Source organism: Onychomys torridus, chromosome 10 (genome assembly GCF_903995425.1).
Source record: "Onychomys torridus chromosome 10, mOncTor1.1, whole genome shotgun sequence".
NCBI lineage: Eukaryota > Metazoa > Chordata > Mammalia > Rodentia > Cricetidae > Onychomys > Onychomys torridus.
Window position 1 is genome coordinate 66,968,838 of NC_050452.1, and position 126,998 is coordinate 67,095,835.

The 126,998-nt window shown below is 42.5% G+C and overlaps 2 protein-coding genes across 11 annotated transcripts; both read left to right on the top strand.

The window, feature by feature from the left end:
* The first annotated feature begins 35,917 nt into the window (after nt 1-35,917).
* Bod1l1 (biorientation of chromosomes in cell division 1 like 1) lies at nt 35,918-90,901 on the top strand. Of its 10 annotated transcripts, none has more exons than XM_036200187.1 (27): nt 35,918-36,272; nt 41,172-41,296; nt 45,579-45,769; nt 46,250-46,861; nt 47,492-47,641; nt 50,515-50,681; nt 52,588-52,708; nt 53,212-53,350; nt 55,548-55,620; nt 57,189-62,400; nt 65,043-65,116; nt 66,122-66,206; nt 67,632-67,675; nt 68,999-69,059; nt 70,609-70,679; nt 71,464-71,536; nt 72,960-73,039; nt 77,466-77,541; nt 78,226-78,296; nt 79,140-79,215; nt 79,301-79,335; nt 80,830-80,875; nt 83,122-83,171; nt 83,264-83,345; nt 84,225-84,384; nt 86,754-86,894; nt 89,580-90,901. In XM_036200187.1, the coding sequence occupies exons 1-27, from the start codon at nt 36,036-36,038 to the stop codon at nt 89,695-89,697; spliced, it is 8,370 nt and encodes a 2,789-aa protein (XP_036056080.1). In that variant the 5' UTR covers nt 35,918-36,035; the 3' UTR covers nt 89,698-90,901. The 10 variants fall into 10 exon arrangements, with proteins under 10 accessions (XP_036056080.1, XP_036056071.1, XP_036056074.1 ...); XM_036200178.1 differs by having other exon boundaries at nt 57,189-63,201; nt 89,580-90,900; XM_036200181.1 differs by having other exon boundaries at nt 57,189-63,201; nt 84,225-84,369; nt 89,580-90,900.
* Nucleotides 90,902-111,282: 20,381 nt separating this feature from the next.
* Nkx3-2 (NK3 homeobox 2) lies at nt 111,283-114,002 on the top strand. Its single transcript, XM_036200441.1, has 2 exons — nt 111,283-112,032; nt 113,303-114,002. Exons 1-2 carry the CDS (start codon nt 111,567-111,569, stop codon nt 113,836-113,838), a joined length of 1,002 nt encoding a protein of 333 aa, XP_036056334.1. The 5' UTR covers nt 111,283-111,566; the 3' UTR covers nt 113,839-114,002.
* Nucleotides 114,003-126,998: the final 12,996 nt, after the last annotated feature.

The following is a 126,998-nucleotide window of genomic DNA, read 5'->3' on the forward strand; positions in this document are numbered from 1 at the left end:
GCACTGCTTGGAGGGCTAGGAACCAGAGGCTAGATAGATATCCCAGAGACCTAGGATGCACCCAAACGTGACCAGCAAAGAAAGAAGTCAATGAAATGATTCCTAATGATACTGTGCTATACTCACTGGAGCTTAACATAATCATCATCAGCTTCATCCAGCAACTGATGGGATACAGAGATCCACAGCCAAACATTAGGTGGAGCTCCAGGAATCCTGCAGAAGAGGGGAGGAAAGATTGTAGGAACCAGAGGGGTCGGGGACACCACAAGAAAATACACAGAATCAACTAACCTGAGCTCACAGGGGCTCACAGAGACTGATCTGACAATCAGGGAGCCTGTAGGGGACTGACCTAGGTCCTCTACATATATGTTATGGCTGAGTGCCTTGGTCTTCTTGTGAGATTCCTAACAGTGGGAGCAGGGGCTGTTTCTGTTACTTTTGCTTGTTTGGGGGACCTTTTTCCTCCGACTGGATTGTCTCATCAGGTTTACTATGAAGGGAGGTGTCTAGTAGTCTTATTGTAACTTGAAATGCCATATTTGGTTGATATCCCTGGGAGGCCTGCCCTTTTCTGAAGGGAAAGGAGGAGGAATGGATCTGAGGGAGAAGGGATGTGGTGGGGGAGGGGCAGGGAGGAGGGGAAGAAGAGAAACTTCAATAAGGATGTACTACATGAGAGAAGAATAATTTTTTTTTTAAGTGCTCATCATCATTAGCAGTTAGGGAAATGCAAATTACAACAGCTTTAAGGTTCCATCTCATACTAGTCAGAATGGCTAAGGTTAACAAATACTGGTGAGAATGTGGGATTATAAACTGAAACAGCCACAATGGAACTCAGTATGAACGGTCTTCAAATAGGTAATAAATAAATAAATAAATAAATAAATAAATAAATAGTATACCATATGACCCAGATGACTCCTTGGCATATGTCCAAAGGACTTAACATCCTAAGCCACAGTTACCTGTTTATCAGTGTTCACTGCTGCTCTACTCACAGTATATAGGAAATGGAAATAACTTAAATATCCTTCAACAGATGAATGGATAAGGAAAATGTGATCTATTTATACAATGGAATACTATTCATCTGTAAAACAAAATCAAATCATGAACTTTGCTATATAAATAGATGGAACTAGAAAAGATTACATTGAGTGGGGTTGATCAAAACCCAGAAAGACCAATGTTGCATGTTCTCTCTCATCTCTGGTTCCTAGCTCCAAATCTTGATATATAAGTATAATTTCATCAAAGAAATGTCTCTTTACAGTAAATGAAGACTGTTATAAAAAGCCACAGCTGGACACAATGCAGGAATCAGTGGATTGTAGGGAACCCCACTGACAATTCTAAAATATTTTGGAAATGTGTGGAATGTTGCCTCAATGATGAGAGGACACTTGCTGGAACTGTAAGCAAAGTAGATACCCTGTAACAGTGACACCAGGGGCAGTCATTCATCATGAAAAATATGCTACATAGACCACATACACCACAGTGTACTCTTATAGTAGGAGAAGATGTGTGGATAGACTGCAGCTCCATCTTACACCTCAAACCAAAGCATATTCACACTGAATTTTGTTTGTTTGTTTGTTTCTGCTATTGTTGTTTGTGGAGTGTTTTATTTGGGGGAGGGGGTTAAGCAGTTACTAAAGACCATGGCCTAATGGATGCTAGAAAAGCATCTACTACTGAACTACATCACAAGTCCTATATGCTAATACAGTGAATTTCCAGATTCAACTGAGGGAAGATTGTTGAGAAATCTTACCAACAACTGGTCACCATCTAGAAATCCTTATCATTGCCAACAGTACAACAGACAATATGACTTTACAAGATACATTGCCACCTTCCCTCTGAATGTATACCAATCCTGTGTGTACTTCCAAAAGCCTGTGTGCTTCACAGAGCCTTTAAATGTAGTTGCTCCTACATACTCATGCATGGCATTGAAATACTCATTGCCTTACTATACATTATTTTCTTTTTTTTTTCCTTTGTAGAATGGGCATCATATTGACCTTAAAATTAAAGCATGTTGACAAGTTGTATGATCTGTGAACCTCATTTCAAGACATTTAAGGAGGCACTATAGAACATTAGTTTTAAGGAGGAAACTCAGGCCACATGGAAATTTTTGATATCTTGTCTAATATCAAGATGCTGATATCTGGTCAGGGCCACAAAATAGGAGGAGGTTGGGTAATAAAAGAAAAAACAAGAGGGGTTAATTATATAACATTAACATGTATTATATTTTGAAGGACACTGTCTCAACCTAGTGAAAAGGCAACTCACAGAGAACAAATATTTGCCAAGTATTTATCTCTTAAGAGAGACTTTGGCATACTCTTCATCCAGCCCCTTCCGCCTCAAGACTCAGGGATCTATGTGGAAGTGAGGTTAGAAAGATTTGTAAGAGCCAGAGGTGATGGATGACTCCAAGGAAACTGTCTTCTGGACACAACAGGACTGAGACACATATGAACTCACAAGGCCTTCACAGGTTCAAACCAGACAAAATTCCAGCACTGAAAAGGGGAAGTTCCACTCATTTTTTTTTAACTAATATCTGCTGGGGAAAAAAGGAAATGAGTTTTCTCCAATGGAGTAACACTGGGTAAATCAACCACACTCCAGAGCAGGCCTCCTTTTCAAGAGTAGTTGGCCAACACAAAAGGACTTCTTGATTCTTCCTGTGCTTTAGCTTTTCTTTTGTTTTGGTGGGTTTGTTGGTGTTTTTATAGCTTATTGATTTTCCTCTTGTTAGTTTGTTTGCCTGTGTTGATTTTTGTTGTTTTCTTGGGGTTTTTGTTTATTTCCTTTTTTTTTTTTTTTTTAAGAAATAGAGAAAGAAACAACATGAAGTTGGGTAGGTAGGAGTGAAGAGGATCTGGGAAGAGTTGGGGGAAGGGAAAGAATCTGAACAAAAGACATTCTATGAAAATAAAATAAACTTAAAAAATAAATATTAAAAATTTGAAAATAAGTAAAAAATATATTGTATGATAATTTTTAAATAAAGGTGATTAATAATGTATTTTCAAAATCCTATAGCTAAAAATCAGTTAAGAAAAGTGATTTAGAAATGGGCAAATGGGTTGGAGAGACAGTTCAGAGGATGAAGGTGCTTGCCACGAAGACTGACAATCTGAGTTCCATCTCCAGGTCTCATGGAAGAAAAACACTGACTCCCACAAGCTGTTCTCTGACCTCCACACATACATCATGGCACACACACACACACACACACACACACACACACACACACACACATACATGTAAATAAACAAATGTAATTTTAATGAAAATTAATGAGGAAAGGATTATATTTCTTTAGAATTCTCCAATGGCTGACAGATATGGAAAATGCTTATATAACCACCAGAAAATAGGATTTGAAATAACATGTTACAAATGTCATGATAGTCATTATGAAAAGGCCAAGTATTTTAATGGACAGGTTATGAAAGATGGAGAGCCCTAATATGATGCTGGTAGGAGTGGAAAATGGTTGAAGCAGTGTCACGAAATATATAAGGTTCCTGAAAACATATAATAGAATTGTTATGTGATATAGCCTTCCCATTCTTGAGTTTACCCCTAACGCAGCAACACTAATAACAACCACAATAAGAGCCCAATTGCTTTCACAAAGAATGACTGTGGATATAAAACATGGTGTGTGAGTCTTAGTTTCCTACTGCTGTAACAAAAACACCCTGACAGAAGCAACTTAGGGGAGAAAGTTTGTTTTATCTCATGATTCCAGGTGATAGTCTGTCATATCATGGAAGCCACCACAGCGAAAGCTTGAGAGTCAGGGGCAGAGAGGAATGCCTACAAGCTGGTTTGTGTTCAGCTTGCCTTCTTCCTAGACAGTTCAGGATCCCTGCCTATGATCATGCCACTCACAGTGGGTGGTCTTCCCACCTCAACACAATAAACACAATCCCCCAAAGACATGTCCTCAGGCCAACCTGATCTAGACAACAATGCCTCATGGAGCCTCTCTTCCCAGCCATTCTAGATTGTGTCAGGTTGACAATTAAAACTCATTATCACAGAATATGTAGGAATATTGCTAATCTTTTAAGTACTGAGTAAGTCCACTTAAGTAAGTATCCTAAAACAGACAAATTAATACTGTCACAGCATACTCCAACTGAAGTTTTTAATACATAGTACCTTTTAAATTTTAACCAAAACAACTTACAGAAGAAAAAGTATAAATAGCATTAAGCAGCCAAGAAAAGTGAGACACAAGCTTCCTTTGGTAAGCAATAACAATGCATAGGTCATACCCAGCTCAGCTGAGTTTTTATCCAACAGGATTTCATCCCAAGTTAAAAATCCAAGCTTGTCCACATCACAGGTCACACTTCATCAACTATGGATAGTCAATATATAGTTGACCTGGGGACATAAACATAAAACCTGTCATATACCTGTACTCAAAGCAGTAGAGACCTGACAGCAGCAATATCAGCAGTTCAAGCTCATCAACACAGGGAGTTCGAAGACTGCCTGGGATACTGAAGACTGTCTCAAAAAGAAATAGACATATCATATCTGAGTTCTCAACTTAACTACTATAGACAAATCATCCAGAACAAGGAAAGAGACATTAATTATCTCATCCTAGGTTATTAAAAAAAATACTGTAGAAAATGATTACATGCCAAGAAATAAACAAAAATGAGTCATCTAATGGCCAAGAGAGGGTAAGACAGAATCGCTGGTCTGCAAGGCTAAGAGCTTACTGGCTGATGATGCTGCAGATTTGCTTTCTCAAGCACCAGCACATTAGGTATTCTGCTAATGGAGTCAATAGTGCCCTCTCACATCCCATGTGAAGTGCACACGGGCCTTCTCTGCAGAGCTGTGTTTTTCCAGCTTTTCTTTAGGCTTTTCCTCCTGTCTGTTCTAAGGACGTCATCAAAAATAGACAGAAGGAAAACAGATCCACACCAGGCAAAGGAGAGCTCTCCCAAGGAGGACTGAGAAGAGTCCACTGCCAACTAAGCACATCAAGGCCACCATTTTCAACCTAAAACTATTTGAAGTACCCTCTCAACATCATCCATGGTTGATGACTAAGAAAGGACCCTAAATCTGATCTTCCCTTTGGCAGACAGACATACACATAATTTTTAAAATGCTGGGTGTTGCTAAAGCCCTAAAGCAGATGAGTTTTCACCTTTCACTTCACTTTGTAGGCTTAGTGGTGCTAAGTACTGACCTCCTCTCTTCCATGTTCCTCAATAACAGGTACCTAACAGACCAAGGCACACCAGAAAAATCATGCTACTCTGCTGTATGCTGCTAAGGCTAAGCAAGTACCTCATGACTCCCATATTTAATGATTTCTATTTACTTTAAGGGGCAATGCATTAATATAGACATTCCTCAATGTTCTTATGATACTTAAAAAGTTTTGACTCCATCCAGGGAAAAACAGGAGAAAAATTACTGCTGAAGTCAGTCTTTGTAAGAACTCTGAATGATTCTTTTGGGCCCTGTATAACCTTTGTAAATGACTCAGTTTTCTTTCCTGGTTCCTCAACTCTGTCCCATGCATTCAAGGCTGCCATTGAATTAGAGTTTGGATATTATATAAACATTGTGTTTGTATTGAAGCATATTGGCCTTCTCCAACAAGCTGATCCTGGAAGATTTGTATATCCATTGTTTTTCTATGCTTTTAGCTTCCTCTTTGAACCACATTTGTCACTGCAGCTGTTGTCCAGGTTCTAGAACAGCATGTGCCAGCTCCTGCCAGTCCTATTATAAGTTGACCAGGAGTTTAGCATTTGCTTTACATATGGGGAATGCATGCCATAAGATACTATTGCCTCCTTAAACCTTCGTAAATCTAACATTTCAACTGGAGGCCAAATATTTTGTGCATTCACTTGACCAGGTTGCTGCTATACAGTTACCAGATAAATTAAGGGTGATTGTGTGAAAATAGGCTTTCTTTCTGTAACCTTATAATCCCATCCTGAAACAACTTCACTGTTAATTTCTTCTGTCTGAATCTGAATTTCTCTATAATTCATTTTAACAGATTTTTCTAAAACTTTTATCCTGGCACTTAAATTGACTATCTTTTTAAATAGCAAAATAAGGATAAGAAAAGTCATAATGTGCATAATTCCATCAACATTAATCTTCTCATATAGTTGTTCCATTTGCAGACTGCCTAAAATTTCAAACAAAGCCCAATTTTCTTCCAATGTACACATAAAACCCATTTTTTTTAAATGTGGGAAAAATTTTCTGTTTTAAATAGTTTCCTTTAAAATATCTGATATAATTGACTTACTGTGTAGAACAGTAGGAATCTGAAGGAATTTCAAAACAGCTACCTAGCATCCCAAATCCAGAGAGAGAGAGAGAGAGAGAGAGAGAGAGAGAGAGAGAGAGAGAGAGAGAGAGAGAGAGTAGCCACATTCTGGCTAAAAGCTTGAATCCAACCACGTGTTCCCGCTTGAGCTGAGTCGAGCCTGGGCTCCCATTTCTTTAAGCTCTGACCACGTGCGTTGGCATTTTGGCCAAAAGCAGCCTATCTGCAGTTTTGTGTAGCTACTACAATTAGCGGCAGCAGGCCTGAGATGTTTGTAGCACTGGCTTTTTAAGCAAGTAAGTAACTCCAGCTGTAGCGGTAACCCCTAGTAGCTAAGGTAGATTGGGCCTGAGTCCTAAGCCAAGCTAGGCCCAAGCTAGGGAGCCAGGCCCACCCAGGCGGGAAGCCAGACCCACTGCCAAGCCAAGCAGTTTTTAATTAATTCTTGCCATGTGAGCACCAAATGTAAATGTAATCATCTTGTTAAATAAGAAACACAGAGCCAATGCAGGGATGAAAGCCCAAGAGGTCAGAGTAATAGCTAAGAGCTAAAAACCTGACCCTTCACTGCTACTGTACTAATATAGAGTACTAATTCTAGAAATTGTGAATACTAACTAATTCTAGAAAAAAGGCTTCAATTAACTGCCTATATATGTCTTTATGTTCAAGTCTTTATCAGTTTTCTGCATGAAATCACAGCTAGGCCTAACATCAACTGAAATCTCCAGGAAGAAGGCAGGGTCCCACAACAACAACAATTCCACATGGACAATAATAATATCACTAAGCTAACAAACACCATCTACAGATCAGCTTTGGATTACAAAGTGCTCAGAGCAATTTTGAAAGGGCTAGCTGAGATGATCCAGTTTCAAAGACTACTTGAATAAGGACTTGAGATAAACCCTGAACTTTGGTGTTATTGATAACAAAGAATATAGTTACTTTCCTAGAATTTGACAATTAACCCAGAATTTTTCATTTCAGAATAAAGATACCTTCACCCATACCCAGCAGGAAGCAATTTTAAGAATACGAAGCCCACATTCCCAAAGGGGTGGTGTGGGGCGGGTGGTTTTTTGGTATTTTTTTTTAAAGATTTATTTATTTATTATGTAAACAGTGTTCTGTCTGCACACCAGAAGAGGGCATTAGATCTCATTTTAGATGGTTGTGAGCCACCATGAGGTTGCTGGGAATTGAACTCAGGACCTCTAGAAGAGCAGCCAGTGCTCTTAACCTCTGAGCCATCTCTCCAGCATGGTTTTTTTGCTCTTTTAATGGGTTTTGGGACTGGGATAATTTTCATTGTTTAGGAGGATTGGTTACACATTGTTGTTAAGAGTTAGGAAAAAAAGAGAGACAATTTCTAGTTTTAAATACTTTACATTGGATTGGATTTTTTTGTTTTGTATACAAATTATATATATTGAGATTGATATTGTTAGAAAATGCTACATGTATATTTCTAATCTTGCTCAAGATATTGTACTTATACCATTCATTTAACAATGTAATGCAATATGCTGATCCTTGAATGTTATTACTACCAATTTTTAGGATATAAAGAAATGAAAATTAATAGTTAGACACTACAATCAAACTTGTAGTCATATTAGGTGTGTTTTCAAGATTGAGCAGAAATATTTTACATAGACAGGCCATCATCAAACCCTTCAGAGATCTACAGAATATGGCATTTAAAATGTTTTAATAAATTAGAAAATTTTTCTTTTTTGTTATGACTATGAGACATGTCGGCTCCTGGCAGTACCAATCTTCAGAGAAAACACAGGCATTAAAGAAACAGCATGTGGAGATAACTTTCATTATGGCAAAAGTTAGCCACTGGACAACAAAATATCCTTGAATCAACTGCTGACAAACAGGACAGACAGTACATGAAACAAAGGACTACCGATTCTTGCCAAAACAAGTGTGATTGTGGCTTTAACAAAAGGCATCTTCTGAGGCCAGGACAATATGGCACCATCCCTGAAGTGGCCTTTGCAATCTGGAAAAGGTACCGTGCCATTTTCTTCAAAGACAGCTGAACAGGCAGTGGGCTGATGGCTTCTGATGTGCAGTGGAATGCAGCTGAAATAGTTATTCTTGAAGAGTAACTAAGCTCACACCTCTCACTAGTAGACTGGCATTTAATAGAGGGATGTGAAGAAGAACGGGATGCCAAGATGAAGCCACATATACACAGCCAAAAAGAATGGACAGCTGAATTCAAAACACATCAACAATTTCCAGAATTTAAAATCCTGAATCATGACATGACACTAATGGAATTCAGGTGTTTCTGGTACATGGACTGCTCTCACCAAATGTGAGTTCAAACTATTGACCTTGTGTAGATCCTAGTTCACAAATGAGTCTGTCAGATACACTAAGCCTATAGGCTGAAGATGATGCCCCAACACTGCGGAGAAACCTCAGGTGACTATCCAGGCAGCTGGCTGTTTCTGTCACCTCACTTTTTTTTGGAAGCTGCTTGCATGCACTTCTTGTTTTTATTTTTATTAGGTAGTATTATTTCCTTCTTGGGTCTCTGAGGGAGTTGAAGATCAGTTAGTTATAGTTATAATTATCTTTGTTAAGGATTTCAGAAAAACTCACTAGGAGGTGTAAGTGTATAAATCTGAAAGATGTTATAAGACAGTTCCATTAGTAATATAAGTTAGGATAGAAAATGAATCAGGTACATTTTGGACTTAGCAAAATAGGATAGATAATGGAATTATTTTCTCTGAATTTGTCATATACAAATGGACTAGACATTTTTTAGGTTTTTATTGCTTGTATACAGTTATTGTACTTTTGTATATAGTTTTTCTTATACTAGTTATAACTTTTTTCCTTTTTTCTTTTTATTAAAATAGAAAAAGGGAAATATGGTAATATTTTATTTGTACTGAAATGTGATTTTATTTGTATGCTAATAAAGTTGCCTGGGGTCAGAGCTAATAGCAAGCCATAGCAGAATCTGGGCGGTGGTAGCATACATCTTTAATCCAGATCACATGACAGGCAGATCTCTGTGCGTTCAAGGATACAGCCAGCATGGAGACACATGCCTTTAATCTCACTACCAACCATAGAAGACCTGGAGGTCTGTACAGACAGGTAATGATGAGGAGGTCATGTGCTTGGGTTTACGGCCAATGAGAGGGCAGAACAGAAAGTCTATAAAAAAGAAAAAAACACGACCAGGTTCCGGCCATTCAACGGGCCCTGCGGGAAGGCTCCCCTTTTCCAAGACTGCAGGCAGACCCTGCAATCTCCACACCCTGCCCCCACACCCATTTGCCTGAGACCCCAGCCACTTCCTGAGACTCAGAGACCAGCCCCCAGCTCCCATCCTCCCCGGAACTCCCATCTGGACCAGAGAGACCCTCCAGTGGACACTACAACCTCAACGTCTTGCCCCCACACCCATCTGCTGGAGACCCCAGCCACTTCCAGAGACTTAGAAACCAGCCTCCAGCTACCATCCTGCACCGGAACTCCCATCTGGACCAGAGAGCCCCCAGCTACCATCTGCCCCAGAACTCCCATCTGGACCAGAGCTTCCATCCTGCCCCAGAACTCCCATCTGGACAAGAGGAGCTCCCATCTGGACAAGATAAGGAGACCCCAGGGACTTCCTGAGACTCAGAGTCCAGTCCCCAGCTCCCATCCAGCCAGCACTCTCATCTGGACCAGAGCTCCCATCCGGACCAGAGCTTCCATCTGGGCCAGAGAGAAGCTCCCTAAGTCTGTCAGCTTTGTCTGGACCAAGTACTCTGGTAAGACCAAGAACGAATCCATGAGGAGATGGGCAGACGTCAAGGCAGAAGTACATACAACAAAATAAAGAGCAAAACAGCATCACCAGAACCTAGCCCTTCTCCAACAGCTAGATCTGAACATAACAGAATAGAAGAAGCAGAAGAAAACAACCTTATAAGTAACATCATGAAGAGGCTAGAGCCTTATATAGAAGAATTGACCACATACTTGGCCACAAAGCAAATCTCAACAAATACAAAACAATTGGAATAACCTCCTGTGTTCTGTTGGACCACCATGGTTTAAGGTTAGAATTCAAAAAAAACTACAGAAATCCTACAATCTCATGGAAACTGAATAATGCTCAACTGAATCACCAGTGGGTTAAGGAAGAAATAAAGAAAGAAATTAAAGACTTCCTAGAGATCAATGAAAATGAATACACCACATACCCAAACTTATGGGACACTATAAGAGCAGTGCTAAGAGGAAAATTCAAAGCACTAAATGCCCACATAAAGAAGCTGGAGAAATCTCATGCTAGTGACTTGACAGCACACATGAAAGCCCTTGAACAGGAAGAAGCAAAGTCTCCCAGGAGAAACAGATGCAAGAAATTATCAAATTGAGAGCTGAAATCAATAGAATAGAAATAAAGAGAACAATACAAAGGATTAATGAAACAAAGAGTTGGTTCTTTGAGAAGATCAACAAGATAGACAAGCCCTTACCCAAACTAACCAAAAGACACAGAGAGAGCATCCAAATTAACAAAATCAGAAATGAAAAGGGGGACATAACAACAGACAATGAGGAAATCCAGAGACTCATCAGGTCATACTTCAAAAACCTCTACTCCACAAAACGGGAAAATCTAAAAGAAATGCATAATTTTCTGGATAGGTACCACATACCTAAGTTAAATCAAGACCAGATAAACCATTTAAATAGTCCAAATACCCCTAAGGAAATAGAATCAGTCATTAAAAGTCTCCCAACCAAAAAAAGCCCTGGACCTGATGGTTTCACTGCAGAATTTTACCAGATCTTCAAAGAAGACTTAATACCAATACTCTTTAAATTGTTCCACACAATAGAAGCAAAAGGAATATTACCAAACTCCTTCTATGAGGCTACAATTACCCTGATTCCTAAACCAAACAAAGATGCAACCAAGAAAGAGAACTACAGACCGAACATTGATGCAAAAATACTCAATAAAATACTGGCAAACAGACTCCAAGAACATATCAAGACAATTATCCACCATGATCAATTAGGCTTCATCCCAGGGATGCAAGGGTGGTTCAACATACAAAAGTCCATCAATGTAATACACCATATAAATAAACTCAAAGAAAAAAGCCACATGACCATCTCACTAGATGCAGAAAAGGCATTTGACAAAATCCAACACCCCTTCATGATAAAAGTCTTGGAGCAATCAGGAATACAGGGAACATACCTAAACATAATAAAGGCAATCTACAGCAAGCCAACGGCCAACATCAAATTAAATGGAGAGAAACTCAAAGCAATACCACTAAAATCGGGAACAAGGCAAGGTTGTCCCCTCTCCCCATACTTATTCAATATAGTACTTGAAGTTCTAGCCAGAGCTGTAAGACAACATAAGGAGATTAAGGGGATACAAATTGGAAAGGAAAAAGTCAAAATTTCCCTATTTGCAGATGACATGATAGTATACATGAGTAACCCCAAAAATTGAACCAAGGAACTGATACAGCCTATAAACACCTTCAGCAACATAGCAGGATACAAGATCAACTCAAAAAAATCAGTAGCCCTCCTATATACAATAGACAAACAGGCTGAGAAGGAAATCAGAGATACATCACCCTTTACAATAGCCACAAATGATATAAAATACTTTGGGGTTACTCTAACTAAGCATGTGAAGGACCTATATAACAAGAACTTTAAGTCTCTGAAAAAAGAAATTGAAGAAGATGTCAGAAAATGTAAAGATCTCCCATGCTCATGGATAGGCAGAATTAACATAGTAAAAATGGCAATCTTAGCAAAAGCAATCTACAGATGCAATGCAATCCTCATCAAATTACCAACACAATTCTTCACAGATCTGCAAAGAATAATACTCAACTTCATATGGAAAAACAAAAAACCAGGATAGCCAAAACAATCCTGTACAATAAAACAACTTCTGGAGGCATCACAATCCCAGACCTCAAGCTCTACTATAGAGCTACCATAATAAAAACAGCTCGGTACTGGCATAAAAACCAACATGTGGACCAATGGAATCAAATTGAAGACACTGACACTAACAAGCACACCTATGAACATATAATTTTTGACAAAGAAGCCAAAAATGTATAATGGAAAAAAGAAAGCATCCTCAACAAATGGTGCTGGCATAACAGGATGTCAATGTGTAGAAGGCTTCAAATAGATCCATATCTGTTACCGTGCACAAAACTTAAGTCCCAGTGGATCAAAGACCTCAACATAAATCCAGTTACTCTGAACCTGATACAAGAGAAAGTAAGTAGGAAGTAGTCTTGAACTGAACACATTGGCACTGGAGATCACTTTCTAAATATAACACCAGGAGCACAGACACTGAGAGAAACAATCAATCAATGGGACCTGTTGAAACTGAGAAGCTTTTGTAGAGCAAAGGACACAGTAAACAAGACAAAGCGACAGCCTACAGAATGGGAAAAGGTCTTCACCAACCCCACATCTGACAGAGGGCTGATATCCAGAATATATAAAGAACTCAAGAAATTAGACATCAACATGCCCAACAGTCCAATTAAGAAATGGGCTATAGAACTAAACAGAGAATTCTCCACAGAGGAAGTTCAAATGGTTGAAAGACAGTTAAGGAATTGCTCAACATCCCTAATTATCTGGGAAATGCAAATCAAAACGACTCTGAGATACCACCTTACACCTGTCAGAATGGCTAAGATCAAAAGCACAGAAGACAGCTTATGCTGGAGAGGATGTGGAGCAAGGGGAACTCTCCTCCGCTGCTGGTGGGAATGCAAGCTTGTACAGCCACTTTGGAAATCAATAGGGTGCTTCCTTAGAAGACTGGGAATCCATCTCCCCCAAGACCCAGCTGTAGCACTTTTGGGGATATACCCAAGGAATGCTCAATCATACCACAAGGGCATTTGCTCAGCTATGTTCATATCAGCATTGTTTGTAATAGCCAGAACCTGGAAACAACCTAGATGCCCTTCAACTGAAGAATGGATAAAGAAGATATGGTACATATACACAATGGAGTACTGCTCAGCAGAGAAAAACAATGACATCTTGAGGTTTGCAGGCAAATGGATGGATCTAGAAAAAATCATCCTGAGTGAGGTAACCCAGACTTAGAAGGACAAACATGGTATGTACTCATTCATAGGAGGATACTAGATGTAAAACAAAGATGACTAGACTGCTACACAATTCCAGGGAGGCTACCTAGAAAACGGGACCCTAGGAAAGACCCAAGGATCACCCAATGACAGAAACATGGATGAGATCTACATGAACAACCTGGACAACAGTGGGAGTAATGAGGGCAAGGTTTGAAGGAAAGAAAGCTTAGGGGAGCAGGAGATCCCAGCTGGATCAAGAACAGAAAGGGAGAACAAAGAATAACAGACCATGGTAAATGATGACCACATGAGAACAGGAATAGGCAGAGTACTGGAGAGGTCCCCAGAAATTCACAATGATACATCCTCTGTAGACTGCTGGCAATGGTCGAGAGAAAGCCTGATATGACTTAGTCTGGTAATCAGATGGCCAAACACCCTAATGTTTGTGCTGGAACTCTCATCCAATATCTGATGGAAGTAGATGCAGAGATCCTTGGCCAGGCCCCAGGTGGAGCTCCAGGTGTCCAATTGTTGAGAAAGGGGAGGGACTGTAGGAGCATGAATTGTTGAGACCAAGATTGGAAAAGCACAGGGACAAATAGCCAGATGAATGGAAGCACATGAATTGTGAGCCAGGGGCTGTGGAACCTCCAGCTGGATCAGGCCCTCTGGATAAGTGAGACAATAGCTTGAACTGTTTGGGAGGAATCCAGGCAGTGGGACCCAGACCTGTCCTTAGTGCATGAGCTGGCTGTTTGGAACCTTGGGCTTACACAGGGACACTTTGCTCAGCCTGAAAGGAGGGGACTGGAGCTCCCTATACTGAATCCACCAGGTTTAAATGAATCCCCAGGGGAGTCTTGGCCCTAGAGGAGGTGAGAATGGAGGGGAGGGGCTGGGGGGGGGGGGGCCAGGGACGGGACGGGGGAGGACAGGGGAACCCATGGCTGATGTGTAAAATTAAAACACAAATATAATAAATAACAAAAAATAAAATAAAAAAATTTTTAAAAAGACAAACACACAGGAAGTAGGTCTCTTGCTGAGGGAAGAACAGGAGTGGCAATGAAGGGTAAGGGTTTTAGCTCTTAGCTGTTGCTCTGACCTCTTGGGCTTTCACCTCTGTATTGGCTCTGTGTTTCTTATTTAACAAAATGGTTACATCTACAGGCTAAGCAAGTACCACATGACTCCCATATTTAATGATTTCTATTTACTTTAGGGGGCAATGCATTAATGTAGACATCCATAGATATTCTTATGATACTTAAAAAGTTTTGACTCCATCCAGGGAAAAACAGGAGAAAAATTCCAAAGGGCACCTGGCCAGTATCTGTCCTTTCAGACTTTTCTTATATGTAGAGCAGGAAAGGAGTGGGTGGGTAACACTGGCCCACATCCTGCATGTCCTGCAGAGGCCCCAGCACCCTAGTCAGTGTGACTTATACAACTGGTGCTATGGCCATATCCTGGAACCTACTGAACTGTCCTGACCAGGAACCATGATCATCACACTGAATCAGTATAGGAGCTGAAGGAGGCCACAGGACATTCACTGCTCCATGGAACAACTCTAATTAGATCAAATCAGCAAAACTACTAATGGTGACAGTCATTATCCATTATATAATGTTCTCCCCACATTTTATCTCATTGTTTAATCTCACCAGTCCTGTAAGACATTCATATGGAACTTGTCCACAGGTCACAGGCTGAACAGTACAGATAAGATCCTAAAATTGGCTGAAGGTGAGAAAAGATGAGAGTTCTGAGTAGTTCTGATAACATTTGAACTTAGTTTTGCACCAAGTTGGTCTTCAGTTCTAGAAATAATCATCCCAACAGTCCTCTGAGTTGCACCTATTTAAAGGAAGTCCACTCTGCCCCCTGGATTAGAGGATAAGGACATTTTTAGAGGACTAGAAAGTGGGTCCTGGGACACATGACAAATCTCCTCTCAGATATACTTTTGTAAATGTAAATCTATACCTATAGGGAGAAAAGACCAAGGAAGATCCTGGGATAAGAGGCTTTGGTACATATTACCTGTCTCAGTTAGGGTTTCTATTGTTGTGAAGAGACACATGACCACGACAACTCTTATCAAGGGAAAATATTTAATTGAGGTGGCTCCCTTATAGTTTCAGAGGTTCAGTCCATTATCACCATGGTTGGGAGCCTAGCAGCATGCAGGCAGATGTGGTGCTGGCTGTATCTTGATCAAAAGGCAACAGAAAGTCGACTGTGACACTGGGCGGTATCTTGAGCATAGGAAACCTCAAAGCCCACCCCCACAACGACACACTTTCTCCAAGGCCATTCCTACTCCAGGAATGCCACACCGAATAGTGCCACTCCCTATGAGTTTATGGGGGCCAATTGCATTCAAACTACCACATTACCTCTGCTAGAGTACATCCCATGGACCCATTCAATATCAGTTGGTGAGAAGAAACAGAACAAAGTCCAAGAAGAAAAATACAGAAGTAGGAATGAGGGCCGGCTATCCCAGGCCTACGTGGCTGAAACAGAGTATTCCACCTTGGCAGAGATGCTGTAGCCCATTGTGAGAGGCTCTCCTGGGTTCTGGCCTCTACCTTGGGAAGCATAGTTGCATGTGTGTGAAGTAGAGGAGGTGAGTTTTTATGAGCTGCAGCCCTAGTAACCCAGGTCAGTTTTATAGAAGAGTATCCTTAGCCAGGAACAACCCAAGAGAATAGTTACCATCTACTGTGCTGAGGAACCACTGCAAGGGCTGGAATTAGTGATGTCCAGAACACAGGAACTTCACCACTTCAGCAGGGGTAGAAGACTCCCCAGAATTCTTATTCACCTGCAAATTCCCAGTGGCGATTCTTGAGCATTTCATGAAAAGGCTGCTGCACATGGGAGATAGAGACTGCTGCTAATCTGAACAGGTGGAGGGCTGGAGAATCCTCCTGTATTTATATGAGCTATCAAGGTTTCGGTTTAGCCCAGCTTCTAAACATGGGAACCAACTGAGGCTCACAGAGGGTTCATAAGTGGAGCTTAGCATCCAGTGTTCACTGCACATGGAATGCTTCAAGAACAGACTGATGCCTGGGCTGAAAAGCAGTCCAGTTGAATCTGCTTTTGGAGTGCAGCCCAGAAATCAACTCTTCCTGAAAATCTTTCTAAATGATTATATATGAACAGGTTATATTGCACAGAACTAACCTGAAGGGTGTGTGTGTGTGTGTGTGTGTGTGTGTGTGTGTGTGTGTGTGTGTGTGTGTGTGTAGAGAGAGAGAGACAGAGACAGAGACAGAGAGACAGAGAATAATAAGGCTTCTATATGCTTGTCACTTACCTGAATGTCTCTTAGGTAGAGGTTGGGGAGCCACCTTGTGGTGGGAATTGTACCAGCTGGCAGCGCAAAGGTCTTCAGACATCACCATAATGGACTCTATGAAGTAGTGCTTCACAGTATTATTTATCTCTGAATACTTAGTAAATAATAATTAACTATTATTAATGAAGAGCCTATACACTATGTCCTAAGCAAGAACTTTAATAAGAATCGTCTCACTTACCCGCTCCCTCTCCCAGCCCCATGTCCCCACATAAACCTGGCAGAATTATCCTTAATGTTGTGCTATAGACACTGAGACCTAGAAGCATGGACAACTGGTCAACCCAAGCCACCAAAAAAACAGTGATAAAACTGGAAATCAATATCAGCATTAGAAATTATACCAAACCTTACTTGCTAGCTAGTAAGGATGTGCTATAGAGATTTTAAAAATATCCAAGGTAAAATAAAATAGGCAAAGGGATATAACAAAAGAGAAAGTGTGTGACTGGTGAGACCAAGAGCTCTTGGGCTCAGATGTGCTTTGTTGCTCTTGAGAACACTGAGTTCAGTTTGGAGTTCCTGAAGGAGATGCAGGGGACTGTGCTGGCTGCAGATGGAACCCTGCAGCACTGACCAAGTAGCAATCAGATTCCATGTCTGTGGATGATGTGGATGACATTAGCATCACACTTCCTGAGACAAACTAGCTGGAAATATCAATTTACATTTTATTTCAAATTTATTGGTAGGGGAATGATTTCAAATAAATAAATAAGAATACCTCAAAGATTCTCTTTTGGGTGGAAAACAAGAATAACTTAACGCACACTACCAGACTACAGTTTTAAAAGAAGAGTACACTCTAACCAGGGAAACAGGTCGGCTAACTGTTTTTTACTCTTTTGGGGGGCCTGTCACCCAGCTCTCAAACCACACATGGAGACTTATTCTTACTTATGAATGCCTGGCCTTAGGTTGGCTTCTTTCTCGCCAGCTTTCCTTAACTAATTCCATCTGCCTTTTGCCTCTGGGCTTTTCCCATTTGCTTATTTCTGTAAATCTTACTCTTATTCCATGGCTTGCTGTGTAGCTGTGTGGCTAATCCCTGGAGTCCTCCTCCTTCTCTGGCTCCTTCTCAATCTCCCTTTGCAGATTTCTCCCTCAATATATTCACTCGGCCTGCCAGGCGCACTTATCCTTTCTCCTGCCTCACCATTGGCCATTCAGATCTTTATTAGATCATCGGGTGTTTTAGAAAGGCAAAGTAACACAGCTTCACAGAGTTAAACAAATGCAACATAAAGAAAAGTAACACACCTTAAAATAATATTCCCCAACAGCTAACTCCAGTTTTTAACCTCTTCCTCAGCTTCTCCAGATCCAATTCCCCAGTCTCATTCTTAGCTCTGTAGCAGAATACCTGCTGAGGCCTCCCTTCCCACCTACCCACCTGGCCCCATCTCCAGTAGACCAGTCAGACCTTCCCCTCCTGACCTTTCTCTCCCTACTCATTGCTTTATCCCTGACCCCAACTCCAGCAAGCATTCCCTGGGAACTCACAGGCCACTCTGACCAGGAAAGAAAGTAGGCTAGCCGCAGATCTACATCTCTCCCTCCATTCCTCCAAGCAGAATTTCCCAGTCTCATCCCCAACTCTGTAGCAGACCTTGTGCAATGACCTCTCCTCACTCTGCCCTCATCCCCAGTGGACTAGGCAGATCTTGATGGAATATTATGCTTTCCTCACTCCTGTGGACCCCTTCACACCAACCCAGGCCATCCATATTCCTAACTGTCAGCTCCTAGAACCCAGAAACACATTTTACCTGGAACCCCAATGGCCACACCTCTCAGAATAGTTTCCTACCAGGCAGCACACAGGCACCACTCTCTCCTAAAAACCAGAGAAAGTAACAGAGACCAAGGAACAAAACATCCATCCAACAAAGACAAGACTGCATATCAGCAACTAATCTTCCCAATCCCAGATGCCTAGACACTAGCATAAAAGCACAATCAATAATAGTTAAGATAATATGTCTTCACTACTACCCAGTAACCCTGCCGCAGTAGGCTGTGAGCTATTCCAACATAGCTGAAGCACAAGAAAAAGACCTTAGCCGGGTGGTGGTAGCACATGCCTTTAATCCCATCACTCGGGAGGCAGAGGCAGGTGGATCTCTGTGAGTTCAAGGCCAGCCTGGGCTACACAATGAGTTCTAGGAAAGGCACAAAGCTACACAGAGAAACCCTGTCTTGAAAAACCAAAAAGAAAAAAGAAAAGAAAAGAAAAAGAAAATGACCTTAAAACAGCCTTTGTGAATATGATAGATGTCCTTAAAGAGAAAATGAATAAATATCTTAAAGAAAGCTATGAAAACATAAACAAGCATTGGAAATAAATGAATAAAACAGTTCAAGATTGAAAGTGGAAATATAATCAATAAAGGAAAACATTAATTTATGGAAATATGGGGAAAAAATTAGGGAATTTGAACAAGAACCACAGAGGCAAACTTCACCAAGAGATGAAAGAGAGAATCTCAGGGATTGAAGGCATGATAGAAGAAATGGACACATTGGTCAAAGAAAATGTTAAATCTAAAAAACTCCTGGCACAAAACACAGAGGGAATCTGGAATACTATGAGAAGAACAAATCTAAAAATAAAAGGAATGGAGTAAGGAAAAGAATCCTAGCTCAGAGGCCCAGAAAATACATTCAACAAAATCATAGAAGAAAATTTCCCTGACCTAAAAAATAGGGGATATCAATCAAGGTACAAGAAGTATACAGAACATCAAATATACTGAACCAGAAAAGAAATTCCCCAAGATAATAATCAAAACACTAAATGTACAGAACAAAGAAATATATTAAAGCCTACAAAGAACAAAATCAAGTAACATATGAAAGCAGACCTATTCGTATTACACCTGACTTCTCAATAGAGACTCTAAAAGACAGAAAGGCCTTAACAGATGTGCCCCAGACTAAGAGAGCACAGTGCCAGCACAGACTACTATACCCAGCAAAACTTTCAATAACTATAGATGGAGAAGATAATATAATCTATAATTTAAAAAAAAAATTGCTGGACCCTGGTGGCATATACCTTTAATCCCAGCACTTGGGAGGTAGAGGTAGGCAGATCTCTGTGAGTTCCAGGATAGCCTGGTCTACAAAGCGAGTTCCAGGACAGGCTCCAAAGCTACACAGAGAAACCCTGTCTCAAAAAACAAAAAACAAACAAACAAACAAACAAAAAGAGAGACACAATCTGACAGAATGGATGCAAAAACATGATTCATCCTCTCTCAATCTCTAAGAAACACACACACACCTTAACATCAAGGGTTTGGAAAAGATACTCCAAGCAAATGGACCTAAGAAGCAAGCTGGTGTGTCCTTTTTAGTATCTGACTAAATAGACTTCAAACCAAAACTAATCAGAAGAGACAAGAAAGAAAAATATCAAAGGAAAAATACATCAGGAAGACATTGCAATTCTTAACATCTTTGCCCCAAACACAAGGGCACACAAGTTAGTGAAAGGAACACTGATGAGGATGTTGTTCTGTATGCTGTGAATATGTGTTGCTCTGATTGGTTTATAAATAAAGCTGTTTGGCCAATGGTGAGGCAGAATAAGGTTAGACGGGACATTCTAACTGGAAATATAGGAAGAAAGAAAGGAGAGCAGAGGAGACACTGCTAGCCACCGCCAAAAGAAGCAAGATGTAAAGATACTGGTAAGCCACAAGCCATGTGGCAAAGTATAGATGTATACAAATGGGTTAATTTAAGATATAAGAGCTAACTAACAAGAAGCCTTCCGTGGCCATAGTTTAAAAATAATATAAGCCTGTGTGTGTTTATTTGGGTCCAAGCAGCTGCAGGACCAGTGGGTGGGGGAGATTGGTCCTGATTGCGGGCCAGATGGGACACAGAAAAACTTTCAGCTACAGAACACTTCTATTAAATATTGACCCCCATGCACTGACAGTGGGAACCATCAACACCCTACTCTCAACAAAAGACAAGTCACACAGAAAGAAACTAAACAGAGAAATGCCAGCACTAACTAATATTATAAACCAAATGGACCTAACAGATATTTATAGAACATTTTGCCACAACACAAAAGAATAGACCATCTTCTCATCACCTTGTGGAACTTTCTCCAAATTTGACCGCATTCTCAGACACAGAGCAAGTCTCAACAAATACAAGAAAATTGAAATAATATCCTGAATCCTATCTGAACACCATGGGTTAAAGCTGAATATCATTAACAACAGAAATAACAGGAAGCTTACAAACTTGTGGAAACTGAATAACTCACTACTGAATGAAAAATTGGTCAAGACAGAAATTAAGGACTTTCTATAACTGAATAAAAATGAACACACAACATTTCCAATTTATGAGACACAATGAAGATGGTTCAGAGATGGTTCTTTCCTTTTTTAAAGGAAAGGAAAGAGAGAGGAGATCCAAATTAACAAAATCAGAAACAAAAAGGGGACATAACAATAGTCATAGAGGAAAGCCAGAGAATCATAAGTATATACTTTTAAAACCTCAAAGTTGGAAATCTAAAAGACATGGATAATTTTCTACATACATACCATTTAAATACATACCATTTACCAAAGTTAAATCAAGATCACATAAACAATTTAAACAAACCTATAACCCCTAGTGAAATACAAGTAGTCATTAAAAGTCTCCCGCCCAAAAACAGTCCAGGCATGGGTGGTTTTACTGCTGAATTCCACCAGACTTTCAAAGAAAAGTTAATGCCAATATTCCTTGAATTTTTCAACAAAATAGAAACAAAAGGAACATTAATAAAGTTAGAAGCCACAGTTACCCTGTTGCCCAAACAACATAAAGACCCAACAAAGAAAGAGAATTACAGACAAAATTTACTTATGAACATAGATGTAAAATACTGAATAAAATATTCACAAACCAAACCCAAGAACACATCAAAAAGATCATCCACCACCATCAAGTAGGCTTCATCCCAGAGATTCAGGGATGGTTCAACATATATAAATTTATCAATTTAATCCACCATATAAACAAACTGAAAGAAAAAAAAACCCACATAATCATCTCATTAGAAACAGGAAAATCTTTGAACAAAATCCAACACCCCTTCATGATAGTCCTGGAGAGATTAGGAATACAAGGAAAATACTGCAACATAATAAAGGCAGTTTGCAGCAAACCGATAGTCAGCATCAAGTTAAATGGAGAGAAACTCAAAGCAATTCCACTAAAATCATGAGCAAAATGAGGTTGTCCACTCTCCTTATACTCCTTTTTTTAAAAGATTTATTTATCATGTATAAAGTGTTCTGTCCGCATGTATGCCTTAAGGCCAGAAGAGGGCACCAGATCTCATTACAGATGGCTGTGAGCCACCATGTGGTTGCAGGGAATTGAACTCAGGACCTCTGGAAGAGCAGTCAGTGCTCTTAACCTCTGAGCCATCTCTCCAGCCCAAAACATATTTTTCATTTAAAATCCACCTCTCTCCCCCCTAACCCCCAAGACAGGATTTCTCTATGTAGCTTTGGTGCCTGGCCTGGATCTCACTCTACAGACCAGGCTGGCCTGGAACTCACAGAGATTGTCCTGCCTCTGCCTCCCGAGGGCTGGGATTAAAGCTGTGCGCCACCACCGCCCAGATACTCTTTTCTATATAGTACTTGAAGTCTTATCTAGAGCAATAAGACAGCAGAGGAGATCAAAGGGATGCATTTCAGAAAGGAAAACATCAAAGTATCTTTATTAGCAGATGATACAATAGAATACAAAAGTGACCCAAAATATTCCACCAGGAAACCATAAACTGATAAATACTTTCAGCCAAGTTGATGCAGGATACACAACTAACTCACAAGAATCAGTAGCCCTCCAATACACAAATACAAATGGACTGAGAAAGAAATCAGGGAAACAACACCTTTCACAATAGCCTCCAATAATGTAAAATATCTTGGGGTAACTCTAACCAAGCACGTGAAAGACTTGTATGACAAAAATTTCAGGTCTTTGAATAAATAAATTAAAGAAGCTGTCAAAAGATTAGAAGATCTCCCATGCCCATGGATAGGTAGGATTAACATAGTAAAAATGGCTATCAAACCAAAATCAATCTGCAGATTCAGTGCACTCCCCATCAAAATCCCAACACAACTCTTCACAAACCTTGAAAATACAATTTTCAGCTTCATATAGAAAAACAAAAACCCCAAGATAGCTAAAACAATCCTAAACAATAAAAAAAAAAAAACTGCAAGGAAGTATTACTATTTCTGATTGATTTCAAGTTGTACTACATCACTATAGTAATAAAAATAGCATGGTAATAACACAAAAACAGACACATTGATCAATGGAATTAAACTGAAGACCAACACATAAATCCACACAACTCTGGATACCTGATTTTTTTATTTAAAAAATAAATTTGAAGCCAGAAGCATACATTGGAAAAAAAGACAGCATCTTCAACAAATGGTGATGGTCAAACTGGATGGCTGCACTTAGAAGTTTCCAAATAGATCCATACACATCACTCTGCACAAAACTCAACTTTAAAAGGATCAAAGACCTCAACATAAAATGAGAGACAGTGAACCCGATAGAAGAGAAAGTGGGAAATAGCCTTGAACTCCTTGGCACAGGAAAAGACTTTCTGAACAGAACACCAGAAGCATTGGTACTAAGAATAACAATTAGTAAATAGGACCTCATGAAACGGAGAAGCTTCTACACATCAAAGGGCCAGCATTAGGACAAAGTAGCAGCCCACAGAATGGGAAAAGACTTTTACTAACTACACATCTGATTGCTGTGGAATGTTCTGTATGTCAAATGTGTTGCTCTGATTGGTTAATAAATAAAACACTGACTGGCCAGTAGCCAGGCAGGAAGTATAGGCAGGACAAGCAGAGAAGAGAATTGGGGAAGTGGAAGGCTGAGGAGAGAGATACTGCCAGCCGCTGCCATGACAAGCAAGATGTAAGGTACTGGTAAGCCACAAGCCACGTGGCAACTTATAGACTAATAGAAATGGGTTAATTAAGATATAAGAACTAGATAACAAGAAGCCTGAGCTATTAGGCCAAACAAGTTTAAGTAATATAAGAGTCTGTGTGTTTATTTTATAAATGGGCTATGGGACTGCTGGGGTTTGGCAGGACCTGGAGAGAAGCTAATTGAGGGCTAATATCCAAAATATATAAAGAATTCAAGAAACTAGTTATCAAAACCCCAGATAACCCAATTTAAAAATGGGGTATATATCTAAATAGAGAATTCACAAAGGAGGAATCCCTAATGGCTGAGAGACACTTGAAGAAATGCTCAACATCCTTAATCATCAGAGAAATGCAAATCAAATCTACTTTGAGATTTCACTTACATCCACCAGAATGGCAAAGATCTATAAAACAACTTACAGCTCATATTGGAAAGGATGTGGGGTAAGGTGAACACTCTTCCATTGCTAGTGGGAATGCACACATTGAAATCAGTGTGGTGGTTCCTCAGAAAGATGGGAATAAATCTGCCTCAAGATCCAGCTATGCCATTCTTGAGCATATACTGAATAGACATCCTACCACAAAGACATTTGCACAACATTAATCATTGTTGCTCTATTCATAACAGCCAGACACTGGAAACAACCCAGATGTCCCCAACAGAAGAATGGATTTTTTTTTAATGTGGTACATTGTACAATGGAGTATTACTCACCATTCAAAAAAAATGACATCATGAAATTTGCAGGTAAATGAATGAAACTAGAAAAAAATCATCCTGAGTAAACTATTCCAGACTCAGAAAGATAATTATAGTATGTATTCATTTATATGTGGATATTGGCTGTGAAGTCAATGATAACCAAGCTATATCCATTAAAGCACAGAGGTTAGGTATAGAGTAAGAGGCTAGGAGGTAGAGATAGCTTTCCTTAGGAAAGTGAAATAGGTAGCTATGGATGGATGGGGAACTGGAATGGAAGGATCAAGTGGGGAGGGAAGGATGGAGGTGGATGAGGGAGTGAATATAGGGAGAAACAGCTAAAATAAAGGGACCATTCAAGGGGTAGCATGGAAACCTAATACAGTAGAAGCTTCCTAAAATATATACTTATATGAAAACTCTAAATGAAATCACCAAATAATGGGAGAAACAGAGTTCCAGGTGTTCTTCTCTTGTCACCAAATGAAGCCTTCCAGTACCGGGAATGAGTTGCATCTAATTGAGTTGTTGGTCAAAAGGATGCCATGGGAATCTCCAAACAACCCAGGCTGTTACCAAGACTATAGGTTTTTCTCAACAAACTGACAACACAGCCCCATTGTTAAAGTCAACATCTACAGGACTCATTGAACATGGAAAAAATGAGCTGACACCTACATAGAGCCTCTATCCCTACATTATAGCATCTTTGGTACAGGAAGGTACTCTGTACACTACCAAAATAGAAACATAAACAACAACCCAGCCACAAACCTGTCATCTACAGTGTTGTCCTGCCTGCAAGATATGCTAGGGTAATGGTGGCACAAAGTTTGTTGGAGTAACCAACCAATATATAATTTGACTTAAAACCCACTTCTCAAGCTGGAACCCATACCCAACACTGCTTGGGTGACCAAAACAAGAGACTAGAGAGCTCAGCATCCTAGGGTAAATGAAATACTACTGTTCTAAAAAGAATTAAAATTAATATTAAAAATAGTAGCAATAAAAGTGACTCAATGGTATTTTGCTATACTCAGAGATCGGTGCCTTCTTCAGCCATTATCAGAGACACTTCCTCCTGCAGCAGATAGGAACAAACACAGAGACCCATAGTCAGATATCATACAGAGAGTGAGAGACCTTGGAACACTTAGCCCTAAAAAGGATAACTCTATCTATTCCCTCCCGCTCAAGGCTCAGAGAATCCCAAGGAAGAGGAACAGAAAAAAAGCATAAGAGCTAGAGGGGATGGAGGACATCAAAAAATCAAGTGCTTAAAATCAACAAGATTGACACATAGAAACTAACAGAGACAGATGCAGAAGGAAAATAATAAATTTTACACCTTTATACAGTACCAGGGAGATGGCTCAGTTGGCAAAGGCGCCTGCCATGCAAGCCTGACAACCTGAGTTCAGTCCTGGATGCAAAGGTTGATGGGAGAAAACCAGGTTGTCCTCTAATGTGTGTAGAGGATACACCTACACCTACCCTGTGGCACACGGACCCCTACACACAAACACACACACACACACACACACACACACACACACACACACACGTAATAATAACAGTAATGATTAACTGTAAAATATAACCAAAAGTTTCTCTCCTGTCTGCCAGTTCTTGAATAACCATTCAAAGGCTTAATATTAATTATAAATGTTTGGTCAATGGCTCTGGCTTATTATTAGGTAACTCTTACATTAATTAACCAATTTCTATTAATCTAAGTATTGCCACATGGCCATGGCATTACTGGTCTGCTGGCATGTTGTTCCTTGGGCAGCTGAATGGCATCTCCCAGATTCTACCCTTCTTCTCCTATATCTCTGCTTGGATTTCCTGCCTGACTCTATCCTGCCTTGCCAGAGGCCAAAGCAGTTTTATTTATCAACCAATGAGAGCAACACATATTCACAGTGTACAGAGGGACATCCCACAGTAAAATGCACAGAAAAGTAACATTTACCTAGTTTTGTACTACTAAGAGACAGCAAGATCACTCTGCTTGCTTTGGTGGCTGTAGGTATGGAATCTGGACAATAACCAAGGCAACATGGGTAAGAAGTTATATCCCATGCCCATCTTCAGGGTCCCTGCCTATGAAACCTGGTGACAAGTGATACAAGTCTATGCTTTTTTGTTTCTTCTTTTTTCCCAAAGAGAAAGGTAGTTTTTGAAGTAGTTCACTTGGGTATAGTGACTTATAAGTATATGACTTAGCATGAGGGCTCTTGGTTGAGCCTTTTTTTCTTTTCCTGATATTGTACTTGTCCTTTGTGTCATTTGCCATGAAGAGAACCGAGGGTAAGAGCAGAAAGAAGAAGGTCCTAGAAAGTCTACTGGTGGAAGTGGATAAAGGTCATCTTTTGTCCTGTCCGAGAACTTGACTTTAGGACCTTTGAGATTTCAGGTCTTTGCAGTCAGGGAACTGGCTGTATTGGTACATGCTAGGCAGGGAGTCTGAAACAGGAAAATGTCAAGCAGTGCTCTCTTTAGGTCCCAGGCAGTCTTTTTTGTGTCAAGGATTTACTGTTTTTGTTTTTTTTTTTCTTAGCTATCTTTGGGAGTACAAGTCTTTGGGAATGGAGGTTGCTTCTTCTGTAACTACCCTGTGAATACCTCTTTCAAAGATTTATTCTAAGCCTAGAGGATTACCAACTCATCTTTCTTTGAAAAGATTTATTGGGTTAAATTTATATTAGAATAAATGCATGCATTTTTAATAGCTTAACATGGTGAAAATTCAAATTCATGTTCAATCAAAAAGACTCCTGGCTGCTATTCAGACATTTTTAAAAATAGTATTCTGAATCTCACCTTCTAATTGTTTTTTACTCAGGTCACAAATTGGTGTGAAAAACACTTAGAACAAATTCTACTCAATATCAAAAAAGTAATTTAGTGTTTCTTGTCTAGTAATTACTATTGAGTATTTTTATGCAAGTTTCTTCAAGGAAGTGTCCATAGTCTCCTTCCAACTCTCTCTTGCTCCCTTTTGAGGCACACTGTTAAACTCTATTGGAATCATTCTTCAAATCTTTGTAGCAAAATGGTTCTAGCTTTTAAAAATTCCTAACCAACCAATTCATGGCCTCCCTGAAGTAAGGAAAGCCCTGATATTAAAAAAAAAAAAAAGCAACCCAACTGTCTTGAGGACTATTAGATTTATGTTGGTATCTTGATGCAAGCCAGCATCAATTAATAGGAAGTGCTAAGTCAAGATTCCGTTTGTTTACAAAGGGGGTAAATATTGCCACATGTGAAATTTGTCAGCCTCCACTTCATGCTGTGTGTTTCTTACACTCTCTTGTGATTTGAATGTCCTTTGGTCACAGTAAAAATGCACAGTCCATACAAACAACACTGCTCATTTCAGGTAGGATCCCTTGAGAATGTTCCCCATATAACCAAACGGCGTCTAGAGACAAACGGAACTAGAGCATTGCTGTGCAGGCAGGGCGCTCGTTTGCCTATTCTTCCTGTGTCTCACTCTGTGCTAGAAGACCAGCTCTACCTATGTGGCTGAGGACTTAGTTTTTTAATATTCCAGAATTCTGCTTACAGTGTGCCCCTTGGAGAAGGATACCAGTTACCTTAAAAATTTTCCAAAGAGAGAGTTCAATTGGTGTAGTCTGGGTCTCTTTCTTGCCTTCAGACTAATCACTAATATCAACAAATTTTTCCTAGTTTTCTACAAAGAGCTGTGGTACCACTGAATTATCACAAGTTCAATTAAAATATTGGTCTTCTATCAAGAAAATGGCCCCCACGTTTATTTATCGCAGGTACTCTTGAGGAATGAAGAATAAGAGACTTAATTAGAAATGAAGAGGGGAGAGAAAAAGATAGAAAATACAGGACAGACTTGGGAGGCTCTGGATCCTAATCCATCAGTCCCAGAGCTTTAGTCCAAAGGGCTATTTATAATAATGCCAAGGGGAGGGGCAAAGGACCTCCCCCAGCTAGGTACAGCCAAACACCTGATACTCGGGCCTGTGGTCCAATCAACCTCTTATGCAGTCCTGCTGGGTACAGCCACTAGGAAACTTAGTGGGCTCCAACACTTCCAATTTCCTTTTAGTTTATAAGACTTGAACAAATCTACCAACTAAGTTAATTTAAAAACACAAGATCCACCAAGTGTCAGAACCTGCCAATGAGTCAACTGGGTAGCTGGGAAGAGGTGTGTGGATTGTAGAGACAATGAAGAAGACAGAACAGAGTCAAGAGGACTGCCAGTCAATACCAGACAGTGCCTGAATTAATTTCACAGCCAGCTTATATACAAACTTGAAGGACATAAATTAAACAATGCACAGCACAGGCATTCAACCACTATCTATCCTGTCCTTGAGTCAAGGAGCAGGCAGTTTCATTTTCTACCACAATGTACCTCCAACTGGCATCAGCAGCCTACGTCTAACTAGATAGTGTGTTCCTTCTCATGGGCTAATCAAGACTTTTTCACAGCCCTGGAGCAAGCAAGCTTGAACTCTATTGACTCAGAATAGACTTCAGATTCAAACTAGGAAACTGACTCACTTGTGGGCTCCTACAACAAAGTAGGATAAAAGTTTTCAATTTTAAGGAGAAAAATAAGGAGGTACTAAAAGAGAAAACTGAACTTAAAGGAAAAAGGGGTGCAAAGGAGAAAAAAACATAATTTGATGCTTCAGCTAAATTTTATGTTTCATAATTGTAGTAATTCGACTTGTACAATTTGGGGAAATGATATTCCCAGATGTTTAGGAGAGTTGTTGTTGTTGTTGTTTGTGTGTGTGTAGTGTGCTGTGTTAAACCAAGAGTCATATCTGATAGAGGTATTTGTCACTAGAGGTAATAAACGGGCAGCATATTTCAACTGAATTTTAGAAACTTCTAAGACAAGAAATGATGAAATTGCAGGCTGGCAAGATGGCTCAGTGGTTAAGAGCACTGACTGCTCTTCAGAGATCCTGAGTTCAATTCCCAGCAACCATATGGTGGCTCACAGCCATCTATAATAGAATTTGATGTCCTCTTCTGACATGCAGGTATATATGCACGTAGAGTACCATGTACATAAAATAAATAAATCTTTTTAAAAAAATGATGAAATTGCTAATTTGCCAGAAATGAAAGAGAGTTTAAGGAACTATGTCAAGGGCACACCTTTAATCCTAGCACTTTCGAGGCAGAAGCAGGTGGATCTCTGTGAGTTCGAGGCCAGCCTGGTCTACAGAGCAAATTACAGGAGAGCCAAAGCTATTACACAGAGAAACCAAAAAGAAAAAAGAAAAAGAAACTATGTCAACTTTTAAAAGATGTATAAAAACAAGAATTATGAATATTTAGAAGTTGAGTCAGACTCTGAATTCCAAAGACGTTGTTTTCAGCCATATACTCTATCTTGTTCCAACATTGCCTCCTTCTTCATCATCCTCTCCTTCTATTCTGTTCTCTACCAATCGCCAAAGGGAACAAAATTCTGTTTCAGAGGAAAGTATTATTACCTAGTTTTAATTTTTATTTATTCTTTGAAAATTTTACATATGCACACAAGGTATCTTAATCATATCTACACCTTCATTCTCCACCTCCAGCTCTCCCCTGCTTCTCCCATCTTACCTCCCTCCCAACTTCATGTCCTTTTATAATTAAAATTTTTTTTAATACACTGAGTCCAGTGAGTGCACATGGTCACGGGGGGCTGTTGCAAGATATTTCATTACACTGTGTAAAAATATGTCATTGTGACTGGTTTAATAAAAAGCTAAACAGCCAATAGCTAGGCAGGACTTTCAGACAGTGAGAGCTCTGCAAAGAACAAAGGGGGAGACTTGAGAAGAAGCAGGATGTGTAGGGAAAGTGGTAAAAGCCATGAGCCACATGGCAGCATGTAGGTTAATATAAATGGGTTAACTAAGTTATAAGAGCTAATGAGAAACAAGCCTAAGCCAAGGCTGAGCTTACATAATCAATAATAAGTCTCTATGTCATTTTTTGTGAGCTGGTGGCCCAAAGTGGGGGGAAAATCTATCTACAGGGGTCATCCACTGGAGTATGCAGTTATTGTCTGTTTCTGAGAAAAAGCTTAGAGGGAGAAAAGATTCTGATATCTTTGGACAAAGGTGCTCCTCAACTTTACCTATGAGGTTGATATTCTTGTTTGGTATGACTGCTTATCTGTGAGTATATGAGCATTCTTAAAAAGTACAGTAGATGATACTTATTCTCAACTATGTCACCTGAGAACCCAGAGCAACTGAGTTCAAAACCCCTCTAGTAACAGTTTGAGCAACTATCATTTGTTGGGATACTTTTATATTTAGATCTTCCCCAAGCTGTCCAGGACATTTGGACTTTGGCTTTGTATAGTTTCCTGTCTGACAAGAGTACTGCTGACATTTGATGTAATGAAGCTGTAACTGAGGATACTATATTCTCTCAACAGCCATGATTTTATGGTCCAGGCTCCTTTATTTGATTCGAACCTTCATGTTTAAAACATACAAAATATTCTCACTATCCTCATTAAAGGGATTCTCTCATTGTTTGGAATTTTAAAACACTAGCTTTTAAACTGGTAGATTTTAAATCTTCTAGTACAATGCTCGACCATGGGGATACCCTGATTTCAGACACAAAACCCTTAAGACTAAGATGATAATAATAGTAATGAGGCCCAACCAATGGGATTACTATATAGCTATTGATTTTAGAAACAGTAAAATACAACACATTCCTAGATAATGTTCAATGCTTACACTTCCTGATGATGATAAGCTTGTCAAAATTGATGAAATGCCTGTGAACTCTATGAGGTAGAGATGTTGAACTAGAAATGTTAGAACAAATTGAACTAAATTAAATCAATAAAAACATGTCTTTAAAATGAAGGTGTCTTATTCAAGGTTTCAATTGCTGTAAAGAGGCACTATGACCACTGCAATTCTTTTTTTAATTTTATTTTATTTACTTAACATTTCTTTTTCATTTATTTTATATACTGACCACAATTCCCCTCCCTCTTCTCCTCCTGTTCCCTCCCCCAGATTCCCATCTACTCCCTCCCCATCCACTTCTCTTCCATCCTTGTTCAGAAAGGGGCAGGCCTCCCATGGGCTTAAGTAAGCATGGCACATCAAGCTGAGGTAGGACTGAGCTCCTCCCCCTGCATAAAGGCTGGATGAGGTAACCAGCATGGGGGAACAGGTTCCCAAAAGCCAGTTGACCACAGCAATTCTTATAAAGAAAAACATTTAATTGGGACCTGGCTTACAATTCAGAGGTTTAGTCCATTGTCATCATGGCTGGAAGCATGGTGGCATGCAGGCAGACATGGTGCTGTGAGTTCTACATCTGGATCAGCAGGCAGTGGGAAGACAAAGTGAAACACTGGACCTGGCTTGAGCATCTGAAACCTCAAAGCCTGCTTCCAGTGACATACGTCCTCCAACAAGGCCACACATACTCCAAGAAGGCCACATTTCTTAACAGTGCCACTCCCTGTGAGCTTATGTGGGCTATTTTTATTCAAACAACCACAGAAGTCATGATCATAGTTAATGCATATAGAGAAAAAATGGTTTTACAAAAGCTAGGAAGCTTGTAACCTAACAGACTATATCCTAAGAACCCATGTTCCCCAGTTAAAGTGAGTTTTCAAAGTATCCCCCAGCACAGTTAGCTGGGGGCAGGGGGGAAACTAAACAATACTAATAGCAGCACATAAATGAGGTATCTGCCTTAAAACTCTCTTTTGTGTTTTGTTCTCTTTTATTTCATTTTGAGACAGTGTCTAACTGCATACCCTGGCCGGCCTGGGACTCACGATGTAGAATGTAAAGCAGGCTTGTCTTAAACTTATAGAGATCCACCTGCCTCTGGATGCTGGGATTAAATGTGGGTGCCACTATACCCAGCACTTTTATGTGTTTTAACTTGGTTACCACAGTAGGTTACCTAGCTGTCTTCCTTTGATTTGGCATCCCTTTCCCTTCTTGTCTCCTCCATCCCTTCCATTCCTCCTCATTTGAACCTTCCCACCCTCAATACACCTGCTCTCTATCCTCATGTAACCTACACAGTACTATCTACCCAACTGTAAAGCATCCCACACATACTGTCCATTTTTAGTTTCTTGGATTCCTAGGGTACTCCAAAATGAGCACACCAAAAAGTAAAATGGAGAGACTGGAACCTGCATTATAAAAGAAACCATGTAGTATTTGTCTTTTCTGGGTCCAGGTCAACTGGCTCTGTACAGTATTTTCCAGTTTTGTGCATTTTTCTTGCAAATTTTATTTCATTTTTCTTTGAAGTTATATAACATCCTATTATGTATATGCATCACATCTGTGGTGGTTTGAATAAGAATGATCCCCATATATTTGAATGCTTAGTGATCAGGGAGTGGCAATATTTAAGAAAGATTAGGAGGTGTGGCCTTGTGGGAGGAAGTGTGTCACTAGAAGTCGGCTTTGAGTTTTTGAAAGCTAAAGCCAGGCCCAGTGGCTCTGTCTCCCTGAGGCCTGCAGATTGAGATGTAGAAATCTCAGCTACTTCTCCAGCACCATGCCTGCCTACATGCTGCCATGCTCTCAGCCATGATGATAAACTAAACCTCTGAAGCTGTAAGCAAGCTCCAATGAAATACTTAATAAGAGTTGCTGTGGTCATGGTGTCTCTTCACAGTAATAGAACAACGACCAAGACAACATCTTTTACCAAGTGTCAATTGATGGGCCTCTTGGCTGATTTCCTAGCTGTTGTGAATAGAGCTGCGATAAACATGGTTGTGAGAGTGTCTCTGTAAGTTGTAGATTCTAGTGGGTATGTGCCAAGGAATGATACAGCTGAGTCATATAGAAGATCAGACCAATATGCAAAGTGGCTGCACAAGTTTACACTCCCACTAGAAGGGTACACCTTACTGGGATGCTTCATATTGCCACAGAAACAGAAAAATGGCTGCAACAGGGACGCTTACCTTGGAGAGGTAAATCATGTATCTTTGTGCCTTCAGTGTTCTCACAGAGGCTGCTGTTCACAGAGTGCCTGTTCACAGTGTTTATGTAGGGGGAGGGGAGATGCCTTTTTTTTTTTTTTTTTTTGCATGCACTATTGTCAAAATTATAATTTCTAAGGAAACAATCCAGAGCAAACAAAGCAAAAGAGGTCACTGGCAAGAAACTACTTTAAAAAGATTTCTGAAAGTAAAAACTGTTAATGTGCCCCCTACCCGTTTCTCTAAGTAATTGCAATATTCATCCCTAGAATCTGTCCTCAAACGGAAAGATGGGTGCTTTTGAAACAGGCCAACAGTACACATCAGTGACCTGGATTCTTTCCAATGTATCCAGGAGGTTTTTCAAGGCTATGTCATTGCTCAAGCTACATTGTATCTAGTGTGTGGAATCAGTATGTCTGGAACTCCAGTATACAAACATGCTACTTGTTAGATTTCTTCAACAAGCCAACCACCACATATTTTAGGATATCAGTTGTGAATTATCTAAATTATAATCAATTCATACCGTCAAACATTTTGGAAAAGGCTTAGGACCTTTTACATATTATATAAATAATAGTATTTACTAGCCACTAAGCAAATTCTTTTTATCAGCAAATACCTTTTTTTTAAATTAATCTTTAAAGATTAGTCATTGTGCCTAATTAAATTTGTTAAGTTTTTCAGGTTTGTTTCTTTGTTTTGTTTTTCAAGACAGGGTTTCTCTGTGTAGCTTTGTGTCTTTCCTGGAACTCACTCTGTAGCCCAGGTTGGCCTCGAACTCACAGAGATCTGCCTGCCTCAAATGCTGGGATTAAAGGCATTCGCCACCATTACCTGGCAAGTTTTTCAGTTTTATGGATGATTCTCATTTAGCTATTTCAGAAAAGTTGTATAAGTTGTGTGTGTGTATGTGTGTGTGTGTGTGTGTGTGTGTGTTGTGTGTACACCAAATAAACACTAAACCTTTTCATATTATATACACATTTGACAACATACACTTAACAACATATTGGATTGCACTGTTGATGCACTAAGGAAATACAAGTTATAATCTCACCTTGTTACCAAAATTTATTTTGAAAATTGATTACATTTTCAAATGGTGGTACTCGTCCTTAGTCCCAGCGCTCAGGAGGCAGAGCCAAGTGGACCCACAGAGTGAGTTCAAAGCCAGCAAAACCTACATGGCTAGACCTAGATTCAAGACAAAAAAGAAAAGAAAAGGAAAAAGAAAGAAATGAAATTATACTTTATACCGATTTAAACTTGATTGACCTTTTTTTATGGTTTTTTGTTTTGTTTTGATTGGGTTTGGGTTTGTTTTTGTTTTTTGTTTGTTTTTGTTTTTTTAGGCAGGGTTTCTCTGTGTAGCCCTGGCTTTCCTGGAACTCACTCACTCTGTAGACCAGGCTGGCCTCAAACTCTGATATCTGCCTGCCTCTGCCTCCCAAGTGCTGAGATTAAAGGCATGGTCCACCACTGCTCAGCTTTAAAAACAATTTTAAAGACTCGGCCCCAGGACAGGCAATAACCTGGCTGTATAACTTTGTACAATTTACATCGTTTCCTGATGTGCAAATTGAAATTAGTAGAGTGTCCTAGTTAGGGTTACTATTGCTGTGATGAAACGCCATGTCCAAAAGCATGTCTCTTGAATACATGCCATGCCTGAGACAATGCTACATAAGCTTCACACACTATTACCGTATGGAGCAGCAAAATCCTCGTAGCTAAAACCCTGTCTTAAGAGAGGATAATGGGAGGCCGGTAGGTTAGTGCAAGAGAGGCAAGCACATCAGAAGAGTAGCAAGGGATGTCAAAGGGAAATGGGATGGGTGGGTGGAACAGAAAAGCGAAGGCCCTGAAGTTACCCTTCTGGAAAGAAAATGGACAGAATCCTAGACTCCCGAGAGTTCGCCCGCAGTCCCACGAAGGGTTCGCACTATAAATGCCTACGGGTCTCCACCACCTGGAGAAAAAGGAGCAAGTCCGGTGGGGCTGGCAGCCACACAGGTAAAACTAGGGCAACCCTACCCTCCTCCTGTCTACCCTGAGCAGAAGCTGAAGGTGCAACGCGAGCGGGCTTAAGCTGCCACCCAGCGCTCAGCTGCCACCCAGCGCTCAGCCGCCCCGCCTCCCAACGGCGGACGCCACCGCAGCCAGTTCCAGCCCGGCTCAGCCTCGCGGGGGCGCTCACGCCTCCAGGCGGCGGGAATTGGACCATGGCGGCCCCCGTAGCCAGACCGTAGTTGCCGCTGTCACCGCCTTTTCCTCCTTTCCCTCAGTTCCTTTTCACTTCCGGGGTTGTTCTAGATCCGCTGGTTCCGTAACAACATCCCGTTGGCTTCCCTCAGGCGGCGGGACCTGTGTAGTCGCCTCCCCCGGAGCGCCTGCCCGCCTGGGCTCGCGCGCTCCACGGCCCGGGCCGCCATGGCCACCAACCCGCAGCCGCAGCCTCCGCCGCCCGCTCCTCCGCCGCCGCCGCCACAGCCACAGCCTCCACCGCCGCCGCCGGGCCCTGGGGCTGGCCCCGGAGCGAGCGGGCCGGGCGGCGCGGGTGCGGGCGCCGGGGACCCGCAGCTCGTTGCCATGATCGTGAACCACCTCAAGAGCCAGGGGCTCTTCGACCAGTTCCGCAGGGACTGCTTGGCGGACGTGGACACCAAGGTGCGGGGCTGGGACGGCGGGCGGCGCGGGGAGCGGGGCCCCGCGTGCTCCGAGGGGCGGCTTCCTCAGACCCGACCCTCGCGACTCTGTCGCTCACAGGGCTCCTTTTGCAGCCGCTTCCTTTTTCCTGACCTGCAGCGGTGTGCCATGCACTCTGCAAGGCTTGGAATGTTCATTCATCCCCGTGTTCCTTTCGTAGGCTAGTGTTTCTTGAATACCTACTATGTGCCAGGCACTGCTTGGCCTCTGCAGTTACACCGCTGTGGTAAGCAAGACCAAGTCATTGTTCCTAGGGAAGCTGGTTTGGAAGCACTAGGGAAAACGGGACTCGGTTTAATGGTTCATTCTTATTTCTCGTGATTTATCGCTCTATTAACTTTGCACCCAAGTTGGTTTTTGCCCTCCTAAAGTTTCTTCGGTTGTAAAAAGCCACAGATTTGGCGTTTGCATACATCGTAAAGTGGTCATGGAGTTATTTGCAATGTGTTTTGCTGGCTGTTGGGGGGGCGGGTAAACATGCAAAGGTAGGGAGGCAAACCTGGGCAGACAAAAAAAGTGGGTTGGGGAGATAGTACTGTCGTTTGATCTCTAGCAATGACTGCCTGATTTAGTAGTTAGGTCAAGGCAGTTTGCTAAGATGAGAAGAGGCAGAGAGAGATGGAGGTAGAGAGAATGGAGCCGTTCAGTGGGGAAAGCGTGGAGGAGACATGACAGCAAATGCTGAAGTGGAAGAAGAACGGGGGTCGGGGTGGGGTGCGTTAGGAGAGTGAGCACGGTAAGGCAAGAGTCAGCAACAAGGTTCCGTATCCAAAAAGAAGGGGAACGGAGGAACCCGGTACTGTCCCAGAAAGGTGCTTTAGCGGAGTGAACCGAGGATGCAGGAAGGAGCAGTCAGTCAGTGAAGTTGGTGAAAAGCTACAGGAGTGTGTCTGGAAGCAGGTGAAGGGAGAGGTGTTGGTTTCTAGTGTGGGCTTTTTGTTGCTTTAATTTGGTTTAGTGTATGTATTTGGTTTTGCTTTGAAGTGGGAGGGTCCATTTGATTGGAACTATGATGATGGAAGTTTTTTTTCCAGACTGGCAGATCTGAAGAACCTGGTTCCCCTAAAAGGCGGGTGTTTACAGCACCTGCAAATCCTTGGCCTTGAGGTCGACTGCACACTGTTCTGCCATCTCCTCTAGAGAAATTCCTCCTAAGTACCTAAGGATATCTTCTCCTTCAAGGACTCTGCTGTTGGGCCCATTCCCTTAGCCTTTCTAAGGTGTTAAAGGTTTATTCACAGGGACTTTAGTTTATTAGGGTGTGTATAGGAAATATAATCTTACTTTACTTAGGGACTATCATGACCATATTTTAAAAGCATTGCTATTGCGTTTTGAAAAATGTTTTAATGAGAAAATATTAGGCATGGTTAGGTAAATATTTCCCCATATAAAGCTAGTTGTTTACAAGCAGCAAGTGGGTATTATACTTTGATGTTCTCAGAAACCTGAGGGTCTGTGTTGTCATTGTGTATATTGCATATAAAAGTTAAGTTTTAATATACAGATGAAGGAGGTGCAGTCTTCCCAACTCAACCTTTTATTTATCCCATCCCTACTAATTGTTACTACTGTGTCTCCATAGTATCCCTGCCAAAACTCTCAAAAGTAGATTATTAAAATGTTCCTTGGGGGAAAGAAGAGAAGTTGGTATGACAGTCTGAGAAAAACTAGTCCCTTCCTTCTCTTTAAACACACACATTAAAGTGCTGTGTTCAGTAGTTCACAGTGGTTGACTATAGGCAGTTTCATACAGTTCAGCCTTCTGCTCTGGATAGAGAGCTGAGGGCCCGCAGAACATTCTTCTCCAGGTAAGAGAAGCTTGAAGCTAGAGAGGAGCAGAACTGAAATGACATCTTCTTCCCAGCGAGTGGGCACACAGGTGCGAATAGTTACTGAAACTTTCTATAATCACTCAGTCTCTCTTCCCTTCCATCCTTGACTTTCTCCTCCCTTCTAGCCTTCTCTTCCCTTCCTCTCCCTTAGATAACAATTGTGTTGGTTTTAATTTAAAATATTTGTAATTAAGTCAAATTTCTATTTTTTTCTAAAATGTAAAAAGAAAAAGAATACTACCTAGGAATGTAACATTTATAACATTTTAATGAGTAGGCCAACATAGAGGTAATAATCCCTATTCGTACAAAGGACTATCACTTTAATAGAACTCTTGAATCTCATCTGCCACTCATGAAGTCTTATATTCTTCACAATTGAACCCAAAAGACTGTCCTGCTTTCTACCCAAACATATAGTGTATAGGCTCAGTTAACATGTGTAAGAATCAATACACTTGATAGCTTCCAGATGCTGTCCCAAGAACAGAGTGTCCACCTCAGTGTATCCACACAAGGATGAGATAGATGTACAATGTCTACTGCCACTCCTGGAGCCATATAACGCAGTCTAGTAAATTCTGGATCTCAACAAAATTGTTTGGGGGATTTCTAGTACTGAGAAATTATTAGTGCGTTTGAGCAAAGGGTCATGATCTGACTTATATTTTAGATGAGGTAGTAATTCATGATCTACTTTGGACAAATGTTTTGATGACCCTAACTTTAGAACATTTAACGTACTCTCCTAAAGATGGATGTGAGTTAGGCTTGGGTAGGCAAGAATACCAGGAAATGAGCCGCCTTGGAGCATGGGGGAAGAGTAGTAGGAAAGAGATTCTGAACACCCTCTGATGCTGGGGCTTCTGGTGGCATCTGCAGACTTTGCTTATCAGAAGAACTTGTTGATGCTAAATTTAAGGCAGGATCTGCCATGTAACACAGGCTAGCCTTGAACTCAGTGTGTAGCCTAAGTAGACCTTGAAATTGCCATCCTCCTGCCTCGATGATGCAAATGCTGAGATTACACACATGTACTATCATACTCTGCTAATGGAAAAACTTAGAAAAAAGAAAATTTTTCCTTTGGGGGAAGTTGAAATTTGAATTTATTTTGAGAGGACTAAAAAGCTAAATATATTCAAGTCTAATAAACACTTGTTAAAAGAAGAAATATACATTATAAATACTAGGGAGAAAGACATTTTCATGTTGAAAATTTCATGACTAAGTGGAGAAGGCCATAAATAAGTAACTGGGCAACTTTCTTGGGAAAGAGAAAGTAGACAGCAGCAAGAGTTGGAAATTGGAAATGATACTAGGATCTTCAATTCTGTTGTGAGGTAGGTACCTAGTTATTGGAGGACAGCGTTTTAATTACTTATCTGCCAAGCAGTGTGGACAAGAGCAGGGCTACACTGTAAAGGAGGTAAGAATTTCTGCTTTTGCAAAATACAGTGCCCTGCAAGAATTGTTGAGTGGTGGTATGTATAGAAGATGGTAGGAGCTGTGAAAGAATGGCTGTATAATAAGCCTGCGTTGGATGTCAGAATGACCTGGGATAGGATGAACTCTGAAGGTGAGAACTTTGTCAGATGGACAGGTAGAGGGAATGGGTATATGAAAATGGGTTGCTGGGATATATGCTTTTAAAGGAGAGAGGGAAAAGTGGCACAGGATGATACTGTGCTACTTTTCTTAAAAATCATTCTAGGTCACCCAACTATACTGAAGGAAAAAAAGACAGAGAGAGGAAAGATAACCTTGAATAAATAGGTAACGGGACTGACTGAGGCACTAACACAGAACCATTTCTTTCTTTCCTTCCTTTTTTTCTTTTCTTTCTTTTTTTTTTTTTTTTGAGATGCTTTCTCTTTGTAGCCCTTGGTGTCCTGGAACTCGTTCTGTAGACCAGGCTAACCTCTAACTCAGAGATCCACCTGCCTCTGCCTTCTGAGTGCTGCAATTAGAGTTGTGCACCACCACCGCCCTCAGAACCATTTCTTGAATAGGGATGACTTGATTTCATTTTCCTCCTCCTCCTCTTCCTTCTTTTTTTTGGGGGGTGGGGGGTAGATGTGGGGATAGCAGTTCTAAGCCTTGGACACTGTGCACCTTTTGAGCTGGTTAGTTCCTGTAGGGTCTGTCCTGAGCTGTGTAGAATATTCGATAGCATCCTTGCTCTCTCCTCAGTTAAGATCTAAAATGCTTTAGACATTACCAAATGCTTGCTTTCGGGAAGAGAGCTTAAAATCACTTTTGCTTGAGAACTACTTTTACTTCAGATTTGGATTATGGTTCATTGGTATGTCCCTGAGTAATTTCCCTTGAGTCTATAACTTTTACCTCCTATCTTACCAAACTGACTTCCATTATTTTAGTCATTGCATACTTTGCCAGGTGAGTTGTGTGTCTGTTTATGCTCAGCTAGTGAATCCCTGTGCTCATATGTATAATGAATTCCCACTCTCCAACCTCCTTGTGCCAGCACCAGGTCCCAATCTGTGTTTTCATTTCTGTTGCCCTTGTGCCCCCTTCAGCTACTAAATAAGACTACCAGTATATAGTCCCAAAGCTTCTGACCTTAGAGTTTTCTAGTCCCCTTATTACTTTCTTGTGTTGTTGGCTCTGGCCACAATGAAGGCCAGTCTCCTCCCTAGTTACATCATGCAACTTTGAAACCAATTTTCCAGGTCAAATGCCACATTCTCACTCAAGACTTCTTTCTTGGGCTTTGCTGCCTTTCTTTGTTTCCAATCCTCCAATATTAACATTTGTGTCTTGTTTCTCCTCTTTTGTCTATAAAAAAAAAAAAAAAAATTGTCTTCTCTATCTTACTTTATTTCCAAACAGCTTGTCTTAGACAAAATAGGCAGTATTTGAAAGCTATAACTGAGAAACTTTCTATCGACACTGTAAGAAAGAAACCTTAGGCCTATTAAATGTACTAAAATTATTGAACCAGTTATCAATTTGTATGAATTAAAGGTTTCTAGCATTTATGATTTTTTTTTCTTCTTTCTAGCCTGCCTATCAGAATCTGAGGCAGAGAGTTGACAACTTTGTTGCAAACCACTTGGCAACTCATACATGGAGTCCGCACCTTAATAAGAACCAACTGAGAAACAATATCCGACAGCAAGTTCTGAAGTAAGTCTGAGTAGAGTGCACAGGTTCAATTTAACATGCTGCTTGCTACTTACTTTGTCAGAAAGCAAACAGAAGTACATTCTCCTGATGGCAGTTTTGGAAGGTTGATGTGCCTTCGTCTAGTATAATTTTGGAGTATGGTCTCCTCATTTCATATTTCTCCTATAAATTTTAACTCTTTTCTTGTAGTGGCATATCTTGAAGAAAATTTGTCCAAGAAAAGTCTCTATGTAAATATTAATAGATGCAAATGCTATGATGTCCTAGACAGTTATACTCATAACAGTTTTTTTGTTTACCAAACAGAACATGATAGAACCCTAAAATTTAAAAAAAAAAAAAATTGCTTATTTGAAGGTGTTTTGTTTTCTAAATATATAGTATGTAGCCAAAAGAAAATACATTTGATCTGTCTGGTCATTTTTGTACCAGCATAAGAAACAAAGAATAAAAACTGCAATATTTGAAAAAGTCTGGAATATTTACTTTTTAAAAAGGACAAACTTGATTTACAATCTTTCACTTGTTTTTGAATATAAATATTTGCTAAGACAAAAAGACTTTCTATCCCAGTTGTTTAAAGAGTGCCTATTCTTCCTGCTTTGACAAATATTTATACTCAAGAACATTTATAAAATATGGCTTTAAATAGGTGAGCAATCTAACTCAAGCCTATGTAGTGTGATAGTTCTAAGCCCCAGAAATAAAAATTCACTAAAAAGTCCATTTAGCCCCAGGTAATACTAGAAACCTGGAGCCTGGGAGCTTAGACTGTGTCTCCCTGTGCATAAGAAAAGGAAATAGCACCAGCTTTGTTGTCTATGTTTTAAAAGCTGTTTGAGAACCTGTAACAGAGTCCAGGTGAGATCAAAAGATGCCATCGGAAGGCTGCTTAATACCACCTGTTGGTAAAAAGTCAAAGCTGTTTCCTGAAAAGAAGATGCTAGAAGGAGTCTATTGAGTGGCAGGGCAAGAAGGCCCCTTCTTTCCACAAAGGCCTTCAGTAGAACAGCGAGCAGAGCAGCACCGCAAAGAGAGCTGGAGTGGGGTGGGGGTTGGGGGGGACGGACACGGGACACTCCCATTTGTATGCAATGCTGCTGATAATCCAGGGCTCTCTTTCAACGCTTTCTAGCTGCTGCCCTTCTCACAAATGATTGCATTGCTTCATTACCATCTGTTTAAAAGGCTCTGGCAACCTTTGTGCTGATCCAGGCCACAGGATGCTACAAATCTTGCACTGTCTTATTGTCCCATGCTGAGAGACTCAAGCAGAAGACTGGTTTTCTGGAGTTTCATGTATACTTTAGTGTTCAAAATCTGTAAGATGAGGAAGCTGTCATTTATTTTATTGTAGGCAAAGGAAAGGGAAATGTGAAAATCAATCACTTAAGATCCTGATACCAATAACAGACATCTTTACCACATTTTCATGCCTGGTAAAAAGTAAGGAAGCCAATGATTATGGCAGTGGTGAACACTGGTGCTGGCTTCCTCTAGACTAGAGACTGAGAAGGAGAACGGCTGTATTCTGGATAACTTAGCTGCTACTCTTCCTGAGGTTTCTGTAAATTTTCCCCTTGTTATCCTCTGGTTATGGAGCTCAAAGAAAAATGTTGGGAGTAAGTTCTCCCTTCCACTATGGGATCCAGGGATTGAACTCAGGTCATTGGGCTTGAACAGTAAGTGCTTTTAACCCCTGAAATATCTTGCTTGCCCCATTTGCAAAGCTTTATGTTAGTGATAGTAACATATTAAAGCTTTCCTTTTCCCTAGAGAAGTATTTGTTTTGTTTTGTTTGTGGGGGGGGGGGTTGTTTTGTTTTGTTTTGAGGCAGGGTCTCACTATGTAACTCTGGCTATCCTCAACCTCACTCTATAGATCTGGCTGGTCTCGAACTCACAGAGGTCTGCCTGCCTCTGCCTCCTGAGTGCCAGGATTGAAAGCATGCATCATTGTATCAGGCTTAGAAAAGGATTCTTTAGTTGCATGCAAATGAATACTGTATGGATGGACTAGTTATAGAAATAACTAATCTGAAGCAGGTTTTCATAAACACACTGGAGAAAATACTCAGCTGATTGACCAAGGTTAAGGCATTGCAGTTGCCATTTGTGTAGCAACTTAAGACAGATCAATGCAGTAGCTTATCTTTTGATTCAGGAGGAAGGAAATTTTTATTCTGCTTATGTATTCATTTACAACGCAGAATCTGAAAATGTTGAATAGCTTTCTGTAATGATCTTGACAGAATTTTAAAAGAGAAGGACTTGATTTGATTTATGTATTTACTTTTTTTTTTTCAGTACTAAGGGTTGGATCCAGGTTTTCATAAATGCAGAATAAGCACTCTGTCACTGAGTTACTTCTTTTTAAAGGGTATCAGTATGTAGTCATGGGTCTCAAAGTCTGTATGTAGCCTAGAATAGCCTGGAACTGGAGTGCTAGAATTACAGGAACTGACTTCACCACCATGCCTGACTTCAGCCCTCTTTTATTTTCTTTTTATTTTGAGAAAAGTTCTCCAAATACCCGAGCTGGTCTTGAACTCTTGTCCTGAGTTTTCCCTATTGCTCAGGCAGGCAGTAAGCTTGTGACTATCTGCCTCAGCCTCCTAAGTAGCTGGTATTATAGACATGTACTACCAGGCCTGCATAACTTTAACCAGGAACATATCTATTGTCAGCATTTGTCTTTACCTGTGGACCTAGAGCTGAGACTTTCCTGTCTGAGGAAGCAGCTAGGGAATACCCCAAGGCAGGGAGCCTACAAAGAGCAGTGGATCAGTACCTCTGGACAGAATTTTATATAAGATCAGAGCTGATGTCTGTGGGAAGAAAGACTACATTTAGGAGTACTTTGTTTACAGGACAAGAAGCCAAAACATAGGCAAACAGAGAAGGCAACTGAAGCAGTATTTTTAGGTTCAGTGGATTTTATTCTTTCATTTTGTGCCTTTGTGCTTATGCCTTACAGCAGAACTTTTTAATGATTCTTTCTGCTGTATTTGCAAGTCACCTTTAAGGGGACAAAAAGGACACCTTTAAGATATAGCACTGTTTTCAAGATTTGTGTTCTGTTTTTTAATCTTAGAACTTTAAAAGGCAGGTAACCTACTTTGTTGCATGTCAGCTCATTTTTCTTTATGTCCCACATAAATAGAATTATAGTACCACATGGCTGCAAAGTGCCTTAGGAATTGAAAATCCAGTCCACCCTCACTTCAGACAGGTGCACTCAGAAACAGCATCTGACAGTTTAAAGACCAACTCCTTGCCCATTCTATCCCTAAAGATGGAGGCCAAGAAGCAGGTGACTAATGCTTCAGTCTCTCAAAGCTGTCCTGGGTCTTTGATTCCTCCTGGTGCATTCTAGTGTTCTTAAATCTATTGTGCTCAGACGTCATTTTACAGAAGTGCTGCTTCTGTCCTTGCCACTCCTCTGTCTGCCTTGTGATGTTCTTTAACGTGGAGCCCCTTTCCTTCCTTCCACATCTATACAAATCAAGACTCAGCTCAAATGGCTTCTCTTAGTGGAGTGGTCCCAACTTACCTTGGACATAGCCAATAATCCTTTACTCCTCTCTCTCCCCTCAGGACATGGTGTGAGTTCATGCCTAAACTCTTGTACTTCAGTTGTCTCAGTCTCTAACCAGCATTCAGGGCCCAGGTCTGGTTTGTAGCTGCCTGGTGGCCAGCATGGTGCCTTTTGTGTAGAAGACATTCATAACCTACCTCTTGAATGACTAAATCATCCTGTTTTATAGCAGGAAGGTAATAAAAAGAAAGCCAGACATCTTGAGTTTTATTTTTGTTTTCCTTGTTTCTTGTTTCTTAATTTGATGAAATTATACTTTGTGTATATTCTTCACTTTAACTGGAAACTCTAAGACTTATAAAAAAAGTTTATATTTTCTATTTTTAAAAAAAAGAAAGTTTCAACATTGAGAGATTTACTTTAGGCCTGGAACTCATCAGTCGTGAGGTGCTCTTGTGTTCCAGGGATGGAGGATGAGCGAAGCACCACCTCTCTTGTGTTCTGTAGTGCTGAAGCAATTTCAAAGGCCTTTTATATGTGTTAGTTTTTCCACCAGTGATGCATTGGTGGATCGTTTACAAATGTCTTTGTAGTATAGCATACCTAAAACCACTACTGTATTAAACCGCCCAAACAGACTATTGAAGGTTGAACATATCTATAGTATATGCTGTTTTATTTAAAATATTTTATGCAAATAATATAAATTATTTCTTTTCCTTTCTGTGAATTACCTGTATTTCAGATCAGGAATGCTGGAGTCTGGTATCGACCGAATTATTTCTCAGGTTGTGGATCCAAAGATCAACCACACATTCAGGCCTCAGGTGGAAAAAGCTGTGCATGAATTTCTGGCCACACTGAATCACAAGGAGGAAGCTACTGGCAGCACAGCTCCTGACGACGAGAAGCCGGACTCTTCCGTCATTCCCCAAGGTGCTTTGCTTTTACTCTTGTCAGTTGCTGTGCTCTCCTTGATCTGGTTGCCTACCTAGGGACGTTTGGTTCTTTAATACCTTGCTCCACTTAGCTACTCAAGTGAAACTACATGTACCTTCAGTATTGCTCAGATTCGTCAACTGGCATGACATTTCTTCCTTGAAATTAATTTTAAAAAGCATTTTAATAATTATGAGTTTATGTGTGCATGATCACTGTAAGAGAGGAAGTAACTGGAAAAAATTAGTGAAGACATTCTTCTCACAACTAGAATGTTCTCAGATTTATTGGTACTCTTCCTATAAGACACTGTACTCAGGAGACTGAAATTTGTGAGTGTGTATGCCAGCACTATACCTGAAAACCTACAGGAGCATGCATTGCTGCCCAACTTCTAACAATGGTGTGTTGTGTAGATGAAGTGGATGGGTGTGCTTTTTGAATGAATTTACTTGAAGCCTTATCTTCTCGTTGAAGGTGTTCCTGCTCCTGGGCCCAGTGCTAATGTAGCCAGTGATGCCATGTCAATCTTGGAAACCATAACTTCTCTTAACCAAGAGGCTAATGCTGCCCGAGCTTCAACAGAAATGTCAAATGCCAAGGCCAGTGAGAGAGTACTCAGAAAACTCTCATCTCAGCCCAGCACTGACATCAGCACTGACAAAGAGAGAGGCGCAGAGGATGGAGCTGATAAAGAAAAGGCTACCCCTGATTCTGGAGCTGAGAGCGTAGAAACTGCTCCCAAGTCAGAAGAACCTAGTGATCTCCCTTGTCCAGTGGAAGAAACTAAAAATCACACGAAAGAGAATAGCTTACTTTTACTGAGTAAGGATGTTCAACAGGAAAGCAGTGACCAAAAAAATAAATCGGTGGACAAAGGGGAAAAGAAACCAGACAGTAATGAGAAAGGAGAAAGAAAGAAAGAAAAGAAAGAAAAGACTGAAAAAAAAATTGATCACTCCAAAAGGAGCGAAGATACGCAGAAAGCAAAAGATGAGAAACAAGCAAAGGACAAAGACATAGAGAGCATGAAGCTTCCTTCTGAAAAGATCAACAGCAGAGCCAGGGCTAGCGAGGGGACAAGAGAAGGTGCGTGCACTCATCCATGTTTCTTTCAAGAGCAGGCTGTTCCTCAGGGGAAGAGGAACAGTGCCACATTTGGCTTTGGATTTTAATGATTTGTTTTGATGCTTCCATGTCAGACTTGAAAACTTGTAAAACTATAAAAGTAATAAGCTGGGCATGATGGCACACAGCAGTAATCCCAGCATAGTGCGTGATGATTGCAGAATCCAGACCAGCCTGGGCTAAATAATCAGGCCCCATTTGGGCTAGGGGGAAGAGAGGCAATTAATATTTATAATTTCTTTTCTATACTGATGTGTCTGTTCACAAAGAAAATTAACAGAAAAGCTACAAACTTGTGTTATCATTTATGTTCACACTGTTCCAAGCAACTTAAGCTGTATGTGCTAATCTTCAAAATACCAGGTAGTAATAATCAGTTACTTAAAATTTATACTTGTACATATCTTTACATTGCTAATTAAAAGTTATTTTTGCAAATTACTATTTTACTTTTGTATTTTATTAAGATAGCTGCCTTTCTGATAGCTGATTTCTTTGACATCTATTTAAAGCAGGAAATTTTTCATATTTAGGGCTTAGGTTTTGAATATGTTCTAATGGCTAGTTGTTTGTTTCATTTTCTTCTTTAAGATTGCTCCTTGATGGATTCTGATGTAGATGGCCTCACTGACATCACAGTTAGCTCTGTCCACACCAGCGACCTTTCATCTTTTGAAGAAGACACAGAAGAGGAAGTTGTCATGTCTGATAGCATGGAAGAAGGCGAGATTACATCAGATGGTAATGCACTTTTCTCAATGTCTCTACGATGTTTCTATTAAGCATTATTTGTGTTCTGTTCTAGTGCCTACTTCTTGACAGAGTGTGGCCTAGCAAGAGCCTGCTACCTTGTAATTGCAAGATTGGCTTCTGACTGAACTGTAGGGTTTCTATCTAATCAACCTTGTACATGTTACTACAAACCTTAGTTCTCCATGGCCAGGGCCATCATCTCAGACTACTGCAAGACAGAAAGGAGATAGTGCACATAGAGCTACTTTTGTTATGTGTAAAGGACACTTAGCAGAAGAAGTACAAGCTAGAAGACTGCCCTCACTTCTGGCACCAGTTAGAAACTAAGAAGTCCTAAAAGAAACCTTCTGATTGGTTTAATAAAGAGCTAAAGTCAGAAATGTCCCAAACAGGAGCTCTATGCATATTCTCTCTGGAATTGTGGGCAGTTTTACTTCCTTGACATGTATTTCTATAATAGGGATAATATATGATCAACCACAAAAGTTCACCAATACTTTAGTTTGAAATTTTTACTTGGGCTCCAGGATATAGTCATAAAGACTTACTTGCCCTTCTGTCTCTAGACCCTCAGGAGGACTTGCTGCAGGACCCAGCCCCCGTCCCCCTTTCCTAACCATGGTAGACTTTAATTTGACCTCAAGAAAAGCAGGCAAGCAGAAACACACCAATCAAGTACATCATCCTGAGAGCATAGAGATGACCTCACAGAAGCCTAGGACAAATGTCAGATCTCTCTGGACAAAGCTGAAGTCTTTATATACAGTTGCTTGTCAGCTAACCCTTTCTAAGTGCTCACAGTCCAGGGACTGTGTCTTAGCTCCTGCAGCACTGGCAGGAGGCACAACGAAGGGAACAAAGCTTGAAGTATGCCCAATCCAAAGTCACAGAGCCACTAGCCAAGGCAGAACCCAAACCTGAGTCTACTTGGAGCTGGTACATCATGCTGCTCTTTGCCCTGGCATACTCTTGCTAGTAGGCAGCATTCTTTACATTTCCTCCTAACTTTGCATAGGATGCCTGTAGCCAGCTCCCAAATAATGACACAGAGACTTTTTATTAATTATGAAAGGTTGGCCTCAGCTGTGGCTTGTTCCCAACTAACTCTTAAAACTTAAATTAACCCACTTATTTTAATCTACGGTCTGCCACATGGCTCATTACCTCTCCTCAGTACTGTACATCCAACTTCCTTCTTCTCATCTAGCTGGCAAAACTCTTGTGTCTTCCTTCCCAGAGTTCCTATCTCTCCCTGGAAGTCTTGTCTATCCTCTCCTGCCTAGCTATTGGCCATTCAACTCTTTATTAAACCAGTCAGAAGGCAGTGAAGAAGGACAGAGACACATCTTCACACAATGTACAAAAAGATTATCCTAACAGATGCCTAGGGAAAAACTCAGGGAAAAAAGTAGAACTAACTCCACAGATAATTTTCTTAGTCTTCGTGTCTTTAACTTTTATGTGTTTCTCCAGGAGAAATGAACTTATATATTCAAAGTAGGATCCAGCAGTGCACCCTAACTGATGTTGGTCCTCACTGTACTGCCCATGAGGGAAGACTAGTTCCCGTCCTGAGAATTTCCCCTCCTGAGTGATTTCTCTACTCTGCTGATGCTTTGGGGTCTGTTGGGATGCTTTCTTGATTGGGGCTAGATTTTATGTGCATAGGCTCTAAAATATAAGAAGCTCACTAAGGGCAACAAGTAATAGGAAATGAAAACATTCCTTTTTTTCCATTTCTACTGTGTCAGATGGAAAGATTGCCTTCCTAATATAGAGGTTTTAGTTTAAGGTGTAGGAACTGTGATTCCTGCCTTTTCCCTGAATTGACAAGTAGGCATTAAGATGTCAAGTGTGAGCTGGGTGAGGTGGTGCACAGCTTTATTCCCAGCACTTGGGAGGCAGAGGCAGGCAGATATCTATGAGCTCAAGGCCAGCCTGGTATAATGAATTCCAGGACAGCCAGAAGACCCTTCGTCCAAAAACTAAAATAAATAAAAAAAGATCTCCAGTGTGGGTTTTTTTTTGGTTTTTTTTTTTTTTTTTTTTTTTGGTTTTTTTTTTGGTTTTTTGAGACAGGGTTTCTCTGTGTAGCTTTGCACCTTTCCTGGAACTCACTTGGTAGACCAGGCTGGCCTTGAACTCACAGAGATCCACCTGGCTCTGCCTCCCAAGTGCTGGGATTAAAGGCGTGTGCCACCACCGCCTGGCTTCCAGTGTGCTTTAAAGTGCAGCTTCAAGTGAACTTCCTCGATAAGGACAAAACCATTCATATCCGGTCTACTGACAAACGAGAATTAACTATTTGTCAAAATACATCATTAAAATAACTGGGAGGAGCAGAAGGCTAAGGGGACTCCTGGCTTAATAAACCCAAATGGCATAAAGAGGAAGGGGAAACTTCAGTTGAGACTGGCAGGAACCATCCAGTAACCTCTGAGTGGGTCCTTCCCATCAGATCATACTCAGGTAAAGGCCTCGCAATAGTGAGTCCAATAAAGTGTTACTTGGCTTCCGTGTTGAGCCTGCAAAAGCATGCTGCTCCAGGTGCAGAGTGGAGCCTAGTTCTCAACATGTCCTGCTTATTCTTTGTTAAGATCAGTTCTGGCAGCTTTCATCTATACTTCATTTTTCATTTAGTAACACAAGTACTTACAGTGTCTAATTTTTCTTGGTCAGACTTTATATGTGAAGTGATTTGTAGTTTTTTAAAATGTCAACTTCTGAACTTTCTCATGCAGACAGCCCTTTGGACCTTTAAATATATTTGAAGTATATTGGTGTTTTTTACTGCTTATGTGACATGTTGATGCTGTTGCTAATTACAGAAGCACTCATTCTTTATATTGACTTCTTTCCAGATGAAGAGAAAAACAAACAGAATAAAACAAAAACTCAAACCAGTGATTCTAGTGATGGAAAAGCCAGAAGTGTACGGCATGCCTATGTTCACAAACCCTATCTTTACTCAAAGTACTACAGTGATTCTGATGACGAACTCACAGTAGAGCAGCGGCGGCAGTCCATTGTAAGTCCAGTTGATCCCTTGCTGATTAGCAGTGGTCCTCCACCTTCCTAGTGCTGTGACCTTTTAATATACAGTTCCTCATGTTTTAGTGACTCCCAACCAAACCATAAAATTATTTCATTGCTACTTCATAACTGTAATTTTGCTACTGTTATGAATTGTAATGTGTAACCAGAGGCTTCTCCAGTCCTGCCCAGCCCCGCAGTCAGGACGAATCTCTCCCACTAGCATCCTACAGCTGCTTGATCCCAAGTAAACACACAGTGGCTTATATTATTTACAAACTATATGGCCTATGGGTCAGGCTTCTTGCTAACTAGCTCTTTAATTTTAAATTAACCCATTTCTATTAATCTGTGTGTTGCCACATGGCCGTGGCGTTACTGGTCTGCTGGCGTGTTGCTCCTTGGGTGGCGGGCTGGCGTCTCCTCCTACTCTCCTTTCTCCTTTCACTATCTCCTGGATTTTCCCGCCTGGCTCCATCCTGCCCTGCCATCGGTCAATACAGCTTTATTTATTAGCCAATGAGGGTAACACATATTCACAGCATACAGAAAGACATCCACAGCAGTAATGTAAATATCTCATATGCAAGATATCTAATGTGAGACCCCTGTGAAAGGGCTGTTTGACCCTCAAAGGGATCACGATGCCCTGGTTGAGAACTGCTATGATTTAGCCTGCTGCACCAGGTTGACAAAATTTGAGTAATAGTCTGTCCAAGATACTAGTATGCACAGAGCAGACATGGCCTTGCTCTCAGGGAACTTGCCATGGAACTACATAGACTAGACACAAAGGTGATTATATCATTGTTACTATAATCAAAAGTGAAAAAATGCAGCAGTGTTTTTCATATTATGAAAATGCTTGTTTCCATATGGCTCATTTCATATAAAGATACAGTGTGCAACTAGTCTAGTATTGAGGGAATGCAGTCCACTGATTCCCTGGATTTGAAAATGCTTCCAATTATCAAGTCCCATTCAATTAATGATAGATTCTTAAACAAAATTCATTGGTTCTTAAATGGCTTACAATTTAAGAAGCATTAAAATAGGAAAAGTTTCTTATTTCAAAATGAAGGGACATTGCAGAAAACACTACAAAGTGTGATTGCTAGCTAGCTTTCCTTCTAGGCTTATTTCTTAGAGAGAATATTGGGTAAGAGCTGTACCTGCTTAGGATTTTTGAAATTTTGGCTTGGAGCTCTGAGCTAGAAAGGAGTGGTAAAAATAACAAAACAATGAAAAGTTTTCTCTTTTTTTTTTTTTTTTTTTTTTTGAGACAGGGTTTCCCTGTAGCTTTGGAGCCTGTCTTAGCTCTGTAGACCAGGCTAGCCTCAAACTCACAGAGATAGATCCACCTGCCTCTGCCTCCCAAGTGCTGGGATTACAGGCGTGCGCCACCACTGCCCAGCATGAAAAGTTTTCTTATCTGTGCCTTCTATCATCTGGTAGCTGTCAAAATAGAGCAGTCATACCAGTACCTATGTACACATAGTGTATGTCTCCTTTTTATTTGTTTTTATGATTTATGTGTATGTTTTGCCTGTGTGTGTATATGTGTACCTAGTGGCTGCAGAGTTTAGAAGAAGTTGTTGGATCCCCTGGAACTGGAGTTAGTGATGATTGTTAGCTATCATGTGGATGCTAGGAACTGATCCTGGGTCCTCTGTAAGAACAAGTACTTTTAACAACTGAGCCATTTCTTTAGCCTTATGTATGTGTGCATATCCCACTGATGTGTAAGACCATCGGAAGAGCAAACTAAAACTTTGTTAGCAGGGGCAGCTTTGACTACTTGGATCACTACTTCAGAGGTGCACTCTCAGGTTTTTTTTTATGTTCTCTCAGAATGTCTTTGCTTTTACCTGATAATATGTCAGGCAATTTTATGGTTTTAGGCTAAAGAAAAAGAAGAGAGACTTTTAAGAAGGCGAATCAATAGAGAGAAACTTGAAGAAAAACGAAAACAGAAAGCAGAGAAGACGAAGTCTTCCAAAGTGAAGAACCAAGGTATAGCAGGTAGTGCTGCTATTTGAGAGTACCTTATGCATGCCATCATTTTCTAGTTAGTCTCATATTGCTTGTGGCATATGCACATAGAATAAAGTGATCTGTTCCTAAGTGTGGAAGCAATTTATCCTGCAGTAGTGAATGAATGGACTTCAGATAAGAGTAGTTGAGTGTTTCTGATGAAGATCGTACAGCTAGCCTATACCTTACATCATCTTTGCTTTTTCTCTTTCCTTTTCTGTCCTTCTCTTTGATGCTGGGGATTGAACTCAAAACCACAAACTTGCTCGAGCTGTACTTCCAGCCCTTGTGCTGACGTTTATCTAGCAGAGTAAATATAACAAAATTAAGGTCTGTTTTTCCTAGCAGAAGTTGAGACCCATTAAAGGTATTTTGTGTTTTAAAGTAATTATAAAACCTTAATGCAAAGTAAATATAGCATTGTTACAAAGCTGTCTTTAAAGTAAAGCTTATTTATTTATCTATGTATTTATTTATTTGTTTATTTCTAGGCAAAAGTAGTGTGGACCTAGAAGACTCATCAACCAAGACTTCGGAACTGAAAGCCCCAAGAATTAAAGAAGTCCTTAAAGAACGGAAAGTTTTAGAGAAAAAAGTAGCCTTAAGCAAAAGAAGAAGAAAAGATTCAAGGTACATTTTTATCTGCTGTGTTCTAATTGTCAGATTAGTGGCGTACTTCCAGAAGAGGGCATTGAACGTGGTCATAGGCTGTCTTAAAAAGTAGCCAGGTGTGGTAGTGTACACCCTTAATCCCAGTACTTAGGAGGCAAAGGCAATGGGATCTCTGAATTTGAGGCTAGCCAGGTCTTCATAGAGAGTTTCGGGGTATCCAGGGCTCTAGAAAGAGCCCATATCTCCCCATTTAAAAAAAAAAAAAAAAGTCCTTTTCACTTAGTCACTGCACATTGATGGGTTTGTGAGTTTTTGTGTTAACTGCCATATCTATTTAGCAAAATAATGCTCGTATGTTCACTCCTGGGTCCCATGAGCTCCCCAATCATGCTTTTTTTTTTTTTCCAGTCAGATTTACAATACTAGGCATGTATTTCTTCTTAAAGATCAGGCCTTAAATCCAGCCAAAATGTGATTAGTTACATCTAGAACATTCATGCCACTATTGTACCTATAAGCATGTCTTGCCATGCTAGTCATTATTGTAGCTCACAGGGTCCACAACTTTGTAGGACTGTAGATGACTCCCTCCATCCCCAGGAGCCTTCTGGCACTATGAAATCTAACCAGCAGGAAGATGCTTTCAGAGTAGTACCAGCTTGATGTCTCCATGTCCTGGGACCAATGTGTGTGGTGTTTTCAGTAATAGGATATTACTGTCAACTTATGGTGGCCACTGAGATTGTTGGCAGTCGTCTATATTGTATTGGGCATCTCTGAGACCCCCTCCCAACCAACAACTTGAGGGGAAGCATCTCATACCTGGTACTACGTTTTTATTTGGCAACCTGTAGCTTCTAGGGGGAGCATTATCTTCTGTGGGTCCCAGGGATAGAACTCAGGCCACCTGTCTTGGCAGGAAGCAGCTTTACCTGATGGGCCATCTTGCTGACCTTAACATTCCTAATCTAAAAACAGAAACTGATGCACTCATGAGAATGAGTGCTACTTTGTGATAGAAAATAATTGTAGTGGGGGAAAAAGAGACTGTAACAGAAAAACAGAATAACGAAAACAACAACCTGTCAGGGAAAAACAAAGAAAGAAAGTGGTCATAGAAAGTCTCACATTGAATATAGATGTTACTATGTGTTTATGATGGTCTTGGAGTTCGTTTTTATCTTCTTTCACTGTGTTAAGAATATAGCATTTTAAAGTAACATTTTAATTAATTTTGTGAAAATCTGATAGAAGCTTTAGACTCTACCCCAGAAAGTATAGAGACATAAGCATGAAGCTTTCCCTGAGTATCAGAGAGTGGAGTTCATGGGCCCCTGGAAGTACTAGTGAAGTATCTTGTCTGGGTCTATGGTAACCACTTACTAACTGGTTGTATCTGTTCACCAGTCTTTTCAGGATCTGTTTTTTAACATCATCCCACCATTTTTCCCCTTCACATAAAGTCAGCTTCTTTTAATTTTTTAAGCACTGTATTGTCATTGCTAGTTGTTTAAAAATTACAAAGGCAGAGAGACTTCTGAAAGTAGCTATGATGTGATGTGAATGATGAGCTACAGTTTTAGTGTTCTATTATATTATAATTTTTTTTAAGTTTACTTTTTAAAAATTTTTTTATATGTATATGTGTACACATGCATTTATATGTACCACATATATGTAGGAGCCTTTGGAGATGGTGTTAGATCATCTGGAACTGCAGTTAAAGTGGTTGTGAGTTGCCATGTGGGTGCTGGGACCCAAACCCAGGTCCTCTAAAAGAGCAACAGATGCTTTTAGTGGTTGAGCTCTCTCTCCAGCCCATCTTTGCAACTACGTAAATTAATCATAAACTTCAAGACAAGCAGATTTCCAGAATTCAGAGAGAGTAGTCAGTTCTCAGGCTTATTGTACCCTGTTCATCCTGCTCTGAATCAAAACAGCCTCCCTGCTTACTCAAAAGATGTGAGGCATTCAAATGTCTGCATAGCAGATGTAGTGTTCACAATGCAGCACATTAGGAATTGTCCTTGTAGCATGTTTTCCTTTAGCACCAGGAGCAGTTCCTGCCACAATTGGATTGGATTTTGCTCTCTGATGACTAAGAGTAAGGTTTAAATGAAGTGAGAAGTCACAACAAAGAAAAGACTTTCTTTCAACTTTCTTGTGACATTCTTAGATTCAGATTGGAAATTCATATTTGATATATTGCCCTCAGGAATGTTGATGAGAACTCCAGAAAGAAACAGCAGACCGAGGAAGAGTCCAAAGAAGCCCTCAAAACTAGTGAGGTACGTCTTAATGCTAGGGGTGGGTCATTCATGTTCCTTGGCAGTGAAACAGCATAATGGGATCTTTTCTGTATTATGTCTTAAAAACCACTCTGTTCGGCATTCTTAAGCTTTGTCCCATTTTTGGCCTGAATTCCTTGTTGTGATAAGTTGATGCATATGATTTTGTTTCGTCTAGGTAGGATGCTCTCTTCTGTACCCTCTTCACCCTGTTTCTTATATATAGCAGTAACAAAATTGTCAATAAGAAAGAGGAGAGAAAGCCAAAATTGCCTTACCAGGTCCTCTACTTTATCTCTTTGGTTCCTGTCCACATTCACATAGAAGGGGAACTATGCTAACAAAAAATAATTTTTGAGACTTTGCTCACTTTGTGTTACCTCCTAGGCTTTATAATTATTTAATGATTGACTATTATCATACTGAATGGATACATTCTCATATACACTAGCAATAGGTTGTGTTTGACACTAAGATTGTTCCAAAATGTGCTGATTTTAAATTATGAAAATAAGCCTGGTTATGGTGGTGCACACCTTTAATCCTAGCACTCTAACACTCTAATCCCAGGAGGCAGTGGCAGGCAGATCTCTGAGTTCAAGGCTAGCCTGCTCTATAGAGTAAGTTCCAGGACAGCGGGGATGACACAGAGAAACCTTGTCTTAGGGTAAAAATACATATAGTGAATGCATTTCTTCCCTGTGTTGGCTTTTTTTCTTGGGACAGATTTTGGTTTTAACTGAGTTTAAGTCTTTATTTGTATAAATTTATCCATAGTTTTATAGCTAATTAATTCATGATGTTTCTGGGACAGAGACACTAATAACTTAGTAATTGTTAATGGCCAGTAAATTTCTTTATTCAGAAACTAGAATCATATTTAAGCATACATCCTGATATGTTACTTAAATATGTATATTTAAATGTTTAGCTTTTTATGGAAATTATCTCATGAAGTTTTACATGTTAATGCACTAAGTGTCAAAACTGGGGTGGAGAGGAAAGTTCAGGTACTGTGCATGTGCCCCCATCATCTCCCCATAACACATGAACATATATATGTATATGCTTATGTCACATGTATATGCTTACACTGTTACTCAGTTACTATGCATACATTTGAGATTTTATAAAGAGAGTATACAAATAGTCTAAATTCACATGGCTTCTATAAGTGATTTGGGTTTCTAGATTTAAAAATAAGCCTTTACTTCTTCATCAACATGTATATTCTTATACTGAAAAGAATACTTAGCTTGCATTTATTAAGAACTATTGGGTGTTAGTGAACTATAGTCATTTATAGAATTGAAGACTTCCTAAATGCATGGACCAGTTAGGTGGAATAACTGTTCTATAAAGCTGGGAAGAATGTAAGACTCAGTGTGATCATCTAGACACTTCCCTTGCAGTGAGTTTCAGCTTCCTGGTATCTAATACCTACCAAGCAACATCATCCATGGATCAGAGGAAGTGCTTCAGGAAGTCTAGAGCTCACATACTAAATATACCCAATAGCAAGTTTGTATATAAAATATGTCTCATAAGAACCCTCTGCTTTCTGACAGCACTGTGAAAAAGAAAAGGCCTCCTCCAAGGACCTGAAACATGCTCATGGGAAAGGAGAACCAAGTAAACCTGCCCGGAGGCTTTCAGAATCTCTGCATCCAGCTGATGAAAACAAAACTGAATTGAAAGTAGAAAGAGAACATAAAAGACGGACATCCACCCCCGTTGTAATGGAAGGAGCTCAGGAAGAAACAGAAACAAGAGATGGAAAAAAGCAAGCAGAACGCTCAGAAATTAATGTGGATGAACCCCAGAAACAGAAAAGCACCCTTAAAAATGAAAAGTCTCAAAAGAAAGATGAACCTGAAACACATGGGAAAGGCCTGCCTAAAAAAGAGGCAAAATCCACCAAGGAGAAACCTGAGAAAGAGAAAGCTCAATCAGAAGAAAAATTGTCTTCAAAACACAAATACAAAAGTGATGGTGTGCATAAAATAGGTGATGAGACTGAACTTCACTCTTCTGAGAAAGGTGCAAAAATAGAGGAAAATGCTCAGAAACAAAGTCAGCAAACCAAACTTTCTTCCGATGATAAAACTGAACGTAAAAGTAAACACAGGAATGAAAGGAAATTGTCAGTATTGGGCAGAGATGGAAGGCCAGTTTCTGAATACACTATAAAAACAGATGAACATGCACGTAAAGATAACAAAAAGGAGAGGCACCTGCCATCTGAAAAAGCCAAGGCAGAGCACAAGTCAAGACGGTCAAGCGACTCTAAACTGCAGAAAGATGTGGTAAGCTCCAAGCAGCACGGTGTTGCATTGCCGAGAAGAAGCGAGAGCTGCTCTGAGGAGAAGTATGACACAGACTCCGCCAGCACCACCGCCGATAGCAGTTCAAAGCCGGAAGAGCCTCATAAAGAGAGGCGAAGAGTGAAGAACTTGTTGGAAGAGAAGCTCGTGTTAAAGTCTAAATCAAAAGGTCAAGGCAAACAAATAAAAGTGGCCGAAACAGAGTCACAAGAAGGGGTCACAAAGCAGGTGACAGCTCCAAAGCCTGACAAGGAGAAGACTACAGAAGACAATGACCCAGAAAGACAGCGCAAGTCCAAACTTGAAGACAGAGCTTCAGAAGAAACTGTGGTTGAACCTGCATCAGAGAGTGCCGCACCTTCAGCACATGGTGCTCAGAAGGACTCTGGGCACAGAGCTAAGTTACCCTTGGTAAAAGAGAAGCATAAGGCCGATAAAGACTCCACCTCCTCCAAAGTTGAGAGGAGGCTCTCAGATGGGCACAGGAGCAGAAGCTTAAAGCACAGTAATAAAGACATGAAAAAGAAAGAAGAAAATAAACCAGATGACAAGGACGGTAAAGAAGTGGACAGCAGTCATGAAAAGGGCAGAGGGAATGGCTCAGTCATAGAAAAGAAATTAAGTAGAAGGCTGTGTGAAAACCGAAGGGGAAGCATATCACAGGAAATGACCAAGGAAGATAAGTTAGCCACGACCCTTTTAGGCACTGCCAGTAGTTCTTCCCTGCAGAGACCAAAAAAAAGCAGTGAAACCACATTGATCCCTGAACAAGAGCCAATGGAAATTGATTCTGAGGCAGCTGTCGAAAATATGTCTGAACTGTCTAAATCCCGGGACATCAGCAGTAATAGTTCTCAGCAAGATACTGACTTTGAAAATGTTACAAAACATAAAGCTGTTGCTGGGGTTTTAAAGGATGAGTTAAGAGCTTCCTCAGTAGATTCAAAACCAGTAGCTGTGACCTGTAAATCCGGGCGTGGACTAGCAGTTACCAGCAATTCTGAAAAGCATGCTGACCATAAAAGCACCTTGACCAGGAAAGTGCATGTCCAAAGTGCTACATCAAAAGCAACTAGGGAGAGAGAGCCAGTTCAACGAGGAGCCCATGACGTAAATGTAGATTCTGAAGGGAGTCGGAGAGTGCTCTCTAGGGCCCCGTCAGAAAATGAGAGGGTACAGAAGAATATGAAAGGCACATCCAGAGCCAGTGAAGAATGTGGCACTCAAGGGGATGCTTCTTGTGAATGCTCTACAGACTCAGACCTCTCATCATCCTCAGGCTCCACTGTTGTACCTCAGAAAGAATCTCATGATTCAAGTACAATTCCTCTAGTTGACAGAGAAACCATTTCTGAAGGTGGCACAGCTGGTGCCTCCCTTGTAAATCATTCTGATAGCCCTAACCAAATTTTGACTATTAAGAAGTCAGAAGTCCATAAGACCAATGGTAGCAAAGAAGGTAGTGATGGCTCCACAGCAGATATGCCATCAAAAGCAAACCTTGGTAGCAAAAGGCATCTTTCTGAAGATGGCCAGGCCACATTGCTGTACAGTAAAGAAGGCAAAGCAAGCCTACCTCTTGCTGGCAAGTCAATGGGCATGACTGGGGAATGTAAGAACATTAGCAAGCAAAGGAACTTGATGGGCACAGCCAAAAAAGAGAGTGATCTGAACGTAGAGCCTGATGTAAAACAGGACAGTGCTGCAGTTGAGAATGTAGTAGACCTGAGTACAAGAAAGGAGGCTGAAACAGTCAGACGTAAGCATAACAGAGATCCAGATGAAAGTAAAAAAGTACCAACTGATGTTGAAAGGAAGACTGAAAACAATGAGGTAGACACCAGTGCTAGGCGTGATACTGCCTCTGTGTCACAGCAAAGGCATGGGAAAATGGAGAGGGTGGCAGCTGGATCTGGTAGACGAGACAAAGCTTTCATTGCTACTAGTACTGAAGGGAAGGACAAAGGCATCATGTTAAACCCCGTGAAGGCTGGGGATGCAACAACCACTTCAGAAACAGGAGCGAAGGGGATGGCCTTACCTTGCACCAGTATTGAGGCAGACGAAGGCTTCATAATGGGTGCATGCCCTAGAAACCATCTTCTGCAGGTTGGGGCAGAAGCCAGTGAGTGCACTGTTTTTGCTGCAGCTGAAGAGGGGAGGGGTGTTGTCACAGAAGGGTTTGCTGAAAGTGAGACTTTGCTCACAAGCTCCAAAGAAGGAGAAAGTGGAGAGTGTGCTGTGGCTGAATCAGAAGACAGAGTAGCAGGCCCCTTGGCAGCTCATACAGTTCAAACTGAAGCCAATGTGAACAGTATTACAACAGAGGAAAAAGATGATGCAGTAACCAGTGCAGGCTCTGAGGAAAAGTGTGACGGTTCTTCATGTACAGTTGAGGGGACTGCTACTTTTATTGGTGAAGTTGAAAGCGATGGAGCCGTTACAAGTGCTGGAACAGAAATAAGAGCAGGATCTGTGAGCAGTGAAGATGCTGTTGGCTCCCAAGAAAATAGGACACAAGTTGATCCTAAAAAAGAAACAGAAGGCACTGTGACATGTACTGAAGCCAAAGGAAGAAGTGATAACTTCCTTTTCTGCTTGGTAACTGGAGTGGGAACCCAAGAGCAACGTGTAGTTACAGGTGCAGATGTGGTCCAAATAAATGATGATAAGCCTCGAGAGGCAAGTGCCAACCAAGAACGAGATGGTTCTGGAAATGATGGTACAGAGGGTGAGAGTGCAGTCACCAGCACAGGCATTACTGAAGAAGATGGGGAAGGGTCAGCAAACTGCACAGGCTCAGAAGACCGCAGTGAAGGCTGTGCCATAAGTTCTGAAACAGAAGAAAATGCAGAGAGTGCAATGGACAGCACAGAGGCCAAAGACATTGCTAACATACCTTTGGTGGCCGCTGGTCCCTGTGATGATGAAGACATTGTGACCAGCACAGGTGCAAAAGAAGAAGATGAGGAGGGGGAAGGTGTTGTGACTAGTACTGGAAGAGGAAATGAAACTGGACATGCCTCAACTTGCACAGGGCTAGAAGAAAATGAAGGAATGTTGGTTTGTGAGAGTGGAGACGGGGGTAGTAAGAGTGGCCCTGCAATAGAGCGTGTGGATGCTGAGGCTGGGGCAACTACTATGAATCCAAATGACAGTAATGTTGATAGTATGAGTGGTGCTGAGAAGGACGTCAAAGACACTGATATCTGCTCCAGTGCCAAAGGGATTGTGGAAAGCAGTGTGACCAGTGCCTTTGCAGGAAACAGTGATGGGCCACCAGTTCTAGGTGGTAGTGATGGTCCTATGGATAGTGCAACTTCTCATCACAATGATAGTCAGCTTACCAGGAAAGAAATGGTGGAAGATACAACTATTTCCACTGGGTTAGTCAGGGGCAGTGATGATGTTCTTGTATCTGGTGCAGTTCCAGAATGTGAAGTTGGCCACATGTCACCCAGGGAAAAAGATGAAGGTATCATCACTTCTGTAGAAAATGAAGACTGTGATGGCCTTATGGCTTCTACAGCCAGTTCTGATATTTCCAACAAGGACAGCTTAGCTGGGAGTAAGAGCCAAGGCAATGGCTTGATGATTTCTACTAGTACAAACGATTGCACCCATCAGATTAGTGCAATTATAGATGTGAGAAGAGGGCATTTGTGTACTCTGAACACTGAAGAAAATGTGGAAGGCACAAGAATACACATGGAAGGATTTGAGGCTCCTATGCCCAGTGCAATTTCAGGTGATGAGAACCAACTCACTTCTGCTAGCAGAAGTGAAGAGAAGGATGAATGCGCCATGATCTCCACAAGCATTGGGGAGGAATTCGAAGTTCCTATTTCCAGTGCAGCTACCATCACATGTGCTAAAAGTGAGCAGCCAGTTGCAGCAGTTGAGGAAAGCACGCTAGGTCCAGTCTTGGTAAGCACCGAGGACTTTGAGGTACCTATGCCTAGTGCTCCCACTGAAGCTGCAAGTCCTCTTGCCTCAACCAGCAAGGAAGAAAAGGATGAATGTGCTCTCATTTCAACAAGCATAGCAGAAGAATGTGAAGCCTCTGTCTCCGGTGTAAGTGAAAATGCACCCTCTGTTACAGATGGGAATGCAGTTATCTCAACAAGTTCAGTGGAAGACTGTGAAGGCTCTGTGTCCAGTGCTGTCCCTCAGGAAACAGCCTGTCCTTCAGTCATACCAGTAGAGGAGACAGGTGACACTGCCATGATTTCCACCAGCACCTCTGAAGGACGTGAAGCAGCCATGATTGGTACTGTCCCTGCAGATGAAGACCAGGCCACCACTGTGAGAGGGGAAGATTTGAGTGATGCTGCCATTATCTCCACTAGCACAACAGAGTGTGTGCTGATGTGCACTAGCCTAAGCAGACATAAAGAGAGTCAGCCAGCCACACACAACCCAGAAGGAAATGGTGGTCATTTAGCTACAAAGCAAAGTAAGTGTGAACTACCCATGCCCAGCCTCATGGCTGAGAATAACTGTCAGTGCCCTGGGCCATTCACAACAGTCAAAGAAGTGGGCCCCTTGATGGCAGTGAGCACCAGGGTGGGGCATGATACACTACCAGTCTGTGAGCCCTCTGCAGGGCAAGGCCAGCCAGGTACTGCTTCATGCATAGGAGAGGAAGAGAGACATGGCAAGGACTGCCCTGGCCAAGACCTCAATTCAAAAGAAAGGAATGCATTGCTGAGCTCTGTTCAGAGGGAGAACAAAAGTGCAGAGGCAGAGGCAGCAGGAGACAGCACAGCTAGTGGTCTAGCAGGAAGGGGCTCAGAAAGGAATGCAAACTCGGTGTCTGACAAATTGTCTGAGACTAGCTGTCTGAGAGGACCAGAGCAGACATCTGAGGACTCCTCTGGCAGTAGTCACTGTCTGGCAGCAGGAAATACTGGTGCTAAAACTGATGACATGCTGCCCATCAGAAATGCTGCATCGGAGTATCCTTCTGACCAGCAGGCACCTGAGAACAACTTGAAAACTACCACCAAATGTATTACAAGCCAACAGTCAAAAATGGCTCCTTCCCACACAGCAGTCCTTCCAGCTGCCTGCCTTGTAACTCCATCTACTCCAAAACGGGAGGGGGGCTTGGCTGCAAAAAGTGACCACAGTGGCACATGGACCAGTGAAAGGTCTGCTGAGAAAACAGGACACTTTCCTGGTAAAAGGCAGTCACTCCACAGGGAAGGAACCCTTGATGTCACTGTTCTTCCTGCGGAGAATGCATGTGGCATAGGTGAGAGTCCATTTATAATTACATATTCTAACACTTAACCAAGGTGATTTTATAACATCCTGTGTTTTAAATATTAAAACTAGACCAGTGTCATGTGTCAGTATAGAAGAGGCAGGAGGCTGAGGGCAGGCACCTAAACGTGTTTATCTTCATGACTGGCAAGTTTCTGAGCCATCTTCTGGTTTCTTGTTTGTTTGTGCCTTGGTTGGTTGCTTGCTTTGGTTTGGTTTGGTTTGGTTTGCAGTATCCTGGGGATTGAACCCAGGGCCTCTTGTGTATTCTACCACTGAGCTACATACACCTCCAGCTCCTATTTTTATTCCTGAGAGTGCTGTTCAAGTAAGATGCATTAACTTACAATTTAGCATATTTGGGGTAGGGGGTACCTGTTCCTTTTTGAGAGATTTCAGAGAGTGCTGGTCTTGTGGAAATCAGTAATCACTGTCAAAGGTATAGTTGGAGTTATACTATCCAATTTCAGGTGCTGTGCACACTACTACTACTATGCTAGGCTCTAGGGGTGCAGATAATCAGTGGGAAGACAGTTAGGAATTCCGCCTCATGTGACACTCATTGACAGTGATTCAAGTGTGACAAGTGTTTTGGGTGACGTGAAGAATAGTGTGTTCTACATACTCTAAGAGTTTCTGATAACACTTGCGGGGGCCAATGAACCTTGATTCATCTCCATTCTAGCTTTATAAACTATGGTATCCTGGACCCTTAAATGAAAGCAACTTTACTTGCACTTAGTCTAGCTTCAGAAAACTGATGCTAGTAGATTTAGCCCTGTTTGTTACAGGTTCTTAAAGCAGCATTAAGAAATGCCTTAGGGAGTTGTCTCCAAGGAGGAGCACACCAGTTGGTTATCCAGTACCAAATGGTCAGCTCTGAAAATATACATACAAGTAATATTATACATACTGAGCAAATTATATATATATGTACACGTACATACATATATACATACATATAGAGAGAGATGTAATAGCAATTAATGGAAAAAAAGGACTTGAATTTGAGAGAGCTAGTAGGGATATATGGAAGGCTTGGAGGGAGGAAAATGAAGAGAAAAAATTATGTACTTATAATCTCAAGAATAAAAGAAAAAAATGGAAGAAAAGAAGTGTCCTAAGGGTTGAAATAACTAACTTTTGCCATTGCATTTAGCCTAGAATGAATTGAGTCCTCTGAAGGTTTTTGTGACTCACTTTTCCTACACTCTTATTCCTCCATCCATTTTCTGGCCCCTGAAGGGCAAATAGAAGGGCTTTTAACAAGAAAAGAGCTGCAGGCTCTTGGAGAAATGAAGGCTTTTCTTTGTTAGCTTCTGTGTGAGGTAAGGGAAACCAGAAGCCACAGCCAAAGGGATGTGATAAAATTGCCCACCTGAGAAGATCCCATTGTCTTGGGGTCTACCTGTCAGGTTTTAATTTTGTATTCAGTTTCACTGTGGCAGGAAGTAAAGTGGGTCTATAAATCACCTCTTGATAGGGCATTTTATAAATCTCTGTTGTTCAGAATGTTGAATATATAGGGACAAATTTGATGGAGCTGGCTATAGGACAATACTAGAAAATATGATAGCTCCATAAATAATATTTTATCTCCCTTTCTGGTCAGCTAACTTTTTATGCAAGCAAGATCCCACAAATGAGCAAATAGCCACTCTCTTTTTCCAGCCCCTTTTTACCCTCAGAGTACTCCTTTTTCTGCTTTTTTGCTTACAGTGAACTAAATCAGCAAGGGTAGGTGGCTCTGAGTGCTAGATAACATGCCATTATTTTTCTGTGTGAGATGTATTTTGCATTCAAATTTTTAAATTGTATTAATTCTTTGAGTTTCATTAGGTAATATGGAGTCACCACCAAAGGCTGTAGAAGAATCAGGACTGTCAGCTAATTTGACAACTGAGGTAAGACCATTAGCTTATTAAGTCTTGACTGGAAGTGGTGTGTGCTGTTGGCCATGCATACATAATCAGTGTTCGGCCTTTTCTCATACTGGTGACACGTGGTATTGTTATTGTCACCCTATGGGTAAAAAGCTAAGAACTTCAGTAATCTTAGTAAAAAGTGTCATTGTCAGTTCCGTCTCCTCAAGGCAAACATGGAGTCACCTTCAGTTTCTCTGTCATCTGTGTTTAATCTGCTGTCAACAAAACATGAGTCCATGACTTTCTGTTCCCATAGCTACCACCCTCACCTCAGTGACTGCTTTAATGGCTTCCCATTCGACTTGGACTTCTGTTCCAGCCCATCTTATGGTTGACATTATCATGCCCAATGTCTTTCAAAACAGAAATTGGGTCTTGTCTTAGCTCTGCTTAAATTTTCCATGGTTTCGTATTTTGAATAAAATTGTTCTTATTTTTATTATGCCTATACTATATACAATTTGCACTCTTGTTTCTAGACTGATTCCTCAGCACTTACCAATTATGAATGACAAGCTGGCAGTGAATGGGGGGGGTTACCCCAAAAGGGCTTTGGGCAGGTAACAAGGAGCATTTGCAAAAGGACATTGGTGCAGAACTCTGGAAGTAGAGTTCATGTTTATTGGAAGAGAAAGGAGAGAAAAACTAGGCAAAGAGATGGGATAGGTGATGCTGTGGTACACCAGGCTCCCAGCTATAAAACTTCAGTCTGGCAAGGTAGTGGGACCAATCAGGAAGGACCATATGTATTGTGCTAAACTATAGTTTTAACCTTTTGCAGTAAGAAAAATATTAATGGGTGAAATGTGAGATTAGACTGATCATTCCTATATTTTTAAATGTTGATGTGCTCAGTTTTCAATTCATGGGAAGATAGATTTTTAAATTGCTTCTAGATGCTGGGTGGGGGGAGTATTGTCTAATAAACCACAGTTGCCAGCTAGTCTCACCTCACTTATTTTTGTGGTGATTTGGATTTTGTAGGCATCTGTGTGTTCAGAGGAAAATACAAATCATGAAGTTGCAGCAGCGTCTGAAAACCCCTGTGTTGGAAGGACGAATGGATCGGGTAGGCTACCTTAGCAGTTGTTCACACTGTCTGCCCCTGCATGTATTGTGATCTTCCGTTGAAGCGTAAAGTCGGTAGATTTATAGTAAAATACTGACAGACTATGAATTTGCCTCTCACTTTTAAAAATAGCTCAGAGAAAATTCTCCACTCTTTCCTTTTGTTGTTAAAGATTTATTTAAAATTCTGTAGATGTGGATGGGTGGGTGTGAACATGAATGCGTGCAGTGACTGGGAAGCCAGAGCTGTCAGATCTTCTCCAGCTGGAGTTAGAAGCACTTGTAGGTCACTTTCTAAGTGCACTGGGAACTGAACTTCAGTCTTCTGAAAGAGCAGTGCACCACACAACTGTTGAACTCTCCCTTGAACCACACATTCTTTCATTTTCACATACACCTTTCTCATCCTGTTTTATGGAGGGTTGTTGTTTAAATATGACCGTTCCAAATAACCACGTCAGGGGACAGGTGCTTTATTCCAGCATATTTCTCCATGCCCTTACTGCTCTTCCGGGGACTACTGCAGCTTGTTCCCAACAACTAATCACGTGCCCACTTGACCACCTTGGCTCTCAGCCCTAGAACTCTGGCTTTTGCCCTAGTGACAACACAAAACCCCTCTCAGCTTGCATCACCTTTCAGTCTACAACACTCTCTGCTGTAAGCTACAGTTTTAGGAGAAAGTCTCAGAATTAGAAAGGAAATGGCCTTAGGAGCCTTCTAAACAGAAATTCACATAATCCTCAAAGATACAACAGATGCTAAGTCACTCATGCTGAAGTTAAATAATCCAAAACATGAATAAATTAGTTCAGTGTGTATGGGTGTTTCAATAGTGCATAACGTTCACTGTCAAGAAGGAAATATTTGTGCATTCTCAGTCTTTGGTTCCCATAGCTAGCTTTAGACTGTTTTACTGTGTTTAGGTACAATTCAATAAGAGATCTATTTACATAGAAGGAAGCTGTTTAAAAGAAAAATGTATATTCTGTCATTGTTGAGGAGAAACAGTGGACTTTGTACTTCAAGTTCCAAAGATTATAAACAGACCATTGCTGTGTGAGGGGAAAGTCTCTGACCTTTCATCTGATGGCATTTTTTTTAAATGAGCCAGTGTTAACTGCAGCCTGGCAGATAACATTAAGGTCTTTCACCTTTTCATTAGCTCCAGATAACTTGAAATAGTTAAGTCACTGCATGACTTAGTGGGCTACAGACATTATTATAAAAATACAAGCTGTTTTTCTGATACTATGCAGAACTCAGATTGTAAAAACTGATTGGTTAGAGTTTTATGATCCACAAAAATACAGGTCACTTGACATTGTCTTGTTCAATTCCTCTGCTCTGGAATTCTTTAATAAAATGTGTTGCTCCACATTTCAAACACAGTGTTGTTTCCTTGTCTCACCTTCTTTTTGAACAGGTGAGCAGCTGAAGGAAGCTTCATTGGTGAGTGAATCACAAAATGTAAGTCACTGTAAGAGTTTGGTCTGCTGATGGTTTGTTTTTGTTGGAGGATGAGGAGAGAGGAGAAGTAGTATGTGAGGAATCTACAGGAGGCCGTCTGGTAGCATGTTCTCCACTCAAGTTCACATGCTGACAGCAGCTTTCCCTTGGCCTCTTCCCCAGTCACCTACATGCAGTGCTAAACTCTGAGCTTGCTGCTTCCATTACAACAGAATTGCACATTCCCTTGTAGTATCTTAAATCTTCCTGGCAATATAGACAAAAGAGTTTTTAGTTTGAGAGTTAAACTTCACTTTTATGCTGGTAGAAAGCTTGTCTGATGAGACTGAACTGTGATTATAATAAACATTTTTCCCCAGTTGTGATTCTCATAATTGCTTTGAATCCCTTGAAAGTTTTGTTTTTTTGTTTTGCCTCAGTGTATATGTAGGGAACATAACACCAGAGGTGAATATTTGGTAAAATGCTCACAGATCTCCCTTAGCCATGCTTTCCAGAACATCCCTGTATTCTGGAAGAAATGGAGAGTTTTGCTTCCTTCCAGTTGGAGTTTTTGCCTGAACTCATTGAACTGCCTAGCTTTGTACCTAGACGCTCACAGACTATGCGGTAAAGGAGAAGAAGCCCCTGTGGTGGGACTCAGATTTGCCCTCCAAGTTGAAACCTATAGCACCAGACACTGTGTGTCACCCTGTCACTCCAAGTCCCCAACAGAGTACACCCTCCAGTAGTCATGAGAGTCTGTAGCTAGGGTTGTAAAATGCTGTAGGACATCGAGACTGTGTAGTTTAAAATAAAGTATGGTTGACCGAATTTGCCAAATAGGTAATTTTATGACAAAAAACACTTCAGAGTTTTGATGGGTCTTGCTGTTGTGTGAGATTTTCTAACTTTTTGAGACCGAGTCTTGCTATATAACCTGTTACTTGAGACCAGCTGGCCTCAAGTGTATGGCACTCCTTCTGCCTCACTTTCCCAAGTGCTAAGATTGCACGTGTGTGCACACAGCTCAGAGTTGTTAAAGATAAAAAGGACTTGTGAGAGCTCTTTGAATGGAAGAGAATTCAGAACTTTAATTTTTTCTTTCTTATTTTGTTTTTTCCAAAATCGATTTAAAGACCATGAGAATAAACATTCAAGTATGATAACGTATTAAGTTAGAATGTTTTCCCAAAGAAGGCCCTCTGTATCCTTGAGCTTCTGGGTAAACTGAAGAGAACACGACAGCATTGTCATAAACAGCCAGGTTCCACACATGCCTTTTTATCTGCTGTTAAGTTTACTTGAGACTGTCCATAACGAACCCTTTTATTGTATGTTTAGGTTGAAAATTCAGACTCAAAGATCAATGAAGAAATTCACTATGAATCTCAAAACAAAGGAGGTAATGAATTCCACAGTAATAATTTTAGTACTAATTATAATTATCATTTATTGAGAGTCTTCTATGCTCTATTACTTAACAGATGTTCTCATGTAGTTTATGCAGTCCAATAAAGTGAACACTAAGCATCACATTTATAGTTAAGGAAATAGCTTAGAGAGCTTTAGTAATTTGGCCATACAACTAAGAAGTGGTATTTGACCTTAACTAACTACAAGACCTTTACCAGTAACCTCACAGTGGGTTAAGTCCTGTGTTGGAGCAAAGTACATAGTCTCCTGTGGTTTTTATGGTAGAAATATGAAATGCTATGCCATACTTCTGGCTGAGCATTTGTTAACTTCTCACTGTCTCAATGTAATAACAGATCAGGACGTTGCATTTCTGTGAGTCAGTCCTTGTTACACATAACCTTTGAAGGCCACTAGCTCCAAAGAAAGAATTTTTTTCTCAACCAGCATGTGAAGTTTTGATGGTTTCTGCTGCTAGTTTTGTTGATCCTGTAATCCAAGATTGGAGAAAGATTTATATATCATACACTTAGTTCTCATAATTGCCTTGAATTGTATTTTAGATAACAGTAAAACAGTGACGTTGCTTGATAGACACTCTTGCACATCACCACTTTTATCATACCTTAAAATTTAGCATATTTGTCTCACTCACCTATTAAAATGTTACAGATGTAGTGAGTCCCCATAATAGATTTCCTAGTCACAGTCTCTTTCTCTTTTATCCCAACCAAAGGGGACCACTGTTCTGCATTTACTAGGTATGGTTTTAGTTTCATAAATACATAGCATACGTTGCCTGGTCTAGGTGAATGGTAACCACATTTTATAAACCATTTCCACTTTCCACCCTATTTGCCTACTTTGCAGTCTGTTCTGAGGTTCTGTCCTCCTTATTGTACATAAGTCCAGTTACTTTACTGTAGTACTAGTTAGTATTCCATTGTATGAGTATGTCATTCCAGTATTTTGCAGCTTTTCTTAGTTACGAAGTACGACTTTGCATGTCCCTGTCCTTCAAAATATGAGCACTGCCCTGTGTCTCTAGATTTGATTTGCTTGGTTGTGAGCACATCTTCAGTATACCAAATGCTAGCTTTTCTTCAAGTGGCCTAGTTGTCACTACACACTTGTGTTGTGCCTGACCTTGTTAAGCTGTGATGCTTGCTGATCTGATGGCTGTTGTGCAGTACTTCATGGGGATTCTTTGGAGACTCCTAACACTGTTTGGCTACAAAGCTGAAGGAAGGCCTTGAAAGTCTGCTGGGCAAAATTCAGTTTTGTGGCACTGGCATAGTCGGTTCTGGCTTGGGCCCTGTTTATTCACATTTAACGCTGATAAACAACGGAACTTCCCTAATAGCATTTTTGGGAGAATACCTCAAAAACCACCTGAACTGTCTGTCATCCACCTTGCCTAGTGCATAACTGCTACACAAAAGGATGACTAGACAGTTTTTCCCAACCACATATACAAACACCCAAATGTTTTATTTCAGAGACTTAAGATGATTTTTGTTATTGTATTTACTATTCAGAAATGCTCAGTGGTCAAAAAGACAGCACGGAATCCCGAAGCAGTGGCAGCATTGAAGCAGATCCTGAAGAGGTGTGTTGCATAGTTTATCAAGCACTTGTGTGTTGTATGTTTGTGTGAACAAAAGTGTTGGAGAGATTCTTATTTCAAAAAAGAAAGTTCTATTTCTTTTTGTTTTGTTTGTACTTTGATTAGTTATTTGAAAGCTGTATATATGTTTTGATCATATTTGCCCTCCCCAGTTCTTTCTGACCAAATGTCTTTTCCTACCCCCCACCCACCTGTCTTTTCCTAAAAGTTCTTCAAAACCAATTTGTGCTGGCCAAATATTATTTCTTTGTATAAATTAAGTGGATGTTAGAGTGGTATGTAATCATTTGTGCTTGCATACACTATTGTAATGCTTAGGTACTGTGCCCCTGTTATGTGTTCAAAGTGCACTCACTGGTTTGCACTACCTTAGGTACTGTGCCCCTGTTGTGTGTTCAAAGTGCACTGGTTTGCGCTACCTTTCAGTCTAAGGGAAGGTGCCAACATTTCTTTTTCTTTTCTTTCTTTCTTTTTGTTGTTGTTATTTTGGTTGATTGAGACAGGTTTCTCTGTGTAGCCTTGGCTGTCCTGAAACTCTCTCTATAGGCCAGGCTGGCCTCAAACTCATAGAAATCCACCTGCCTCTTCCTCCCAAGTTCAGGGATTAAAGGTATGTGCTACCACCACCCACCAGAATTTCTAATAACAATTTTTTTAAATTAATATACCTACTTACTGCAAATGATAGAAATTATTACTATGTGTCTTACTTTAACTGATTGGATGCAGATCCTGCTGACTATAACATGTCCATTGTTAATTCTAGGTTGAAGAAGAAGAAAGACACATGTCTAGAAGAAACAGAAAGCAGCAATACCCCTCCTCAGAAGATGAACTAGGTATTCATGTGTGCTTCTGTACTAGATGTCCGAAAAGTTATGTTTATATCTAATGACGTGGGACAATAAAACAATCCACAAAGATAGTAACTTTACTTTATAACTTTTGAGGCTAATTTGAGACACCAATAGGATCTTTTCAGTCATAGATCCAGAAATTAGACTATTTCCTGGAGGAAACCCAACTTGAGGACATCTCACAAATCTCTGTTATGGGGGCACGTAAGTGGCACTGAATGATATGATTTTTGTTGTGGGCAGATACCAGGCAAAGCTAGTGAGACACTTTAGCCAAGGCACATGTGATAATGCCTCTGTCATCTTGTTGATGTTATGGACTGCCTATAACACAGCCAGATGATAGAACTTTCTACAGTAGTAGATGTCCCATAGTTATTTATCTGTATGATGGCTAGTGGTTACTAGAGGATGGTGGGCATTTGGATATGGTCAGTGTGGATGAAAGACTGAACTTTTTCATTAATATTTTTTCAGTGTATTAGTTAATATGGGCCACAGTAATAAGTCTAAATACATAATGGCACAGCACCATGATGCTTTCTATCTTGATGCTGGGCCTGGATGGCATGGACCTGGAAGCTCAGCTTCTCACAAGACTGAGCAGCAGGACATTAGGTCCAGGCCTAGGAGTTACAAAGTAAGACTGAAATACATGTTGCTGGTGACTGCCATGTCAGACAGTGCCTGACACAAAGTAGAAATTCATTAAATACTTAATGAACATATGGAAATACAATTTTCTCCTTTTTAAGTAGAAGCATGTGATTATTTTGTAGTAATAAATAACTCACATTTTACATTCGTATACTATACATGGTTCTTTTTACATGTACAGGCCCAGGTTATCCTCATAGCCTCTAGTAAATATAGGCTAAAGCTGAGAGGTTTCCTTTACTTCCCCAAGCAGCCTGCTCCCACAGCCCAGGTCCCGCTCAAGGCCATGCTTCTTGGGTTGAGCTTTTTCAAGGAAGTGAAGTACCAGTGTCCCTGGGACTCCATGTGCCCAGCCCTTCCTACTAGACCTCATGGTTCCGTGTGGACTTCAGGGTGGGTGATTGTTTTTTGTTTTTGAGAAAAGGTCTTGAGATGTAGCCTAGACTGGCCCTGGACTGGTAGTACTCCTCCCTGCCTCCATTCCTGAGTTCGGGGGTAAACTATCATGCCCTGATAACATTTGGAGGTTTTTTTATGCTCCCTTTCTTCGGCAAGCCAAAGACCAATGCTGAGTGTTCAACCATTGCTGAGTGCTCAAATCCCAAACATTTTAAATCTATTTAGAATAACTTTTGGCTTTAGTGTATCACAGACCTAAAAAAAAAAAAATCTCCAGCTGCCCTAAAATAGAACTGTATTTCATTTTCAGTTAGTTTTTGTTCTTTTGTGATTCTTTTGTGATTTACAGATGATAGCCCAGATGTCCTGGTTTCCAGAATAGAAACAGCACAGAGACAGTATTCTGAAACTGAGCCACATGACACAAAGGTATTTTTCTACTGATTAGTTCTAGGTTTGGAGGGAGGGGGTAGCCTAATTGCATCACTGTGAATACTTATACTGTTTATTCTATTATCCTTACATCATGTATCTAACAATAACCAGCTTGTTATAAAAGATATATAAATTTGCTACTTTATAATCATAAACTGCAAGATTGTAGTAATATGACAGTTAGATTTGATGCTCACTTACAACTTTGTTCAGTGGGTTTGCTTATTTCTCAGCATTTCGAGATGTTTTCTTCCAGCTCTGATGTGCTTTTAGCATAGATGTGCTTGCACCGGTGGTGGTATGTGTTACTTAGAAATGCTGATATGCTACCTCTGAATACTTTCTGCCTCAAGTCCGGCAGCCCCAGATCTGCACTTTTCTCGTAGCTCTGACATTTGTGTCGGGATTTAGAGGAGCAGCTTGTGGTTCCTTGCCTTTCCTCTGCTCCCCTTCCTGCTTGTCCCAGATTTTCACACTTCCTGCTGGGGACCTCTTGAGTGATATCTTCTGTCTCTCTTGCCCACGTTATTTTTCTCCACCTAGTTCTAGTTTTATGCAAATATAACAACAGCTGGCTTCCTGCTCACTATAGGAATTCTTGTGTCCACAAGAACTGGTGAACTAAATAAAAAGAAAGGATTTTTAACAACCAAAGAAGGAAAAGTAGCATAGTCCATGAGTTTCAGTGTGTTTGTACCTAAGAAAGAAATAGGCTTTTAATTCATTCCTCATTGCCCTGTTCACAACTAGATCAAAAGGTAATACTTTTAAATTAATAGAGAAGCAGTTTGAAGGAGATTTTTTTCCCCCAAATTTCATATAAGTTTTTAAATAATGAATTTAAGTAAAATCTGATAGCTCAGAGATAAGCATTTGCATAGAGTGCATAGGACCCTGGACTCTATCTTCAGTCCTTCAACATTAAAAAAAGCATCTTTAGATAATATTTTCAGTGTTATGAAATGAAATTATGAAAATTCATTATTTTCCTGCAAAGAAGCTGTGTTCAGAGGCTATTTAATGTCCCATTTTACAGTAATGCTGATCTGTAGACTAGTCTACTAGGTTGAGTGATTTTACCATTCCTATGACAGCTCGTAAAATAAAGATGTATCACTTTTAGAAGCAATAAAGTCATTGGCAAGTTGGTATGGCAAGACTAAAAGAAGTTAAAAATTGAATTTGGAAAAATTTCAGACACGGGGGAAATAAATGGAAAACAGAATAAAAATGTATTCCTGCATGTCATTGGGAGCTGGTGGAATTCACCCAGTGCTTGTTCTATAAGAATCATCCCTAAACAGAAATATAGTCTATCCTAGACACGAAAACTGGACAGCATCTTCAGCCACATGTGAACTGGAGCAATCGCCAATTAACACAGACACACCTCTGTCCTTCCACCTCTCAGTACATGAAAAGGGTCAAGGTTGGAAGTCACTAGATACATGAGGGCAAATTAAATAGCTTGCTCAAGAGACAGCTGTTAGGCGTTCTCAGGTGGGCTGACCTTCCATATTCTAACCCTGTGCCCCCCCAAACTGAAGGAGTGATAAACCACTAGAACAGCTGTTCCCAGCCTGTGGGTTGCGACCCCTTTGGGGATGTCGAATAACCCTTTCACAGCAGTTGCCAAAGACCATCAGAAAACAGTTATTTACATTATGATTCATAACAGTAGCAAAATTATGGGTATGAAGTTGCAATGAAAATAATTTTGTGATTAGAGGTCACAACATGAGGAACTGTATTAAAGGGTCACAGCATTAGGAAAGTTGAGAACAACTACTCTAGAATATTAATTAAATGACAGAACTACTTTTAATTCTACTTTCTGTTTAAAATTATTCTAAAATTCTCTGTGAATAGTATAGAAACTAGCCCTGGTGTCTGCAGTCACTGAGCTACATTGTCAGTCATGGTCCATAATTCCTTGTCTTGGTCCTGGTCATATAGTGTTTCCAAGATACCCTAGGGAAAGCTGGGAGTTCCACAGGTGAGAGAACTTGAGAATGATCTGGGTTTGGCATCATGTGATTAGAATTTACAGATAATCAGTTAAGAGAACTTGCAGAATCTGTTAGCTTAGTGTTAACTGGAGTGACCCTCCACACTGGATACTTAGGGCTCCTACAAAGAAACCATTCTTTATGTAGTCACAGACAAATGAGAAATGCCTGAGCTCACACTGCTATCACTAGGAGATAACATGAGCTCCCTGTCATCCTTATTACTAGGGAGAAGGGATCTGCCTCACAGTAGGCCAGAAACTCAAATGTTTAGAAAGCCTTAAATGTGGTATAATGTGGATATTTTTGCTTTGTATTTATACCTCCTTAAGTTTCTGAAAAGTGGGCCAGCAAGATGGCTTAGTGGGTAAAGGCGCTGCTGGCTAGTCTGACAGACTGAGTTCAAATCCTGAGACCCACACAGTGGAAGGGGAGAAGTGACTCCTGAAAAGTTCTCTGACCTCCATACATGTACCATGTGTGCACTCAAACACATGCAAAAAAGAAATAACATAAAACACCTGGCGACACTGAGTGCCTTTGTGAAGGGAGGGATGTAAGGCAGTCCTAGACCCTCCGGTGCCACAGAGAAAAGGGGGAAAGAATTGAGGGGATAATGGGTCGTTCAGAAAGTAATTGACGTAAAATTTAAAGTGATGGAAATGACTTACAGTTATATAAAAGACCATTAAAGCAGTAAAATTGAAACTTGAATGTTTTAATCTTGATCTCCTCCTACTTTGTCTGCTTTTTTGAGCATGTTAGTGCTGTAAACATTTTGTGGAGTTTTGTTTTGTTTAAACTGTAACTTAGGTTTTAGTTGACATAAAAACTGTGTGTGTGTGTGTGTGTGTGTGTGTGTGTGAGAGAGAGAGAGAGAGAGAGAGAGAGAGAGAGAGAGAGAGAGAGAGAGAGAGAGAGAGAGAGAATGTGTATGGTAAGATACCATGTTGCAGCATGGTACATATATAAGTGCATTGTTCAAATAAAATGAGCTTATTTGTTTCTTTAAATATCATTGCTTTATTGTGGTAGGAAACACTCAACATTCTGTCTTCCCATTTTTAATATAATACATTGCCACTATTTATGTCATGCTACTGTGTAGTAGAACACCAGAACTGATCTTCCTATTACTTAGTAATACTTGACTAATCAAAAGACATTTTCAAAACACATGCCAGAAATAGATTTTTGTTGTTGTTGTTCTCATCCCTTTCCTACTCAACAGAAACAGCTTTTTTTTTTAAACCCATCAAGTTCAATTTGTTCTACCCATACATTCTTGAATGCATGGCCTTGCACTGGAGCATGATAAACCTCCCAGGGAACAGTTTAAAGAGAACTGACTCTCCTCCTCCCAGTAGCTATCAGTTGCCAATAGCTCCTCAGCAAGGGGTGGGACTTCAGATCTGCCTTCCCTCTCCAAGCTGGGATTTTATTTGGCCTGAGATTGCACCACAGGGCTTGTGATTTCATATGTGGTGCTTCCCTGCTATGTCCAAAGTACACTGTTTCCCTGTAACCATCCACCACCTCTGCTCTTACAATCTTTCTGCCCCTTCTTCTGTAAAGATCCCTGAGCCTTGGGAGGAGGGGATATGATGTAGATGTCCCATTGAGGACTGAGCAGTCCACAGTCTTTTATTCTCTGCACCTTGGCCAGTTGTAGATCTCTGGTGTTGATCTCTGTCTACTACAAATAGAAGCAGCTCTGATGAGGGTTAAGAGATGCATCTGTGGGTATAATAAATAAGTCATTAAGAGTCAGTTTAATACTGTGTCCATTTAGCAGAAATAGTAGGTTCTCTAGTCACAAGTTCTTGGCTCGGCAATAGTCCAGGTCTTATGGAGTGGGACTTTAATCAGGAGCTGGTTGGTTGCTTCCATGATGTTTATGCCACTGTTGCAACTTATGGCCAGTCATTATTGTAGCTGGCAGTGTTCACTTGATGTTTCATGCTCAAAACTTTTCAATTAAACATGATTGAATAATTTAACTGTTATGGATTACTACTCTAAATTAGCTCATCTGAATCCCCAGATGTTCTTTTTGGCATATTGCCTCTTACTCCTTCCCTATACCTTTCTCCTCTACCACTCCATAAAGAAATGTAATTTATAATAATTCTTCCTTTGAAGTTTCTCTTAAAAAGAAAAAGTACATTTTAGAGGAAGAAAATAAAACTAACCTAACCTTGGTATTTTTAACTTGCTTTTCTGCCTTCAGTTTTTTTAATCTCTTTTTAACAGTTCCACTAACTGCAATAATGGTTATGTTTTTAAAAACATTTATCAAACTATCCTACATGACAACTAGGACATTGTTATTGAGAGAAACTCAGGGGAGTATGAATTGAGACAAAGTTAAATTTGAATGAAGTCTCTGGTCTTGTTCAACTTCTCCACAGGAAGAGAACTCTGGGGATCTGGAGGAATTCTCTAAAACAAGTTCAAAAACAAACAGTACTGTCCTGGACGACAGAGGTGAGTGAAAGCCCTGCTTGTGGGTGCTGGGGGCTCAGACCATGCTAAACTTCACTGTGGGAGCCCATTTTCAGGTTCCTAGTGGCTTTACCCAGCAGGTCCACATAGAGGGGATGATTAGATCACGGGCCTGAGTGCAGGTGTCTGAGATGGTCTGTACTTGGCTGGGGTGGGGGTCTTTTGCACCACCCCTTGGCCTTTCTATAAATACCCTGGGGCAGAGACAGTGAGGGGTCATTGGAAAAGGTTCCAGGCCCTCTCAGGGCTGTCCTGTATTTCTATCTGTTTATCTTCGCACTCTAAATCCTTCTATCTAATATTTCCTCCTGCTCACACTGAAGAAAACTCTGGAGAACTGTGGGGTTGGTGGGTAGCCACCCCACACTTCACCTGCTGGGATGTCCTTTTGCCCATTTGCTCCCCCCAGATAGCACAGTACCTTAGGCTTAAGTTTGTAAAGTTGGGGATCATTTTAATTTGGATCCTATTTTCAAAGTATGCTGTTTCTTATATAACTATAATCAGGCTTATTAGTTTTAATAATGAAGGTGTGCAAATGAAGTATGTGTGTGTTTGTGCATCTGCATGTGCACACGTGTGTGTCTGAGACTGTGCAGATCCTCTGGGGTGTGATGAAAGCTTATCTGGTTACCAGCACTGCATTGAGCTCTGCCTTCTCCCCAGATGACCTTAGCAGCAGTGAGGGTACAGGCGAAAAGATTGAGTTGAATGAAGATGATATCAAGTCACAGGAGGTGAGAATTGGTTTTCCTATTGATTCTCTCAAAATGACATCCAAATGTGTCCTGTGCCTCTACATGAGTTTTTCATAAATACTTTTCAGCCAGTTTTAGTGCAGTAGGACACCGTTCCAAACGGTATGCTTTATTAATGTCATTCTGATTAATTGTGTTCTTTTTGTCTGATTTCATCAAAGCATTTATGTGAAACCTACTTATGTCATCATTAAATAGGGTCAGTCCAGTACTCTACGGGGCACTGTCAGGTTCTTGCCCTAGCAGTCTAGCACTGCAGGAGCAAGTGGGGAAATGGGAGCAGCAGGAGGGGGGCCAAGGAAGCCCAGCATGGTGAGGCAAAGTCACGGGTCCATAGGAGGCTGTGTCTTCCTTCACCAAGTCTGCCAGCCATGCCTGCTTCCAGCCTAGTCATTCACAGGGAGCTTCTGGGCCAGAGAATGACAGTGGCCTAAGAGACCCCTCTAAGTCCAAACTATTGCTAGTTTACCAACTCTTTAACAGTTTCTTGTGAGAAACTCACTAGATTTCTTCCTTTCTTTCTTTTTTTTTTTTTTTAGGCGATAACATTTGACTACAAGTAGCTTGAACCACATCCCAGTTTAAATGGGCATACATAGTTCTTGTCTGGGACAGCACTCACTAAGCTCTTGTTACTCCTGTGGGACTCTAGACTCATAGGACTGTAACACTAAGCAGGGGGACTGCAGTGAGAGTAAATGCAAGACCTTCAGCTTCATGTCTAAGCAGGGTTTATTCCTGTTAGTAATGGAACTCTGAATTGATACAGTGGGGAATAAGTTACTCTTTTACTATGGAGATTTTTTCTCATTTCTCTCTTAGGACGGTCAGCCAATAATTATTAAAAGGAAAAGAGGAAGACCTCGAAAATACCCGACAGAAACAGCCTTGAAAATGAGTAGGTGTTTGGCTGATTTTTAAGTCATACACAAGAACTTTCTGAATTGACCATCTAAGTAATTTTTTTATTATTATTATTTTAGAAGAAGATTCCAAAACAGAGACTGGCATTACCACTGTAAGTAATTGCAAAAGATGAGAAAAGAACCATTCAATAGTTGAATTTTTAAATTCAGTGTGCTCTTGGCCTGTGAACATCTAGTGTTGTAAACTACTTTAAGTCTTCAAAAGACTTTCTTAAAATGTGGGCTAGCCATTCAGATAATGCCTTGATTAGTAGTATCTTCCTATGGACAGAGGTTTGGTTTTGCTTTTTGTTTTGTTTTGGTTTGGTTTTTGGTTTTTGGTTTTTCGAGACAGGGTTTCTCTGTAGCTTTGGAGCTTGTCCTGGACTAGCTCTGTAGACCAGGCTGGCCTCAAACTCACAGAGATCCACCTGCCTCTGCCTCCCGAGTGCTGGGATTATAGGCATGTGCCACCACCACCCGGCCAAGGACAGAGTTTTAATAGCCATTATTAAGCCTGTTCCATCCATTCCTAGAAGTTCAGTTATGTAAAATTAGAAAGCCTTAGTTAAAATACAGACGTTCACTGTTCTGTGTAGTTTTTGAGTAGTGACTTTCCATGGGAAGTTTCTCATGACTTTTGCTGCCTTATGATTTGCTTTTGAATTGTTTTTAGATTGAATATACACTGATTTTAGAGCAGGAGAATTATTAATCCTGTTTGTGGGGGTATGGGTATAGTGTGTGTTCATGTGGGAGCACACATATGTGAATGCATGCATGTACATGTCCACATGAAGGCCAGAGGTTGACATCAGGTGTCTTCCTTGTAACTCCCTATCTTATTTTTGGGGTCTCTCCGTTAACCTATAGCTCATGATTCAGATAGGTTGGCTGACCAGTGAACTCCCAGGATCCACCTGCCTCTCCCACCAGCTCTGGGTTACAAATGTTCATCACTGCACCCATCTCTTTACACAGGTGCTAGAATCCCAACCTATATAAAGCAGGCACTTTATTAAGTCAGCCATCTCCCAGTACTACTACGTTATTTCTTTGAATGTTCTTCTCTTTTTAACTCTGAAGAACATACCCAGTGAAATCAGTATATAAGGATTTCATTCCATGTACTTGAATGGGAGTGAGCAGTGGCCTAGAAAACATCACTTTGGATTTAAACCTCAGCTTTGTCACTTCCTCACAGACCTATGGCCTGCAGCCAGTCATGTAAGCCTTCCAGACTGCTTTCTTGGCTATGAAGAAGCATGGTGCTGTAGTACCTAAAGTACTTCTCTCATAGTACTATAAGGCTGCAGAGTCCAAAAACCACATGTGAAAGCGCTTGTTGGCCTCAGGGAAAACTGACAGCTTTGACATTTCACTGTCCTGGCAGTGTCCAGAGTTGCAGCGCGGTGGTGGGAAGATACTCATCAGAGATTATTTGGAAGCATGGGCACCCACATGTACCAGCTCTGCTGGACCAGCCACAAGAAATAGGTCCCCATTATTCTGATAATGTATTAAGTGAATGTCTTAAAATTTACTGGTTGCCTTTCTGTATGATAATGACAAACTGTTCATTTTAAGTTTTACTCTTTTAAACTTAGGTAGAACAATCTCCACCTAGCAGCAAACTGAAAGCCAGCCAAGCAGGTATGTACCAAGAATTCCTCAGCCTACGATTGAAGGAGCTACCAAACTGAAAACATAGTACCGAACTGAACATGTTTTCAGTTCATACACAAGGACTGTTCAGAGTAGTTTTCTACATCAGAGTTTTTTCCTAATTGAGCAGGGAATCAAGCCTCGATGTTAGGGGAGATTTTGTTGTTTCTCCATGAAATGAGTTGACTTTTGGTTTTAAAAAAAGTTACATATACTTACTGGTTTTTTTTCTTTAGTCTGAATTTCAGTGTGGGACACTGTCATCACAAAAGGGCAATACAGTAGAAAGCAAAATAGTGAAGGGAGGCTGAAGAGACATCACGTCAGTGGCCAAGCTGTAGATTGAGGTGAAATGGAAGAAGCAGCACTTTGGAGCACTGTTAACATGGAAGCAGAGGCACATCCCAAGAAACTACTAAGCTCAGAGGAATAATAATGTCTAAAAGAACCCTCTGTACCCTACAGACTTGAGATCTTAAAAAGATGAAATCATTTCAAGTATTTTGTCCTCATTCCAAAGGGGGGGAAAATCACAAAATATTGATACTACTTGCCCCTGGATGGGAGGCTAATAGGAATAGAAGCATTCCTTATTATTTAGTCTGCCTTGCTCAGATTTTTTAATGGGTTGTACATTTTAATCTCCTAGCTTACGGATTTTTAAATGAAAGAAAAAACTGTCAGTGGGCTTAAGGTTGATAATATGAAAAGAGGGTGAATATGGCAGCTGTTTGTGTAACTTGGGAAAGCTTACAGTCTGGTCAGCAAGATACAGCAAGTACATAAGCCTATGTGCAAGTTTTACACATCTACTTATCTATAAACTTTGATCTTGCTTCATGTTTTTTCTTGTCTCTTGGTAAATGAAGGTTGTTTTGTTGTTTGGGTTTTCTGGTTTTTGTGGGTTTTTTTAATTTTGTTGTTTTTATTTTTGTTTTGGTAATAGAGGAACAATCTCCTTCTGTTTGGTTTTTAACCTGCTTTTATTATAGTATTTAAATCCGTAGAAGTCTTCATATCTTGGACTCACTGTAAAGATTGTGATCTATGTGATTATGTGATGATTTTGCTTTTTTGTTATTTTCTGAGTCTGGGTAATAATGACCAGCTTAAGACAGACTTCTTTGATCTTATTGGATTAACTTTTCCATGTTCTTTAGTGTAGTGAACCTTCAGAAAAGAGAAAGTATTTGAAGCCCAAAGTGGTGACCTAGGCTACAAAATTAGACACTATCCCGACCCCCAAAAATAATCTTGAGTTTTTGAATACTTGCCCATAATTTTATATTCAAATAATATATTACATTATCTTTATTTTCCTTACTATAATGTGTTCTCAGAAAATTGTAACATCTACATAAGACAGATGTTTAAAGAATAAAGTGTAGTCCACCAACAGACTTATAATGTATTTATTGCTTTGTTTCCATGATGTGTGTATCTGGAGTGAAAAGAGTCCAAATACCACTCTACTCATGAATTACATGACTGAACAAGTTATAGAAACCAAGTTGTTCAGACTGCTTTTTTCCAAACTGTGAACTGAGGTTGAAGTATTTATAGAGCAGTACTGAGATTTAAAAGAAGCATCTCTATTCAAAAATCTGAAATGCTTCAGAATCCAAAACTTTTCCAGTGTTGACATGATAAAGTGGAAATTTCCATAGCTGCCCTGTGGATTGCTCTCAGAATACAGATGCACTAAAAATACTGCATAATATTACCTTCTAGCCATGTGGGTGACGTGTATATAGGAAATATAAGTGCATTTTATATATATATTTTTAATATGTATATATGAGAATAGGGCAAGGTAATGTACTTGTGTGCATGTATGTCTGCACCTGCACATGGAGGTCAGAGGAAAGCCTCAAGTGTCATCGTCAAGAATGTCATCTGCTTGGAAATTACCAGTTAGGGTAGACTGACTGGCTGGCCACGAGCCACAGGCTTTCCCTCCACCTCACCAGCATGTTGGTTCAAAGGTCTGAAATCAGGTCCTCATGTGTTTAAGGCAGGCATTTCACTGACTGAGCTAGCCACCTCCCAAACTCCCAATTTTATCTTTACATGTGGGTCACCTTCCTAAGATCTTTCTTTATGGTTTTGCTGATATTCCCAAATCTGGGGAAAAAAATCCCAAATAACGAATTGCATAACAGTGTATTAGCATTAGAATAATGACAGATAAAAGAGGTCAGACCTGCTGCTGAATTTAATTTGTTTTTTTAAAGATGAGACCAGTAAAGAAACAGCCAGCCTACCAGAAAGAAGTACAAGCAATGTAAGTGCTAGTTTTCTTATTAAGGTGTATCTTGTAGAAATAAACTTAATGCTCAACTAACCACCCTTTCAACTTTAATACGGTGCTTCTAGGAGGATAGTGAAGAAAAAATAGCAAGTATGCGGCGGAGAGGAAGAAAGCCCAAACGCTCATTGACTTCATCAGATGATGCTGGTATAAGCCTAATTCTCTCTCTTTCTCTTTCTCTCTCTCTCTCTCTCTCTCTCTCTCTCTCTCTCTCTCTCTCTCTCTCAAATAGGCCAGTTTAAAAAAAAAAAAGGAAATGGGAGAAGTGCTTAGTCTTACTCAACTTAATATACCATGTTTTGTTGATACTCATGGGAGACCTGCCCTTTCCTAAACAGAAACAGAGGAGTAGATTGCAGGATAGGAAGCGGGGAGGGGTACTGGGAGAAAAGGAGAAAGAAGAAACTTTGGCCAGGGTGATTGATTGATTGATTGATTGATAGATGGATGGATGGATGGATGGATGGATGGATGGATGGATGGATAGGTAGGTAGGTAGGTAGATAGATAGATGATAGGTAGGTAGGTAGGTAAGTAGAAAGATAGATAGGTAGGTTGGTTTATTGCGAAAAATGGAACAAAGCAAATAGAGGATGAAACAAAAAGCGTAAGAAATAGATACATCTGTACATTGTTAATTACAGTCTTACTTTTTTCAAAAATTACACTTTTTTAAAAGTACTTTTTAGATGAAGAAAAATCAAGGCGGATGTAACTAGAATTACTGTTGCATAAGTGTGTGTGAAATGGCTCTAATCCCTGCCAGAAATGGCACATCCAGATGCTTTCCTGAGTGCGTGTGAAGTTTTTGCAAATGCTGGCTGTGAACTGCATAAGTAAACTATCCCAAATGTGTTTGAGATTAAGGTAAACAATTGTGAATTGCAAGTACTGAGACCAAAAGGAAGTGGAAAAGCACTTCTTCTGCTTCCAAGTTGCTAAGACCCTAAGTTCTACTCCATGACTGTCCTGGGGAAGTGTCTTTGGGAATTGTATAGTCCAGGTGTTACCCTTCTGTCTGAACAGAATCCTCAGAGCCAGAAAGAAAGCGCCAGAAATCAGTTTCTGAAACATCTGAGGACAAAAAAGATCAGGAGTCTGATGAGGAAGAGGAAGAGGAGGAGGAAGAGGAGGAGGAGCCCTTGGGAGCCACCACGAGATCTACCACTAGGTCAGAGGCACAGAGGTAATGGGAACAAGCAAGGGCCTCCAGAGCCTGCAGCAGCTGCTCTGTCTGGAAGCAGCTCTGGGTACCATGGGACTCTGTTGAAGCCGTTTCCTTTCCACGTTCTTGTCTCTACTGTATCATCTCATGGAGAATGTGTTTTCTGTCTCAGTTGCTGGGAGATTACTTCAAAGTCTTTGCCTGGTTTAAGAGCTTGTTTGATGAAACCTGTCAATTCTCTCCAGACATTTTTTAAGCATCTGCTTTCTCAGACACTGCGTGCTGAGGACCATGAGGGAGCCCAGAGGCCCACACACAGTCATCCACCTGTGTTGACCCTGATGAACTGCCTGAGTTTGTGTGTTCCCGTAAAGTATGTTCTCTCAAACCCTAGTAGAGTCACAAAACTTTGCAAGTGGGGAGGAGGGACTGGGCATGTGGTCGCATGAGTTTGAAGAAGCCAGTGAGTTTTTTCTGCCTCTTCTAAGTTAAAGGACATGAAATAAAATGAAATATTTTAGGCTTGGCAAAGTCCTAAAGGAAGGAAACCTGTTGTAATATTTGCCCACAAGATTCGTTCCTAGCTCCTCCCTGTCACTGCACCTGTTAACATCAGCAGTGCTTCTTTCTACTGCATTCTTTGAGAGATAATGTGTGGCTGCACTGCATAGTTCTCCCTAGTGTTCACCACTGTTTCCAGAGCAGTAGTACTCCATTTTTACTGTCATTCACACACTGTTGACCTTGGCACAATCTTCTATAATTTCATTCTCCAAAACTAATCAAAAGATCTGAAATATTTACTTTGAAGATTTACCATTAACACCTGTCCCCATAATAAAATAACACTGTATCATGTTTACAAAAAAGATTTAAATTCAACCCATTTCTAAAGCATCCAAACTTAGACATTATTAGCCTTTGGCAACATGGTTTGATTACTCAAAAGAGTGAGATTGTTAAATGCAAAATCAAGGAGCTCACATGTCTAAAGTTAAAATAGCCTAATGTTTGGGCTTTTGGAGGAGAGGGGTTGGAGAGAAGGGACAACTGACATGATCAGGAGTCACTGATCCCAGAGTCCGCTGAGAGAGTGAACTGCCGAGGCGCAGCACCCTATCTCATTAGTACCTCTGCTTCCCTCTTGAAGTCCTTCAGTGTAGTATGCTCAACTATGGAGCGTTGCCTAGACTTTCTGTCTTCCAGACTATCCAACCATCACTAGCAGGTTTGCCTTCAAAACAATAGCCAAATTGCATTATATGCACGTATGGTATTGTTTTAAGAATAAGGAAAATACATTTTTAAAAGAATAAGTCATGTAATTTACAGGTTAGTGATCATGAGTTGTCACTGTTGTCAGTGTACTTAGGAACATGTGATTTACTAACAGATGCTTTTCTGTTTGGTTTAAATTTCTCAACATCTGTTGGTTGGTCCCAGAGCTCTCTGGTATCTTTGTGGTTTCCTGGGTCTTCAGTGTCAGATGTACACTCTGTGATCCTCTAGTACTGCTAACCTTGGGCACCTAAGCCATAGCAGCTCCTCTATGTACTGCTAACCTTGGGCACCTAAGCCACAGCAGCTCCTCTGTGTTGGTCCTGCTCTTGCACAGACCTCGGGGGCAGGTAAACCTCTTCCTCCCTGGCCTTGTCTTCCTGTGCACTATAGAAGCCAGCCTCCCTGTGACTTCTTGTTTCAAGTTCATCTCTTTGTGCCTTGTAATAATTCCCCGTAAGTATTTAGGGCAGTTTCCAGGCCTCTTTCTTGTCCTGAGCTTCCTTGTCATTTTATCATTGTTTGCTCCGAGTCTCTCTCTCTCTCTCTCTAAGAAATAAATGCTCTACACCAGGTGTGGAACAAATTATTCAGGCAGCTTGTTCTGATCTTACAGATACTGATTTTCAGTATGCATCCAAATTGGAGTTGTTTCTAATTGATTCCTATACCTTCTCGTATACTAAGTAAATCCATTTTCTTCCTTTTTTCTGGAAAGTCAGCTCTTCCTAATCTGATTTCTTTCTTGTATGACTGACTACTTGGAGCATCAGCATTTAGTGCTGTGTGCCATGCCTTCAATAACTTCAGCCTCTTACTCTGTTTTAATGAGCTCTTTGGTGCCCTTGTCTGCCAATATATTTGCTATTTTCAGAGTCATCTTCTAAGCTATGGTAAAATATGAAAAGGAAAAGCAAAGACAGTGCCCCGGAGGTAGAGTTAGTCCTGGCTGACACTGAAGTCTTCACTAGTAATGATCAAGAGACCCTGTCCCTTTGATTCTTTGAGTGTCCATAGCTGTCTTGCCTGTGAGAAGTCTCTTCCTTTCCAGTAGTCCGTGGCCTAGAGAATCCAGTGCTACCATTGCCCAGTGTCTCTATAATGTGTTTCAGAAAGCATCATAGCAAGCCATCTACACGTGCAACATCCAAACTTGGCATCCCAGAAACAGTTTCTCCTAGAAATCGCCAAAACTTAGCAAAAGAGAAGTTACCTACCATCGAAAAAGTTAGTAAATCTCCCCCATTAGGAAGGTAAGTCCCTGCCTGCGCTTCAAGTTGCTTAACTCCCAAGTAACGCATTTCCTATTTTCCTAAGAATATCTGTCTCACCAGATAGCTGTCTTGGGGGATCATGGGTTTCCAGAAATAGGAAGGCCTAAAATAAAAGTGCCATCAGTGGCTTTGCCATGTAGCCCAGCCATACAGGTTTATCCTTGACTCTTGTGAGACTTACTGGCCAACATTCCTGTACAAAGACTGAAGTCAGGCATGTTTCTTCTCAAGTGATTGCATGTCCGAATGCTTAGTTCAATCTGCACAGTATGGTGAAGCATGTCACAGCTTAGAGTCATCTCGGGTTTAGAGTATTGTAGAGGTAACAGAACAAAAGCGCTCACAGACAGCTCCCTGCAGCTTGCACCTTCCACTACAGCTTGGTTCACCTCTGCTTCCCACAGTCCTCCTTCTTTGCCTCTGCTGTGCTAAGTCAGTGGGTGCTCACTGCCTGCCTCGGTGAGTCAGGGCCTTTCTTTCAAGCCCCTCTCCTACAGGGCCTCCTCTCTGCTGCAGCCCATTCTCATCTTCTATTGCATCTGCAGCCGGCACTAAACAGTTGGTAATGGCAGGTGGCAATGGTGTAGGTAGCCTAATTTTGCTTCTCCTCCTTAACTGTTGTTTCTTCCTTGATGTCGGGAACTTGTCTTGCTCTTTGTATATGGTAACATTAATAAACAAAAGATGATTCCATGAATACAAAGATTGTTCTGCACTCTCTTACAGTGTCTGATCCTCATAGCACACTTGTAATATGTGTGTACTCTTATCTGCCAGTCTTAGAAAGGAAGAAAATTCTCTCATCCTTGTTGGGTGAGATGAAATATTCATCCTTATTTTCTATGTGTATGTCCGAGTAGCAGGACAGTCTAGAAGCACATTTCTCAAAATTGAGTGTGTAGGGAATCACATGATGGACATGCCAATTGTGTCTGTTAAGCATTGGGCCTGTGAGCCTGTACTTCCAGTAGGCTTCTGGGTTATAAGAAAAGGGCTTAATCAACATACCAGCTCCCACAAGTGGAGAGGAGCCTGACTAGAGATTCTGCTCCCTGCTAACAACTCACAGCACAACACAGGCTCCTGTTGCACAGCAGCTCTACAGTAACTTAGTGTTTCCTGTGGCCTGTGGCTTCCCATATCACATCTTATAATGGGTTATTAACAGACATCTTCCTTAGCTGTACTCAGATCATTCATAGATAACCTGTAAGAACCATTCATTTGCAACACCATTGAACTCAATATGTTTTCTTTGCTGTGAGAAGAACAATAAGCATGTCTTCTCAGCAATAAAAATGCATTTCTTCCTATCCTGCACCTTTAGTTTTCCAATTCTGTGTCTATAAAAATTTGCTTCTTGCTTACCATATATGATGAGCAGATCCTGGCAGACTGGTTAGATAACATGTTTAATATTAGCAGCTGCCCAGAGAAATGTCTTTTCTAATGACAGAAATGAATGTGCATAAGACTTTCAAAGTTTTGATAGCAACCCACAGTTAATGTGTCACAGTGCAGCTGGTGCTCAAATTCTAGCTACTGTAACAGACAAATGCACACTAGTAAAACTTTATAGGTATGGTGACAGTGGCATTTTCTGTCATCCTCTACTACCACATTGCTTTAAAATATTGATTGTAACCTACAGTCTGAAAAAGCACAGGAGATGAGTTATAATGGCTAGTGCTATGGTAAAAGTCGGAAATCTAAAGCACTGTATAGTTTCTAGGGAGGAAGCCTCGTGTGTTGTGGCTCTGTAGTGGAAGGCTTCCCAGAGGAGGGCTTTTGAACTGGAGCTGAAAAAAATTTGGTCAGGTGGGTCATACAAAATGATAAGAAAAAGGGAAGAAGTAGGTATGTGGCTCAGTTGGTAGAATGCTTGCCTAGAGGGCATGAAGTCCTGGGTTGGGTTCCCAGCACTGCATAAACTGGGCATTATGTTGTATGATGTAATCACATCACCATCAGAAGCTGGGAGATCAGAAGTTCAAAGTCATCCTATGCTTCCTATGCTACATAGGGAGTTCAAAGCCTGCCTAGGCAACATGACACTTTATCTCAATAAGGAAGAAGAAATCTCTTGTGAAAACATGGAGATGAGTTATTTGTTTGAGCATAGCAGTGCCTGGACAGCACTGCAGTCTGGAGTGCTCAAAGTAGAGAACTGGCTGTGTAAAGACATGCACTGTGCTCTGGATTGCTTTGTCCCAGAAGCTTCAGAGAGCCAACAAGAACTGTACATGTCTGAGGATGGTGGCATGATTGAGTTCAATTGCTGAGCTCCTCGAAACCCCTACCTTACCAGTTGGCTTCCCTAGCACTGCCCTGGGCAGCATGGTTTCGGCTCAGATGCTAGGTTGACATCCTGTTGTGTTCCTGCTCACTGTTTCAAGTAGGGACTGTGTGTATCAGTAGAACAAGGGTGTAGGAAAGGATTGTGACAAGACCAAGGTCAGAACCTCAGGGTGGTAGGCTGGGACAGAGTGCAGGCTTTTGTGCTCCTCCAGAGCCCCATCTGTGCTCTGCTCAAGGTTGGTAAAGAACCAGACCGTTCCAGGCACTTCTAGTATTAAATACCGGTATCATGTTTTAAAGAACTCCCAAGTTCTTTGAAGCAACCGAGTTGACTCTCCTCATTGTCTTGGCTTTTGTTCAATGCAGATCAAAGGTGCAGCTCTCTCCTTCTGTCAAGCGCAAGAGAGAAGTCAGCCCTCCTGGAACTCGAACAAGAGGCCAGCAGAAAGTGGACGAAACCCCTCTGAAAAAGGCGAAGCGGTAATGCTGACTGCCCTGGCCCTGGCTTCCTGAAGAACAACCCAGTGGAGAGAAAAGGGACAAGTCTCGCCTCATGGGCTTTTCTTTTTTAAAACAAGAAAAGGATTTGCATGTGCTGTAAGTTCCTAGGTGCAAGCTTGTTCTTATTATGTTTTAAACAGCTTTATAAACCATTGTTCATAGACGGTATTATGTACAGTCACTTCGGATAAAGGAAAGTAAGTTTACTTTGTATCTGAACTCAGCAAAGTAGGTGTATATTTTAACAGTGGAAATTGGGGTTTCCCAATGTGACACATCACTAATGCAATCCTTCCAGCCCATCAGACACCAGGCTGCCCCCTGGGGATCTGTGTATAGTATATAAACATGTAAAAATAGGCTGTATTTTACTCAATGTATGATGCTAATCAATGAACACTTTATTTATTTTACAGAGAAATCTTATCTGTGAACTTTACTATATATCTGTTTATTTTATTTTATTATTTTTTTTAATAAAAAGAGGGTTTTAAATGCTATGCAGTCATTAGTAGAAGAGTTCTAGGACTCTGCCTGCCCTGTAACTATCTGCATATGGCCTGGCAGGAAACAGAAATTCACGCATGCATCCAAGTAAAGTAGTTTAGGTGAAGAACGGACTCCGCTGCTTTCCGTCCACAGTTGCGACTGTTTTCTAAGAATGTAACTTGTTTTTCAATAACCCTTGCTCTGTGGCTTTACCACCAGCTCCATTAACGTACATGACTGGTTCAGGTAAAGCTGCATCCTACACCCTCTGGGTCCATTCCTCTCTGTGCTGTTCCCAAGCCTCTGCCACCGTCTCCATCCTGTCTGTGAAGATGAGATTGCTCCAGTCTACTCAGCTTCAAGATGTCATGTTGTTTTATACAGTTATTTCAGGATAGAAACTGGTTTTATTACCAGGTTCTTTTTAAAACATGTTTTAACTCCCATAATGAACAAACTGTCCAACTTAAGTTTTTCATAAAATAACGTTTTCTTAAGATCAGATCTGTTTCTTGCAATGATATGATGAGTTGCCAAATGATTGAGATCATTTTAAATGCTCTGTTCATAGTCTTATTTTATAATTAAAATTTACATTCATTGTTGTGTGGGTTTTTTTTTTTTTCTTTGTTTAAATTTGGGTTTTATTTTATTGTTTTGACTCTTAATGTAAAGTGGATATTCTTGTCATTTTACATTGTTTCTTACTGAAATTTTATATATAAATTATAAAATGTTTCCCTAAAACTTGAGTGACAAGAATTTTTTTCCTGGTGTCTTAAAAGCCACTTGTAGTTAGAAGTGAGACTGGATTCCAGCAGTCCCGCTTCCTAGAGTAACAATGTTGATTGGGTCATTAGCAGTGCACACCTGAATACAATCTCATTGTGAAGCCAGCACTCACTAGTTTAGAGATGCCTGGGAACTAAGTTGGATCTTCAGGGGAAAAGCTGCCTTCTAATATGGACCCAAGCAGTGGAACTATATCAGGCATGTTCTGGTGGGGCAGTCAGCTACCTCTTCATAACTTCCAGTGGTTCTGAAGCCCAGGTTGGGAAGATAAACAACCCAGGGGATGGGAGATATTGCAGGGATGAAGAAGTAGTTCTTAGGCGTGATTTGATGCTGAAAGTATTTAGCAAAATGGAGGAGCTCAGAACATGAAATATTCTAGTTTGCATTAGTAGTCCCAGAATCCTAAGGACTACCTGGTTCAGGAGCTGGAGAGACAGATCAGCAGTTAAGACTACTTGTTGCTCTTTCAGAAGCCCCAAGTCCCATCACCACCATCCATTCATAACTCCAGTTCCAGGAGCTCTTATGCTCATTCACCAGGAATGCTCATGATGCACATACATACATACATACATAAATGTAAGCAAAACACTCATACACATAAATATCTTTTTTAAAAAGGATATCCAACTCAAAGTCCCTGTGGCTTTCTCCTACTAGCCCACTATGAACCACAGCTGTCACTTTCTTGGCCTTAATGTTGTCACCACCCCACTATTTCAGAAGCCTTATCCATCAGCTTCTCCATCACAGAGCTATAATCAGTCAAAGTTAGTGGAGTACCCCATGACTGAAGATGCCAGGATGCTGTGGCCCACAGAGGACACCTGCTTGCTCTTAACCTACCACCATTATCCATGTCTGCTTCTGACCTCTTTCCTCAGATTCTCAAATATAACTCCCACCATCCAGACTTCCTGAATAGCTGACCCTAGTACATTCACCCTAAGTAGGAATGGCCAGCAGGGAGCACTACTGTCCTAATGGGATCTCTCATAGTGAGCTGGTGCAAACTGGAAACCACACTTATCTCCAAGCACTAATCCAGAAGGTTGTTTCCTTTGCCTATAGAAAGGAGGTTCTAAACTTTCTGCAGATGTTCCCTGCCCTCAGGACCAGCTGTGGCAGATCTTTCTTCCAGGCATCTTCGCAAAAGATGGAAACCTAACTCACCTGAGATCCTTGGAGAGTATATTAACTGATAGAAAAACCAAAAAAGTTTGCTTTAATTTCTTTTGTTTTTAAGTATTGTTCATCCTGACAACAAGCACACATTTTCTAAAAATCACTGCTCAGTCATCTTGAAACCTACACAATTATACTCAGGGTAAGGAAATGTTAAAGCAGGCATCATTCCACCAAGACTGCCTTTCTGGGGAGTAGATGCCTTTCTAGGACTTTGCACACTCCAGGGATGCATCATGAAGCCAAGGCTTAAGGAGTGGCAACAAGCCACAACTGCTATACAGATACATCTGCAGAACAGGGGGCAAAGGACTAATTCCTGGCCAACCATGCGATTCGAGTTGTAAGTGTAAAATGTTTCAAGCAAATTTGGACCCAGAGAAAAGAGCACTTTGGAAGTTGAGCTGGGAAGACGAGACAAAGGTACCATGTTTATCACATCATCTGCAGAAACTTGCTGGAGGAGACAGAAAATAAAACACTGGCTCCAGGAGACAATGCTTTCAAGATTACCTTCACTTTGAAGTTCCGTGTGATAGCCGATGCCTTTAATGCTAGCACTCAGAAGTAGAAACAGGCAGATCTGTGAGTTTGATGCCAGCCTGGTCTACATAGGGGGTTACAGGAAAGCCAGGACTGCATAAAGAGACCCTGTTTCAAAAACAACAACAAAATGTGACGGGGCTGGAGGGCTCAGTGCTCAAGAGTGAATGTGGCCTTTCCAAAGGACTACAGTTTGGTTCCCAGCACCCATCTCAGGTAGCTCACAACCACCTGTAACTCCAGCTCCAGGCAACTCCAACACCTCTGGCCTCTACGTGCACTTCACTTATGCCAGATACACATAATTAAAAATAAACCTTTTTTTTTTTTGAACCATAAGAATCTGGTTAACCCAGTGTTCTTCCCCCACATACATGGGATTTAACAACATCCATGGAAATCAATACTGTGTATCATCTTGGGAACCCTCAAGTCAGAACCTCACAGCAGCCTTTGTAGAGGATTCTCAGATTCCACATTTTCCAGTTGGAAGAACCGGGATGGTGACCAAATAGCTTGCCTGTGGACAGGAACGAACAAGCATGAGTGGGTCTAGTGCCAAGATCACTGCTGTTGTGTGCAGGGCTTCCTCCATCTCACCCAACCAGTGTTCACAGTGGACTATGATACTCTTTCATCCTCTTGCAGTATGCTTGACTTTTTTTTAAAGCAGATGTTATCAAATGTCAACAGTTAATTAAGGATACTTACCATGAGGTCATGTCTGAATTGTAAAAATGTAGAGATCAGCAAGCAAAGAAGAAAGTCACCCCCAACAGCCCTCAAAGGCAAAGTGTTATCACCTCACTTTGCTACATATGCATACATCTCAATGCTATAGTCTAACTTCGGAATATTATGCATTATCTGGCATCATTAATTTATGTTAATTAAATACCCCAGTTAGGTATCCCATTAAAATATGTCATGTGTTCTGAGCCATTCACTTGTTACTACTTGTCTTGGTTAGGGTTTCTATTGCTGCAGTGAAACACCATGACCAAAAAGCAAGTTGAGGAGGGAAGAGTAATTTGTTAGGCTTATACTTCCATATCATTATCAACGGAAGTCAGGGCAGGAATTCAAACAGGCAGGGTGCTGCTTCCTTGCTTGTTTCCCATGGCTTGCTAAGCCTGCTTTCTGACAGAACCCCGGAACACCAGACGGCACCACCCACAGTGGCCTGGGCCCTCTCACACTGATACTAAGAAAAAGCTTTACAGCCAGATCTTATGGAGGCATTCTCTCAACTGAGTCTCCCTCATCGCTGATGACTTGCTTGTAAAAAGTAGATATGAAATTAGCTAGTACATTAGTCACTCCTCAGCTAAAGAAACATTTCCGGGGGAGGGGGCTGTGGAGAGAACCACACACCTTTAATCCCAGCACTCAGGAGGCAGAGGCAGGCGGATCTGAATTAATAATGAATTTAAGGCCAGCCTAGTCTATAAAGTGAGGTCCAGGACAGCCAAGGCTACACAGAAACGCTGTGTCAAAAAACTAAAAATAAAAATATAAAAAAATAAAAATGGAGTGTGTGTGTACGTGTGTACAAACTTTGTTTAGGGCAGAACTTTGCAAACTCACTAGTGTCCTGGACTGTGTGATTTTTTTTAGAGGTTAGATAAAAGCCAGTATTCCTCGGAAACTTGGGAAATGGTTCTTGATTCTCCATATACATATGTGATATTGGCATATCAATACTGGCCTCTAGGCTCCCTCAGTCCCACAAGTGCCTGTTAGAGATTTCAGACTCTACACTAGCATCTAGGCCCCTCCCACCCCCCAGTTACTTGTCCTCTATATAGTCCACATGATTTTTCCACCCTATTCTCTCAATCTCTTGCTATACTCTCCCTCTTGATATATAACTCTGTCTTTAGTTCTCATTCTCTCTCTCTCTCCCTCTCTCTCTCTCTCTCTCTCTCTCTCTCTCTCTCTCTCTCTCATCTCTGTCTCCATCCCTTGCTGTCCTCGTACAGTCAAGCTATTCTCTTGCTATCTCACTGTCTCAACTATTCTCTCCCACTCTGCTTCCCTAGCCCTGGCCATGTCTAGTCTGCTTTCTCTTTCTGCTCGTGACTCCTCCAGATGCCTCTGGATATTTTCTCTCTCACATTCACAATGAAAACCTTCCCCTCAAGAATGGAGCAGTGGTGACAGTAGTTTCTTTACCGTGCCCCCTCACACACAATAATATCTGTAGGGACACTAGGAACTATATTGGCTGCTGACAGATGAAGCCATTACCTTATTAGCTACTATACTAAGCCACCTGGCCAATGTATTTTCTTTTTTCCCCTCCCTTCAGGAATATTGTGCTTTAAAAAAAAAAAACAACAAAAAAAACTGAAGTTATAATTCAATGAGAGACACAATAAGATGATTAGGTATATGCACTCATTGTGAAATGTCCACAATCAGGCTCATTGCTCTGTCAACCTTATACTCATATAGTTTAGTATTGTGTGTGCATGCCATGTGTGTGTAAAGTTACATAAGATCTTAGCAAGTTTCAAGTATACAATACAGTATTAGTAACTACTTGCCATACTGTGCATTAGATCCCCAGTCAGTATTCATCTTACAAATGAAAGTTTGTATCCTCTGGTCATCATCTCTCCATTCCTCCATCATACCCTCAAACCACTGAAAAACACCTTTCTACTCCTGCTTCCCAGTATTTAAGATTCTTTCTGCAAGTAAGACTATCTACAATACTTTCATATCGCTTGGATACACACCATAATTGGGATTGCTAAAACATGGGCTGGTCCTAATTTTTGGAAATTTTTGAGGAATATCCTATTTTTCATAATGGGTGTACTAATTCATGTTCTCCATAACCTTGTCTTTTTTTTTTCAATAGCCATTCTGAGTTGAAATGTCATTTTGCTGTAGTTTGATTTGCTCTGTGGTAGGGAAGTTTAGATGTCAACTTAAAGAAGACCTAGCAATTTGACAAGGCTTTTTTGATGGACACGTCCATCAGGGTGATTCCAGAGGCAGTGGCCATGTGAGTCTGAGATGATTGAATGAAGAATATCCATGTCACTGAAGATGAGGCCAGCCAGCCAGTCAGGGGCAGAAGGCTAGAAGAAACAACAGTAGGAAAAAGAGGGAGTAGGCAAAGGAGGGGAAAAGAAAGGAGAGAGGGAGGAAATCAGTCTATCTCCCAGAGCTGTCATACACCTTTCTTCTCCTGCCCCTAGCTTTCTAGTCTATCAACGCTGGACCCCACCTGCAGACCAGGTTCTCAAGCTTTGGGCCTCAAGCTAAGAGTTGCTCTATTGGTTTCTCTGGTTCCAAGGCCTCAGAAATGCACTGAGGCATGCTTCCAGCAAGCCAAGGTCTCAGCTTGCAAACCACCTTTGTGGGAGCCCATAATTGTGGGAGCCAATTCTCTAGTGAATCCCCTGCCTCATAGCTGTGGCTTTGTCTATGTCTATATCTGATTGACATGTATCTTAGCAGCTATGTGTCTCTGGAGAGCACCAACTAATACAGATTTGGGAACCAGAAAGCATACTTGAAGAACAAAGCTCTAAAGCTGAGCTTGCCTAATCCACATGGGGCTTTGTAGAATTAGCTTTATCTGATTAGGCCATAAAATGCTGAGGATTCTACTTCTAGAAGGTCGGGGAGCCCTATCCATGTCATGAACTGTTTGTAGATATCAGCCTTAAATTTTAAGAGATCAGAGAGTGATTTTTCTAAAGAATGATGGTGTTCATTTTGGGGGAAAGGATGGTAAAGCAAAACATTACAGTAAGATCGTGCATCCACAGTAATTAAAGGCACAGTCAAGGAGGGTGAAAAGGTGCGCATTAAACATGCCCCAAATAAGGAAGATCACATCAGGTGTCTGGAATAATGATTCTTGGCCACGGTAATTAGCAATGAACAATGTCCCTCTGAGGCTGAACACAGCTGCTAGGCTGTGTTCTAAACAACATGTGACTGAGATAGCCTCTCCAAAGACTTGTAGTTCCAGCATCAAGGCACTCACACATAAGATCCTTTAACCTCCCAGCTTTATTTACCTTCTTTGGCAGGGTACACCCAAGTGTCAGCATTTTGTTTCTAATGGCTTTTGAATTTCTTTCTCCTAATCCACTATTTAGGAGATACGCAGGTTGGCAACTATATATGACACTTTTGAACACTTCTAGAGAAACAAGAAAGATGATGTTGGCTGGTTGTTCCTAGCGTCTGTCACTGGCTAAATGATTAAAGAAAAGGATTGTTCAGGATATTATTTAGCCCTAGATCCACATAAACAACCTGAGAAAATTTTAATATAATATTTTCTTACATTTAAGTGTGTATGTGTTGTATGCACATATGTGTGTGACTACATGTATCCATGCCTGAGTTCAGAAGACAGAGGAAGATGCCAGGTGTCCTCCTCTGTCACACTCTCTGTCTTATTCCTTTGATACAAGATCTTTCACTGAACTTGTAATGAGGTTGCTGAACAGAAAGTCCCAGGGATGCTTCTGACTCTGCTTCCAAAGCGCTGGGGTGACAGCCATGTACACAGCCATATCATCTGAGTCTACACAGGCATCTGACAGTGAACACGGGCAATGGCAATGTGCGATGTTTGTGGCTCTTGCCCAAACATGAAAGAACCTAGTGTAGTGGCACATACCTATAGTCTCGGATACTCAGAAGATTGAGACTGGGGGGGGGGGGGGGACAGATAAACTGAGCCCAGAAGTGGAAGACTATTGGATCGGCCTGGGCAGTGTACTGGGCCCTGTCTCAAGGAGAATAGGAAGACACTGATGAGAGGGAGGGACACAGAGGGGCACAGAGGGAAAAGGAAGAGAAGGAGATACAACAGACAACTAGAAAGGGTCAAGTTTGGTTTCTAGTCACTCCAAAATCTTGACATCTCTGCCTTCATGTTGTCTCTGACCCTTTGCTTCCCTAAGCTTTGGATTGGATTTTCCTCACTCCATTCTGCATATAGACACAAATATTGGTCCAGAACTGATGGTGCAATATGGATATACTCAAAGTTTCTCTAATCTCTTTTTCCCTTTCTAGACTGATGACATAGAGATGGGGATAAATAAATACTTTCAGATGCATCATGACCTTTTGATAAATGAATGACAAGCATCAAATTTCACATCAACCCATTCTAGACCACCAGTGATACTTGACAAGGATCACTCATCAATCTTTCCTAACCTTATGCCTTCTCTTCATCTTCGCTTAAAGATAAAGGAGCTTAAACTGTATGCTGGAAGGTTGGAGGAACTGCTCGCTGGTTAAAAGCACTCTTGCAGAGAACCTGTGTTCAGTTCACAGCACCCATGGTGTTCTTAACCATTCATAAATCCAATTGTAGGGGAATTCCATCCTTCTGATGTCTGCAGGCACCAGACCTGCACATAGTTATTTATGCACATGCAGAAAAATACCCATAAACATAAATAAATCTTTTTTAAAACTTCATGCTAAGTTAAAGTGGTCTTTTCAGAATGCTAATCTACCATCTTCTCAATTTTGCTGGATTACCAGAAAGAAAAGAAAAATATTAACTATTATGATATGGACTGTGGAACTGGGGCTATGATAAGCAGAACCAAATGGGAACTAGCAGAGTTTCCTATAGCTAGGGGAGCGAACAACAACAAAAAAAAACCCATCCCTAAAGGCATTTCAGGACTCAAGATGGATAAGAGCTCCTCTTGACATCTTCTTGCTCTCCTGCTTTGCATATGCAAAAAAAGGATGGGGACTGGAGAGTGACAATGGGTTATCCTAAACTTAATCAAGAGATAATTCCAAGCCCGGGAGGTTGTGGCGCACGCCTTTAATCCCAGCACTTGAGAGGCAGAGCCAGGTGGATCTCTGTAGCCAGCCTGGGCTACAGAGTGAGTTTCAGGAAAGGCGCAAAGCTACACAGAGAAAGCCTGTCTTAAAAAACAAACCAAAACCAAAACCAAAACCAAAAGAGAAAGAGAGAGAGAAAGAGAGAGAGAGAGAGAGAGAGAGAGAGAGAGAGAGAGAGAGAGAGAGAGAGAGAGAGAATTTCAATACAGGTGCTATACTGTTGCAAGGTTAGTCCATCAGAGAACACCTATGAACAATCTTAAAGCTGAATAGAAAGTCTGTATTGCCAGCTGGCAACTGCAAGGGGAATTTGCCCAAATCATGCAGCTCCAAGCCTCACTGTTCTTTGTCTTTTATCACAAAACAAAAACAAAAATAAAACACCACATCCTGGTTGACACACTTCAGTTAGCAAGAACACTATAGAAATAAAACTACAGAAGCCCCAAAGCAAAGTTAGTACATTTAAGGACTTTCTTGGATTCTGGAACTGTGAACTGGGTCTTTGATGGATTAGGTCTTTGTTCCTGCTCTGACTAGGTTCTATGGTGTTTCTGTCATGGCATCTGGGAGCCTACTAAGGACAAGGGGCCTGTTACTTGATAAACTTTCACTACTTCAGTACATCAACACATTTACGGGCACCTGATAGGCAGCCATTGACCTGGACAATGCCCTTTTTCATCCCTTTCCACAAGACCCACCCAAAGCAGCTTGTTTCCAGTTGTTGGGACTAGGAATACAGTGTAATAGTAGTACATCAACTTTCCATCCCTATGCACTATTTGGTTTGCTTATATCTTGACCACTCTTCTCTTCCCTAAGATAGTACACTGTTCTATTATATCAATTACATTATGGCACTGAGACTTAGTGATAAAAAGTGATGATTATTCTGGATTTTGGTGAGATTTTGTTATGTCAGAAGCTATGGAATAAGCAAGGTCTTTTTCACTCAGTGAAATTTCTAGGGTCCAGTGGTGTAGATATGTGAAGATATATCTTGTAAGGTAGAAGATACACTGTTGCATCTGACAAGAAAACCAAGTGTAGATGGATTTTTCTTTGGGCCACCAGCTCATAAAAAAATAAAAATAAAAAATTATTGTTATTATTAAAAGTTCGGCCTATAGCTTAGACTTGTCCCATTAGCTCTTTTAGCTTATAAATTAACCCATTTATACTAATCTCTGTTTTGACTGGTGGCTTTTTACCTCTCTACCATCTTGCACCTCCTGTTTCTTCTCTGTGTCCTCTGACATCTCTCCCATACCTCAATTCATCTCTCCTCTCTCTGCCTGGAAGTCCTGCCCAACCTCTTCCTGCCTAGCTATTGGCCATTCAGCTCTCTAGTAAACCAATCTGAAGGTGCCTTGGCAAAGATGCATCTTCACAGCATACAAAAAGATTATTGCACAACAGTCAAGAAGGAGAGATAATGCCCGGCCAGCCTCTTTGGATTTCAGAATGTTGTGGCCTTTTCATCTACCCCAACTACAAGTGACCTAAGCTGCTGGCCTTGAGTGAGGCCTAGAGCAGAAAGAGGGATCCAAAATAGATTCCGGTGGCTGTGCAGGCTGCTGTGCCACTTGAGAAATACAGTCCAGTAAATTCTATGGGTTTTGGAAGCATCTTGGTAGATAGGAATGCTACCTGGAGGTTTTGGCAGGCATATAGCATAGGCGCTTGAGATTTTTGGAAGCACTGCCACCATTATCCACTGAAAACTGCTGTGTGTGTGTGTGTGTGTGTGTGTGTGTGTGTGTGTCTGTCTGTCTGTCTGTCTGTCTGTCTGTCTGTGTTTCTAGAAACACTATCACTGAACTTTACCCCTAATGATCTATTAGTAGAAGTTTTGATTCCAGCTCCTATGGCTTAATGCTTTGTTGACCTATATGTCTGTAGGAGCCCATTTAGATTTCCTAGTGGCTTTACCCAGCAGGTCTGCAGAAAGAGGATGATTGGGCCACCGGCCTGAGTACCAGGTGTCTGAAATGGTCTGCACTTGGCTGTGCTGGGGGGAGGTCTTTTGCTCCACCCCTTGGCATTCCTTTAAAAGCCCTTTGGCAGAGACTGTCAGGGCCCTATGGATTAGGATCCAGGCCCTCTCGAGGCTATTCTGTGTTTTCTGTTTCTCTCCCCTCTATACTTCTATCTAATATTTCCTGCTGCTCCTATTCAAGAGTACCCTGGGAAAAAGTGGGGGTAAGATGGCCCTCCACATACGTCCTAGCCCAGAGGGAAGGAAACCCATTGAACTTTCATTGAGCTGGAAGTCAAGGCAACCTAGGAATCCTTATCCTTTCTAGCAACAGGCTAAAGGAATAGTGTGCTGCCTGGGGTACTTAGAGCTAGCTACTCTTCTACCCTACAGTGAATATAAGAGAGTATGTTTAGAGTACAGGTTATTTCATAGGATGCCCCTTAATATCCCATATCTGCTGATTATGTCCAGTGGGAAACTATAACAATCCAATTTATACCGAACTACTAGGGCATAGAGACACTTCAGAAATGAAGGTTTGGGTCATCTTTCAAGGTAAAGAACAGTGATAAGCCAGGATGCTTGCTGGAGGCAGAGAACTAGAATGGATAGTTGAAAAATGTACTTATAAAAATATGAGTTATGGGCACATAACCAGTTACAGAAATGAGGACTGTCATGAATATTTCCTCCATATTTTGTTAAGAATGCATCCATATATGTATGTTATGCAATTCCCTTTGCATTCCCTCTGCTTTTAATTCTTATAACTTAAGGTGGATGGACTTCCTATTGACATTTAAGCATTATTAATTTATATAATTAACATTTAAGTCATTAGGGATCAAGGAACAGTAAACATCACCCAAGACTCTGTCTCCTGTTCTGGGGGGTGAGATGGTTGGAACAGTTGCATCATATTTGGTGGAACTGTTGCCTATCACCATGTTCATTTGTATACTGTGAAGATTAAAATGGCGTGCACAACAGGGTAGTCCCAGTGTTTACATATCGTACTCACTGGATGTAGAAATTCCTAGAAACTTGGTGAAGCATGAGTGAATGTGAAGAAGTTAGTTTGTACGTTTGAGTGGAGTACACAGAGAACATGTGTCCTCCATGTGGCCGGGTACCATCCAGTTAGCAAAAGGTAGGGAGGAGAAACCACTAAGCTATCTCTCCAGCCCAAACACTTCAATTTATTTTCTTATTTGTGTACCTGCTTGTGTGTGTACCATACGTGTTCAGTGCTCACAGGAGCTAGAAGAGTGTGTTGAATCCTCTGGAACTAGAACTAACCACCTAAGGTAGAGACTGGGAATTGAACCCACATCATCTGTAAGAACTGTAAGTGCTCTTAACTAACTGTTGAGCCATCTCTCTAGTCCTCAGATTGTTTTTGTTAAAGCACCTCTATTCCTGCAGTGAAAGCTGTGTCTGGGCAGATTTGCCTGCCCTCCATACCTGGGCCCCTATCTTTTCTGACCTGGTACAGACTTTTTCCAGAAGCAGCTTGCAGAAGATGCCTATGCTTGCCTTTTCCACACCTCACTAACAACCCGTTTTGCATTTATAGGAAGCATGTGTCACCATCCTGGTTCACCTGCATGTCACAGGGATTCTTCCAAAGCCTCTTCCAACTGCTTCCTTTGACAGTTCCCAGGACAGCTCCATCCCATCTGTTCCTCTGACATTCCATTAAGCCTTGTTCTACCACAGGATCCTGTTTTCCCCTTCCTGTTGCTAGCCATACTTACTCAGACCAAATGACAGTGCTTGCCGTAATTCCTTGCCATAAATCTCTCGGATGAGCTTTCTCCCCTACCTTAAGCCTTGTTCTCTTAAGGCACAGCACTCCAGCCTTTTCCCTTTCAGAACCCAGTCCAAAATGTCCCATCGTGGAAATAAACATCTCCAAGTTGGACCTCAGAAGATGATTTAACAACAACAAAAGAAACTGAAATATGGTATTTGTGCTAAAAGGGCTAAGGGAAGAGTTGGGTGACTTGGAGCGATGTTGAGCTAACACACATTTTACTAGGCAGGCTGTGTGACAGGCATCCTGATGAGCACCCATGTTCCGGGTGACCTGGAACAAATCATGTGGCTTCTCTCTGTCTCAAGTTCCTCATCTGTGAAAAGAAACCTGATGCTTGCCCTCTTGACCTCAAAGGGCTGAACTGGGGGTAAAATGAGACCATTCATCCAATAAATGTTCGCTAAGGGCTTATCATGTACCGGGGCCACTCAGCACTAGGGATGTGGTAGTGACTCATGTAAAGTGTTGAGCATATAAGATCCAGCTGTATATTTGCATGTGACTGTATATGGTTCGTCTCACTGGTGTATAATGTCTTAATCTGTGAGTGCATCACACACATTCCACCACTATCCGTTCCACCACTGAGCATTGGAGTTGTCTATTAGTTACAAAACTTAGGAAGGAAGGATGGAAGGACTTTCGTGTGTGGCTCACAGTTCAAAGATACAGTCAATATGACCTGGTAAGGAGTGAGAGATGTTACATTGTAACCACAGGCAGAAGCAGAAAGATTATGCTTTCACCCATTCATTTTCTCCTTCTCAGCCAGTCCAGGACCCTTGCTGCTGGGATGATGAGACCCAGATTCAGAGTGGGTGCTCCCTCCTCACATAAACCTCTCTGGAGATCTCACTTTCTCCTATGCAATTTAAAATCCAGTCAAGTTGACAATGGACATTAACAATCACAATTTCTAAGATTAGTCATTACAAAAATAGATAGATAGATAGATAGATAGATAGATAGATAGATAGATAATAAAAATGCAAACACTCTGACATATGTCTTGGTGGACATATGTAGGCATTTCTATTTAATAGATTTCCTTTTAGTATTTTCAGCTATGCCAAAAAGTCGTTCAGTTGGTGCTGGTAGGATGTAACAACTCTGTGGCTTTGTTAATGGGTCCTCAAAACATACACACCCTCATTCCATTGTGTTATAAACTAAAGCTTACATTGTTTTAGCTGCAGTGCATGTGTGTATGTGTGTGTGTGTGTGTGTGTGTGTGTGTGTGTGTGTGCAAGAGATGTATGTATGACAAGATGTTTGTCTTAGGTTTTTTTTTTTATTGCTGTGAAGAGACACCATGACCATGGCAACTCTTATAAAGAAAACATTTAATTGAGGGTGGCTCACTTATAGTTTCAGAGGTTCAGTTCATGATAATCATGAAGAGGAGCATGACAGTGTGAGGACAGATGTGGTGCTGGAGCTGAGGGTAGTACATCTTGCAGGCAACAGGAAGTTGACTGCCTCTCACACTGAGTGAAGCTTGAGAAAAGAGATCTCAAAGCCCGCCCCCACAGTGACACACTTCCTCCAACAAGACTACATCTCCTAATAATGCCACTCCCTTTGGTGGCCGTTTTCTTTCAAACTACCACAATGTTACATATAATTATTTATTTAGGCAATTACCACATGGAGACATGAGCCACCACCCTAAGGAGCCACACTGCAGGGTGGCTTGCAAAGACTCTGTCTCCTATGAAACTTAAAGTCAAAATAAGCCCTTTCTTCCTTAACTTGTTTTTTGTTTGTTTGTTTGTTTGTTTGTTTGTTTGTTTGTTTTGTCAGAGTGTTTTATCACAGAAACAGAAAAGTACCTAATTAAAAATGCCAACTGGCCCCTTCCCAGGCCAAAGGACTCAGTAATAGAGTGCTTGTCTAGCATGTGATAGGCCTGGGGCTCCATTCCCAGTACTACAAAGTGAAACAACCTCCTGGTCTTTGCCAGTCACCCTGCAGCATGGCTCCTTATCATGGTGGCTCATGTCTCCATGTGGCCAAGCTCAAGGACTGTATCTCTGACTCACATTGCTTGATGGCGACAGTGTGTTTTTTTTCTTCATTTCTCAAGTACCACCCCCCCCCTTAGTTCTTCCCAGTCTCTCTCAGGGACTCTCCCTCCACAGTTCCATCTGAATATGTTGGTGAGTTAGTGTTGTTACACATGGGGTTCGCTCTGGTCAGTCTACAGTTACTTCCAAGTTCACTCCCTCCAGCTCTATCAATACCTCCCTCCAACTGATAACTCCCCAAACCCTGTTTTTACCCCAACATGCTCTTGAAATGCTTTCTTCACTGTTTATTTCAGCCCTGTCCATTGGCCCTTCTCAGTGCATGCCTCATAACTATTATCACTTTGAATAGGAATGACCTCCCTGTATTTGAATGTTTAGGGAGTGGCACTATTTGAAAGGATTAGGTGGTGTGGTCTTGTTGAAGGAAGTGTGTCACTGGAAGTAGGCTTTGAGGTTTCAAAAACCCAAACCAGGCCCAGTGGCTCTTTCTTCCTGTTGCCTATGGATCCAGATGTAGAACTTTCAGCTAATTCTCCAGCACCATGGCTGCCTGCAGGGCACCATGCTCCCTATCATGATGATAATGGACTGAACCTCTAAAAACTGTAAGCAAGCCCCAATTAAATGCTTTCTTTTATAAGAGTTGCCATGGTCATGGTGTCTCTTCACAGCAACAGAACACTGCTGGAGACAGTCACCCCTTCTACAGGATGTCAGTATTTGGGGCCTGAATCTCTAAAGGTAAGATGTAATACATCTAAAACTGAATGTCTTCCTCTCCACATCTCCTCCAAGTCTGAGCTACTCTTGCTTCCTTGAGACCAGACCCAGAACACACCTTGGACTACTTCCACTTCTCAACTTGCTCTGATCCATGGAGTGCTTTGAGAATACTGACAGACATGAAGGGAGAATGTATTTGTAAATCACCTATAAGTAACCAATATCTACAATGTAAAAAGAACTTCATGAATTCAGCCACAAAGTAACAGCCCACTTCCTGAACAAGCAAATAACCTGAAAGACGTTTCTCCAAGAAGATATACATGTGTCCAGTAAACACATCATCCATCCTTAAAGAAATGCAAAGCACTCTAACATCATACCACTACTTGCTCATTAGAATGGCTACTATCACCAAGACAGAAAACAACAGAAGTTGATAAGGAGATGAAAATTAGAGTACTTATGCTCTGTAGGGAGGAATGTAAAATGGAGTAGTCTTTTTGAAAAATGGCATTGAGGTTTCTTAAAAATTAAAAATAAAATAATCATAGAAAATTCTCATTTCTGAATATATAGGTGTTTTCAAGACAGGGTTCCTCTGTGTAACAGCCCTGGCTATCCTGGAACTCCCTTTGTAGACCAGCCTGGCCTTGAACTCACGGAGATCTGCCTGCCCCTCCCTCCAGAGCGCTGGGATTAAAGGTGTGTTCCAGTACCGCCTGTCGATCTGAGTACATATTCTGAAGAATTGGAAGCTAGATCTGAAAGAAATATCTGCATGTGCAATTTTTTTCTGTACACAAATAGCTCTTTCTATTATGTTCATCATCAAATTGTGCATAGATACTGATTTTTATCATTACTTAGAGTAGCTGAGAGATACAAACAACCCAAATGTCCAAGAGAGCCAAGCATGGCAGCTCACACCTTTAGTCCCAACCCAGGAAAGGCAGAGGCATTCTTGAGTGAGTTCCAGGCCAGCCTGATCTATTATCACCTTCATAGAGAAAATGTAATGGTACTTGGCAGGAGATGGGGAAGAGAGGAGGGGCATGTTAGCATCTAATGTGGACAGAATTTTGGTTTTTGCAAGATGATAAAGTTCTTAAGTCTGATGGTGGTTATGAGTTACAGCCTGTTCCAAAAGGGGAAAAAAAAAAATTAAAGGTATTTCTATGGTGCCAAATAAATTCTCAGGTTTATGTACCTTAATCACTTTGGGAGAGCTATACTTGAACGCTCCCAGCAGACGCCCGGAGAGCCTGTACAGGGGAATAATGGGGGTGGGTAAGAAGGAATGGAGGGTGGGTTGGGGGGGGAAGGCTGGGAGGGGCCGGAGGAGGGGGATCTTTGATTGGTGTGTAAAATGAAAAAAAAAAAACTTAATTGAAAAAAAAAAAAAGAGGGGGCTGGAGAGATGGCTCAGAGGTTAAGGGCACTGGCTGGTCTTCCAGAGGTCCTGAGTTCAATTCCCAGCAACCACGTGGTGGCTCACAACCATCTGTAATGAGATCTGGTGCCCTCTTCTGGTGTGTACACATATATGCAGGCATAACACTGTATACATAATAAACAAATAAAATCTTTTTTAAAAAATTAAAAATTTCTTTATATAAAAAGAAAGAGAGAGAGCAAGCTCAGGTCCTGGTCTCCTTCTCCCTAGTGGAAGAGCTTCCAGGACAATTGAACCCAACATCTCTCTCTGCTCCAATCCCTTCCTCATACCCACTACTGGTCTGAATATTGACAAGGGGCAGAATGTTGACGTGTTTCGCATCACTGTAAAATAGAATGTCCCCACTACTGGACAACAATGGACTAGGGCAGCATAACATTGGGAACAAATCACTTTTTTCTGTGGGGCTCTCCTTAAGTCAGGTACCTGTCCTGTGGGTCTGTCGCGCATCCAGGAAGAGTGATCGCTAGGTGGCGCTCGTTCTCCACTATGCATGTAGAGTTCTGGTTTCCTTTTCAAAGCTAAGCTCCAAGAGAAAGTGTATTCCGTGGGGCCATTCCTTTACATCTCAGACTCAAGAACACTATTTTATCTCTGAACCCAGTGGGTTTCTACCACCTTGCCGTCCCCTCCTATGTGTAACCACGCATAATTCGTTGATTATTATCATTAAAAAAGGAGGGAAAACAAAAAAAGGCTGTTCTCTCTTGTTTGCTAGGTTTGGTTTCAACTCGAAGGCCTGAGCTCGCTCGCTGCATTGTCAAATGTCCAGAACAGAAAACATCATTAGGTCTGCGTGCTTTCTTGGATTTCTCCGGGTTCAGAGAAGCTTATTTTAGAGTGAATAATTAATCAGAAACGAGTAAGGAGACGTTTAACGAGGAAAAACATGAAGGTTAACGAGAATAACCAGCTGGGTTGAGAAAGTCAGCTTGATTGGCATTACAGACAATTTTGAATCCTGATTTAGCCGCTCACTGACGGCTTGGAGTCTGCTTCCCATGTACAGAGTAGGAGTGATTTTCCTCTCATCACTCCCCCCTACCCCCACCCCACACACACGGTGATATGTACTTGGCATAAAGCAGTAATTTCCGACTTCTTCAGTGTTGGCGGTACTTTGGCCGGCGTTGGTTCCTCTCTGCAGCCAGAATGCTTGGAGTGAAAACCCCTGCTGGGGGCCGGTTGACTTGGACCCTGGGAAGCTCGGTTTCTGCTCATTTGACCCAGGGTGCCTGCGGATGAGGACCGCCAATCCTCAGAGCGACCCCTAAGGCTCCCGCGAGCCAGCAAACTCCTCGTCTCCCTTCTCCTTTGCTCCCGCCGCTTTATAGCCAGCTGAGAGAGCCCGGCTCTACGCCTGATTTTAAAGGAACGGAAACTGACTCCATCCAGGTCACAGCGCCGAGTGTGGGTCGTGTGGCCTGCAGGAGTAGGGCCGAGCTTCATCTGCGCCCTTGTCCTGGGGGATGGGGGGGTGGGGGTGGGAGGCGCAACTTCTGCTCCCCGGGTCAAGAGAGGCGCGAGCGACACCCAAGCGTCCCCGCGGCGTGGCCTCTGCGGAAGAGTCCCCCGCGGACCAGCGCTCCCCAGAAGGGCATGCCTGTGCGTTGAAGCTGGGGGTTCTCCCACCCCAGCCCCCATTCTCAGTGTATCGCCCCTGCCGCGGGCGGAAGCACCGGAGCCCAGCAGCACACCAGGCCTAAGCTGTCTAAGGGACTGAGGGCGCCGCACGTAGGGGGCGCGCGGGAACCAGACTGTAAAAGAAGTGCTGGACCCGCGCGGGATCCTGGAGAGGAGGCCGCTGGAGGAGGCACGGATGGAGGAGGAGGAGGAGGAGAAGGGGTAGAGGTCTAATGAAAGTGTGGGACCTAGGAGAGAGGAAGGGGGACGGCCCCAGAGACAGGCTTAGGGTGTGGACAGATTTTGTCTCAAACCTCGGCTCCTAGCAAGTCCGACTCCTGGGTCCAGGCCGGAGCTCAGAGCCAGCGACAGGCCAGGAGCTTCCCGGCGACCTTGGGTTTCTGAAGCTAGCTGCCTAGCCTGGAGGCAATCACCCTCCTTGTAAAACCTCGAAGGGGGGACCCGGGTGTGCCTGCGCTCGCGCGGAGCACTTCCAGACTGTCTCTCTGTGCTGGTGCTGACCTCCAGAACTGGCCTTGACTCAGGAAACATTCAAGGTACTTCAGTTCGTCCTGGCTATCTCGGGCGCATAACCCCCGACGCCTTTTCATCCCTTCCCAGATCGTGTTCTTTTTAGGAGCTCCCTCGGTTTGTAGCTCAGAATCCACGTGTATTCTCTTGCTCCAAACACCCTCCTCCTGGCCCTGCCTGTAGCCATCACTCGCTGAACCTAAAACTCTGTTAGCCTCTGCCAGCGTCCTTCGCCCTACCCCTCCTGGAGACGCGGGTTGAAGTCACTTCGTTTCTCTCAGGCAAACACAGTCAGCGCTGACAGCTTCTATAATCGCCCCACAGCGGCTTTTCCTACCTGCTTTGAAAACGTCTGCCACCTCTGTAGCAACTTGTGGTTTGAGTTGTTTTCATTTTAACGGTTATTTCTGCCAATAAATAGTGATCATTACTTCAAATCAGTATATGGCCCCCAAACTTAACTCCCACACTCAGTCCTCCAACCCTCAGATATCCTTGTCCATCAGTAGGTCCGGAACTCACCGAATCTTGCCCCCACCGAGTCCTACGCCCACAGGCAAGCGCACACATACTCTACACCTGCCTAACCTCATTTTTCTAGCAATCTGTGTCCCTTTTTCCTCCATTGGTCCCTAAAGAAAAACAGCTATATACATTCTCAACACCCCAGCATGGGGCGGAGAGAAGAGGAAATCAATTTTAATAAAACATGAAACCATTGGGGGTGGGGTGGGGTGGGAGACTTTATTTTGAAACCTCAAAAGCATTTTGTTGGGTCCCTTTCCTGGCCTGAAGACCATCGCTTGGCTGTTACACTTTCGAGACACTAACAAGAAATTTATATCTTTTCCTCAAAACTTACACAATTGTGAAGAACTATAAGGATCCCCTACCTCTTCAAGGGAGCCCCCGCCTTTCATCCCAAGGTACTCAAGCAGCATCTTTATAGGGCAGAATAGGCAACCCATCGCGCATGACTGCTGTCTACAAGCTCTGACTGTCCTCTCCAGGCGAACAAATTGGAATAGCTGTAACGACTTCTCTCCTGCTGTGCAGAAGCTGCCGGAGGAAACTGCTCCAGGAGGCGTTCCTTATTTTAACGACACCAATGAAGCAATCTCCGCAGCTTAGTAAATTAACATCACAATTATTTGAATGCAGTCAGTGGTTCAAGTTTGTGTGTTGGATGTTGTTAAAGCTCCGCTCAAGTTAAGGCAAGAGTGAAATATATCACTCGAACAAACTTTTTATTAAAAAGAAGTTATGTAAATAGGCAACATATGTTATGACATAACCACAATACTTGTATTTTGTATTTGCTTCCTTCTAGTGAGTAAAAAGACATGGTTCTTGTTTTTAAAGCCATTAAATATTATCAGTTCTGGATCTCACGAGATCCAAATAACCTCTTTAAAACTTGCCTATTTCTACTCAACACAGAAGAAACAGAATATTTAAAGAACACATTAAATGCTTTCTGATGTTTTTCTTGATGTAAAACATTGAACCAAGTCCAATTAAATTCAGCGTTGACTGCTCAGGGAGCTGGGCACCCAGGTCCAGAAACTCTCCCCAGGTGCTTCCAATTCTTCGCTTGTCTTGGAGCTTAACGAACGAACATTTTTTTAGCCTAGCTTTTTAATTCATCTACAGAAACCCAATCCAATCAAACATAAGGAAAGAAAAGTATTTTCTAGAGTGATTTGAATTATCAGATTATTTCAGGAAAGAGTATTAGCAGAGAAACAGCCGCTAAAGTTAAAAATGAAAAAACGATGAATTTTGTTCTTCGACTCTGGGGTTCTTCCTAGAGAACAGAAACTACACATCACATATGGACTCGCCTCCCGTTGAGTTTTTCCCGAACATTTGGCCTGGCATTAGTATCTGGTGTTCCAGAAAAGCTTTTGAGTAGGTGGCCAGATGAGCTGACGTGAGAAAGGAGGTTTCGGGATGAGCGTCCCTCCTCCTTATTGCTGAAGGATGCTGGAAGAACGAGGTTTAGGGGGGAAAGGGTTAATTCAGACCCTGTCTTCAGCTACTCCAAGTGAGTAGCAGTGTCTCTTAAAGTCAACGGCCCCCAGTTGGAACCAGCCAATCCAGTGCCGGGAGAGCCCAGGACGGCCAGTGAAGGGGCGTGGCCTGATGCTGTCACTCAGCGGTGAGGAATGACACTCGGACGGGAGGGGTGGGGGTAAGAGTGGAACCCAGGAGAAGGAAAGAGAAGAAACAGATAAAACCCGGGCAGAGGGTAAAAAAAAAGGTGTCCCGTTCGTCTCCAATTTTAGGGGCCTCAGCTGTCACCGCGGGCGCCAGAGGGGTGGGCTCCGGAAGAGCCAGCCCAGAAGGGAAGAGGGAGGACCCGCCAGGAGCGAAGCCCTGCAGGCAGGGAAGACAGAGGCGCAAAGAAAAGTGACTTGGGCGGTGCGCCGCCGCGGCGCTCCGGAGGCGACTGCAGACTCCGAGCGGACCCTCGACAATTCTCAGCCGCCTTCGCTGCAGGGACAGACCCCGGCTGGCCCCTGAGGGCCACGGGAGATGAGATAACCTAGCTCAGCTGCGGGAAGAGAGCGTCTGGCGCTAGATTCGGGGGGGGGGGGGGTCTCAGGGAGGTGGGCCTGTTAGGTGGGGGTTAGGGTCGGCCAGGATCCTGGGACTGAGGGGGGCGGGGGCTGCTGAGCTGCGCAGGGGCGGGCAGCAGGGGCCTGGCGCGCCCCTCGCACTCCCACCGCTGCGGGTCGCCCAGCGCTCACTGTCAGGCTCGAAGCTGTCCCCGAGACCCAGCTGCCCGCCCGGCTGCCGGCTCCGATCCGTGGCACAGATGGCTGTGCGCGGCGCCAGCACCTTGACGCCCTTCTCCATCCAGGCGATCCTCAATAAGAAAGAAGAGCGCGGCGTGCTGCCTGCGCCCGAGGGGCGCCCGGCACCCGGGGGCACAGAAGTGGCGGTGGCCGCGGCGCCCGCCGTCTGCTGCTGGCGGCTCTTTGGGGATACCGACGCGGGTGCACTGGGGGGCGCCGAGGACTCGCGGCTGGCGTCTCCCACCCGAACCAGAACAGCTGTGGGGCAGACCGCGGAAAGCCCCGGAGGTTGGGACTCGGACTCAGCTCTGAGCGAGGAGAACGAGGGCAGGAGGCGCTGCGCCGACGTTCCGGGAGCCAGTGGAGCCGGCCGCACCAGGGTGACCCTGGGCCTGGACCAGCCGATCTGCGAGATGCATGCCGCCAAGGACTTGGAGGAGGAAGCCCCGGTCCGCAGCGACAGCGAGATGTCAGCCAGCGTCTCAGGTCTGCTGCGGGGGTTTCTCCGGAAAGAGGGATGGGCAGAGGGGATGGGTTAAGAGGTCAAGAACTCCAAGACGGGGTGGGCCTACTGTGGGAACACTGTGCCCTGCTGGATTTCGTTCTGGCCAAGTCTCCAAGTTCTGCATGTTGGCGCGCACTGCCACAAGTCTTAAGCAGTCGGGCTTCTTGGTACCATGTGCCCTACAGCCTGCACCAAGAGCTTTGAGTTCATCTGCAGTGCCTCTGCTGTATCCATTTAAAAATCTCTAAACTTAGCAACAGGGGACTAGAGACCTAAGGTCCTGTCACAGCGTACGAATAACAAGTCTTTGGAAAGGGCTGGTTTAAATTCCCTCACCGCAGGACTGATAGAGCAGCCTTTGGCTGCGCATCTAGGAGCTAAAACAAAAACAAAAACAAAAACAAGCAGTTACCTGAAGGAGGAAGATGGTGGGAAGTGTAAACCAGGTCATCCGGGAGGCACTTAAGAGTCAAGCCTGTTTATCCACTAGCGGGTGCATTTCTTGATCTGAAAGCCCTGCAGCTGGCTTCTATTGGGTGCACTCTGCTGTAGGCCTCACACAGACGCAAAGCAGGTCACATCTCTGACCTCTCCGCTGGTGCGCAGCAGGAAGCCCAGAAGAGGCTGGAAATGGGGGTTCAGATCAGGGAGAGACCAGGGTCTTCACTACCCACTCCTTGCTTTATTTTCTTGCAAAGACGAGGGAGGTAAGTGTACCCCCAGGCCTTGCTGCTGGACCCTGTCGTCATAACCCTGACAGCAATTCTAGGCTTATGGAATGAAGACTCTATGTACCTATGACCCCAAGATCTGCGCCCTCCCCCCATCCTCCTCTTTCGTGTAGCCAACGGATATGTATGTGTGAGTGTGCAGAGGTGTGTACGGCCTGGAGCTGAGAAACAGAAATGCAATGTAGAAAGCCAAGATTCAGAATTGAGTGCAAAACAACTTGTGGATACTCTCAGGCGAAGTGTCCTACTTACTGCAGGGAATCTGGGGCCGGGAAAACTCGGAGAGAACTGTTTCCCTACCGCTTGACATGCACCAAAAAAAGATACAGATTTGAAAAGCGAAAGGGACACAGGTCTGAAACAGAACCCTCTGGCACTTCCCCTCCTCTTTCAGTAGGCTCAAAGCGGGTTTCCCTTTCCAGTCCTCCCTGAGAATCCACTGCAATTGAGACCTATCTTCACCCCTGCGAGTCTGACAGGTTCTTGTTTTCTTTTTTTTTCTTCCTACGGGAATCCGCAGGCGACCACAGCCCAAGAGCTGAGGACGATGGTGTCAGCCCCGGAGGTGCACGCGTGCCTGGGTTGTGCAGTGCAGCGGGCAGCGGGCCTGGCGGCGGGCAGGCGGGCGGCATGGAGGAGGAGGAAGAGCCCGCAGCCCCCAAGCCTCGAAAGAAGCGCTCTAGGGCAGCCTTCTCGCACGCCCAGGTCTTCGAGTTGGAACGCCGCTTTAACCATCAGCGCTACCTGTCCGGACCGGAGCGCGCAGACCTGGCGGCTTCCCTGAAGCTCACCGAGACGCAGGTCAAAATCTGGTTTCAGAATCGCCGCTACAAGACCAAACGCAGGCAGATGGCCGCAGACCTACTCGCCTCGGCGCCCGCCGCCAAGAAAGTGGCAGTAAAGGTGCTGGTGCGCGACGACCAAAGACAGTATCTGCCGGGAGAGGTGTTGAGGCCCCCCTCTCTTCTGCCTCTGCAGCCCTCCTACTACTACCCTTACTACTGCTTCCCAGGCTGGGCGCTGTCCACCTGCGCAGCCGCTGCTGGTACCCAGTGAACCTCTTGGGGCGAGGCAGCCAGTGGTTCCTGCGCCCCAGGTTTGCACCGCGGCAGACAGGTGTAGAGATGGTACTCTGGGCGCGCGAGCTCTTCTGGGGGTTGGGGGGTTCTCAGGTGGAGAATGAAATCCTGCCCGAGCTCCCCTACCCAGGGTGACCTGGCTTCGGAACTGATACTGCCCAGAGAGAGGGCTTTAGTCTGATTTGAACAGATGCGCCTTTTGACCCCTGGCACGCTGCACACCCGTCACCTACCTGCAAGCCTCGGGACGCTATTTATTATCACAACCATATTGGATTTGGATTGTGTCTGCCTAGGGATGGTGGTTGCCCAGAGCAGAGAGGACTCCAGGAGACCCCATAGCCCGAATCCTCAAATCTCGGGTCGGCCAGGCGCTTCGTGCGCTAGGCCACAATTAGTTCATGGTATCCATGTTACCGATCTGTATCTACGTATCTTTAATTTTTGGAAATTACATTTGTGACAAAGGAGTGCAGAATCCTGACAGCTCCAGGCCAGGAGTTGATTTGAACCTCGAAGGGTTTGATTTGGGGGACCTCCACTCCACCCCTTGCGGGGTACCCTCCTGGATGCTGAATGTAAGAAAGGGAGCCTTTCAGCGCGGGAGCCGGCCAGGGATACCCTATACTTTCCCTTTCTGTATATTCAAGACCACACCCAAAGGGAGAGTGCCTGGGACCCCCAGAGAGAGGCCCGCCTCCGGGAAAGCCCCCTTTTAGAAGCCTGTCTTTATTTCTTTCTACTTTTTCAAAGAAGGTTGAGACTGTAGCACTTTTCGGTTGTTTGTATTCAAATAACGATTATTTTTGTATTCAATGTGAATATCCCTGGCCTGCCTTTCCACAGCTTCCTCCACGTTCTCCCATCCCTCTGTTTCAATCCCCACACCCTCTGTTTCAATCCCCACACCCTCTGTGCCTTGCTTGTTTCTGAGACTATCCGTCTCATCAGCCTCGCAGCTTTTCGCCTCTTTAAGGGCACTGTGCACTCAACTAGAGTTATCTTTAAAAGATTTGTGAATTTTGGAAGCTCTATTCGCTGTATTTTTTTTTCTTTAATTTATAAACGTTTAGTTCAACATTCCCTCCTGGGGCTTTGTTTTTTCTGAAATTCTCTTGGTATTTGGGACAAGGCGTTCGAGGCGGGTGGGAGGCAACTGGTGGAGAATTCTTTACCTCACTTTTTTGTCTTGGAGAGAATACTCAAGTGCCTAATCCACTGTCCCCAGTAACCTTGCTTAAACCTTCAGAAGAACCACTTCAGGGGTGTGGTAGATCCCCACTGAATTGTAAAGCGGTTGTCTAAGACTCCTTGTTTTTTCAGTCCTAGGGCCTCAAATCTTGGAGGTGCCTGGGCTGACTGAACCCACAGACAATTTCCATCTAAAACTTGTAGATTCTTCTCCGCCTCGCTCCTCTCCGCTTTCGATTTTGCCAGTGTTTCTAAGTGACTCGGTCTTCTAAGAATGGGCTGGGAAAAACAAACAAACAAACAAACAAACAACAAAAACAAAAAACTCGCTGAAATTCTAAATCTATTTGGGGAGAGTCAAGCGCCAATAACGTTCCTTCAGGGGAGGGTCTCCTGCTCCTTTTACTCCTACAGGTGCGAATTTTGTTCTATCCGAAAGGTTTTCAAGCCCTCTGCTCCCTCGTGACCTGCACGGGAGCCCAGGTCCAGTGGAAGGTGAGATAGGACACACATACATGTACGAGTGCAGACAAACACCCCCCTCCCAGCCTCGCCACGCAAGATCCCCCCCCCCCCCAAATACCACAGATTCTTCCCAAGCTAAACGTTCACTTCACCTTTGCCGCCCGCTTGTGCTTCTTGCCTAGCTAACAAGGCAAGAGTTAATGCCACAGTGCCATGTCCCCAGCTCCTGGCCTGGAACCGCCAAAAAACGAAGCCTGGGCTTGTTTCAACTCACCTGTAGTAGAAAGGCTGGTTTGCCCGACTGTCACGCCTGGAAACCTTTCTCAGCCTTCTGGCCTGCGGGCCTTGCAGTACTAAACGCCCTGGCGAGAACGCCGCCGCAACCGCCTGGGTCGGCCTAGGCCGAACTAGGCAACCCGCGCTTTGCAGTCCGAGTCCAGCTTCCGCAAACAGCGAAAGACCTCAGACAAAGTCCCAAGGCTAAGCTCATCTTAGTGCTCTCTTTACCCCAGTCTTTGTTACCAGGTCTTTGGTTCTCGAGATCATTTTCTTTCTTTCTTTTTTTTTTTTTTAATTTTAAAATTCAGCGTTAATTTTATAATTTATCGTGATGCATTTGCCTAGAAGTTTGGAACTTCTCCGTGGCTGCTGGCATGTCCTCACTTCCTTTTTGCCCAAAGAGTGTTACAATTCAGAGTGTTCTTGAAGGGGTGGTAGGTGTCAGCCCTCTGGGAATGGCTGTTGTTTGCCCTGCTTACTAAGGAGGCGGTTTGTGTCCAATCCCTGCGGATTCAGGGACAGAACTAGAGAGTCTTTAGTGAAGGAAAACGAAAAGATGTCCAAGGTTGCACCCCCGCAGCTTCCTCTTCCCTCGCAGACCCCATTTTCAGAGGGTGGGTGGTGTCCTTTTTTGCCTCTCTCATTCCTGGGCATAGTCTGGGAAAGCTGCTCAGGGCTATCTGAAGCGGTCCCGGGAAAAATTACCCAAGTGAATTCGACTTGGTGAGTATTGGGGCAGCTGCTGTCTCGCGTGGTAAGAATACCGGGGATGTAACATACCCTTTGGGTCCAACTCAACCTACCAGATTGCCCGCCGCAAATAAGACCCTGGACTCATGCTCTCCTGATGGAAATACACAATATTACCTTTTCTGCAATCCACCTTTCTGTTCCCTTCTTTTCTTTTTCCTTCCTTCCTTCTTTTTTTTTTTTTTTTTGTAAATTGAAAACCTGCTCTCTTCACACTCTACACACACACACACACACACACACACACACACACACACACACACACACACACCTTGATCCTGATCAAAGGCGTCTTGGTTTGTATACTTCATACTTCCCATTGGCTTTGCTGCCTGGGCCCCTTCTCCCAGAGCAGTCACAAATGAGTCCAGGATCCTTTCCTACTTCACCCTTTGACAAATTTGGCTGTTAACTAACATAAAGCTGAGCTTGGCGGTGTTAAGTTCTGACATTACATACACACTCATGCATGCACGCACGCGCACACATACGCAGATGATTAAATCAAAGAGAAGGAAATAAGGTTAGAAATGGGTTCGAAGTGTGTTTTTACCTGCACTGAAATCAATCTGGCCAGCAATAAATTTTTGCAGTGAGTGTGTGTGTGTGTGTGTGTGTGTGTGTGTGTGTGTGTGAAAGAGAGAGAGAGAGAGAGAGAGAGAGAGAGAGAGAGAGAGAGTCTTTTGCTTATCTCAAGGTGTGTTCCCATTTCAACAGGTTTATGGGGCTATCAGATCTCTGGAAAATATCTTGGCTGAGTATTGATGGAGCTGGTGAAGTTGAGGTTCTGATCCATTTTCAAAAGTTCAATGGCTTTCTGCACCAATGACTCCTCCATACAGCTCCCCAACACTGAGAAAGTAGGCAGATGATGGTGAATATGACTTCCTGAGAGACAGTTCAAAATTATCTCAAACACAATGTCCCAGTGCCTTTCAACAGCAGCCTGTAATGCCAGTATCTGGAATCAGAATAAACGCTTGAGACAGGGCTGACTGGAGAGTGGCATCCGGGGGCTTCTGGGGAGTGGGGCATGCTTTGTAGTCTTGCTTACTTACAGGAATTGCCCCTTGCTTTCTCTTAGAGAGAGGGAGTCTATGAAAACTACCTCAATCTGTGAATACTGCTTGGTAGAGAAAGTCCAAGGACCTCAGAGAGACAAGCCTCAGCTCAGGCCTGCAGACATCCCACCAGGCTAGGGCCCAAGTGTTTCTAAATTTCTAACCAGCCATTGCCAGAGCTTGGAGTTCTGCAGGGTCGCTATGCACGTCCTCAGTCCTCAACCCAAGCTTCCGTCTGCGACTCGGTACAAAATGTGGAATCTGGCAACTACCTACAAAGTCTGCAGAATTCAACTTGATTGCACAAGCCTTGCTTCAGGAGTCTAGGATGTAGTGAGAATCAGGGCATCACTCTCAACCTGAAAAATGGCAGAGGAGCTCAAGCGTCCCAAAGGAGAACTAGGGGTATTCTGGCCAGCAGGGATCTTAAAAGAGTAGAGTAGACCTGTTTGGGGACCCAGCTGCTACAAGGGGCCCTGGGATTTTATCCTAGGCAACCACTCAGCCTTGCCAACTTTCCTAACTGGGAATGGCACCGAGATGCACGGGGATGGCAAGAACCAGCAAGCACTCTAAAGAACTGAGTGCTCAAAATACAAACCACTGCTTCCCAAGGAAGCATCAGCAGAGGTTCCTAATCTGAAGCCGGCCCAGATGACAACGCAGACAATATTCAACAATAATAGTGATGATAACAATAACAATGGTAATTTAAAAACATTCTTTACCGCTGAGTATTACATGACTTCCAGTCTCTTCCTGCGGGAGTTTCCAGGAGCTGCCTGTGCAGACAGTTCAGTTGTCTGATGAGCTGAAGGGGCTAGGAGGAAAGGTAGCTTTCCTACCATCGCAGGCTAATGAAAATTGGAGGGCCAGCCTTTCAGAGTCCAGAGGCTACAGAAAAATGCTGTCTTGGAGTGCTCTCTCCAGGTTGCAGGAGAGTGAATCACGAAAGTGTAGATGCACTTTGAAAACCGTTAAGGATCGCTCAACTGGGTATGATTACTTTTGTATTGATAAGCCGACTTGGTTTCCTGCCTCCTCGGGGGAGTCCAAGCATCCTGTGGCCTATGAAGCATAGGGTAGACTTGTTAGAAATTACAAATCCCCTGATCAATTTTTGGTCTCCTAATATATATGTTTGAAAAATGAAGAGGGGACAAAAGGCCAGAGCAGGGAAGAAAAAAATCTTTTTTAATATAAAACAAATAGTTACATCATCTAAGAAATTGTTTTTCCTCCTGTTGTACACACAGGGTTGTTCAAGTCATAAAAAATACATGTATAAGATATTGGTTCCTGAGGCCCTGCAAGCAGGGGTGGTCCTTTGTAGAGAACAAGTTTAAGTTGAATGATGAATTTTCTCAGATTTGTGGAGTGTATGCCTGACGCCGACCCTCCTGTGATGGAAATGCCAAAAGTCTAAATTTGCTATAATTCGAGAGCTGTCGGAGTTGGGGAATCGGCCGGCGGGATCCCAGAGTTAACCAGATCCCTTAACTACTCGAATAGCACTTCTATGTTCCCCTGCTGAGACATCCAGCTCAAAGGCCGCTACAGGGTAGCAGGGAGGGTGTGGACAGTCAACCTTCCTTGGATTCTCGGTTGAAGTTGGCTGGGTTCAACTGTTTTGTCCGAAGCTTAGGTGGATGAGTGTGCGTGCGTGGGAGCACGGCTGGCCCAAGACACGAGCTCTAGTCTCTCGGGCAATCTCGCTAGCTCTTCCCGCCAGGGCAGTGGCTGTGGGTCACCCTGGGCTATCCACACGACTACTGATCTCAAAGTACATTAATCTCAGCGCGGATTATGTTTGGCCAGGGCCAGAGATGGTGTTCTGGCTGGATGCTCTCCCGTCTTTAGTGAGGATCCAGCACAAAGACCCCTGTGCACACTTCTGGAGGCTTTCTGGTGAGTTCTTGATTCCTCCGCATACCAGCAATGGGCTTAGGACTTGGGCGCTCCACGGTGCCAGTGTGATAGTGCTCCAGGTGGGAAACCGTGCACATCAAAAGTGGGAAGTGGTGGGGATGAGCCCAGTCCACCCACAGCCCCCACACACCCAGGTCACACGTTGCCTGAGGTTCTGGAATCCATAGACCTAAAGGTAGCGTTGCCTATGAAGTGGGCGAATCTTACATAACTAACTTCTCTTCTTGGCGCATCTATTAAGAAACAAAAACAAAACAAAAAAACTTCCAGCCCTTACTGGACCGTTTCGGCTTTTATGGGAGCATTGTTTCGTTTTTAAGGTTTTGAGTCGCCTCTTCTACAGACCTTCACAGAAAGGCCTTTATCCAGGCCCTCTCTGTCCTCCCTCCCCCGCAGGAGTGGAAAGCTGTTTTGTAGAATCCGGCTTTTCCTAGAGGAAGTCCTTTCTCCACTCAGCACTCTAAGGAGGGAGGACTGGAGGCTATTCTGCCTCTGGAGAGTGTTGGGCACCCAAGAGTCCCCATCCTCGGATAGAAGACGTATTAAGGGGGAACAACGGTCCCAAGTGCGTTCTCCTCCATGGTCCACCAGAAAGCAAGGGTGGGCGGCTCATTGTAAAATGAGAACCAATAAAACGGCTCACTTTAATAAGGTTATTAACGTTTTTGAAAGGCTCCCCTTGTGTGCGTGAAGGCCTCCCTGAGAGGGGCTGTCGAGCTGTGCCGCTGGGATTTTTGCGCCCTGGCACCCACAAAAACCGCTTCTCTTCAAAGGGCTTTGCCAAGCTGTAGCCGCTGGGAGGCGCCCACAGGGCCAACAGCTGGCCTTAGCTTCCCGCATCTGTCTATTCTTGCTCTATGCAGCCGCAGAATCGAGGCTGTCCATCGCAGGCAGGTTATGAACTTGCGTTCAGAGGTCATGGGGGACCCTGGGTAAGGAAGAAGTTCCACCGGCCTGGGCTTTGTTCTGTTCTATGCTTTAGACAAGGTTCAAGAGAATTGATTAAGGACTTTAAAAACCAAGTCTGGATTAAACCTCAGCTCAGGTCACCTCTTTCTGACAGTTGGAGGAGGCAACCCCGCTCCAGTGGCTTTGGTTGTGAACATGGCCCTCATGGGCTGAACAGCTGTCACCTGGGTGCCCCTCTTGCTAGGTGAAGGTCCCGGACACTGCTCTTCTTTCTCCTTCCCATCTACTGAGTTGGCTGGCTCCCAGAGCTGTGAGACAGGATGATAAAGACATACCCATACAGAGACAAAGACAACCTAGTAAGACATAGGGCAGACTTTACCTAAGTTCACACATCATTCACAAAGAGGTCACCTTTGGGTTGCCGCATACACAAACGTTGAATTTTTACATCCGTCCTGAGCAGGTCACACTGTCCAGGTACTTATTATCTGAGCAGGATAGTGGTTGAGTGACACTGGGTTCACCGATGGAGCTGGTGTTTCCTGGCCCTCTAAGGAGTCCAGGCTAGATACACTTGTACCTTAAGGCAGCTGTAGCATCTACCACTGTGCCAGTCATTCTTAGGCATGCAGTAAGTACTGGAAAGACCGGTAAGTCAGAGCTAGGATCCTCCAGCTTTCTTGGTAAAACAAAAACAAAAACAAAAACATTTCCAACTCAGACTCTGACTGTAGGGAGCATGGAACAAAGCTGGAAAGAGGCTACAGAGCTGGTGAAGGCTCTGGAGACTTCTGTAGGCCTGCCTTATGTTCTTCCATGGAGCCGGGCATGAATTCTGGGACAAAACCTCTGATCAGACCTGGGCTGGTCTTCGAGGTCAAGCTCTCCTTTGTCAGCACTCTGGATGTCTCCCTCACTGCCTCATCATGAGGACATACTTGCATGTATTAACTGTACATTTAACACCCCCCCCCACACACACACACAACTAGCTAAAGGCTGAAAAGTTAGTGCACTGAGAATATACTCTCCATTTTTGCACCATATAGAAAATGAACTAGCTGGGTGGTGGGGGCACATGCCTTTAATCCCAGCCCTCCCAAGGCAGAGGCAGGTGGATCTCTGAGTTTGAGGTCAGGCTGGCCTACAGAGTGAGTTCCAGAACAGGAAGGGCTACTAAGAGAAACCTTGTCTTGAAAAGCAAAAACAACACAACACAACAGATAAACACACACAAAAAAACATGAACTAAATTTCAAAACTGGACAGATGCTATAGGGTTGAACGAGCCACTTCAGAGACCCAACTGGGATGGGTGGAGACATTCTTAGCTACATAGCAGTGGCTTGGCAAGATTATCCTTAAAGAATACAGATTTCAGCATCTTGCAGAGTACCTTTGCTCAGATGTCCTAGTTGGTGTGAGCACAGCTAATACCCCAGTGTGGTAGAGATTTAGCCTAAAGATTGGAGGCATTAGTTACTTTCTAGCAACTTCTCTTGTTCTGTGGATTTCCAGGGCAGTGCCCAGCACAGAATAAGCCCTCACATGTGAAATGGAAGACCCACTCTGCAGAATCTTTCATAGTTCAGAAATGGCTCCTCTGTGATACTTTCTTAACAAGCAGCGTTGGTTCTGTGAGAGGTCACAGAGAGTCAGGCCATCTCTCTTCTTAATGCTACAAGAGGGAGGGCAGCAATGCTGTCACCCTAAAGTCCCGTGGGCACAGTGACTTTCAGAAAGCCTTCTCTCCTAGCAAGCCATGTTGTGCTGAAAAGAAATAACTCTGCTCAACAAAGATGGGATGGTCACTGAACCATATGCTTCTGGAGCAGTTGGCGTCACTAAATGCTTGCAGACTCTCTGATAAATTTGCAAAGTTAAACAAGGATATGTGCCATTTAAAATTATTTTATGAGCAGGACAAAATGGACAGGGATCAGTAAGTGACTGACACACAGCCCAAACAGTAAGATCATTCAGCCTTCATCAGAAACCGTCAAAGCAGCAAGTTCCCTCCACCCTTGATAGTCACATCTATGATTTAAAAATAAATTTTTATACACACACACACACACACACAAAGAGAGAGAGGGAGAGAGAGAGAGAGAGAGAGAGAGAGAGAGAGAGACTATTTTGTGGTAAGAACAGTTGCTCCAGATCCTTGGTTCTATCACTAGGATTGAATATATACATGTGTAGTAAATAAAAATAAATTCAACAGAGGACAAAGATGCTCACTCAATAGTATACTTGCATGAGGCTCTGGTTTATGTGAGTGAGGGTGCTTGTGTGTGCACATGCGTGCCCCTTGAGCACACCTAAGAGTCCCTATGTATAGCTCAGATGGGCTTAGAACTCTGAATCTCCCTGGCTCTATCTCTTCAGTTCTGGGATTATGAGATTACAGTCATGTGTCAAAGAGGTCCTTTGTTTTGAATGAAACAAACCTTTGCTGTAAAATCGAATTGTTCTGTCCTTTCTCATTCTTTCGTCGCCCATTCATATAGTTGTTTAGATGCCTATGAATATTTGCTGAACTCCTTCTCTGTGCCAGGATATGGAAGAGGAAAATCCTTTGCTAGAAAACTTCACCATTAAGCTGGAGACATCGAGGACACTGCTCAAAGGAAACGAAGCTACCCCGTGGGTTGACAGGGAGTGGGGTGCATCACTAAAGGAGAGGTCAAACACAAAGATACTGAGCTTTCCCCTCACTCCCCAAACCAATGATTGGTCTTTGCTGGAGCTCAGCTCCTGTCCTCCCGCATCGTTGAATGTGGGAACCACCTCCCAAGTCCCCCCTCCCCCTTTCTCAACTCACTTATGCAGAGGCAGTTTCTGGTGATGCTAGGTTCATTCTTGAACTATTAGGCTTCAGAGTACTCATGGCTGGTCAGAGGACTATCTACACTCGTCTTAGCTCCCCAGGAGCATACAGCTTCTGGGATGGCGATACCATTTGTGGAAGAGATTAAAACAAACAACAAGCAAACAAGCAGGCAGAGGCAGGAGCTGTGTGAGCGTCTGTGCTCTGTCATGCACTATGCTGAGTGCCTGCTTTGGGTTCATTAGCTCAATTTTCACAGTCTGAGAGGTGGATTTGCTAACTGGTAGGAAGGAGGAAAGGCATGTTGACCCAAGCTGTGCATGTCTCAAAATGGGAGCACAGAGGCTTTAGGGGGTGAGGTCAAGCTTGGCTCTTCTCAGCCTTGTGGTTCTGGTGAATTCTCTCATTTCTGCCTCTGTCATCCATGGGACAAGCGAGACATATAGTTTTCCTTGAAATAGAAAGGAGGTAGCATCCTTCACACTTGGTGCTTGGCACAGATCAAACTCTTTAAAGGTTATTAGGACCTCAAGGTTGGACTCAGCCTGTCTGGATTCCTGCCTCAGTCCCCCTTTTCTTCTCACCTGAGAAGGGGAAACTGTTTCTCCAGCTCACCACTTAGCTGGCACAGAGGGCAATAAGTTACATTTTGCATTAGGGCTCGGAGACGGTAATCTGACTGAAAAGGATGCATTTGAACCTTGCCCCCACATGCTGCACTACACTTGGCAGTGGGTACCTATAGATGACATCCTGGATCCTAGTGGGCTAGCAGCTGGGACTTAGTGCTTCTGGTCCTGTCTGATCTGATGGGGGTGCAGGGCAGATACAGACAGAACAGTTGTTCTCAGTTTCATATCTTCTTTTTTTCAGAGATCCTGGTCACTCAGGTCCTGGGTGGCAAGTTTCTCAAAGACAGCCATTTACCCCTAACCCCGGGCTCCCACATACACACCTGTTCCCTTAACCTCTATCAGTTTATCCCTAATGCAGAGAAGGAAAGTCCAGTCAGGGAAAGAGGGTCTCATAGGTCCCTAGGCCATCCCTGATTTCACTTAGTCCTCATAAGAATTCCATGAAGTGGGTTGGGGATTATCCTTTTATAGACTGGTTAGCAAGGTTCAGGAGAGTCAAGTGACTTGGGAAGGGTCACACAGTTTGGAAGTGGTTGAAAAGAACTGTGCAGAGGGCCCTGGGTCTTCAAAGCCTCTAGCTAGTGGGTTGACCAACAGAGCTCCACTCCTACATCTAGGGCGTGGACTTGGCCTTGTGAGAGTCACTCCTAAGGGGGTGGGGGAGAAGGTATTAATGCTTTGGGCAGTTTCCTATTAAGAAAACACCCAACTGCGGCTGCCTCCTTCCCAGGGCTGCTGCTCTGCCTCCTGAAGGCGAGGCATGTATATTTGTAGTTTGATTCCACCCGTCAAGGCTAATTTCTCCCTACAACTTAATGGACTCGGCTTGACGTGCATAATGATTCCTAATCACGAACATTATTTTCGCTAGCGAGGAGACATGTTCCAGTTGTTGTGACAGATCGCATTTCAGCCATAATGACGGACAATTACCATTTCTAATTCTCCGGTTTTTGACACCTAAATCCACAGACCATATGTGGCAAGGGGAACTCTGGGCCTGGCGGTCCTCCTTGCTCTCCCAAAGCCTACAGGTCTGCAGTCCGGAGCTGTGCCCGGAGAGGCGGAGCGGTGAGACTAGCTGAGTGTAGGCTCCCCTTTGCAGGCTTCTCAAACTTCCTTGCCTCTCTCAAGAGCAAGGCCCCTTTACCTCCAAAGCAAAGCTCCGTGCTCAGAGGCCTCAGAATCTGATGCACCTTGGAAGGTGGGGGGGGGGGGGGGGGGGATCCATTTAACTGAGGAAGAGTCACAGTTACTGAGAGAGGGCAACTCCTTCAGGATCCCACTTTAGTCATGAGTAACTGTTGCTCTGAATGATTTCTACAGGTCCAAGAGGTGAGGCTCTCGTGTCCTTCAGCCAGGGAAAGGGAGACCAAGCTCACTCCTTCATTTGAAAGTCTCAAAACCGTTCTTGAGGCAAATCCTTTCGGGAGTCTTGACAACCTACCTGGGTTAAAATGCAAAGGGCAAAACTGATTTGTTCAAACAGTCCCACAGCGGTGTTCCAGGTGCAGTGGAGCCCAAGGGCTCCTTCTTAAAGGGTTTCCAGGTGACCTCTGGCTTTCAAGCGCTGACATCAGCCAGGTGTAATTATTGCCACTTTGGGTGTGAGGAAGCTGAGGCTTTTTGGCAGAGAGACAAATCTAAGACTGATTTGAGGTCCCTTCAACTCTTGCCCCCTTAAAAAACCCGGGACCAGGGACCCTCAGTATTTAGTTTGTGGGGAGTGTCTTTCTTTCCCTACATTCTCACTTCTTTCAGGCTCACATCTGGAGGAGACCCTAGCGCTGCCCACCGCTGGTTAAAATGTCTCAGACTACATGTCCCATAGTAACCGCTGCGATTTATTTCTTAAGGCGTGAGAAGGTCCGCTGACCGGATGGCTATCGCTCACAATTCACCGACACTGATCACAGATCGTCAGGTCCTCCCTCTGTAAAACGGGTCTAAAAGGCACCTGTGAAGGCAGTTAACAAATCTACAGGCCTTCAGTCAGGGTAATAAGGGGACCCCTGTCTTCACCAACACTCCCAAGAGGTTAGGGGAAGCGCTGAAGCACGGTGGTGAGGGTTCAGGCGTGGAAGCTGCAAATGTCAAGGGATGAGCCCCCAGAGAGGCCAGAGAACCAGAAAAGTGCCGCCTCTTGGAGGGAGGGTGAAATTGAACAGGTCCTTGGGGGCAATGCAGAACTCTGAGCTGAGTGAAGCAGGGAAAGGGTCCAGAGCACCCAGGCCAGGGTTTTCCTCCCTGGTGTGCCCCGTTTTTTGCGGATGCGCCAAGTCAGACATGCCTTTCCTAGCGAAGAAGCAGTTCCGATTCAGGAGGTCAATGACACCAGACACCGGGTACTTAAAGAGCTGGAGAGTGAGGGATCTGCAGAGATCTGAAAACTCAGCCGGGCTCTCTGCTCTGCTCCAGCTCTCAGGTTGGTCGCCACCCATGTGTTCCTCCTGCCCCGCCCCCCAGACCTCACCAAAAGGGACCTTTCTTCCGGCCTGCCTGCGGGCTCCACATGCCATCACCCCACAGCCTCGATAGTTGTTTCTAAATGACTTCTTGGAACTCCTGGAAGGGGGGCGAGTAGGAAAGAGGATGAGATCTAGGTGTGGCAGCCAGTGTAAATGCGAGCACCTAGGTCAACCCACCTCCAAAATGGGAGCTTCCTGATGAAAAAGACCGCAGGAGAAGTTTTAGGTACAAATGTTTTGAGGCTTTCATGGAGGGAAGTTGAAGACACTTAGCCATTTGTACAAAATGGAAACCTTTTTGGGCTCCTTTTGACCCTTTTGATCAAGCAGACATTAGTGATGTCTTTGTGATTCTGGGTTTCAGTTCCTTTAGTGAATGTAGAAAGGGTTCCCAGCCACTTTGTTGTAATAGGCTAAGAATATATATGCACATAACTATAGATATAGCTACACTGCTGACCAGGAAGTCGTCAGAAGACACAGAGATAGGTGTTCAGGTTCCAGACCCAAGCTTTAAGCCTCAAACAAGCAAGAGCTGTTTTGGCTGCTCAACTTACCAAGGTAGAAACCGAGGCCAATAGTGGGGCCAGTGGGTCTCTTTAGGTTACTTGAAGCTT

Coding starts and splice junctions, on each gene's coding strand:
- Bod1l1 (XM_036200178.1), top strand. CDS start 36,036: ATGGCCACCAACCCGCAGCCGCAGCCTCCGCCGCCCGCTCCTCCGCCG. Junction 77,542..78,225: donor TACTGTCCTGGACGACAGAG/GTGAGTGAAAGC, acceptor CCTTCTCCCCAG/ATGACCTTAGCAGCAGTGAG. Junction 80,876..83,121: donor ACTGAAAGCCAGCCAAGCAG/GTATGTACCAAG, acceptor GTTTTTTTAAAG/ATGAGACCAGTAAAGAAACA.
- Nkx3-2 (XM_036200441.1), top strand. CDS start 111,567: ATGGCTGTGCGCGGCGCCAGCACCTTGACGCCCTTCTCCATCCAGGCG. Junction 112,033..113,302: donor GATGTCAGCCAGCGTCTCAG/GTCTGCTGCGGG, acceptor GGGAATCCGCAG/GCGACCACAGCCCAAGAGCT.